At 41.0% G+C, this 122,992-nt stretch overlaps 8 protein-coding genes across 14 annotated transcripts; 3 read left to right on the top strand and 5 right to left on the bottom strand.

Annotated features, from left to right (window-relative positions):
* Positions 1-1,279: 1,279 nt before the first annotated feature.
* Positions 1,280-7,175, bottom strand: cpvl (carboxypeptidase vitellogenic like). The gene is made up of 13 exons (XM_006801411.3): positions 7,039-7,175; positions 6,698-6,876; positions 6,470-6,597; positions 5,346-5,460; positions 5,209-5,267; positions 4,994-5,073; positions 4,826-4,892; positions 4,490-4,612; positions 3,724-3,855; positions 3,514-3,612; positions 3,239-3,412; positions 2,289-2,471; positions 1,280-2,192 (listed from the first exon to the last, which is right to left on the bottom strand). The coding sequence occupies exons 1-13, from the start codon at positions 7,041-7,043 to the stop codon at positions 2,094-2,096; spliced, it is 1,443 nt and encodes a 480-aa protein (XP_006801474.1). The 5' UTR covers positions 7,044-7,175; the 3' UTR covers positions 1,280-2,093.
* A 3,036-nt stretch (positions 7,176-10,211) lies between these two features.
* On the top strand, positions 10,212-31,520 carry chn2 (chimerin 2). Its single transcript, XM_006801412.3, has 13 exons — positions 10,212-10,714; positions 17,527-17,565; positions 19,101-19,156; positions 20,790-20,821; positions 21,030-21,143; positions 21,295-21,565; positions 26,185-26,268; positions 27,403-27,487; positions 28,724-28,897; positions 29,088-29,165; positions 29,376-29,513; positions 29,608-29,713; positions 30,184-31,520. Exons 1-13 carry the CDS (start codon positions 10,666-10,668, stop codon positions 30,353-30,355), a joined length of 1,398 nt encoding a protein of 465 aa, XP_006801475.1. The 5' UTR covers positions 10,212-10,665; the 3' UTR covers positions 30,356-31,520.
* Positions 31,521-33,814: 2,294 nt separating this feature from the next.
* Positions 33,815-35,273, bottom strand: fkbp14 (FKBP prolyl isomerase 14). The gene is made up of 4 exons (XM_006801413.3): positions 34,943-35,273; positions 34,519-34,670; positions 34,304-34,431; positions 33,815-34,225 (listed from the first exon to the last, which is right to left on the bottom strand). Exons 1-4 carry the CDS (start codon positions 35,137-35,139, stop codon positions 34,067-34,069), a joined length of 636 nt encoding a protein of 211 aa, XP_006801476.1. The 5' UTR covers positions 35,140-35,273; the 3' UTR covers positions 33,815-34,066.
* Positions 35,274-35,410: 137 nt separating this feature from the next.
* plekha8 (pleckstrin homology domain containing A8) lies at positions 35,411-43,227 on the top strand. The gene is made up of 13 exons (XM_006801414.3): positions 35,411-35,679; positions 36,094-36,210; positions 36,319-36,474; positions 36,631-36,752; positions 36,961-37,119; positions 37,239-37,279; positions 37,493-37,611; positions 38,333-38,660; positions 39,451-39,536; positions 40,619-40,677; positions 40,987-41,188; positions 41,280-41,341; positions 41,441-43,227. Exons 1-13 carry the CDS (start codon positions 35,640-35,642, stop codon positions 41,636-41,638), a joined length of 1,689 nt encoding a protein of 562 aa, XP_006801477.1. The 5' UTR covers positions 35,411-35,639; the 3' UTR covers positions 41,639-43,227.
* A 2,316-nt stretch (positions 43,228-45,543) lies between these two features.
* colq (collagen-like tail subunit (single strand of homotrimer) of asymmetric acetylcholinesterase) lies at positions 45,544-54,185 on the bottom strand. The gene is made up of 17 exons (XM_006801415.3): positions 53,997-54,185; positions 53,365-53,474; positions 53,038-53,145; positions 52,188-52,232; positions 52,007-52,033; positions 51,084-51,155; positions 50,752-50,814; positions 50,638-50,664; positions 50,503-50,547; positions 50,385-50,420; positions 50,177-50,257; positions 49,968-50,064; positions 49,273-49,403; positions 48,020-48,139; positions 47,774-47,915; positions 47,563-47,665; positions 45,544-47,469 (listed from the first exon to the last, which is right to left on the bottom strand). The coding sequence occupies exons 1-17, from the start codon at positions 54,091-54,093 to the stop codon at positions 47,400-47,402; spliced, it is 1,374 nt and encodes a 457-aa protein (XP_006801478.1). The 5' UTR covers positions 54,094-54,185; the 3' UTR covers positions 45,544-47,399.
* Positions 54,186-55,392: 1,207 nt separating this feature from the next.
* Positions 55,393-61,926, bottom strand: hacl1 (2-hydroxyacyl-CoA lyase 1). The gene is made up of 17 exons (XM_006801417.3): positions 61,733-61,926; positions 61,410-61,514; positions 61,280-61,320; positions 61,107-61,187; positions 60,960-61,032; positions 60,808-60,885; positions 60,581-60,675; positions 60,356-60,468; positions 60,141-60,276; positions 59,142-59,247; positions 58,916-58,999; positions 57,821-57,922; positions 57,496-57,650; positions 57,209-57,367; positions 57,014-57,121; positions 56,717-56,903; positions 55,393-55,586 (listed from the first exon to the last, which is right to left on the bottom strand). Exons 1-17 carry the CDS (start codon positions 61,781-61,783, stop codon positions 55,554-55,556), a joined length of 1,707 nt encoding a protein of 568 aa, XP_006801480.2. The 5' UTR covers positions 61,784-61,926; the 3' UTR covers positions 55,393-55,553.
* An 836-nt stretch (positions 61,927-62,762) lies between these two features.
* Positions 62,763-81,405, bottom strand: ankrd28b (ankyrin repeat domain 28b). Its single transcript, XM_006801418.3, has 28 exons — positions 81,183-81,405; positions 76,971-77,054; positions 76,393-76,471; positions 75,826-75,896; positions 75,527-75,727; positions 74,073-74,160; positions 73,690-73,832; positions 73,286-73,498; positions 72,017-72,095; positions 71,804-71,918; positions 71,508-71,590; positions 71,307-71,370; positions 71,149-71,217; positions 70,932-71,072; positions 70,640-70,751; positions 70,475-70,501; positions 69,280-69,354; positions 68,982-69,183; positions 68,799-68,886; positions 68,599-68,716; positions 67,051-67,270; positions 65,717-65,804; positions 65,546-65,629; positions 65,259-65,404; positions 65,041-65,123; positions 64,838-64,920; positions 64,600-64,691; positions 62,763-64,438 (listed from the first exon to the last, which is right to left on the bottom strand). The coding sequence occupies exons 1-28, from the start codon at positions 81,207-81,209 to the stop codon at positions 64,155-64,157; spliced, it is 3,159 nt and encodes a 1,052-aa protein (XP_006801481.1). The 5' UTR covers positions 81,210-81,405; the 3' UTR covers positions 62,763-64,154.
* A 4,623-nt stretch (positions 81,406-86,028) lies between these two features.
* Positions 86,029-122,526, top strand: hdac9b (histone deacetylase 9b). Of its 7 annotated transcripts, XM_087848148.1 has the most exons (14): positions 86,029-86,261; positions 86,545-86,596; positions 88,195-88,366; positions 88,483-88,545; positions 108,872-109,113; positions 109,435-109,614; positions 110,545-110,675; positions 110,774-110,895; positions 115,145-115,276; positions 115,583-115,698; positions 117,150-117,272; positions 117,796-117,973; positions 118,086-118,300; positions 120,470-122,526. In XM_087848148.1, coding segments are annotated over exons 4-14 (1,770 nt in total). In that variant the 5' UTR covers positions 86,029-86,261; positions 86,545-86,596; positions 88,195-88,366; positions 88,483-88,544; the 3' UTR covers positions 120,800-122,526. The 7 variants fall into 7 exon arrangements, with proteins under 7 accessions (XP_087704274.1, XP_087704275.1, XP_087704273.1 ...); XM_087848149.1 differs by lacking the exon at positions 86,545-86,596; XM_087848147.1 differs by lacking the exon at positions 88,195-88,366.
* The last annotated feature ends 466 nt before the right edge of the window (positions 122,527-122,992 follow it).

Here is a 122,992-nt window from a genome sequence, read left to right as displayed (position 1 = left end):
AGGGAGAATAAACGTGTGGTACGTTTGTAAATAATGTTTGCACTTGTTGCCTTTTGCTGTACGTCGAGGCTCACCCCAGCGCTTAAGTACATTGTTGATATGTAACAAACGGATGGGATCCATTCCTGCCTGCATATCCTTGTACATTTTTTTTGTTTGTTTTTTTTGGTCCGTAATTACATTGTCTCCATTTTATTTTGCATTTGTACAGATGTTAAAGTATCACTGCAGTTACATTACGGTATGAAAATAAAGCACTTGTTCTGTAACATTCATTCGCTCGACATGATGTCATTGTTTCTGAAACCCAGGAAAGTAATATTTCAATCAAAGGATCAACGGCATTTGCTGATGCTTGTCCTTGAAAAATGACTGCTCATTAAATAGTAAGATGCTTTAAAGGTTTAGAATGCTCATTAATTATTGAACTGTCTAGACAGCTTGATAGATGCCCGATGAAATAACATGGCAGTTAACTTCAGTACACAAACATCTTTGTTGAATCCTGTCAAAATGCCAAATCACTGCCGATGCAGAGAGACAATTAAATCTTAGCCACAACAATGAAACAAATAAGCAATAAAAATAAACATTGTTGTGTAAGAAATTCATTTCCGGCTGCTACTGTGGACACATGCGGAGGGACCTCTTTAAGTAATGAAGAGGACTTTTTCAGGACCTTACTTCGGATGATCAAGAGCTCCAGTTATTTCATTTTCAAAGTGCATTTAATGACTGACAGCAGTTTGGGGAGGCAATGATTTATGCCAGTTAGCAGCCAAGCAGAGACTTGTCTTTGGAGTATCATGACCCCTGGTGTACAACTTATTCACTTTCCCAAACAATACTTTCACATCGAGCAATGTTTTCAAATCCCACCTCAATTGGTTTACTTCTCAGTTTCGTTTCAGACCCACGGGGTTTTGCTCGCTCATTTCATCTACTGAAGTTATATTTCTTTTCCATAGTTTCATTTTAGTTTTCAGGGACTGGAAGCTATCCCAGTGACCAGTCACACCTTGGACAAGTTTCCACTCTATCGCAGGGTCATCACGCAGAGTTGAGAGAGTTGAATCCAGGTCTTTCTTCCTGTGAGGTGACAGTACAAACCACTGTTCCACAAACAGCAACACTAACCAGATCTGACTCCACTTCCTCTCCAAGATAAAGTGTGCACCACCATCATTTTTGGCTTTTCCCAGTATCTCATGTACTGGGAGGTAGACCACAATATAACACATTGATAAAAACACTTAATGGCCTCAAGCAAAAGGTTGACTGGTTTAAAAAAGAAAAATCTTTATTTCAAGTAATTTCAACACTTAAGGCTTTACAGTCCCTTCTGACTGTGACAGACATTCAAACACAATCACAAACTTTAAAAAGAATTGGATATATTGAAGAAAAAGGTTCTTTAATACAGACCAAACTTGTGTTAGAAAAAAATAATTCCACCTTTAGTGAATGAAAACAAAGCATGCATTCATAACTGGTAGCAGTTGGACCAGAAACACCTCCAAGCTTTATTCAATCACTTTGCGTACACTAAGATAAAGGTTATAAATGCCACAGGAAGGTACAAAGAACTGCTTAAAACCTTTTGCTTCAATACATAAAATCATTTAAAACTTGTATGAACCGTTTTCTCAGGTTGCCTTTACAAAGATTTAACAGTTCAGTGTGAAATATGCACAAGTTTAAAAGAAATCTGGATGTGAGTGAAATGTGTTTTGGCTGCATTGAATTTTGTCTCCGAAGCGTGCACTGATTTCACACAACATACATTAACTCATACTGACCCGAGAAAAAACAAACATGAACCCCAAAAATTTAAGACGTTAACCTGATTTATCAGTTTTACCATCTCTGTTTGCAACAATCCAGATATCGCATCCAAGCTAAGAGTGTGCATCAGAGAGCACACGCTTAGAAGAAATGTATCCTCTGGTTTTTAAAAAGCTCTGCAAAAAATGTTGAAAACAAAAATCTGATTTAAGTTAGCTGTGACAATCAGTCTTAAATCAACGGTCTGTGCTCCATGTGCTCTCTAAAGTGAAGGTGCTTGAACAGTTGCACTTCTCCACCCGTGCTTTTCATTTCCAGCCCTGAGTTGACAAGAATCTGTCAATCATGTCAAAGGACCTCTGTGGTTGGTCGTAAGGCAGAATGTGCCCTCCTCCTCGTATGATGACCTGCATGAAGAAACCGACAGCGGATAACGGCAAACCTCAATAACGCCAAAAGATTTAAGATCATGCATTTGGCCTTTTATTTCACAATCCGCTCACCTGATAAAACTCTCCAACTTGCCGAACGTAACCCGCCACCTCCGTGTCAGTGGGCTGAACCTTCCAGTGGAAGCGAGGGGCTTTTTTGTACTCGGCAGCCCCGGTCCAGTTCACAGTGGGCAGGAACCTCTCAGTCAGTGGAGCAGCCACAATCACATCTAGCTGACCACTATACATCAAGACCTGGATAAATACATTCAACTTGTATCAGTTAACTGACTCCATAGATTCACACACATGCACACACACAGCAACTGTTGTTTTTGATATCAGACCAAATCCTCATCACCCCAAAAGGGCTGTCCGGCCACCTGGAAACACGCTCTGCTCTTCTTCAGAAACAACCTCTCAGCTGCTCTTTCCTGGAAGTGTTGCATTCCTCCACCTTTCTCTTTAAAATACCCCAGAGTTTTCACTTCTCTTTTCTCTCCCCCTCCCTTTCACTGCGCTTTGAATCTTCATCAAGCTTTCCTGACTCAGTTCTGGAGACTGCGAGTCATCTCGTCATCCAGTATTGTGCTCCATCAACAGTCACGCCTAGTGTCATCTGTAGAAGTCATCCCCCTAAGCACTTTTTGCACTCACGCAGCGCTGACACCTCTGTGCTTCACACCAACCAGGGGATGAACAAATTTATCCTGATCTCATTGACCAAAGAATGTGCTTCCAGTTTCCATCAGGCTTCTTTTTGTGTTCCTACAGTCTTCTGTAAGGTTTTCCTTTTGGACCCCATCCATAGAAGATGATGCAACGATTGTTTCCTGTTAATACTTGAGAACGATGCCCAGTTCACTTGTCAATAAATAAATAAAGCAAGTGATAAAAGTAAAACATTTGTCTCACACTCTAAATATAAAACATCATGAGCAAAATCCAGATTTTTTTTCTCCCCCTTCACATTTTCCTCTTGTGCATTTCAGATAAAAAATGGATGACCCTGCACTTTTTACCCTGTAGTTGTCCATCAGCACCCCCAGCCATGGTTTGATGGTCTTCATGACATCCTGCAGGAGGTGCTTCTCCACCTCAGAGCCATCGTGGAACGTCAGGTTGCCCACGTGGATGGCACGTCGCACTTCTGGCAGGGTCACAAACTGGGAGAAGTAGTCCTGATCCTTAGGCTCCTGAGGCACACAAAGGAAATTTGTGAGTTCTTTAAGCTGTTAAAAAGCAACAGTTTTAAAATAAAAAAAAAAAAAAAAGAACTTCAAGGAACTCCGAGTACCTGACATATCAAGTAGTTGAAGTAGTTGGTACAACCTGTTGCATTTTGGAAGAAGGAGGGATAAGGATCTACGTCGCCATTCAGCAAACGATCAAAGACCTGAAGTCAGGCGATTGAAATTGAAATGAAAAAAAGCATCCATGACCTGTGTGCCTTCAACAATTAGAAAAATACTGCAAATGTAGATGATGAACAACATCAACACATTACCTCAAAAGCCTCCACCCACTTCTCCTGCTGGATAAGCTTAACTCCAAGGTCTGTCTGCTGCTCGACGTACTGCTTTTGGAGTTCATCTATCATTCCCGTTTGGTACAGGAACTCACCGTAGCCACCCAGCATCTGATGTGGAAGAGCAGTAAAATGTCACTGTACTGTCACCTTTCTGCATCGGCATATAGGAGCAGACGGCATCAAACATGAGAGAAGTGGAGGACGAACGTACAGTGTGGACAATGAAAGCAAAAGACACAGCAGCCTGTGTTTCAATGAAGACACACATTTAGACCATATGAGGGGAAAAATGTGTAAGTCAATGAGTCTTGTTCATGAAACAGATGCTTTAATGCTTTATTAAACTCTTTCTAAGCCAACTCTGGACTTTATCCAGGAGATTTTCCTGCCGGTTACGTAGGGATATTGCAGTTTAGGTCACACATAAGTCCAAGCCTTTAGAAAACTCTTTTGTTCTGCCACACCTCGCTCACCGCAGCAGCACCAAGCCTTCTCTACCATCGTCACGATCAGGTCTTCTAAAGAGTTTGCTTTTCTGTAGGCTGTTTTCCGACTGCACCGTGAGTTGTGATGGCATTGGGCAACTACAAAATTGCAACACAGCTGCTTAAGTTCTAAATGTCATTCCTGCCTGAGCAAGTTTTATGATTAAGCATGTCTTATGAATCAAACATTAGCACTTTCAGGAACAATCTTAGGACAGAGTTTACATCTAAATAATAAAATTCTTCTACATACGCACCAGCTCTGGATCACAGAGTCCATCACCAATAGCCATCCCCTTGAAGTTGATTTTCACCTTGGCAGTAGGGTTGTTTTTATGAATGTAGTAAGAAACGGCAGGAACATACTTCCCTGCATATGACTGCAAAGAGAATGTATTGCATAGTGAGGAGGCCATCTTAACAAAATAAGACATTAAAATTTCATTATATTTTGCAAAAAGTATTAATTGGTTAGCATGGTAAGCTAGTCCTGTAATCATTTGCTCTGTTTAAATAGCTACTTGTCATGTCATACTGCTCTGTGAAGTGTGGAAAAATAATTTTCTGCGCAAAGTTTAAAAGTAAACGCTGACCTCTCCAGTTGCGTAGAACTCATTGGACTGATATTCAGGAAAGATCTGGAAGAACTGTGTCAAAGCACTTATAAAAGAAAAGAGGAGAATAAGAAAAAGAGTTAGTAATAATCATTACTGTGAAGATAAATGAAATGACTACATGCAAATTAGATGGTCATATTTTACCTGTACAAATCTCTGCCAACATCATCCTGGTCCTGAGCGAAACCTCTGTCATCTTCAGTGAAGCTGAAACCTGTTCCAACCTAGAGAGAGGGGAGGAAAAAGAAAACAAAAAAAAACCCAACACTTCCTCAATGTTTCAAAAGCACCAAGTGAAAATGACATTTTAAGTAATACTGCTTTTTTTTTTAATGTGATGATAAATCAGAAATACATACTGGATTATCAATGTACAAAACTGAATATCTGGCTGTCCAGGCATAATCCCTCGGACCGACTGCAAAGACAGAGGATATAAACTTTATGAGAAGGTTTAAACAACCTGGGAGTCTTGCTGCTGCAAATCAGCTCTTACCCGTCATGTTCTTGTACACCACATATGGCCCATGTTCCACAAAGAGACCGAACATGGATGTGCCACCAGGCCCACCTTGCAGCCAGAGCAGGACTGGAGCTTTCTCCTGGTTTGCCTATCAGTCACATCAGAGCAAGCACAAAGTTTAAGACCCTGGCGCCACCTAGTGGACTTTTACCGCCATACAGTTGTTTAAAATTATGATTTTGGAATCTGTAGTGTTTAGAAATGGCCCCAAGAGACCTTCCTAACTTGTGTAAATCTATAATTGTCCTTCCACCGAGTTGCTTGGACTTTCCCATTGTTCTGAGCATTGGTCTGATAGGTAGTGTCAAACTTTTTCCTATTTATGTTGAGACAGTGAACCTACCACTTGTCATCAATCAACCAGAAGTTAATAGGACTCGTCAAGTTAAAAGACATTGCAGAACCTTCAGCGCTATTTTTAAAAGATTTAAGTGAATGAATAGATTTGAACCTCTATGTATACTTTTGACCCAATTCCTGTTTTTTTACGTAATTAAAGATGTGTTGCACAATCATTCCACCCTAGAGAAAAAACAGTGCAAAGAAATCATGTTCATAGTGACCCTGACATTCATGCTCATTTTTAATTTGATTTAAACTCCTGATCACAGTTGTATATGTATTCTGGTCCAACAGGGGTAAAAGGAAGTTGTTTAGAACCTTTCCAGTTTCTTTTTTTCCTGGAGGTTTTTTAGTAAAAAGCATTCAGTAAGATTCAAACTTTACTTGCTGTCATTAAATGCGTCCATCTCCACTGCTCTGGAGCATTTTCATAAAAAAAAAACCCCCACTCAGTTAATGATTAAAAGACATAATAAAAAAGGCTCAAGTGTAAGTTAAAAAGTAATACAAGCTCTCTTCCTGTAAGGATTTTTGCTTTAAAAAAAATCAGCAAAAGAAAACCTAGGTATTCCTGGCTGCAGCTGACTAAATATCACAACTTCACGGAGGGACTAAAGATAAAGTTGACTTCTGAAAACCCCCACAAAGATTTGATCCTAAAACTTTTCCGTCCTCTCAGTGATTTCCTGTCACACTGCACAAATAAGAGTACTGTAAATTTGGGAAGCCCCTGTGGTAAAAGAAGTTAGGCCTACCATGGAAGCAGGGAAGAACCAAAAGAAGAGGTTGCTGTTGTATTTTTTGTTGACTGTGAGGTATCCAGCATAACTCTTGACTGACTTATTGCCTCCTGGCAGGTCTCCCACCAGACTCAGTTTCCTGGCTGGAAGAACGAGATATCGCCACATTGTGGATGTGCAACACAAAAAGCACGAAGCCAATCTATAGTACTTTACTTCATAGTAACACAAATACAAGTTTACCTTCATCTATAGCGCCCTTTTCCAGATAAGGAGTGAGAAAGAGAGGGGCACCGGGGTCGACTCCGTTCAGGCCGCTGACGCGGAGCGATTTTCGGCAGAAAAACGACGAGCAGCCCCCGGAGGCGGCGGAGTGCAGACAGGCCCACAGTAAGAGGACACCCAGAGTTTCTCTCAGCAGCCTGCCAATATATGTAACATAGATATCACAATGCGGGCCTGGCCAACGATGTGTGAACCTCAAGCACCCCCAAGACACTTAGATTTCAAAACAGTGCGATCACAGCGAGGCTGCACGCCCCTGACTGTGAGCATGAACTCATCGTCATTCTTTTAAAACTCACCTCATTGTCGCAAACACCGGCAACAGCACAGACTTCACCTTCTAGCACAGGCGAGGGCAGGTGGACTAACAAATCCGGTCTCGCTGTGATTTTAGTCACATGATCGACTCTGTGCCGGTCACATGAGATACTGGATCACGTGGTCGTTGTTGTTTAATCAGCCCTCAGTCGTGCCTAGCAGGAACCGCCATTGACTGTGGCTTTAATGGCCACATGTGTCATTACACCAACGTCAAATCGGGTATTTTTGAAAACGGAGTTTTTCCGTTTTCGTTTTAAAAAAAAATCCCGTCCACACCTAAAAGTCAAAAACGAAGTAAAACGCTGCTAGGAACATGCCAAAGCAGCAGGTGGCGCTATATTCCTATCCGTGTAGAAATCAGAAGTCTAGAAGCCTAGAAGGGAAATAGTAAACAAAGCTGGAAGCAGAACCGAGTGGTATGTGTGGAGGGACAGTAACTGTGTGTGTATATGTAAGCATGTAAACACTGCAGAGAGTACAATTAACAGTAACAGTATTGTAAAAAATTAATTTCACCCAAAAAATAACGTGGTGCACAGTGTGACATCAAAAAAGGCGCACACCTTTGACGCTGCGTTTTCTCCGTTTTTCTCGTCCACATGTAAATGCAAAAACGGAGTTTTCAAAAATATCCACCCTGGCAGGCGTTTTTAGAAATCTCCGTTTTCAGTGACCGAAAACGCCGTTTACGTGTGGAAGAAAGGTGCAAACGCATAGAAAAATCTGCGTTTTCAAAAATACCCGGGTACGTGTGGACGTAGCCATAATCACAGACCCTAGACAGACCTTAACAGTATAATACAAACTACACCATACAGCACCAACGCTGGCATATTTTCTGTTAGTCTCCTGGTTGTAAATTGCAGACAGCAGTTCCTAACTTTAAAAAAAAGCACTAACTGACACTTTAAACATACGGAAAATAATTTGTTCACAAAGTTTCAAAGTAAGACAGTTTTCAGTAGCTGTTTTGGTAATACTCTATCCACTGCTCAAAATAAAATGTAATTAGTTCTTTAAGTGACTACATGAGTGTCAGAGTAGATCCAATAACACAAAGTCAGTAAAACTTAAGGGATTTTACTCTGTCCAGTACACATAGCATAAACCACTGTGGTTAAGTGACAACAGGTGCACTGGAGAAGCAACAACTCCCAGAAAGGGAATGGTTTTGTAGGTAGTGTCCCAATCCCTCCTGATTTTTTTTCTTCTGTCAAGCTCTGGCAGATCTCCTCCTGGTCCTCCTCAAACAAAGGAGCAGTTAGCAGTCCTGCTGTTGAAGCTGATGGTTCTGTACAGCACTTGTGTAACAGCTCGTGTCCTGGTTTCTCCTCAGGACTGTCGAGACTGCTCTGAGAGACACAGCAAACCTTCTGGTGATGGCACATATGGATGTGTCATCCTGGAGGCGCTGGGCTACCTGTGCAACCTGAATGTGCTGCAGGCATTGTTTCATGCTGACAAGGACACTGACAAAAAGAAAAACCGGGCACTCTCCAGGATATCTGCTGTCACTTTTACTTGGATAAGAGCAGATGAAATATATTCACAATGGTTTATGTTTACCAAGTTAGTTGTATACCTAAAGTTTAAATACATTTATTTTATGCTGTGATACTACACTTAATTTTTTTAGCACTGTATATTTAGCCTTTGTCAAGGAGGTGTTTTAACCTTCACATAGAAAAATAGCAATGCACTGGCCAGCTGGAAAAAGGTGAAGTGGAAACTAATTATCTGGTGAACACAGATGCATGTAATAAATCTTTGAATGAGCCTAACAGTACTGCAGACTTGGGCAACATTTAAAACAGGAATAATAAGAACTCTGTTCTTCAGAACATTTTTAGTTTATCTGCTTTAAAGCATCAACAAATAGCTTGCACTCTATATTATTTGGTATCATGAAACAGGAATCCTTTGGGTGTGTTTCTCACTGACATCTGGAAAGTGCTTGGAGCTGATGTAAAGTGAAAGTGGCAGGCACCTGGGCTGATGTGATAGGTTGAGACAGCTGTCCATCAGATCTCAAACGGTTCTCACCTATTCCACAGCTGAGGGACTGAGCATTGTTTTAAATATAGTGATATTTTGCCTTTTGCTGAATTGAGACTCACTCACTTGGCGATCATTTCTGTGGAGGAGACCAAACCAGAGCTAAAAGATTTGAATATGGTGCTTAGACTCGTGTGAGCATCAGTCGGCTATTCTAGATGATACAATCAGTGTGTCAATAACCTGTAAACTAAAATCACTCAATCTTTAACACTGATTGATGGTTGTGTTATTATTGTCCTGTTTCCCACTATGAAGGGGAAAACTATTATTAATAAAATCAGTGATGGCTGGTCTCTGTTGTTCAAGCAATGGCACGTGACAGTGAGCCTGGCATGTATCGTGCCAAGGACAAGTATTCAAACACACAACTCTGAAATCTCTTTTGTGTGTGTGTGTCTGCGTGTGTGAATGACTGATCCTTCTGCCTCAGATGCAGTGAAAAAAAGAAGTAAAGAAGCAGCACAGTTGGGAAGAAAAATGTGAACACAGGTGAACAGGTACAAGGAGCTGCTTGCAAAAGTTTTTGGAAAGAGCTGATGGTGAGATTTTTTCTGAGGCAGTTGTAACGTCATTGACAATTTGCTTTTCTATCAATTTCCGGTGTATTTGTATTTACTGTTTTGCTTACAGTACATAATCCTGTCTGCAGGTGCAGCCACACTGCACACACCCAGCTGTTGGGCAGAGGTCAGGGTGAAGTCGTGAGCATGTCACTGGTGGATGTGCAGAAGCTGTCAAAATAATACAAAATGTAAGGCAGTTGATCGTTTTCTCCATTGCTCTTTTTTTAACTGATAAAAACGTTCATTTCTTCGAGCGATATATATTTTTGCACCACCAGATGGCGCACAGACACCGGGCTCGCCACAGCTGTTTCATCAAAAATGAAAATTAAGAACTGCCAGCTTTGGAATAATACAATTTGCCCATTTGTGCCTTTTCATAAATCAAACGAGTGTGGTTTGAGGAAGAAAGTTCCGTCTGTTTGGCATTCTGCAAGCGGAGCTGAGCTCTGCTGTTTTGGGCTTGTTTTTGCCTGTCAGGACTGCTTACATCTGGAAAACCCTGCTCCACAAAACTTTCACTTTAAGAAGGCGCGTCTAGGCTGCGGTGTGGTGTGTTTATTGCGATCCTTAAAGTGGCACATGGACGCCGTGGCTGGGCTCTGCATGGCACGACACTTTGTACCTACAGGTTCGGTCCACTGTGGAGAGGAAACGTTTTGACGAAACCGACCTACGGAGAACGTTCCTGTAGTCTTATTTTTTTCATTTATTTTTTAATCCACGGCACCCACGGTGTATGCGGCAGCGTGAACTCCTCGCCGAGGCGCGCAGCGAGGCGAAGGAAAGGATCAGCAGATTCAAACGGACGGACGGGGGTGGTGTTGGTGGGCTCGGGATCAAACAAGACATGAAATGATCACCAGTCAGGCGTCAAAGGTGAAGCACACTGGGGCGTGAGGGAAATGGAGGCACCGCCAGGGACGAGCTGCTGTGAGCCCACCTTGGCCAAACAGGACTAACCGAGTCGTGAAAGTGATTGGGATGGCAGCATCCAGCAACTCAAGCCTCTCAGGTTCATCTTTATCCTCTGGTAAGAGTTCAAATTCTCCCCCAAACGAACAGACACAGAAGCTTTGCACTAAATAATAGAAATAATAATAGGATGGCATTTCCTCTTGAGAAGTTTCTAATGCTTTCGTTTGGCTTGAATCAAACTTTTCTCTCCTGTTGGCTTGTATACAACCAACGTAGTAAACCCACGCATTATCTTCATCTCTATTAATTTGTCTCACAGATGCCTTTCATTAAACTATCTCGAGGTGGCAGCTGTGATAATATAGGGGGAAAAAACCTCTAAGTGGATGCAGCTGTGGAGGTACTGGGGTAAAAGGAAAGCCCTTCATGTGCACAAGGATTATAAGGTCGTGAGATGCAGTCAGTGTGACGCTTGGTTTTGGATGTTGTCCTTAACGTTGCCAATCATTTCCACAATTCCACTATTGACTTTCCACTTGGCTGTCTTCTGTGATTATCTTTGGCCTCCTTAGTCTACCATTTTCCAAAAATGCAACATCAACCAGGCTGAGGTGTTTTCTGATATTTTTTTTAATCTAATATGCCCCAGTTGAGTGATTATAATACAGCTCAGACTGCTTCAGTTTGCAGAAAACTCCAGCCAAATCCCCTTTGCATAAACAATGGTATAGCTCAGTGATTAGCGCATATTATTTGTGTGCTTTGCTTTTCACAGAAGGAAAAGCAGAATGTTTGTCAGCAGCTGTTCAAATAAACCCTGAAAATAATAGTGGGAGCAGCAGAATGCTTTCTCTGCGCATAGGCCGTTGTGTGTTGATAAGGAGTAGCTCGTATTTGCCAGAGTATAAAGTACAACCTCCACTATCGCAGCACTGCTTGATGTGGAAGCCCCACCAAACAATCAGGGACGAGTGTGTGTGACAGAGGGATGAGGCTGTTTGTACCACTGAGCCTCCGCACGCGTGGTTTATGTTTGTACTATAAAATCACATCAAGAAAATGTGCAAAAAAGAGGAAAAAGAAAAAGCTGCAGCAAAAAGTCAAATTCAGCATTGCTTTGGTGGATTTTCATTTAATTTATGGCAGGACGAGGACATTCCATAAAGTGTTTGTTTTACTTTCTCACTGTCTCTGCATCCTGACCACACAGCAGCGTCACATTTCCCAAGGTACTGCCCAGTGGGAGGGAGAGACAGTCAAGTTGATATAGCCCAGGGTGACCACAGGCTTCACAAAGCATTATCTCATGTGTGCGTTTCAGAAAGAAGTGGATTTACTGTTTGACCGCTGCTGCTTTAAGAGGAAAGTCTCTTCTTTCTGTGGCATTGGAGGGTTGTCATTATTGTTGGGCTCTCAATATAATTATCAGAGGTTACAAGCTGCACTGTTGCCAGGGATGGAGTGGTTGTCGCAAGGGTATTATTATTTTCGTGCAGAGCTCTTTGGCAGCCAGATGCAACATTTGAATAATCTTGTCTATGAGGCATATGACTGAAACATGAATCTCTGTGAAATTCCAGCTCCATATTAGGTCTTCTGTTCTTGCTGCAAACAAAGTGCTTTGGTATATTTGGCTAAATCCATCACATTTGTAAATCTGCACAATCGAATTGTAACTGATGGGAATTTTTTTTTATTTTTAAGTAACAAAAAGAGGTAACTGGGTTGATTTGTTTCTTTACTTTCTGCAAAATATCTACAAAACCCAATACAAAGGGTATTAGATTGTATGCAAATCACTTGCCATAATATCAGCCATTGCCATAAGATTGCAACATAAATGTTGCAATCTCATCCTTTTCCTGGAAACATCCTCTGGCTTTCTGTCTAAATCGGGGAGATTCCTACACATTCTTGGCGTGGTTAGGCATGGAAGCATGTAACTGTACCAGCAGCACACCATTGGGCAGACGGCTTCAGGAAATGAAGCTTTGAAAATGTTTTGTGAGGGCAACAGCATGAAAGTATGCCTTTAGATGCAGCCTTAAATGATAAAGTTGGTCAGGGAGGCAGACATGTCGCCATGCATTACAGACAGGCTGTCTGTTAAGTGCGATCCTACACATTTCTTACAACATATCTCAACATATTTCTGTTACTTCTTTATTTTTCCTCATTTTTATTTGTTAATCTTTCAGGACTAGATTTGTGTCATGTTTTACTTGCATGTTTGCATTCACATTCTCCACAGCAGACTCAAAGAAATGTCAAAATCAGGTTACCAAATGATATTTTTCCTTGTTTAAACTCGCCTACACTTCTTTTTAACAGCCAGCTTTCCCTAAGGGTGTCTATGCCAGCAGCACACAAACACACTCCACAGAGAGAGAGACACTCTCCTACCTGTCACATGTTATTTGGTCAGCTAAGACTGTGTTGAGATACTTGTTTTGGATCACTGTAACACACAGATGGTCTCCCTGCTGCAGCTCTGATGTATCCCACTGACATGCTTGTGTGTGCAAGTATTTTTGTGAGGTACGCACACTTGGAGATCTTCTCCAGAATGTGTCGTTTCTTAATCCTCCTTATGCGTGTGGATAAATCTCAAACCTGTAACTAAAACTTCAAAGTGTTTTTTTTTCCCCCCACAAGTGGTCAACAGTAAAATTATTTTTCACAGTCACCTTTTGTTATGTTTATGAAACGGCCTTTTCGGATCATACATAAGCATTTTTACAGTCTTCACAAAGAACAGAAATAAGAATTTCTGTTCTCTTCATCTTTAGATGGTTAAAATGAGGAAAAATCAAATGGTATTTGAAAATGTAGAAGATATTCAAAGGACTTGAAATTAAGGACTCCTCCTGCCAGAACAAGACCTTGAAAGGTTTAAAAAAATAAACTAAAAGCAGTCATGTACTGTTGGTCCATAATTTGCTTAAAAATCCCCACAATTTTTCTAGTCTGTACAATCAGCATGTGATTAAAGTGCGGTGAATAACTATTTTGGAATTACGGACGTTTTTATACGCAGTGCCCGATTTTCAGAGGCCAGAAAACAACAGAGCCCGAACAATACAAAAAAATCTTTAGATAAACAGAACAAAGCTGAATTTTTAGCATGATGGTAATAAAAAGATATGAAGGAAAGAAACGGCTCATGATCCAAACTATACCACATCATCTGTTAAACATGGCGAAGGGAGTGTTATGGTTATGGGCATGTATGGCTGCCAGTGGAAGTGGGTCACTAGTGTTTATTGATGATATGACTGCTAACAGAAGCAGCAGGATTAATTATGAAGCATACAGGGCTGTACTCTCTGCTCAGATTCAGACAAATGCTGCAAAACTGACGGATCTTCACAGTGCAAATGGATAATGACCCAAAGCATAGTGCAAAAGCAGTAGAGTTTCTTATGGTAGAGAAATGGGATATTCTTCAATGACCTAGTCGATCACCTGATCTCAACCCGATAGAGCATGCATTTCAATCGCTGAAGACAAATCTGAAAGTAGAAAGACCCACAAACAAGCAGCAACTGAAGATGATGCAGTAAAGGCCTGGTGGAGCATCTCAAGGGAGGAAAGATAGCATTTGGTGATGTCTATTGGTTCCAGACTTCAGGCAATCAATGACTGCAAAGGATTTTCATTCAAGTGATTAAAATAATCCTTATATTTAAAATTGTTTTAATTTGTCCAGTTTCAGTTCAGCCTCTGAAAAATGGGGGACTGTGAATAAAAAAAGATGACTGTAATTCTTAAACAGTTAATGAAGGAAAAGAAAAACCCTTGAATTAAAACTGAAAGTCTGCACTTCAGTCACATATCAATTGCTTGATTTAAAATCCACCGTAGTGGTGTCCCACAAATTTTGGGAGCTGACTAGAAGCTGTAAAAAGGACTGCACAAATCAGATTTAAAGACATCTGCACGCACGATACAGTGACAGTGGGTCCCAGTTTCCAGTGAAATTACTGGCTCCATATTACCTCTGCATATACGCCCCCAGATATGCAGCATTGCATTGCATGTTGGGAAACATCCCATCAGATGGTCAGGTATTGGTCTCATTTCTCCTTGTAATTGTTGTTTCTGTGTCACCTTCACTGTTGACAACAGCAGTGAGGATTCTGCACAGACATCCTGTCTTAAAATACTCCAAAGTTGCTGTTGTCAGCCATGCGTTCAGTGTACATCAACACAAGTCATTGTTTTAGGCGCTGAAGCGGAATATTTCTTTTGCATTTTGCACAGACAGTAGAGCGGATGGTATCTCGGGGGATAAAACTCTTAGCTTGATCTTTATTCATCGCAAATTCTCTTTGTCATCGAAGCAAACACCCGCTGGTAATTATTTTATTGAATGCTTCTGACTTGGTGAGTAATGGAGGGCAACGCAATTAATAGCTGTTTCTTCGGGGGGGAAGAGCCCTCTGGCTGCTTCAGAATTTTAAAATTCTCCCTGATCATCGTCAGAGAGACGCCACACAAACTCTGAGCCACTTGGAAATTCTTTTTGATGTTCCTTGGGTGTTTATGTGCATGTGCGAGCTTGCGTATACGTATACTTGTGTGTGTGAGTGTGTGTGGGTGGGTAGGTATTTACACATATGTGTATATTTGGGCAAGTGTCTGCCAGTGTTTGCATCTGAACCAGCACTTACGTGCTCCCTCTTTTGTAGCCAAAGCTGCTGCTCAATTCCAGGCCAAAATGCCATTCGTCATTATTAAGAATTAGATTGAAAAGAGAATATTTGGCAGCCCACCAGATGAAATCACATTCTTTAAATAAGCTGCAGTGGAATAAATCTTTCAGGCTGTTGCCAGTGCAGTACACAGTGACAAAGCGTCAGTGTTGAACAATACATTTTCCAAGGCAGCCGCGCATCGGCAAATGGAGCCCGAAGGTTATTTGGTAGTGTTGGAAGGCAGACACTCTGTGAAGGGCTTCAGCAACAAAATTTATCGGGGTCGGGTTTGTTTGCCTTTTCTTTTTGTCATTTACATATTTATTCAGCTGTTAATTGTGTGCACCTGTCTTGTTTGTGTCCTGTAATAAACAGAGCTCTTTGCACAGTGACTGTGCCGTAATGATGAGGTGCAATGATGAGATTTTTATTTTATTTGAAAATACTGCAACCAGCCTCCAGTCAAACTCATGCTGCCGCCGCTCGCAGACAAGCCAGCGGGAAGGAAGCGCCCTGACTGTCTGCTCTTCAAGTGCTGTCAGACACAAAAAAAAATCAAAGAGCAACATATATATGTATATATATGTTAGTGGAACAGTTTTAACACAGATGCACTTCATATGACTAATGATTTTCAGTTTAGCTGCCTGGACCTCGGTGCCCATATCCAGCAAGTGCTCACTGGTTTTCATTATCTGATTCCCATCCCCATATGAGGTGTGTTTTATTACTTTCCTTCCTCGCCAGAGGGGTGTGGTGCAGATTTGCTGATGAGTACAAAGGAATGCTTTACATGTATCATCTGGGCGCAGTTGGGTAAATCTCTCTCTCTCTCTCTGGCACTGGGAGTGACATTGCTGGCTATTTTCTGCATTTGGCATGAAGTCTAATCTGCCTATGTGATAGCTATAGGCCACCAGGATTGATATTGTATGACTGAGTCAGTGTCACAGTGTGCATACTGGCATGCTGAGCATACCAGGCATTCAGTAATTTTCAAACATGCAATTAATTGTTTCTTCTAAGGGAAGAAAATCTAATTCTTATGAGATTTTTTTGCTGTAACTTGTGTAGAATTAGCATGTTTTAACTGACTGCAATTTAATAGATCGTGAAAATCTTACAACGTAATTACATCTTAATCATAATTACAACCTTGTAACACGATTAAAAAACAAACAAACAAACGTTTGAGTTTGAAGGTTGAAGCTTGACACGACCTAAAAGTCCTCGCCACGAGGGCTGATTTGTTTGGGATCTTGCCAGACTGCTCTGCAAACACAGTCAAAAACAACAAAGGGATATTAATATTGACAAATCAGTTTCTACATCATGAAACTGATGTGTACAGTGACAAGTTGCTGTGCAAAAAACAAAACCAAACACTCCAAAAATGGATTTTGCACAAATGCATTGAGTTTTAATGTAACAAACTGTTTATGGAGACCATATCAGGAAAACTGAAAATATATACAGTACTATAATGTAACGCCTACAGTGCTGTAGTGTGATTTCCCTTTTTGCTGTACAGTAAAAGAAAACCTACCCGACAAAGTATATTAGCTATTCTTATGGTTACGGGTGTCAACGTGTTTTTTATGACTTACCTTTGGCCACATTTTAATTCATTCGGTGACGTTTTCAGAGTATTACAAGTCATTTCTTTTCTCAGTAGGAGTAAACTCTGACTTGCTGCAGAGAATTTACTCCACCTTCTCTGAAACGTTTCCTGAGCTAATATAACATCGTGCTCCATAATCACATAATCATATCTCAGCCACCACATTTCCCACGGGGATGTCTTGCTGTGTGTAGCAAGATTCAAATTGTATTTACTTCTGCTAATTTTGATTGGCGTGTTTGTAGTCTCACCGCAGGGCAGATGGGTGCTGTCGGGGACCTTGGTGGTTGTTAATATAGATCAGGTGCGTGCCGACACAATGTTTAGCAAGCGGACATCAGCGCGTACCGACTGTCCTTGAAGCGCAGGCGCTGATTAGAATTGTATTCACTGGTGCGTCTCAAGAGGCAGCTGCGCAGCATGAATCCATATGCATAATTATAGTGGAGAGATAAACAACAGTGACATAACAGTGGTAAAGGGCGCACACTCATCCCACTGGGAAAAAGCTAGACGTGGAGTTTTTGTAATGAGAGAAAACAGGAGAGTTTATTAACACAATCATGAGTTTGTGACAAAAGCCTGTTTTTGTATTTTTGTGTTTTGCAGACCCTGAGGATTATCAGCCACCCATATGGAAGTCTTATTGTGAGTAATTAATTCACTTTATACACTGATTAGCAGTGCCTTCACCTAACTTTGCCTTTGGTGTGCTTCACCTTTTTTTTTTTCCTGCTCCACATTTCACACAGAAATGTTTTCTGTCCTTTGAAGAATTAGGTTTGGTTTAGCATAACAAAATTAGATGCACTGCAGGTTCCAAAAGGCCACGCACACACGCTTTAAAGGCACACACCGTGAACACACTCGCCCACTGAATTCATTCACACAAGCGCAAATGCAAAGCAGCCAATTCCTGATCTCTGAGTAAAATAGGTTACCAGCAGCTAGGAAAATAGGATTTTCTACCTGCTAAAGAGCCTCATTTAAAACGGGGTCCTCAGAACGCCCACTTCATTATGCAGTGTTTTTACCATGTGGGAGGAAACGGCTTGGCTCGTCAGAATAGAGGTAAACGCACTGATTGAAGCTGAGCCGAAATCGTCTCTGCTGGGGAAAATGTCTGTCCTACATTTTGCTTAACTAATTACAATTTATAGCTTTTTAAAATAACTTCCCCTGTAATTAAATGTCTAGTCTGCGTAATTTTACATTAATGCTGCTCCCGTCTGACTCCCCTCGTCCTATGTTGAGGTATTTTTGGATTCCCTCTGTCTTGGGAATGGATGATGTCCAGATCTTGCTGGTTGGCTTAAGTCAGCCTGACAAAACATGAAATTTCACAGTCAGGAGATCCTTCCCCCTGCCTGGAGAATCTGCTGCGGTGAAGACTTAGCTCAGCCTCACGCAGCACTTTCTTTAGCACTGCTTGCCAGTAGTGAGGACACTGGAGTGGAGCCGTCATCCACACACAAGGCTGCCAAACGATGGGACTGAGAGCATTAAAACAGGAAACATTTTTGTTTGTTTCGTTTGTTTGTGAAGTTGGCTTTGGTAAAAGGGAAAGTGCACTTCTATACTCATAAAAAATCATGGTTAGCTACTGATTCTGATTCTCTGTTTTGGCTGCTCACCTTTTTTTTTCTTTTTCTTTTTTTAAACAGCTAATTGAACGTGCTATTTCTGGGAGGCGGCTGAGATGTTTGTGCTCATTAAATCCCCGCCATAAATCTCTCATTTCCATTTTTTCCCCCCTTTTTCCCCCCGTTTCACTACTAATGCTAATAATAGGCTTGCACTTGCACCACGTGTCTAAAAGTGTCTTTGTGTTTCAAAGTTGAAAGGAATCTATGGAGTTATAAGTGCACATTAGGTAAACAGGTCTTAATTCACGCAAATGGATTTCAGATATATGGCCCTGTAAAACACTCACTGCTAAGCACTGCACACAAAAGCTAATGGCTCCTTATGTACCTGTTACTTCTGCTCTCTGAGCAGCGCTTAGAAGCTTCTTCCACAGGCTGCAGCCTATTAAGTGGAAATATTGCTTTACTCATAGCTGTTGTCCTTTGTGTAAATGCTGCACAGCACACTTTATTTCCTTCCTCTTAACTGTGTATTAACCACGCTTCTATTTGGTGGAAAACATGGAGCCTTCATCAATATCCATGTTTCTCTAACAGTGTACCAGCTACAGCAGGAAGCCCCAAGACCAAAGAGGATCACATGTCCTCAGGAGGTATGTGCAGCTTTGTAAACAACTGCATAGATGCTGAAAGGATCATAATCACATTTTTGTCACTGTAAATGTGAAAAACAATTCTTACCTCAGTGATAAATGATAAACAAATTCAGTGCATTTAAATGAAGAAAAAGTCCAAATTTCTGAAACTGCTTGATTGCTCAGATAATTCACGTAGGCTTGCATTTGTATGGTTTAAAATTTCAAACGCACAGCAGCAGCAAAGCAACAATAAACGTTCTGATGCGAAACTAAGCCAGAATACAAGCAAAGCATGAATCCCATCTGTGATTGTGTTCATTGTTTGTTTATTGCTGCCAAATGTCCGATATAACAATCGACCATATGGTCAGGCGCTGGAGCTAACTGACACAGTTATCGACACCATCAAATTTGAATTTATTATTTCTGAGTGTCTTTCCCTTCATGAGTCAGTCTACCACGCTACATGTTCACCACTGCTCAGTTTTCACGCTCAGGTTTTTCCCGTGGAACACATTCGCTGGCAGCTGGGAGCCAGACCACTCAGTAACCTGTGGGGAGCTGCTTGTTGAACCTCCCGCACCCAAAGTGTAACCATTTAAACTCAGTGCAAAATAAAAATGAAATAAGTGACGCTCCTTTCCTTAAAGTTTGTTTAGGAGCATTTTTTCAAGGACTTTTTAAGGCGAAATTTAATGATATTTCCAAATCAATTACTATGTCGTCTTAGCTTGCACAGGGTTTGATTGTTCTCTCAATCCTGTGAATGAAAGGGCCGTCTGAAGTGCTGCCATCACCTATAGTGCAGCTACAATAGCACATTTTATCCTATAAGAAACATCAAGATGTGTTACAAGTGTAGAAGAGAAATTCAAGATCAGGGGCACTTTCGAAGGAGACTGCAGATTTGATCCCTTCAGTTATGTTAGGAAAGCTCATGGAGCAAGTTGCTCTACTTTTTACTTCCCTCGCAGAAAGATCTGTGAATTTTCTATTGTATAAGTGTCCAGAAATGATGCGTGTCTCATCCTATTTTGAGTCTTGCCACACTTTGATGAGCTAAGAGAAGCCTGTGGGCTGCTATTACTAGATAAGTAGTTGTCCATTAATTCGCCACAAAATGATGTTTGACATATTACCAAATCCAATATCGTCATAGCTATTATCTATAAAAGATTATAGAAAGAAGGCCAGGAAAGAGAAAGAAAAAAGAAGTCATGATTCACCCTGGCAGTGCTATAAAAGCTCAAATCTATGACATGAAAAAAAACCCTCTTGTTTTATTGCAGGCGATCACTATAGCGATATCTGTGGTTATATTTACATTCAAGATTAAAAATAGGTTTAGCCATATCTCTTGGGAGACTTGTAATACATAGACACTAACAGGCTCAATATAAATTTTTGCAGCTGGCCATCTATTACCAGCTGTTTTAGTGCTTTGCCTCCAATTCATCTCCACAGTGTGTGAGCTGAATTTGTGGCTTTGGTAGCTGTGAATAGACACGGGGGTACAGATGGAGATAATCTGTGCTGTGGTGTTGGGCCTTTTATCTTTCACACAGGCTGTAAGAACAATTTGCAAAGCTATTTGATTGAGCTTTCATGTTATATTGCTGCAGCCAATATTTCTTCTTCTGGTTTACAGATGGAGAGCAGACCCAAATACTATGGCAGAGAGTGAGTGTAACTAAATTTCTTTCATCATTCACTATGTTGTTTTTCCCCTGCGACGCACAGCGAATGGTTTTCAGTTGTAGATTATAAGTGGGTGTGGATATGTATCTTTTTGTTTGTCTTTTGATCAGCGTTCAATATGTAAAACTTCATGACTAAGGAGGAAATCACATTGGAGGACTTGTATACGTTTTTTTTTTTTTTTAAATAGATTTCATGGCGTGATCTCTCGAGATTATGCTGATGAGCTGCTGGTGGGAACAGAGGGTGCTTACCTCATCAGGGAGAGCCAAAGACAGCCAGGGACATGCACCTTGGCCTTAAGGTAACAAACCCATCAATATGCAGCACCGAATCCCTGAGAGGTCGGCTCTACCAGCATCCCAACACTCACCGAGTCTCCACTTTGATCGCTTTTACTCACCCGCTCAACCTCTAAAACGTATCTACCGACTACATCCTCATTCTCCATCCAGGTTTGGACACCAGACCCTCAACTACCGATTGTTTTACGATGGGAAGCACTTTGTCGGGGAGAAGCGGTTTGAGTCGGTCCACGACCTTGTGACGGACGCCCTCATCACTCTTTACATCGAGACCAAGGCAGCAGAGTACATTGCCAAAATGACCACTAACCCCATCTACGAGCATCTTGGTTACACGTCGCTGCTCAAGGACAAAATGGTGCACAGACTGAGCCGTGGACGCACAGAACCACGCAGGGTCACCTTCCAGAGAGATGAAAAGGTGGGTTTTATGACTGGATGTTGTACTGCGCTCTGTGGCCATCCAGTTTGTAACAAGTGTATACCATGTAGAGTAAATAGAAGTGTGTATGTGTGATTCTGATCCTAAAACACTATCAGGGTCTCTGAGTCATTCAGAAACTCTGGGCATTCAGACTCGGAAAGAATCTTAAGTGACAAGAAGAATAAGAAATCCTACAACAAACGGTGTAGCTCCGCATCCCTTAATCAAAACATCTGGAATTACACGAAGAGTCAGAAACTTCTTAGAAGTTCCCCAAAGCTGAACTGAGCTCTACAAAATACCTTCAAAAACAATGTTTAACTGGGGGAATTTGTGCTGAGGGTGGTCCTGCCAAATATTTCTTTGTTTTGTACTGCAGATTTTTGCATTTTGTGGATGTGGTACATGCGGTAACTGTAATTAGATTTTCTTTGAATTTTGCTTCTGTGGATTGACCTAAGCAAGCTAATTATTGACTCTTGGCTTGGGTAATATTCCAACAGGAAGGGAGCAGTGCAAAAGAAAACTTCTCCATTATATTGTTCACAATTCTGCATCCAATTGTGAACAATATACAAAATATACAAAATACTAAAGAAATATAGTATATAACAAACAGACTTGATCAGAAACTAGCTCTGTTTCCAAATTATTTGGCTGCCCATAATCTTTCGAAACATCCACAACAAGCCAGCATTATTGCAAAGATCTAGCGGGTTGCAGATTACAGTAGCTGGTATTTATCACCAGCGCTGTGTAAATACTGGAGTTTTGATCCAGTTCCATACTACTTAACATTTCCAGTACATTTGCTGTAGAACGAGAGCATTCCTGAGAGGACACTTTGTCCTGTGAGTGAGACGTACATTATCCTTGCTGCCTCTGGGTGTGTTCGCTGCTGCCATGCTTCATTGCCTTCACTGAAAGGTAATGATGACCAAGGGGACTGGGACTTTGCTCGGCCTGCCATCCATATCAGACACGTTGATCTTGGGTGAGACAGGTTTCACATTGTATTCGTTGGCACTCGCAAGCCGATGTCAGATTAAAGTCTGTAAATGATTTCTTAATCAGGATGAGGAATGTCTGCTTTCTTCATGTTTTTTTTTTAAGTGTCCTTCCACTAGGTGGCAATCTGAACTTAGTTCTTGTGCCTTTTTTAAGAGGTGATGGCAGTCAGAGTCACAGCCAAGCTTTAATTTTTACATTTATTTACTATTTGTATATTTCTTGGTGTTTTGCAGTGAGCGCGTGAGCTGTATCGTTAATGTGTCTCTCAGCTTTGATTTATTCTGGGATATTTTGTCTTCAAAATGTCAGCTTCTAGTTCATCACTCAGCAACAGGCAGATGGCAGCCTGTCAGGAGGACCATCATTGCTGTGTTAACATCATCAGTCTTGAGTTCGATTTCTGTAACACGAGAGCATTAATGCAAGCATTGGTTGCTGGTCAGCGAGTAGTCCATTGACTTATTGCTGTTTTAAATAAACTTTGACAGATACAGCTACACCGAGAACTCCTCTAAGAAGTGCAGACAAGCCTGCATTTGCATGAAAGGCAGCGCTTTATTGAAAAGTGTCCCTCGTGTGTTCGATCCGCAGCCTGATTTTTAGGTTTGAATGACTGTGGACTGCATTCTGTAATAAGCATCCCATTTGGCAAGTAAAACTGGAGCATGTCTCTAGCTAAATGTCAGATTTTCAGCTATCTGTGTGTCTTTGAAAAACTGACTATGCATTCCTCCTGCCAAGTATCTCAGCCGGTGACAGCTGTGATAATGGCAGACTTTGTCAGGCACCGTTTGAAAACCACCTGCCAGTCTCTTCTCACAGAGAGACTGTCTTCTGTCGGCTCAAATATTCCGCGTCTGAGAAGCAGAGACCTGACCCGATGGCTTGAATCTGTGGTCGCTTTTAAACTTTGTGTTTACCAATTACACAGCTCCACCCCGAGGCCTTTAACAGCCACAGAAGCTTCACTGTACACTCAAAATCCACGCGTGTTTACTCGGTGTCGAGTTGACACCTATGTAATACCATAACTGTGAATGCTTGTGTAATTAAAACCCTCTCACAAGGTGAAAGGGGGCACTTGAGTGAGCCATCACCCTCCTGAGTTTCTTTGCGTGTGCAGGAATTTACTCAGTGACTAAAGCCTCTCTAAAGCCACGTTGCTCCTGATGCTCACCACACTGGTTTAATCTCAGTGGCGCTCTCAACAAGCTGCCCTGCGTGCGTGCCCTAGAAAGATTTTCAAAGGTTTTGCCATGGTTTTTTTTGTTTATTTGTTTGTTTTTTAAGGATAATTACCTGTTTGCTCTGCTATAAAAAATGCAAAAACAACTATTTATGTCTCTTTAGTTGCAAAATGTCAAAACGCTACTTAAACAGTATTTCTATGTGGTACTTTTCCAGAGTGTGATAGATGCATGTTCGGTGGTCCTAGCCCAGACAAAAGTGACAGTTTCCTCCATTTTCAGTATCTTTCAATACTGTGTCCTTCACAGTATGCCTATTTTTCCATTTGTTAGAGCAGTTTTGTTTTAGTCCCCTTTGTCTCACTGTGCCAGTGTCCACTGTGCTGTTTTCCTACAACTCCAATCATAACTGAGTTCACTCAGCTGCATTCTCACAAAAGTCCTGAGGGGAATAAAAGAGCCAAACTGCTGAAAAGAAAGCAGAGCTTGTTGTGGGACCACCTTTTGTGTCCTTTCTTCCAAGCTCTTCTTTAAGAGACAAGAAGCCATCTGCCTGCAGACAAAGAGCACAACCCTTGTCTCCCCCTCCCTTCCCCTCCCTCTCCTCTCCTCCCCTGTGTGCGGCTAAAATATCACGGAGTGGTCTATTCCTCATCTGTCTCTACAGACTTAGCTGCAGAGTTAAATTGTACCGTATGGTATGCGTGGTTTGAAAGAATGCTTGTCACAGTGACAAATTTCTTCACCTGTCTTGTCCCTCTTACAGCTAAGGCCTAGTTTACCCAACAGATATCAGAGACATAAAGGAAAAAGCTGGTACACAACATGTCCACTGCATTCCCCCTCCCTTGTGCTTCTCTGTCTGTCAGCCTAGCTTCCTACCCCTTCATTTTATCTCAGTTTTGCAGTTACCCTTTGGGTCTTTTGCTCTCTGCCTCACCACTCCGCTTTTGCACCAGCTCTTTATCTCACAAATCCAGTGCTTACGGGCTTTCCGACCTTTGCAGTAGCTTAATAAATCACTTTTTTTTAATGATGTCATCCAATAGATGGACTGATCTGTTTTGTAACACGGAAGCTGCTGGACATGAAGTCTTGCTGATGTTTATTTGGAATGTCATGTGATGTGTCGTTTGTGTGCCATACCTCATTTTAGAAATTGTGACAATTGGAAGCAAGTCTCGTGATGCTGTTTACTGGCTAATAACGAGCACAGCTAATAGGGACAAATTCAGCATGAACATAGCAACAACCCCCCGCTGGCAAAAAAGACGCTGCTGCAGACCTGCAAATGAGCTTCCTATGGGATTTTGCTTGGATTTGGGCACTCCTGGATTATTCCCTGTGTAAGGATTATTACAGTAATCCCTGTGAATACCAGTTAATGGTCTAGCTCTGCTGGTCTTCTGACACAAGTGATTGTCACAGACTGGAGTAGTCAGAGCAGTGTAGTCAGGGCAGTGTAGTCAGGGCAGTGTAGTCAGGGCAGTGCAGTCAGGGCAGTGCAGTCAGGGTGTCTGGAAGATCTAGTTTGGATTGCCGTGTGGGGAATTCCACCAGCTGACAGACACAGCTAGAGGTCAAGATCTGTTTGAGTTATGACAACACAGCCTCAGCTCTGACAAGGCTGACAATCTTGGGTCTGTCTCTGAGCAGGCGAGTGACCTGTTTAAAGGATCCAGCGCTGAGTGAGAGCTGCTGGCAGTAAAGTATTATCTGCAGTTAAGTGAAGTGGAGTGTGTCCGGAAGGCACTGTGCTAATGGGAGTGTGCTCAGTGCTATAAAGAGGGCGTCTGCACTATTGATCCTGCTTTAGAGAGCTGTTGAGCTGTGTGAAGTGGTCCTGACAGCACCCGGCTGCCCTCACTCTCAACCTTCTAGCCCCTGCCCATCTAGGACCCTGCTCTCTCTCTCTCCCTTTTCCTCCCTCTCTCTTTCTCTCCCTCTTTCTGGGTGTGTGAAAGAGGACCATTGTGCGAGGCACACTCCTGCCCTCAGGCCGCCCACTACCAGTCCTCTTCCCACTGCTGCTCTTGCTTACTGCTGCCACTGGATTCAGATCAGATGCAGAGTCGAGGCTGCGCTGGCTGTCATCAGTCGCCCTCCTGGGTCACAGGAGAGTGGAGTGTAGCTGCTGCCTCTGCTTTGGACAGTTGCCGACAGCGTCTGCTGCACAGCACTCACGGATCCCCTTCACACCTTCCCCCAGAGGAATTGGAGAGTCTCTGGGAGCCCGATCAGTCAAGCATGGAAGCTGAAGAAAACATAGGAGGTTTAGCAGCCGAGCTGATTACCCACAAGGCTAAGAGACAGGAGAGGAAGCGCCAGGAGCTGCTGGCTTTGGCTCTGGGAGTCAAGCTGGGGAGCAAGGGGACTCTCCTGTGGAAGCCTATTAAACTGTTGGCCTCTTGTCCTCAGATCTCTTCTCCTCTGGTGCGACGGAGTGCCTTGAAAGATACGCCGGAGAAGCAGTGCTCCTATGAAAAGATCCACAACTTCAAGGTGAGCAATTTCTTCTTAGGCACAAGGAATGAAATGAGTCAAAGTGTCAGCTGCTGACAACATTGTTAACATTTCTCCTAAATGACTATTAATTTATTTTGTAGTAGCTCACTTTTGTTTTTTCTTTGGTTAAGCAACTCTTTAGCGAGATGCATCTCCAGATCCGCAGATGTGTTTGGATCACAGACCACAGTGTGTGTGTGTGTGTGTGTGTGTGTGTGTGCGTGTGTGTTGCTGTTTTGATGAGAACACATGCAGCTGACACCCATATGCATTGAGGGGAACTAATGGATACCACAACCCATTAACAACAGAACACATTGATTAGCATTGATTTAAAAGCTCTTAGATCTGTTTTTGTTTTAAGCTTCTGATTTTCTAAAAAAAAAAAAAAGTGTTAGAGAGTTGCGTGCAAGCGCAAGAGTTATGGCTCTCTTAATACACAAAGGAGAACTTGGACATACTTGCCTCTGGGCACCTTAAAGTTTTTGCAGTGGTGTCTTGGGTTTCAGTTAAGAGGTGAGCTACAGTGATCCCCAGCTTTTTGTTTGCTTTGTCTTTGAAAACCGAACAAAAACTATCCACTCACCACCTGCCATGTGCCCTCTGCACTCATTAATCCACTCCTACCTATTCAAAGTAACAATGAAGGTGTGTTCAAGTGCACATCAGTGTAACTCCATTTGCCACCTTATCCTTGTTCTTACCATAGGCGTACATCTGTTATTTTGACTTTCAGGCTTGCCTCTGTGCTTCCCCGCATGTATCCGATTGCTCAGGACAGATGCCAGACACGCTGTAGTAAATCCTTTAATCTGCCTCGTGTATACAAATGCGCTTATTTGGTGCAGGGTTCCATCCAGTATGGCTTGGCATCACAGTGTAATCACTATCCCGCGCATCAAAGGTGGAGGGGTCTCCTGTGTGAACTGGTCATTGACTTGCAGTTGACTGTGTGTGTGTGTGTGTGTGTGTGTGTGTGTGTGTGTGTGTGTGTGTGTGTGTGTGTGTGTGTGTGTGTGTGTGTGTGTGTGTGTGTGTGTGTGTGTGTGTGTGTGTGTGTGTGTGTGTGTGTGTGTGTGTGTGTGTGTGTGTGTGTGTGTGTGTGTGTAAACATGTGGTTTGTCTTCCCAGGTACATACCTTTCGAGGGCCGCACTGGTGCGAATACTGTGCTAACTTCATGTGGGGCCTCATTGCACAGGGAGTCCGCTGCTCAGGTACTCTACGCACTTCAACATAAAATGTTGCATGTGGTAGACTGTTTGAAAATATCCTGTCTTGTAAGTCAGATTATACGAGGGATTATAAGATCTGCGTCTTGTCACGGATGTTTCAGTTATTTAGCGTGGTGGTGGTGGTGTTATGCATTTTCCCTGTTACATCTGTGGCAAACAAGATGACATCGTCCTGTTGCTGACTCATCAAAAGACATTTAAACGCAGTGAGGAACAGACATCTTTATAGAATCACAGCTTTCACTGTTATCACTCCTTCTGAGCACTCCACTCACTAATATTTTGTACCACTCCCACCAAATAATTCTAATAAATGTTATTACACAGCACTCCATAGCTGCTTAATAACTGCCACTGTCCAAACTAATTCAGTGTGGTGCAGCATGCTGATAGAATTTATATCCAAATGTAGGTTATGTCAACAGTAAATGCTACAGATAACCTATGACATATAAAACTCGGGTCAAACACAGGCCAAACGCGGTGTCGCTGTTGTCCAAATATAGCAGCATAACTGCAGGTTTTCAGGGCCTCCACGGGGTTGTTTTCTTGCACAGACGCAATTGTGGGGCTGATGTGCGCTCTTGTGGACTCGGTTGCTCTCTCCCTAAACAGAGAGTTTGTTGTTTAGACATTTGCCATGCTGATAAGCCAGAGGCAAACGGCGGTATCATCAGACACCTCATGTGCTATGGGAAGCAGGAGAGACTTCTTTGTCTCTCTCTCTGTCCCTCAGTTCTCTGCTTATCTCCTCCAACACTGACTGAGAACGAGGACCCCGATCAGCAGACCGGCGTTAACGTTGCTCGGGCGGTTACAAACAAGTTTGTGATGAACGATTTCAGAGTAACATCAAACACCCTCCCCACACCCCCACGCCGCCTGGTCGACGAGTACCACTCCTTCAAAAACCTTTATTTCAAGCCGTGCTGCCACACAAGCAGGCATTACTTTTTACACATACTCTGCTTTTGCCAGCTGTCCAGCACAATCCACGTGACCGAAACTACAACAAGAGCCCCCCGCCAGTGCTGCCTTGTCCGCTGATATCTACCGTTGGCGCAGTACACCGAGACAGCTTAACAGCAGCTGCACTGTCTGACAGTGCAGTTTATCACTGACTCTGGGAAACCTTTTCAAACTGCTGTCTTAAGCCTGGGATGATGGTTGTGTTATCGTCTCTCTCTCTCTCTTTTTATCTCACTTTTGCTCTGCTAGACTGTGGGCTGAATGTACACAAACAGTGCTCCAAGCTTGTTCCCAGCGACTGCCAGCCGGACCTGCGCAGGATAAAGAAAGTGTTTAGCTGTGACCTCACGACACTTGTCAAAGCTCACAACACAACGCGGCCCATGGTGGTGGACATGTGTATTCGAGAAATAGAACTCAGAGGTAGATCCATCACTTATTACTGGTAAAGGAAAGTAGAATACGCAGTTATTTCTATTCCTTTACTCGTTTGTAATGTTTAGAAATGCCATTGATCCCTTTTTGTACAAAAGACGCCTGCATTTTCTTTGATTCATTTTTATGTTTTTGTGACAATGAAACAGACACAAACCTTCCAATTTTTCTCTTGCAGGTATGAAATCCGAAGGTCTCTACAGGGTGTCTGGCTTCTCCGAGCATATTGAGGACGTGAGGCTTGCTTTTGATCGAGGTTTGTTGACAGTGAATTCCTTTGCTCTAGGCTCTGGGTTTTAGTTCAGAGGTTCGAACCTTTGAATAAAGTGTTTCAGCTGCAGAGGAGCGTGACACAGTGCTGTATTTTATTTTGGAGATGACAAAGGAAACCTACAGCAATGATTTTGTATATTGAACAAATACAAAACAGCATCTTAGTCATATATTTTCTGTTTTGTGTCAACAGATGGCGAGAAGGCTGACATCAGTGCCAGTGCCTATGCAGACATTAACATAATTGCTGGTGCTTTGAAGCTTTACTTTAGAGACCTCCCCATTCCAGTCATTACATTTGACTTGTACTCCAAATTTATTCAAGCTGCAAGTATGAGTGCTTCGCTTTTGCTATTCCGCACCATTACTGTGTTAGTACTTCTCTGCAGGGCTCTGATACTAATCATTTTACTAATGTGATGCAGAACTTCCAAATGCTGAATCCCGACTGGAGGCCATTCACGAAGGTTTGCTGCAGCTCCCTCCGGCCCACTATGAGACCTTACGCTACCTGATGGCTCACCTCAAGAGGTAACTTCGCCCACTAATCAGTTATGCCGTTGCAAAACTGACAAAAAGACAAGCTGTGATTGGATGACACTGGGTTTCTTCGTAACCATGAATATGGGCACTGTAGGTTGTTTTGAGTCAATCCTACATATGCTGTAAAGATGCTCCACAGGACAAACTGTGTATTAACCTGCAACTGAAAATAGTCCCCAGTAAATGCACTATTTACATAAGTTTATAAAGATTTGTTGAAAACTACAGTTTTCAACAGATTCAGACTTTTTTTTTCCCTGTTTTTTCGTCAAGCTAATCTGTCCACTAGCTTCCTAGCTACTGCAGGAACCCCTCCTCCCACAAGGTTCATGCGCCCTGGCTGGAGACACTGAATGAACACACGGCTCAAAATAAAAACATGTCAAAACATCACTCGTCTGGATGCTTCCTAATTCTGTTCCCTGTGCAAACTTGATTTCTTTTTTCTTATTTTACAGGGTGACAATGTTTGAAAAGTACAACTTAATGAATGCTGAAAACCTGGGGATTGTCTTCGGTCCAACTCTTATGCAGCCGCCGGAGCAGAACGCCTTGACAACCCTGAATGACATGAGGCAGCAGAAGCTAGTGGTGCAGCTTATAATAGAGCATGAAGATGTATTATTCTAAGGAGCGAGGCGTCCGCCCATTACAAAAGAAGAGAAGGACAACTATTTATTCTATCAGAGGAAATTCAAGCCACCTTAATTCTAGTGAAGAGTCTGAATTCATTGTCGCATGACAGTTTCACTTTGTCGGTTTTAGTGTTGACATCGTCTTGTTACTGTAAGTTTCGGGTCTCCACGCTCAGCCAAGACCATCATTTAGATATTAGGAAAGGATCCAGTGTTTCTAACTACCTACAGTGCAGTTCCCTCCTCTGTTTAATTTGAAGACTGTCACTACCTGGTGTAGACTCAGTCATAATGACAGTGCTGTGTGAAATCTGCTCTGGGCACATTGTCAGTCGGTGAAGGCTTGGTCTTGTGTAAACTAAGCCTCACAGATCAGCCAAGTTAATGTTTCTAGCATGACGTGTGCATATGTTGTACTGTTTGCGAGAATGCTGGTTTAAAAATGGGATAAAACAATGCAGATCCTGTCATTGTACATAAAATCAGATCATCCAATGATCGATATTTTGACTCTGTGTACAAACAAAGAGAAATAATAAGAAATGAGACAATTGGGCGCTCATAAAGCACTTTTTTGCAACGTGTGTATAGATTTATTTTGTACAGATGTTTATTTTTGTGTTTCTGCATTGTTCTTTGTCACAAATAATATATTCTGTCGGGGCCGGTTGTTTGTGGACTTGTTTGTGTCGATGCAAAAACGGTCCTCGAAAGAAGAGTACTGTCAGAAGAAGCAAACGTGCGTGGGTGCACCATTTCAACTTTCAGTGTATTCAGTGTTATGTGAGGAATACACATGTGGATTAAACACTGGTCATTTATTCATGTCCTATTGAAGACTGCAACAGATGAGCAGAGCTCCTCTGTATACATGCCGGTTGCTCATGTTGCAGTGTTTCAGTATTTCATGCTGTAATTTGGAATATTTTCAATAATGATCTGGTTGTTTTTTTTTCTTCTTCTTCTTTTTTATTGCCAGTAACATTGCTCGGTGCAGCTTGAGTTGCAGTTTGCTTAACTGGCATACTAAAGCTGTACCGGGCGTGTTTCTTTCACACTTGGTTCGATTGAATCCTTTCTACAAATCCATTTTATCAAATTGTATTTTTGTGACAGTTGATAATGTAATTTATGAAATGATGATGATTTATTAAAGGTTTTAAAGCTTGAGTTTGAAATGGGGTGAGCTGCTGCAGTTTTGTGTGTTTTATAGGGATAGTCTGCACTTCAGTAAGTTGCAGTAGAAGTGGTTCGGGCAGAGTGAAGGCCCAGCCCTGTTGCTAGTGATGATTGCTTATATCCTGAAGCGCAGTGATTGGAAGAGCTTTTTTTTTTTTTTTTTTTTTAAATCTCGGTTAACCAGTAACGCTACAGTGTCTTAACATTTTACCTCATTCTTGCTACATAACCCTCCCACTGATCCACTTTTACCTGTAGGTGTGTTCAGCAGGGTGGAATTTTTCTGCAGTGAGCAGGGAAAAAACAGTCGTTCTCTTTGTGAGAAAGGACATAGTTGCACCACAGTGTTCACTTCCTGTTTGGTTGCTTAAATTCTCTCTCTGGCTTCAGAGCATATCACTGGTTCATGGCAGCATTTTGTTTAACTGGAACTACATTTTAGCAGGAAATGATTGCTATAAAAATATATCGTTAATCCATCACAGTCAGTTTATCTAGGTCGTTATTTGTAAGATTATTAAGCGATTAGTTATAAACATCTAAAAAATTGTGGCGTAAATTACTTGCGCTTTATTCATGCATCCTGGAAAGCTTTCTCCACAGTATCATCAGATAACGTCTGGAGCCGTTGAAGCTTAGATTTACTGACAAGATATATGCCGATTTGATCAGTGCTAAGCCAAAATGACAGCACTGACAATAATTAGTGACTTCTTTCATCTGTGAAGCATTGTTATCCTTGTGGCTGCTGCATAACAGATTGCAACTTAATATTACCAGCCTGCTAAATCATCCCTAAACTAAACTTCTGCTCAACATCCTGTATGGCTTAAATATCCTGCAAATGCCGTGTTCCATGCTGTGATACTCCATACCCACCATCATATCCAGGCCACACTGTCAAGTTAACTAGTTTAGTAACAGTGGCCACACTGCTTCTGCTTCTTAATGACAGCCGGATTTTGTGTATATATGATTAAATATACACTCATAAGTGCTGTTGTATACTTAGGATTGAAGAAACACTAAGACACATTTTAGGCCTCAGCGCTAAAAGAAAATCAGTACTGTGGATGAAACTAATATAACATGATAGTTATTGAAAGCTTAGTAAATATAAATGAACTGGAAAAATATGAAGAGATAAAACGATTTTAGCCTCACCACATGGAATATTTATATCCATCATTATAAGTGGCTCAAACTGCATTGCAACTGTCTGATGATTTTCTCTCGACAGTAAGCAGTGCTATATGGGACTGTACTGCTGCATTCTCATTTGGGTAATTGGGCAGCCAACGTAGAGACTCAGGGAGAACGCTGGCTTTGTTATTTGGAGAGATTAAAGAGTTGCAAGCATTCAAGAAAACAAAAGAAGGACAAGAGTGCCCTCTATTGACTGCTGAACAAACACACAGAAGAAAATACAGACATATACTCACGGGCCTCTACACCAGTTCACCTACTCATTAATACAAACATCTAATTGGCCAGTCACATGGTAGAATTTAAACATGTTCAACAGGACCTGCTGAAGTTCAAACTGAGCATCAGAAGGAGGAAGAAAAGTGATTTAAGTTACTTCTTACACAGTGTGGTTTGGCGCTAGATGGCCTGGCCTGAGTATTTCAGAAACTGCTGATTTACTGAGATTTCCCTGCACAGCCATCTCTAGGGTTCACAGAGGATTATTGAAAAAACAAACAAATAAATATATCCAGTGAGTGGCAGTTTCCTGGATGAAAATGTCTTGTTGATGACAGAAGTCAGAGTGAGAATGGACAGACTGCTTTGAGCTCATAGAAATCCCGAAACAATTCAAATAACCCCTTATTACAACCCAGGTATGTGCAAGATACAAAATGAATCCAATACTGAATACAAAACAAGTTGAACCTCATTGCAGATGGTCTACAGAAGCAGAAAAACGCACCAGGTGCCACTCCTGTTAGCTAAAAACGAGAAGTTGAGGCTATAATTTGCATAGGTTCACACAAATTGGACAATAGAAGATTAGAAAAACGTTGCCTGGTCTGATGAGTGTTGATTGTTTTGTTTTGTGGCATTCAGACATTATAGGCTACCTTGCATCAACAGATCAGGCTGTTTTCTTAATAATACAATAAAGCCTTGTTTAAACACCACAGCCTACTTGAATATTGTTACTGACCATTATCATGCTTTTATGACTAGAATGTGGCAGTCTCTTGATGGCTACTTCCAGCTATGTCACAATGTACTTTTTTGGGGCATTAATTTACAAACGTAGTAAAGATAAATTGACAAAGATTTTTTTTATTTCCAAAACAATAGTTTAATGAATCCAGAACAGTGACCTAAATGCATTTGTGGTGGCATTTTGAGTGTATGTACAATAGAAATATAAATTAAAAAGTCATTTTAATATAAAATAACACAACATCGAGCTGATATTTTCAAGTTCAGTCACAAAAATATGAGAGTGGAGTTCAAATAGTGTGAAAATATTATTTTAAAAAACTGATAAAAAAAAAAAAAAACCCGTATTTTACAGTTCATCGTGCTGGTAGGTGAACTCCCTGGCAGATATAAACCCATCTTTATCTTCATCCTCGTTTTTGAAGATGTCATCCACCATAACTTCATGATGTGTGTCGTTGGGTGAGTAGCCATGTTTCTCAAATTCCTTCTTCAAGTACTCTTTTACCTGAAAGGTGCGGAGAGAAAATAGTAATGACAAAATAGATAGCCAGACAGACAGATCGCAAGCTAGCTAGCCAGATACCTCCAGTCTGGAGAGCTTCCAGTCATCATTTAGATCCATATCCCGGAAAGAGTCGTGTGACCTGGGCCCATTTCGAATCTCCATGAGTTCAATGTCAAAAATGAGGGTGCTGCCTGGAGGAATTTTCCCTGTAAACCAATAAAAATGTCCAAGTGACAGAGATGTTACAGTGGAACGTTTTTTTTTCTGTATGTGTTGCACATAGTTTGTGTTACCTTTTCCTTCCTTGCCATATGCCAGCGATGGAGGTACAGTCAGCTTCCTGCGCTCCCCTGTGCACATGTTCTGCAGACCCTTATCCCAACCCTTGAGCACCTCTCGGATCCCCAGGGTAAGCCACACAGGGTTTTTATCCCCATGTTTGCGGCTATCAGGAGTCAAAAAGAGACATGCAGTCAATATCCGGATGCCATACAGAGGACTGATATGCCAAATGTAAGTGGAATGAGGGTTAAGTGAGTGCCAGCCAACTATGTGAGGATATAAGTGGCTAAGTGTTGAGTTTGACTGTACAGCTGCACAAACGCAGAAATATGAGCTGCATATGTTCAGCGGAGTACAGTTTTAATAAGCAGTGGGTACACTCAAGGATTGAGACTAAAGTATATGCAATACATGCATCACTGTTACATTTATTACCTGGAATGAAACATGGTGCCATTACTCTCCAGAAATCCCTCGTAATGAACAAGAAGCATGTCTCCGTTTTTTGACTTGCGCTGACACATGAAGGGTTTGTGTATCACCTCAATTTTCACTTCGGGCTCGGGCAGTTTTCCCCCAGTGACCAACACAAACAGTGATGCCAATAACGAGCAGAGAGAAAACAAGATCATACTTATAGATAACAGCACTTACTCATGAGAAGTGGATGAGATAACTTCAATTTCACTCTCTCTTTCTACAGAATTTAAAATAAAGACATGTAAAGAATGCCATACGTGGCACCCAACTTCTGCGACGAATGCATCCACTGTTGAGCTGTCTGCCCTCCTCCATCTGCAATTGGATAGCGTCATTCCTAAGCCCCGCCCTTTCTTTAGAATCTCTTCTTTCATTGATACTTCCATGTGCCAATCACTACAATCCACTACTTAAACACATATGACGAAGGGGAAGGGAGGTGGGTGAAGAAAGGCGATAGTAACGCTCAGGATCGGCTAGTGGCAGATTCACGAAAAAGTTTACGCACTTTTATCGACGTAGTTGAAATGCAAAACGGTGGACGTTACTCCGCAAATCACACTCGGGGCCCAATGGAGTCGCTACAGTCAGCTGGGCATCACGTCCTGTTGTGATAAACAAGTAATGAACGGGAAAAACACGCAATTAAATAATGGAAGGAATGCTGTATAAGTGGACCAATTACATAAGTGGTAGGTTAACACTAAAGTCTTTGTGTGCTTTCCGTTGTAGAGCTCGTTTTGAGGCTGCTAGCTAGCATGACAGCGAGTTTGTGACGTTAAAACGGACGAGCTACTGTTAGCTGCCCGCCAGCTTTGGTAGCGTATTGACCACTAGCATTCCTTTCTTTGATAAATTAGCTGTTCAGTGAATTAGAGGTGAGCCGTTACGTCAGTCTTAGCTAGCAGCGCTCGGTCCTGTCCACCACCTGTCGTTATAATCTGACTTCACAACCAAGTAGTTGTTGCTAACATAACTGAAGTCTTGTCAAGTTCACGAAGCTGGGTAACGCTGTATGTTGATGACTTTTCTAATGCTAAAAACTAAGTGCAGTTTACAGTAACGCCACAGCACTGATTCACTTATTTTTCCCATGCGGTTTATAGGTTGGCAGCCTCGCTGGTTTGTGCTTCATGGAGGAACTTTGTCCTACTATGACTCTCAAGAAGATGCCTGGAAAGGGTGCAAGGGCAGCATTAAAATTTCCGTTTGTGAAATCCAAGGTCGGTGTGCTCCACTTTACTCTGTGCACGGTTTAACCAGAGCAAGCATCCTTTGGGTGCAGTACTGACAGGCATGTTCCCTTGCTTGCTGCTGTTTTTTTTTTTTAGTTCATTCCTCCGACTCTACACGAGTTGACCTGACCATACCAGGAGAGCAGTACTTTTACCTCAGAGCCATCAATGCAGCAGAAAGGCAGAAATGGCTGGTGGCGCTGGGAACAGCCAAAGCTTGCCTTACAGACAACCGAACCAAGAGAGAAAAAGGTATTTGGATACTTTACAAGATACTGTTGCAAGTAAAAACAGGGTAAAAGCGTTTAGACCTGGAATAGTACAGATCATACTTACATACAAGTGTTGTAAGGCATTTGTACAACTTCTCAAACTCTGATCTGCTGTCTGTGTGCACAATGAATACAGAGCTTCAGGAGAATACAGAGGCGCTGAAAACTAAGATGTCAGAACTCAGATTGTACTGTGACCTTCTCCTCCAACAAGTAAACAAGATCAAGGAGAATGATGAGCTAGGAGACACGGCAGAGGTAAGGTTAAAGTTTGGATGAGCTGATGAAATGTGATATGCTGCTGTTAGTGTGAAACTGCAGTATAGAGTAGCTAGTTTGCAGTTGCTATGTACGTATTAATAGACAAGAAACAGTTGTCGTATACGTCTTGAATCTTTTGGCTTGGATTTTAGCAGATTTCGTTAGCAATCTACACCCAACATGTATGTTTATGTTTCCTTCTCAGATGGGTCTAGACACTGGGAATATGGTGAAGTCTACATGCACGACTTTCCTTAAGACTCTAGAGGAATGCATGCAGATAGCAAATCGTACTTTCACTACAGATTTGGCAACACAGAGTCCACCAGGAACTCCTCCAGTAGCACCCATCAAACCTCAGAAGGTATACTTCTCTCACCAGCTCTGTGTGGGCAAGCTAGTATAATTGCTCTGGGATTGTTTTCCAAAAATCTAAATATGTGTAGTCATCCAGTGTTTGTCTCTGTTGTGCTGTCTCCACAGATTAAACACAGCCATCATTTAAATCAGAACCTTGAAGAAAAGTAGGTGGCTTCTCTTACTATAATGAATGATTTTATCTCTCATGAAGTGCCACGTAGGTGCTAAATGTAGCACAGAGCAAAGAGATGCTCAAACAAAAATACAGTTTCAAAGGGTTTCTGTTGATATTCTGCCATTGTTGTTGCATTTTGTCAAGGGAATAATTTCTGTCCCAGCTTTTTAGAATTGACAAATTGTCCTGAAACATATTACAGGTGGAAAGATTTGTCCGAAACCTCAGGAGAAACAATTGCACATGACAGCCAGACCCCTGACTCTGGGGCAGAGGGACCAGATGAGCCAGGCAGACCAGAAAACCATTCTTCTCCATCAGGTAGGTCAGGTTGCCAGCCACTCGCTTTTCTTGCTGGGGAAGTTCCTGAACTAAAAACCATTACCGCATTCCACAAAGGAAAGACTACACAGCACTCAAGGGCCCTGGTTGTTGTTTGTGTATTCTATGAACTGAAGTGAATAGATTATTGCCTTTTAGTGAGTACAGTGATGGATGACTTGTTCCATTATTACATTTCCCTTAGCAGTGACAAAGCCTTTACACAAAGGGGCCATTGCTGAGAAATAAGACTAGTCTTTTCATACTTTATTACTTTGATTGGGATATATATAGTAAGTCAGTGTAGATGCAGAGGTTTTTAATGTTTATTTTCTTATATTGTATTTTAATGTAGCATAAAAAATAAATTAAAATATGCAATATAGGCATTTAAAAAGATAGCTGTCTCTTTGTGAGTGCTCGTATTTCTTCATATTGTCATCTCAGCTATACAGCTCTGGCTCTGGTTGCAGCCGCTTCCCCCACCTGCTATTCAAATATTCTGTTTGCAAGCAGCAGCCAATAAGAAGAAAGTTGTCTTACAGGGAGAGATGAGGAACCTAAAATGACTTGAGTTGCTGTACCAACTGTGAATTTGTGATGCTACTGGAGTAGCTTTCTCAGGGTCATAGGTCATGTTTAATAAAAAAATGTGTAGAATGTAGACTGATTTTTGACAGTCTAATTTGCAAAAAGACTCATGCATCGTTGTTTCATGCAGACACTGAAACAGCCAGCAGCTCAGAAGTCCACAAGGATCAAGTTAATCCTAGCTTACCTACTACCCAGACCACCCCTGAGATTGAACACTATGACCAGCCAGCAGAGGGGGATGACGAGAGTGAAGATGATGAACAAAAGCAGATAGGACAAGAGCAGATGGACAAAGTGGACCAAAGTCAGGCGCATGACAACAACAATGGGGACGTGAAGGATTTTCGACTTCAGCACCAAGAAGAGGGCGAAGAAGAAGGCGAGATTCCCAGAAAGTCAACTGAGTCAGAAGACACAGAGCAGGTGGAAACATTCTTCAGCACAATGAGTCACAGGTATGAAAATGCCACTCAGGAAGCTCACATCCCTTAGGACACTTTAGTTACTGTGGGAATTTAACTATACAATTGTCTGTGATATTTCACTGCTGCAGTATTAAACTCATTTAATTTATATGTGTAGTATATTTGTAACTAAGGCTCTGCGCTTGTGCTGTATCTTCTGACTAGAATGCACAGTGACTTAGTTTGTTAATAATAATAGTGCTGCAGTATTGCACAGAATAGTTTAATAACAAGTTTGAAAAAGTCAGTTTTTAAGATCTTACAGTCAAGTGTTTTATATCAGTGTGTTCTCTCTTGATCACATGACACAGAGAGGCCCTCGTCTGATATTTGGGTTTGTAAACCTGTTTTGTTAACTTTTCTTTCTTTTTCAAATACTTTTTTTTTTTTAAGATTCTGAGAGTGTAATCGAACATGTGGCTAGAGTGTGATTTACATCTGTACTGTTTGAGGTGAATGTTATTGTAATGCAGGAATCAAACAAAGGGAAAGATTAGTGAAAACCACAGCTCTGTTAAGTTTTAGATGAAGTAGTCTTGGGTCCTTTTGTCAGAGTTGCATGATGTTTTGTGTGACTTGTCTCTCTGGCTTGGTTTTGAAATGTATGCTCCTCTAATTAGTGTGGATGTTGATTAAGCATCCACAGTATTGTTCTTCTAATCTTTATTATCATGTTTTCTTTCTGTTTGCTTTTGGTCAAATAAAAACTGATATGGGATAGCTTCCCTCTAATATATTCTGCTGTTTGAATCTATTCTACTTCTTGTTTTTTGTTTTTTAGATTTAGTGATATAAGACTGGATGACGACAATGGTATCCCTACACAAGAGTTTTTGGACTCATGCTATGCAATAGTACCTGTATTAGGTAGGCTGGTTACTTTAAGCCTCTCTTCATCTTTATCTGACACCCTGTTCCTAATTCTCATGGTTTCCATTTGCATTTCTTGTAATTTCAGCATTTTTAACTCCGATAAAGAAAAAAAAAAAAACAATCACTTTCATTTGCTGTTTTTTTCCCCCTCTTTTATGTATATGTTCTGTCTTTCATAATCTTTGCAATTAATGAGGTGGCAGCTTTCTATCACAGGTTCTTCATCACACTTTTCCTTCATGCCTCTGTTACTTTCTTTCTGCACATGTATTATCTGTCTTTAGTTGTTCTTTGTAGCCCAAAATAATATCATATGACAAGGTTAATCATAAGAATTAGGTCATGCACATTTTTGTGCTGTGTGCATCCTTTGTTACTCACAGTGTATTACGTCATGATAAAAAGTCGCCATTCACAGAATTACAAAGTGAAGAAGTGCAAGACCTGAGTAACATGGAGCCAAAAACATTGTTTTTTTGTTTTCTTTTATAAAAAGGGTCTGCCTTGTTTGTCAGAGTTATCCCTGTGTTAACAAATACCAAGGCTGAAGTAGGATTATCAGGAATTATCTTTGAACAACAGTTTTCAATTAGCACAAATGTAAGAGGTCGAAGGGAATTTTAGTCTGTATTTCACATGAACTGACATCAGTAAAGTTTACTTACAGTGAGCTGTTTTCTAAAGTTAAAATTACTTATAAGAGAGACACTTGATGCATGTAATGGTTGTCTATAGATAAACACATAAAACATCTCAATAAGCTTAAATTTGTATCTGAACTAACGTGACCTCTTAGCTAAAGCTTATTCCCAGCTTTGTTTGAAAGTTTACAGCCCACAGTGATGGTAACCTATTTTTGTCTGTGTGTATCCTATACTTAATACAGTCCAGTAGGTCTTAGAGTGCACCGTAATAGCTCATTTCAGTGTTATATTTAGTTTAAATCTGAAGGACATCTAAGCAGCCTGTTATTACTTAAAAACATCAAAACATTGTGCACTCAAAATAGGACACAAGTTGAGAATCTGTGCTTCAGAACCAGCAAAAAAAAGTTATCATAGATTCTCTCTTCTCAGACAAACTGGGATCCACAGTGTTTGCACCAGTTAAAATGGATTTTGTTGGAAACATCAAGGTAAGAGCACATGGTTTTAGTTAATCGAAGGAATAACAGTGAAGTTTTCAAAACTGCATTAAAGAGTAAAGTCCAATCAGTCATACAGTTTGTCAATAAAGAGGCATTTATTTCATTCCCCTTTTTTTGTTTAGCTTTAGTGTTCTGTCCATTTCTTGTTAATATTTTTTGTCAACAAGCATATATAACTATATACTGTGTATTAAATATTCATTAATTGCAGTTAGTCGTTGAAAGTCAGAACAAGAATAATGCTTAGTCTACCAGAGTAGAGAGTACTGTGTCACAGTGTCTCGTGTTCTGTTGTAGAAAATTCACCAGAAGCTGAGGTCAGACCCTGAGAGCTTTTCTACACTACAGTCTATTGTGCTGCATGAAGTAGAGACAGATGTTGCCCAGGTGCGCAATTCTGCAACCGAGGCTCTGCTGTGGCTCAGACGAGGGCTGAAGTTCCTCAAGGAGTTTCTGTCAGAAGTCAACGCTGGAGAGCAAGACATCCAGGGAGCACTAAGTAATGCATTTCTGTTTTACAATGCACAGCTTAACATAAGTTCAAACATGTAAAAGTTGAATTGTCATGTTCCTTCTTTTCTTTCACCCAGACAACGCTTATGGGAAGACTCTTCGGCAGTACCACGGATGGGTTGTCCGTGGTGTATTTGCTGTAGGTTTTTTTTTTTTTTTTTACCCAGTCCAGTATTAATACCTTCTGAGGATATTTATTCTTTGTGTGACAAGTACTTGACTTTTTTTCCCCCCACAGTTGGCGCTCAGAGCTTCCCCGTCTTATCAAAGTTTCACAGCTGCTTTAGTGTCAAGAGAAGGTGACGAGCTGAAGAGCGATTTTATCAACGGCATGCACAGGGATCTGGGAGTGTATCTGCCTGCCATGGAGAAGCAGCTGGCCATTCTTGATGCATTATATGAAGAATACAACCTTGAGTCTGATGAGGTGGTGTGAAATAAGAACAAGAGATGCTCACGGTTCAGAGAAGAACAGAGCCCCTCTGAATGGACAGAGTAGTGGCTAACTGCTGGAAGAAAGGTGTACAAAGTAGTGTGAGACTGTCTCGTGTCATTTTGAGACGTTTCAGTAGTTTTTAAACTCTACAGCAGGAGAGGTTTTGCTATGAAGACGGTGTTCATGTGTGTACTTACGACCCGAGAAGGGTTTAACTGAGCAGTACAATTAATTAAGGTTGGTTTGAGGAGATTTAAATTCCAGGTCTTGTTCCAGAGACCGGTGACAGCGAAGGTGTTTCTAATCTTATTATGCAGACTCCAACCGTAATTATTCATGGTGACATTTGTTTCTGGTTGTTGCTGTATTGTGGCTTAAGGCGTACTCTACATGCTTTAAGGTATTTAAGCACAGGGTATTTGGTTCTGGTCAGTTCCTTGTAAAATTGTTTGATTCCCTTTGAATTGATCAGTATGGTCAGTATGAAACTTATCAATGTTGTTTTTTTTCTCCTTGGCTTCAGTGAGATACGATGATGCTTCCAACTAGCACAAAGCACTATTTTTTTTTTTAGCAAAAACTATTCCCAAAATGTGTCTTAAGTATGTGATTGAATTACGTACTAAGCTAACTTTTAGTCAGTTATGTAAATATTTTCCTGTACTTATTATAAAAGCTTAGTAAACATTACTATGTGTATATATTTTTCCCTGGAAATGAATTCAGATTGTGCAGTTTGACAATGGATTTGTTGTGTTTTACATAATGTCATTGTGAGCTGTTGCTCAAAGTTTCCAAGTGGACCAAAAAGGAACTGTCATGTGAATGGCTTTAGCCTCTGCTGCCTACAGTAACTGAAAACAAGAAAGGAAACCGCATAGCTGTTAAAAATATTGACAACTGCTGTTCATGTGGACATCTGCACAAACCTATGCATTTTTACAATGTCTATTTATTATACCATAAGTTATAAAGTTCACATTAATGACATGGATCGTTCTGTCCGACTTTTGTGTGAATGTATGGACATTTGTATTCATAAGGCATGCTTTTTACTGCATGTTTGGTGTATTTAGCAACAGGTGCAAGGCCAAGGGCTTGAAGTGAGTAAATGAGTAATCCTAAAAGTGGTAGTTACAGAACAGTAACCATTTTCAGCTTATCGTCCATGCTATTGTACATACCATTGTTAAGTGTTGTTACCAGATGTACTTAATATTTTATTGATGTCGAATTAGTGGAAATGATCGGTAAGACAGCTCTTCCAGGCTGGGTTAACATTTGACTGCAAATTCACTGAGCCATTTGAAAAAAACAAAACAAAAAAAGCAGGAAAATTATCTTAGGGTTTTAAAAAGAAACTTACCGGATAGTATTTTCAACTTTATTATTGTTATTTTTATTTTAAGAATGCAAACACTAAAAACCCCTGTACAGTAAATAAGTCATTTGCAGTAGGTTTACATCACAGGTGTGCAATAGGCTGATTTCTGATGAGTTTTAATATTAATCCTTAAGATATTCTGTTGTAATATCACAACAAATAATTGTTTTTTCTATGGATGTAAATAAGATGCTATTTGATTTTTTTGCAAAATAAACATAATTAAGTTGCAGTTTGTCTTCTGTTATGCTGAAGTTAAATATGCTACCATATGGTTTACGTACCTAGAGGTAAAGGCTCTTTACTTACTGTGCCAACTATACACTCACTGTCTGCTTTATTAGGTGCACCTGTTAGTGCAGATGACCTGCTGAAGTGACTTGATTTAAGTGACTTTGAGCGTGGCATGGCTGTTTGTACCAGATCAGAAACTGCTGAACTACTATGACTTCCAATGAATTTCCTATTTTGCATGACCATTTCTGAGGTTTACAGGGAATGATCTGAAAAAGGCAAAGACGATAGAAGATTGGAAAAATGTTGCTTGGTCTGATGAGTGCCACTTCTTTTGTGAAATTCACATGGTAGAGTACCTTGAATGTTTATTTTGCATGAAAGCATGCATCTATTCTCCCTTCCAATGGTCATGGCAGGTGGTGGTGTAATGATGTTGGTACACTTTGGGCATGTTAGCACCAACTGAGCGTTGTTTAAACCCCACAGCCTACCTCAGTATTGTTTCTGACCATGTCCATCCCTTTATAACCACAGTGTACCTAACATCTGATGGCTACTTCCAGCAGAATAATGTCCCATGCTACAAAGCTTAAATGAACTCAAACTGGTTTCTTGAACATAACAGTGAGTACACTGTACTCAAACGGCCTTCACAGTCACCAAATCTCAACGCAGTAGAGCATCTTCAGCAACATCAGTTCGTACAGAGCTTGGGAAGAAGGCATTGTCCTTTTCTGTCCTGTCTTCATGCAGTACATTGCAGAAGCTCTCTCAATTGATTTCACTTGCAGACTTTAAAAGACATACAAATGTTTTTATGAAATCATCTCTGGGAACTTGTTCATGTTTTAATATGACTGTGTACGTTATACATATTTAGCTATTTTTTATTGTTGTAATTTTAATATGTTTGTCTGGAGCAGGTCTCTCGGAAGTGAGACACTTGGTCTCAAAGGCTAAATTAAAAAAAATCTTTTGAGGTGTTTGGCATAAAAGGAGATTCTCATCACTGATGTACAGCTTGTAAATCTGCAGCAACTCAGTGATGCTATTATCAATTTTGACCAAAATCTTTTGGTCAAAATTTTGAAGGCAAAATAAATTCCAACCCAGTGTTTTCAATATGTACCTAACACAGTGACTGTTGAGTAAGAAATAGATAGTAAATAGTTTGTCTTAACAACTGTGGTACCAATCTTAAATAATACTTGTGTATATCATTTTCTGTTTCAAATGATCATTTTGCATGTGCATTAATTAGCACCACTCCACCCAGGATACCAGCAGTTCTTGTCTATAGGTCAGGGATTTTCACTTGGCTTAGGTGAAGCAGTTGGGTCTCTGCCAGCTTCCTGTCCTGTGGTTTCCTTTGCATCGCCCCATGTACCACAGCTGTAATGCTACACCAGTCAATATACACTAAAATAACCTTTTAGTGGAAAAAGAGTGTCATTTTTCCATAGGTATCATTTTAATACCTATGTGAGCTGAACATAGACCAAGCTTGCTATAAGTTACACTACATAAATAAGTTAATAAAATGCACGGGATACAGCTCATAAGTTAATTTGACCTTACTTCACAAATGGTAAACTTCACTTGAGGGATTCTTCTGTGACCACAGCTCATCTTTTCATTACAGAGCCAGTAAAATCAGGTCAGCCCTTGAATTTCAGTGACATTTAGTGCCACACTGGGACATTTGTTTGACAAATGTGATTGCCCCGGTCAGGGCACTGCACATGATGGCATAAATACACCAAGGTAAGGTTTTACTCTGGCATCTCGGTAGACAAATTGCCCTGATGTGATTTAGAAGAGGAATACAGCATGCTAATACAGTTATATGGTTTCATCCTGCTTCAAACATCTTGGTTGCAACAGTGGCCGGCTGGTCTGTCCCCAACCTGTATCACTGTGCCTCATCTCCAGGCACAGATTCAGCTCTGAAAGGCTTCATTAAGATGGAATAAAAAGCCGAAAAACCCATTGCCACGTCTGAGAAACAGCAAGAGTTCACTGTGTGGTCTGCTTTGCATTTAGACTAACGCAGCACTCAGCAAACGGCTGACTGCTGCGATACTTTTTTTCCCCCTCTAATCCCCTGATAGATGTCCCCCTTACTTTTTTGTCTGAGTGTTGTATCCTAAGAAAACATCAATAGCCTCTCCATTAATGCCAGTTAGGTTTGGGTTTTTTTGTGTGTGTGCTTTTTCCAATAACAGCAGACATGACAAACCGCTAACCAAGGTTTAAGTTTAAATAAAGAGAGTGACTTAAATATCACTTTTATTTGATCATTTTTTTTAAAATAGTTCACAACTACTGTAAAAATCATATCAGAGTATTAAAACAAAATGAACTACCCCAGTCACAATGCTTGCTACGCTTCATAAAGCCTTACAGCACGTCACCACATGCACGTTTCAGCATTGCTGTACATAGGCAGTCTAAGATAGAACACAGCAGCACAGGCCACAGACACGACACTCAACATAGTTTCCAGAACGGTACTCGAGCTTTGTGCATGGCACAGTTCATAGCTTTAAGGTTTGTCATTCATACAGTGCTTTGCTTCTCTCTGAACAGAGCAAGACTGACAGTTCTTAAGACACCTGCTATGCTGATGAATGCAATGATGATTTACAAAACGGTATTTGACAAAGGTGAAGCATTAGCAGAGTTTCACAAGCATGCGGACACAATATATTAACAGTCTTCATCTTTTGATTGCTTTTGTAGGCTTTATAGACCTGACTACATCTAGGTATGTCTGAGAAAAGGTCTCCCTTGGCACCGCGACTCAAAGAGTAGCTTATGGAAAATGTCAACTTATATCAGCACAGTCATTTTCAGCATTTGTGCCCAACACACAGCAGACTACACCTACACTGTTAAGTTTACTGTTGCTGTATATACTGTAAGACAGAAAGACTGGATAAAGAGGTATCAGAGTATGTACAGTAATGATCAGAAAACAGACTGCGATGTGAGTTCCTCTCCCTCCCCCCTTTAGCAGCTACAGACTAGTCCAGCCCTTCCCGTGTACCGAGAAAATTAAGGACATAACAGTTTCAAGCCTTCGTGTACAGTATATTTAATTTCTCACTGCAGCACAGGAGGGGAAACTGAATCCTGCAGTACTGCGCATTGTTGATGTGTTAAAGCTTTTGCTTGAGTTGCCTCAGTGTACAGTCACTGCCATGTAATTTATAAAGAGCAGTAGAGGATACCTGTAAAAGGTGCTTTGTTTGTTGAGCTACATTACCTGTTAGCTAGTTCCTGAGAAGATTTGGGGATTTATTGAAACCTTGTCCAGACTAAATGTCCCTGTCAGTACAGTACCACCACAAGCTAACAAAGCTGGGTCAACTTCTAGGCTTCTGGAGTAACAGTCTCACTCAAAGATTACAAGTGCATAACTCGCTATATATACAGTATGTAGTGCACTATAACCACCTCTATCTCCATCCCTACCTTTGTATCTCGACGTGGTAGTGAGAGGACACAGTACGAAAGTTGTTTTGACAGTAATAAGTAAACTGATAGGTTACATGCTTTGATAGTGACAGCTGCTGTCGTGGTTTTAGTAATCCCAGATACATGCAAATGGTGTGCACTGTCATTCACACTGCAGTAGAATACCTCGGGCCATCGCTCTGGATGTCCTACTGCTTGTTATTCTCAACAGTAACTGGGTCAAGATTAATATGCCTCTGTTCCAGCTACTGCTTCTCTGCAACATCGTCCACTGGTACGCGATTGAGGCTCTCAACTGTTGCGTTGAAAGGCTGGTTCGGGTCCAGTCGGGCATGTTGAGGAAGCCAGTCCAAATCCTTCTCGTTAAGACAGCGTGCAGTCTTCCTTTGCATTTCCAGTGTGCGGATTTTCACCTTCAAAGACTCAAGCTATAACCTCCGGGGAGATATGTGGCATCTCAGCAGCAATACAGATGAGTTTTATGTATGTTTGTATATTTCTAGGTTTTGTTCTTTCTTTCATAACAGAATCACCGGCAGCCTCCGTGTTTTTGCTTGGAGCATTGTTGTCTTTTCTTTTTTCTTTTCTTTTTTTTTTTTTACATGTTAAGTCCCAAGCAAATAACACACAGAGGAGCCACAGCACTGTCCAGACAACTCCTCAAGTAAAGTACTTGCAGTTTGTTGAGTCAATAGTACAGTATCTTGTGCACTTGAGGTGACCATATGACCTACAAATCATAAGAAAAACGTTTTCAGGTCAAGTTCACACCTACATCTTTTCACACAGTACAAGGTTGTGTACCCAAATGCTGTATGCTTACCCTGGAAGATATGAATTACATGTCTGGTATCCAAAGTCTTTTCCATCACACTCCTCAGCCCCTTCATAGCGGTATCCGTCTCCACAGTAGGCATGTTTACACTCTATGGTAACATGAGACAGCAGGGGCACAGGGGGGTCATGTTATATGTGCACAGCAAAGTACAGCTAATGAACTATAAAAGGACCGGTAACATAGATGCATGACTTACTGACGCAGCCATCGGTGACAACTCTGTTTTTGTCATCACACTCTTCCCCGGTGGAGATATGCACTATGCCGTCCCCACAGTAACCTTCATCATCGGGGGCATTTTCCATGGACTGGTAGGGCGTGATCTGGAATGGAAAGGTCTTTTGCAGAATTTAAAAAATGTGAACATAAAAGGAAAAGGCTGTTTGAAAGTCAATATCTATTTTTTAAGGACACATTGCATTGTTGCTACATGCATTTATACCTGGATTGGCAGCCAGCCATCAATGTCTTTGAAATAGAGAGATCTCTGGTCTTTACGGAATGCAAGAGCGTTATCTGTGCGGAGGCGCTCCAGTTCCTCCTCATTGCTCACCACAAATATCTAAATAAAAGGCAAAATAATAGGGTTCAGTGCATTTTAGCACTTTATGAAATAACATTGAAGTGAATTCCAGCTGGTAACATTTGTCTGCAAGCATTATCTATCTCTCCTGTAAGTGTACTTTAACCTTACTTTTATCTTTCAAGCTTATTTATTTCCAGTTGTGGTCTAAAGTTTAATAGATTTATCACAGGCATGATGTTTTTAATGATATCTTTGAAGTGTTCTTTTTCCGGATTGGAATGATTGTACAAAATATTTTTTAAATTTTTTTGTATTTTGTATTTTCTCTAATCCACTCACAGCCAAAAGTATAAATAAAGGTCAAATATATACTTCTAACTTGATCCCTAACTTCTCGTTAGTTATCATGATTGACCTCAAAAAGGAGTTTCTCTTCGCTGTCTTTGTTTTATAGCAATCATTGGATTGACCAATACTTGGAACAATAGGAGAATCCAAGGAATTCTGTGAAGGTCTTAGAAGGAGACTTTTAGATTTATACAAGTTAGGAAGGTCTCTTTAAGCCATTTTTAAACCACTGCAGATTTTAAGATTATCAGTTCAAATAATTTATTTGGATGTGTCACTGCTTTGTCCAAGAAAGAAACCAAATGTCATCTGCAAAAAAGTTTTATGGTCAGATCAGATAAAGATTGAGCTATTTGGCAAGAATACCAAGACATATGTTTGGAGGAGTAAAGGTGAGGCTTTCAAAACTAAAAATACTGTACAGGCTGTCAAGCATGGTGGTGGTAGCATCATTCTGCAGGGCTGTTTTACTGCCAGTACCGGTAAATTGCACAAAGTGGATGAATTTTTTTTTAGCTCAAATCAAGAGCTGAAACAGCCTTCCTAAAGCCATTAAAGGTCTATGTTGTACAATCACTCCACCCTGGAAAAAGAGGACGGCACTGCCGTCATTTAATGCACTTCCAGAAAGCATTCGTTTGCAAAAGGTCAGTTATTAAAAAGCTACAATTACCATGGCATCGATGCCTATGATGAGCTGATGTAAACTTTTGACCACAACTGTATTTACCCTTTGAAGCTCTTAAGATTTTTAATTTGGTGGATTTTTCAGTGATTTCACAGATGATTCTATATTTGACTGCAAACCCTTCATCTCTCACCGCTGGCACTTTGAGATAATTTCCTGTAGAGGCATAATTTTCAAATGGAGGACTACTCAAAGAGCTGCAGCTACACTTTCCAGGAGGCCCTGGTGGACCGCGCGCACCCTTTGCTCCAACCATGTAGACTCCTGCATATACAGGAAGAGGGGGAGAAAAAAAAAGGAAGGATAAACAAACAGTGGGTCTATATTTAGTCCAAAGTGACAGAATATAGCAGCATTAATGAGTTGTGTACAGCCTACACAAGCTGATATAAATACCACATGTCAGTCTAGCGTCTTTGATTTATCAATCAAGAAGCAAACACAATCAGGATAATTCATACAGGAACTTGATCAAGATAACAAATGTCATCTTGATGATGTGCTGACATAATATTTGTAAAACTGTAGGCTTGCCATCTGTCAATCCATTTTAGCCACATGATGTCATGCTGAGAGAATCCTGTTTCAGCTCGGGGGGATTTGATTTCTCCGGTGCTAAATAAGACTACTGGTGTTACCTCGTACAGAGTTTTAAAGTGGGCTTCCTTTATTCACCGGGCTGTGAGCTTTCCCTTCTCACTTTCAGCACAAGTTTTCACGCGCTCACAACGGAAAAAACACATGACCATCCACAAACTAAATCTCTCCAGCAAACACTTAATTATAACCACAGTTTTCAAGAGTTTTAAATCTACTTTGGGATTTCACCTGTTGCAGGTGGACCAGGAGGGCCGGGGTGGCCTGGAGGTCCCTGTGGGCCCGCTGGTCCTATAGGACCAACGCTTCCTGTGTCTCCTTTCAGTCCCTTAAATTTAAAACAGTGCAGGGTCATTTCCTTACACCACATGTCAAAAAGTACAACTGTCTTGCTATCACTACTGTAAAACAGTGCAACCACATGCCCACAAACTCCTCACCTGCTTGCCTCTCTTCCCCGGTCGGCCAGTGGGTCCTCTGTTTCCTGAGGTTCCAGGTTCTCCTTTTGGACCCATTTCACCCTCAATAACAGAAAATATATATATATCTATATCAGAAAAATTCTGAATTCAAATACATGAATTTAATTGGTTAGCTGGTTAACATTCTAAGGCAGAACCCTTACTGGCTTGAATGAGGATTACTCACTTTTTGTCCAAGCATTCCTGGGAAACCCATTGCACCCTGCGAGTGAGGAAGAGTACGTAACATGAATTCAGAATTCTTACAAAGTGTATGTACAATTTTCCTGATACACTCTCCCCACCTTGTCTCCTTTCATCCCATTCTCGCCACGGTCACCTCGGGAACCCTGACAGAGCAGATTACATTCATTTAGTTTACTGTCAAAGTAGTTAATCAATAAATCCTACGGTATTTACAGCTGAATGGTGCCACTTACCTTTTCCCCTTTATACCCAGGTAAGCCCTAGGATTAAAGATTTAAAACAAGCATGAAACACGATGAAACAAAACTCACTAAAGATCACTAAAGAGCATATATGTAAAAGTTTACCCTCGGCCCAATTGGTCCTCTGGATCCAGGCAAACCCATCAGCCCCGGGTCACCTTTCTCCCCCTGACACAAAGGTAAACATGAATGACCTGGATGAGCTTTTGTCTTTAAGATAAGAAATGTCATATGCGGACATTGAACGTTAAAGATTCTTTTATTACGTTTACAGTAAAGCGTTCACCAAAGGAAAGGCTGTTTGCATGTTACATAACTGGTAATCCAGGGTTTTATTTTATTTGACTGCAAATCAGACTTGTGTAATAAACCATTCTGGTTCTTATTGGTCTCATATATTGACATATTTTATAGGATCTACATTATGACTTACTCACTTTGGCCCCACTTGGTCCTGACCACCCTGTTGGTCCTCTTTTCCCAGGAAGTCCAGGAGGGCCTGTCCGACCCTGACAGGAGACATAACTGTTTCTTAAGTTAATGAAATCAGAGCCTTTTATGCCTGTTTGAACATATATATATATATATATATATATATATATATATATATATAGATATATATAGATATATAGATATATAGATATATAGATATATATAGATATATATATATATCTGAATGAATTATTTGCTGCATTAGCTGACGGCCAGCTAACTACAGCATTTTTCAGACGCTGCTGCACATGTAGGGGGAGAATGGCTTTAACGAGCCTTGTCACTTTGCTCTCTTTAATTAAATGATGGGCTGTATATAGAACAGGAGTCTGTGCTTGTGGGAAATAAAATGATTAATAACCTGGCTGAAACACTAAGCTAAATTGCTCTGCGGTGCTGCAAAGCTGCTCAGTCAGGCCGCTTGCAAAGTGAAGCTCCCCCATTGGACAGCTTTGATTCATTTAGGAGGACGCTACTCTTCTACCTGTGCTCATCACATAGTGTGTCCTGAGCTTTCAATAAAGCTTTACGTTAGGAGAAGGAGGACCGTCTGACAGGCTAGCCTGATGCGGAATGTTGATAGGGAAGCAATATGCTCCGCTTCGGTGAGAGAAACAGACTGAGAGCATGTAAAGTCCCTCAGCCACAAAAACAGCCTGTCTCAGCAGCCCTGCACCCATTTGCCTCCTGTCAGTGTGTCTGTTCTGCCTCCTGTCAAGGTTGTATATCCTCACAATTTCGGGATGTACACAAGCAGGCACTGGCAGCACTGTGACTTACAGCGAGCGAGCAGGCGGAGGCATTGTATCTCATTTTTTGAGTAAATCCACTTAGCAAAGAACATGGAGTGATTAATGGAGACTCTCACCTTTTGACCAGGTCTTCCTATTTCTCCCTGACAACAGGATGTGGAGGAGGGGACAAGGACGGCAGTCATTTAATGCACTTCCAGAAAGCATTTGTGTGCAAAAGGTCAGTTGCACTTTAGCTTATTAGAATAATAAGCAGATAGTCTAGTTTTATCTAATTTCAATAAGTACACTCCTTACCTTTTCTCCTTTAGGCCCTGCTATCCCAGGTAATCCAGGGGGACCCTAATGAACATAAAAAGAAAACATTAGATTTGTGCTATACGCTCCTAAATCACAGAGATATCCATCTAAATTCATTTTATTGTCCACAGCATCCCACTACAGAGCTGTTCTGTTTCTGGAAGCCGCAGTTTCAATTAGCTAAAGGCTGAGTGGCCACTATTGATTTAAAAGCTGCCTTGTGGGCCTCCTTTGATAAAGAGAAATGCTGCTGCGGTTCGGCCTCTGATGAGCAACCGCAGCAAAAGCTTTAACAATCATTTGGTAAATCTGCTTTCACTTATGAAATGCTGGAACACAGTGGAGAACAGTGGAGCAGGTTGGGTTATGAGGACCTTTTGAACCAAAAGGTCTTTGTATCTTTCAATCACTAGAGAACACAAACACCTGGACACAAGCATGTTTTGGTGAGCCCTGGAATTTACGCGACCCAGTACTCGTTTCCAAGCAGACAGCTCTTCAGATAGTTTCTGAGAATGATGTGTGGGACACTGGCAGCCGGTGGAAAAAGGCTATTTGTGTCTCAGCTAAAAGTGGAGCGTTAATGGGTTGCTGTGTTGCATGGGCCAGAGAAATCCCCATCTCCTGCTATACAGGAACTATCAAGTTGGAGAAGACATGCGGTTAATATGTAGTTGGGGTACTAATTTTTAACACCTTAAAACTACGTAGACTCCAACATGAAACAGAGACTGGTGATGAATCCTGTTACATTATGAGAGATTTATTGGAAGAGTCCAATAACAGTGGCACGGTTCCAGATACAAAAGGATAGCCATGATGTTTTAGGAATAGCCTGGTTTCCCACCTGAGGTCCTGGGGGGCCAGGAGGCCCCGGAGGGCCTGCTGGGCAAGAAGAAACTTTATTGTTATTGTCCACATCAGACTCGTGACCACCACGGGAATTTTCATCACTCTGTAAAATATAAATAAAGATGCAATTCTATGACTTCTTCGGTCTTGACAACATTTGCAACAGCAGGTTTGATGATATTCATTCAGTTGTTGACATAAATTCGAGGGACTCTTGACCAGGGGTCAAAAGGCTCTAAGAAATGTGGTGTTTTTGGATATAAATCAAGGACATGTCAACAGTTAGAGATTCACTATAGAAAGTCACATGACTTTGACTCACATGAGGGTAGAGGCGCCAAAGTGAAGGGGGTGGAGGAAACAGCGGTGGTGGAGGCGGACTCACTAAACAGCATGGGTTGAACCTCTTCTGCTGATCCGGGGATCTGAGAGCTGCGCAAGGTGGGCATGCAGTACCACAAATTAAACAGGGTATCAAAGGTATATGAAGCCAGGAAGTTTTTTTTGTGTGTTGTTTTAACTTCTGCACCCGCGCTAATGAATGTGAGATGAGAAAAACTTCATTTACGACAAATTAAGGTGGGACTGATTAAAAATTAGACAAACTGAAGCAATTACAGCATGCTGGAGCAGCACAAGCAACAGAGAAACAGGTGCAAACTATCAAATCATGACACCCATCCAGCAGAATTCCTAGCACTGGACGGACATGAAGCCCATGTGCCTCTCACTGAAGAGCCGGAGCTGTTCTTGCTATTTATAGAGGCCTTTCCAACCTACCTCATGGACAACAAGAAAATAAAAACAACGGTATTATCATGAGTGCCACGTGAATCTCAAATTGAGACTTTCAGAATCCATGCTTTTGCAGCTCAAATCCACCAGCTCCTGTGCATGCACAGTACTGTACAGTACAGTATACAGTATTCAAGCTCAGGATTAAAACGCTCTTACCTGCTGGGAATGAATCAAAGTTGTCCAGAAAAGAAGGCTGAGCCAGGCCATAACAAAACCACAATGGCAGATACAGTCCAAGTGTTAGAAGAGTCATGCTGCTCCGGATAGTTGCCTGACTTTATTTCTGATCCACAGCAGCTCTCACGCTGTCTTTTTCCACTCCCTCTCTTCTCACTGTCCTCTCTCTCTGCCCCCCTCCCTCTGCGTTCACTCTGCTGTGTCTCCTTTACGCCCTCAGAAGAGGGTACGCTGACCAATACCCATTAAATCTTTCCTCTGCATCAGTGTGCACTAAAATTACAGGAGACAGCCTGCCAGCTGCTCCTGGTGCCAATATTAGATCTCTACTACTGCAGTGGGGGGGCTTTTGTTATTGTCTCTCTTCAGGGAAAGTTGTGAGACTCCCTGTGTGCTTTTCTGCAAGACATGCTGAGAGCATTCTGAATGAAGATGTCAATATGTTACAACTTTCTTAGATGTATCAGTCTACAGTCTAATTATGTTTAGATTAATGTGTTTTTTTGTGATGAAGTACACTGTGCATCGAGTTATTTAGTACGCACTATACTGCTGTGGCAAGTCTTTTACACAATGTCAAGTGTCTGCATTTCCAAAGGACATAGAAAAACAGACTCCATTACTTCTCAGCAGCACTTTAACCTCCACATATGTGGACATCACATTTTGGGTTATTTAGACTAAAATACTCAATTTTGCTCTACATGGGCCTGATATCCACTTACAAGGACATTATACTGCTACTGCTCTATCAAAATTTTAAATGAATATCCTCATATGTGGCTCTTATTTTTCTTAAAAACAAAAATAAGGTAAAAAAAAAAAATCTGGTAATTCTTTGTTTTTACATTCATCGGGCCCCAATGTGACCAAATATCAAAGAGAAATTAAAAATGCATGCTGGGGAAGAGTTCAGGTCCTAGGAGGTTAAGATAAATTATGCTTTTTTCTTTATATAAATTACAAAAGCAATCATGTCAAGCTTGCAACTTAACAGATACAAAACCAATGCAATTTTCTACCAAGTTATTTTAGCTTGCATTGCTTTTTTGTTGCGCATTTTTCAGACAAGTTGTGGAAAAGGATACAAAACCTATGGAAATTAGAAAAATCCTGTTGATTTCATCTAAAGTTTCCCCATTATTGACAAATCTCTACATTCAACAGTAAACATTAGCTGGTTCATTTGCAAAAAGAAAGAAAAGTTTGTCAAATGCATTTATTTTTCTCCTTTTCTCCAGATTTTGGTCTTTTCAGACACTTTTCTTCCCTTTACATTTAATTGTATTACATTTCATTAATGTAGGCAACAGGGCAACTCACAGTTGCAGTCCAGATTAAGAGAGGGAAAAATGACTTAAAGAAACAGCATGCACTCTGTGTGAAATGTTTTATTGTAGTCATATTTTTCATATTATTCACAGTATAGTAATAGCAAAATATTAGATGAATTAATGGAAACAACCAGAAAAACAAAAGCAGTTTGATATTTTCCAGGAGAAAACCGTCACTGCTGTTCTGAAACGCTCTGGAAATCTACAGGTTGGAACGTGTGAGCCAAGGAAACTCCTGCAAACAGACAACACAGTGTTTATATTAGTCTTTAAATGAAAGAGCTATACGGTGTAGTAAGATCTAGATGAATATCGTACTGTAATGGAGATCTAAGCAGTAAAACAGAGGTTTTTCCAGGTAATAAAAATGAACTAAAAGTTTTCTTCAAATTTTCAAAACTAAATCTTGTCAGCTTCAAGTCTGACAGGAATGAATTAAAGTTGGGTGTCGAAAGGTAAAGGCGCGACACTAAAAGTCAGGGACAAGTCTTTCTGCTGGCACAGCCGTGGAGCTTAGCGCTGTGGATACATTACTCAATACAACCTTCAACTGTGTCTGCAAAAGGTTGCGTGGATACGTTCAACATAAACACGGAGGGCCATGCTTTCTAATTATGGGAGCCCTGAAATAGAAAGGTCAGGTTGGTGTTAGGTGGAGGGATTGTGAGTGGAATACAACAGTTCTGGTGCACCTGGAGCAGGAGGATTACGGCTAAGCGAGGCATGTCGGTAACATAGCCCTCAAAGGATGAGGAAGAGTCAAGTAAACATGAAGCTGTTTATTGTATGCAAAGCAGAAACCAAAGAAACACTGGATTAAATCAGGCTTGGCTTTACTGCTGTGTCTGCCGGTGTCACTCAGTCTCTTTATGCCTTCTGTGGTGCACCAGGATCAAATACCAAAAACATTCTGTGATCTGATTTGCGGCCTTTTGTCATATAGTACCGTTTATAGTCTGCAAGGACACAGGGCTGCAAGGGTGTAAAACATGCTATGAGATGAGATTTCTGATATGAGTGATAGATGTCAAGTCTTTATTCCAGACTGTGTTAACATGTTCGGACCGCCTTAGACCCTCCATGTTTCTCCAGTGTACGGCAAATGCTCCACAGTGCAGAAGTCCAGATATTTGATAGAGCCACAGAGATGCTCTGACTATGGTAGGAGTTGTTATTACAACCGTGACCACAAGGTGGAGCATTATTTTTCTAGAGTTGCCTGTGCATGTAGAGAATTTTACTCCAGGTGCACCTGGGAGACGCTCACCCTCAAGTCTGTCTGGCAGGCAAGACGTGGTTAATGTTGTTGCATACTTTATAAACATGCAGACTCTATAAACATGTGTTCCTAACAGTTGTAGTTACCTGCTGCTTCCTGTCTGAGGAAGGGTCAATGAGCACATTGATAAGACTTGGTCTCTCCCAGTCACTCAGGCTAAGCTGTAAGGCACTGCGCAGCTCCTCCACCGTCCTCACCAGCAACCCTCGACCTCCGAACGCCTTCATCACCTCATCATAGCAAGCGTCAGGTAGAAGGGACACGGGAGGGGCCCTACAGTGTGACGATGTAAGACAACTTTTGCTATGTCATAGCATAAGACATCAATAAAAACTATCAGTGAATTCACTTTATGATAATTTTCTCAAAAGTATCTCACTCACACAGAGGTCAGCTCTCCCATTTGTTTCATTGCTTTCCATGTTTCAGAATCTACTCCGCTGTAAATGCCGTTATTATTGACCACAATAACAACCACGGGTAGGCTATACCTGATTTACAAAACACAAAGAGAAGAATGTGAAGTCAATAGACGGTTAAACTGCAAATACTGAATAGAAACACTGGAATCAATTCACCTGCACATGGTCTCAACCTCCATACCAGAAAACCCAAAGGCACTGTCTCCCTCCACACAGACGACCCTTCGGCCGGTGTTCTGACTCGCCTCCACAGCAGCTGCTGCGATAGCAAACCCGAGGCCAACTCCCATTGTTCCAAAGGTGCCTGCATCCAGTCTGAACATCATCAAGATTAGTTTACAGCAATCTAATAGATATACATGAACTCACAGTTTAGTCTAAATGGATTTGTTAGCATAAAAAAAACACAACAACAAAAAAGTCAGTGCGATTGACTGGCTTACCTGTGTCGAGGTAGGTAGTTATTTAACATGGTGCGTCCGATGTCCATTGTGTTTGCACCCTCGCTGACAATGATGCAGTCATGTGGCAGCAGCTGGGAGATGTGATGAAACACTGTGTAGTAGTTCAAGGGCACTGTAGACTGTAGAGCAAGTGCCTATTGGCAAGAAACACAAAAAACAGAGACAACATCTAAATGGATTAAATATATAATTTAATGTCATCGGCAGGCTGATGCAGTGTAACCATGCACAGAACAACAATGTAAGCTTTCCATTGGTGGTCCAAATTCTAAGGAAGGATTAGAAGAACTTTGGTGAAACCCACCTTTGATATTTTTGCATTAGCAGCAATCTTGCTCTTTAACGTGCTCCACCACTCAGCGTTAGAGGGGTATTTCCAACCATCTCTACGGACACACATTAGCAGCTGAAGAAAAAAACAAAACACTGCTATTACAGTTGAATGTTACTGTACTCGTGTCACTGATATAGAGAATATAGTCAAGCTAAAAATACAGCACAAGACGTTTCAAAGAAATCATCTGGCCCTTACCTGGTCTTAAAATTTGGTAGATGCAACCTCAGAGGAAGAACAACCCCATGACATTTAACACAATGTAATCGTAATGAAATGCAAAAGCAGTCTTGTGAATGTCCTCACTGTTTCCATAGGAACTGAGAGAGAACGTAGAAGCCAGGTGCTGCTAATCAAATGCATTTGATTAACTGATCATCAGCAAGTGGTCGTGTGTGAACACAATGCCGAGGAGGAAAGACAACAACACCAATCTTAGCAAATGTTGCTGTCCATTAATCTGGGAATGATTATAAGGCCATTTGCAAACAATTTCAAGTCCATCATCGTACTGTGAGGAAAATTATTCACAAGTGGAAATCTTATTAACAAATTCACCCGAAGGTCAGACCATGCAGCGCTCACAGAAACTGCAAAAAACCCAAGAAGTACATCTCAGGCCTCAATTAACATATATTAACAATTCAAACTCCTCTGTATATGAAATATGCTTTGTTTTTGCCATGACTGTATATTTGTGAAAGGGATCCATTTTGCTTTTTACAGACATATTTTTGTCGCATATTTCAGTCTGAAAATTCAGTGAGAGGAGCAAAGAAAATATAAAAACAAACAAAAAACTCTGAACAAAAGTGTTCAGACCTCAGTGTCGTGCATGTCAGGCTTAAAAACCAATGATTATAGAAGCCATTAAGAGCTGCACAAGTACAACCAGATCTTATGCTATAGTGAATTATCTATGAGAGAAAAACATAGTTCTACACAGGTTCTTACCATTAGCGCAAATGTTGATGAAACAGGTTTGCTTTTGATTCCTAAATTAACGTTATGAGAAAGACATCAAAGAGAAAGATGAGCCAATGGGCTGAGTTGCTGAAAATGTACCTGAGTGGCAACAGCACTGATATCTCCAAGGAGAGCAACAGCTGGCCTCACATTATTGCCCATCTCCTCAGCACAAAGTTCAACCTGCAAACAGATCACAGTGGGGTTATATCATTACAGCTTTTGCAGCACCAGATTTGGCAAAACTAACTCTCTCATGACAAGGCAAAAGATTAATCTTTTAATGCTGATTTTTCTCAAACCATAAACTCGGTCATTTACATACCTGAATGATCTTAACATTAGGGTTAAATCTAGGCGGAAGACCAAAATGGAGCATCCAATTTAGCCTGGCTCCAAACAGAAGTATGACATCAGCCTGGAGAAGAGCTCTGGGTAACAAGGGAAAAAAATACATAGAAAAAACAAACAGCGGAAGAGGTCAAACCATGGATTCTCATTAAACAAGACTAAAAATTTTCGATCCTGACTAGTTAGAAGATGCAGAATTTAGGAGCCAGATAGATAACCATGACACAAATGTTTGTTTGCCATCTAAACATGTACTGTCAACTATTCTTGGCCTGGTGGTCCAATCAGCTGAATAAATGAGGTAGAAGCATTGAGATGTCAGACAGAAGGGGTCAAAACTTCATGCCACTTCTCCCTTAGGCAGAAAGTTTTTCGATCCTGTAATGCATATAGAAGGTGAATTTTGTCTTCTAGCTAAAAACACATTCAAAACAGGAGCACATCCGTCTGTCTGGATGTTAGACTGTTTTCTTTTTTGAAAAATCTGACCATCGCTTTTAAAAAATAAGTACTTTTATAAGTGTATTATTATACACTTACCTAACACTTCATTAGGTACACCAGTTCAACTGCACATTAATATCTAACCAGCCAATCAGTTGGCAGCAGCTCAATACATCAATACAATCACCAAAATTGTAAAAATGTTGCCCGGTCTGATGAGTCTGGATTTCTGCTGCAACATTCAGATGGCAGGGTCAGATTTTGGCACACACAGCACAAAGGCATCGATCCATCCGGCCTTGTTTCAACTGTTAATATCAACTGAGCTAATATATAATAACTAATATCAATTGATTAAACCCCAAAGCCTGCATGGGTATTGCTGAGCATGTCTATGCCTTCTACTTCAGGAAGATTAAAACACACCAAAGTTACAGTTCTGCTAGACTACTCTATTAAAGAGAGCTCTACAGATTGTTACAACTTTGTCTGGTTACTACCAGGTGTGATTGTGCAGTGTGAGGCATACCTTGAGCGTGCAGCAGCTACACAGTTGGCATGGTCATCAGGAAGAACCCCTTTTCCCATCGGGGTGGGCAGGAAGGGAAGGCCACTCATTTCAATAAACTCCCTCAGCACAGTCTCTGCTCTGCCGTAGGCTGCTCCTATTGGGGGAAAAACACAGGTTGGTTAGGCTTAGTTAATTTGAAAAGAGGTGGCAATTGCTTCTTTTGTTTCAGTTACCTTTGCCGATGATGACCAAGGGTGTCTTGGCTGCTTTTAAGACAGATATGGCTTCTGTGACTGAACCCTGGTCAGCCAAACTCACTGGTGGAGGCGGACAGCAGGACACCTCTCTGAGCGAGAGACACACTTCTCTGAGAGTCTGTACACCTGATGTTTAAGAAGTGACACTGTGCATAAAAATGTTTTTTTTTTTTTTTTTTAAATCCAAGAATGACAACAAACCTAACTTTGCTCCTCTCCACTTTAGCATTAACCATGTCGCCTGCAATATCCACATAACAAGCACCTGGACGCCCATAGATGCTTGTGCGGACTGCCTGTGACCAACCAAATACCAGAAAACTTTACACAGACGTGATAAAAATAATCATCATCATCGTCCAGATCTGTTTGATACATTAAAAGAACAAAAGAACAAAACAGACAGTGTGAGAGCATTGTTATACAACCTTCTCTATCACTGAGGGGATGGCTTCTAGACTGCTGGGTCTCGCTGAAAACTTGCTGTACAGGCGGCATGCTTCCACCTGGCAACATGGAGAAACAGAATCAGCATAGAGAAGCGGTGTCAGGCAGAAATCCACATCGAGACACGTGTTACCTGAGGAAACTCCTGAAAGGCTCCTGCAGTTTCCTGATTTCGATCCGAAGACCCTCCGATAACAACCACCGGCCTGTGCAAAGCCAGCATCACTTCATAAACACCTTGTAAGTTGTACAGTACACAGCAGTGGTTATGGAGTCATACCAGCAGTTCATGTTGGCATTGGCCATTCCACCCAGGGCATGGATGAGCCCAGGTCCAGAAACCACAAGACAGGCCCCTGGTCTGGATTCAGATAACCACAGGAAACAGCAACATGTGAATAACAGTGCTGGGCACCAGCTGTTCACCTTATTCGGTACAGAATTAGATTTTACCTCCCAGTAATGTATCCGACGGCAGACGCTGCATAGCACGCCTGTTATGCGACAGAAATTATTTGATGTCAGCATGGCAGTGCAATGCTTTTGTTAGGGATTACAAAGGTTGTACAAAACAGCGAGTTACCGCTTGCTCGTTGCGCATTCCTACGTATCTGATTCCTGCAGCCTGAGCAGCCATGGCCACTTCGATTATCGGAACTCCAACTATCCCAAACATGTAGTCCACTTTCTGCAGGGAGATTGGTTGAACGTTGGATCGAACAAGTTTTGTAAAAAAGTAGCATTATTAATAAGAGTGGGAAATGCACTTATGAAAAGTTTAGTGATCCTGACCGCACCGCACTTGGACTTTGACACATTGCTCAACAGTTACATCTGAGCAAAGACACAAACAGGGAGAATATTTCTGTTGGAGTGCTACATGTTTGCAGACGACGTCATTCCTACCTGAGCCTTTAGAGACTCAGCGATGAGCTGAGCTCCTGTCACTTCGTCCATGACCGTGAGGAGACAGCAGGCAGCGCAATGTCAAACCGCACTGTCACAAACCATAAGGTGAGGCTGGACTGCAACTTGAGCAAGTTTGCATCAGAGCCCTTGAGCAAAGGTCTCTGCTTGGTTTGTTTTTGGACCTGCATCCGCCCCCTTACTTCCACTTCCGAGTTACGAGCCAATCACGGGAGCCAATGCGTGTGACCTCACGTCCTACCGAGAAGTGCAAAAAGAAATTCAGATGTGTAGACTAGATACTATCTTTTATTTAGTTATTTCTAATAAATATTAGAATCTAGAGTTTAAGCATAGACCTTGTAGTCGGTCTTTGGTTTAATGCATCATTTTAAATAAATTAATAAATATGGATGGAACAGATCATGCAGCTCTTTTCATTGGCTGCCAGTAACATTTCTAGACTATAAAAACAGCAGTTGTATGATTTCTATATTTGTATGACAGAATAAAAAACAAAAGTATAACTAATAATAATTGAATGATGGTACACCAACAGGCCCCTGAACTGCTCACTGCCTCATCAGAAATAGTCTCAGTGGAAAGGTGGCTGTCAAAAAGTCATTCTTAAAAGTCAGAAACAGTAAGAATAGGCTGCGGTATGCCAAATTACACAAGAACTGGACTGTAAATCAGTAGCAAAAGTCTTATAGAGTGATGAATCGCCATCTGCATTTACAGATGTCATGAGAAAGGTACAACAGTGTCTACAGCCACCTGTAAAAGAGTGTCTCTGTCATGGTTTGGTCCTGCATTTCTGACAGCGGTGTTTGGGATCTTGTCAAAACCGATGACATTATGAACACAGAAAAGTGACTTTCAAGCTCATTAGAATTATGCAAACTGTTTTTACCTTATATACTGTATTTCCATGTTTTTGTACACTTGCACCCATTTCCCCAGCAAAACAAAGAAATGACGAGTTGCAATTAGAAATAAATACAGCATTTAACAAAAAAAATAAATCAAGTTCATCATTAAATAACTCATTTCTTTATTACTCATAAAATATACAGCAATCTCAGTACTGAAAGAATTCATTGGAACTTGAATTCACAGTCATTTTCCCTATATACATGCTAGTTTCATTCCTCTTCAAGAAAAAAAAGCAAGGAAAAGAAAAAAACACTTTTCCATACTAATGAAGCTAGCGAATGTATTTTACATAATTCCAGTTAAAAGCATTTGTCAACAAACAAAACTGTGAATTCTTAAATCAGGGTACAATCGAGTGGTTTCTCTCTCTTTTTTTGAAGTTAAAGCAAGCAAAAGTCAATACTTTGACTAAGATAACAGCAAAAATATCATTCAGACAGAAGAAAAATCAAATGCCGTCCTATCATTGGTTTACAGTGTTTCTCCTCGCAAAGCTCAGCCTAAATACCTCAGTAAGGGATCAGTGCTTCTCACAAATGTTTAAATACTTACCTAGTGTGCACCACTGTACTTTCACAGCTGCCTCTACAAACCCATCCTTTCTCAGTAACTAATGAAGGCACAAAATGAACACATAAAAAGGGACCAGAAGTACACAAATAATTTATTCTTCAAAGACTAAACCGCAATGGACAAGTCAATGTACAAAATTAAGGTTGCTCGACCTAATAATTAACCGGTGCACATATCAAATTTTTTGAAATTACTCAGATCATTAAAACCTGACTTTTTTTTTGTTTTCCTCTAGAGGATAAGGAATTTAAGACATGAAAAATGGGTTTAATAAAAATTTGATCTCAAAAAATAAATGATCTTTTCCCCCAGTATGACTTTTACAGACTTGAAGGACAAGTGCATTCTGAAGGGTGTAGTGTGCGGATATAAACCCATGAACCCCCCCACCCCTCCAAACACACACACACGCACACGCACACACACACACACACACACTAACAGAAACAGTGAACCACCGATGAACCCAAGCCTTCTCAGTCTCATTTGCACAGTTAAAACTGGGTTAAAATGTATCCATGTCTCTTGGTCCCTGTTGGTTTAGCTCTCTGTGATGTGCAACCACCAGTCTACAGCATGTTATTGCCTTAGAAAGGTTGCCGTCTACCAAACGAGTCCAGGTTTTAGCACTCAAGAAGTCCGTGTTGGTAAAGCAGTGGTCACTGAGGTCCAGTATTAGTTGAAAGGACACCTAGTGCTGGATGAGGTGGTGATGAGCGTTGGCCAGCCTGCTGCACCTCCTCCCTCACTTGCTCGCTCTCTGGTGGTGGTGGTGATGAAGGGGTGGGGTGGGGGTGGGGGGACTCTTAAGGCTCCTGTGGGGGCTTGTGTCTCATTCTGCCCTCCCAAACTCATGGTGGGTGATTTTTAAGACACAGCGTGTGTTTATGCATTTATCACTTTCTCCCTTCCTTCAGTACGTCTCTGAATCAGAATCGTTGAGCTCCTCGTCTTTGTAGAAGCCGTCGTGGTGGCTGATGTTGTTGAAGCTGCAGTATGAGCTGTGCTCGCCACGCAGCACGGGCAGGCTGTCGAAGGTGACGCTCTTAGAGGGGCTGGTAGTGTAATGGTTAATGGCACTGAATGGGAGGGTTGGTGCCGGGGTGCAGGGAGACACAGGCATCATGGTGGCCAGGATGAGGGCTAGGCAGTCTGCCACATCTTTGTTGGGGGCACAAGCCAAGGCGGGCGTGTAACCTGAGGAAATAACAACACAACAATATTTTATGCTCCATAAAATTAATGCAAAGAAAACATTTGCAGTCAGCTTCTAATCCTGCTGTGCCCGTGGATGCACACCAAATCCCATAAGTAAGACAAAAATAATAATAATAAAAAAAAAACTACAGTGAATTTACCATTTTCATCAACTGCAAGGACACTGGCTCCCTTTGCAAGCAGCTCTTGCACTACCACAGTCAGGCCATTTCTTGCAGCCACATGTAGAGGCCTTAAAAGACAAGATACATCTTTAAAATCTGTGACAAGCTAGTCAATACTTACTAATTTGTTTTGTACATTTTGACATTAAGAATTCAGTTATTAACAATAATTCACTAACAAGCGAGGTACTAATATGATATAAGTGATACGTACGTCTGTAAGGCGGCATTAGTAGCATTTATGAGGTTTCTGTCTGTAATCTTCTCCAATATCAACAAGGCACTGGTTTCATGTCCCTATGGATGGGTATAAAGAGCCACACAGAGTGGTAAATGCTCATCCTTTCTCATATTTAAAAACTTCGGCAAGACACTGTGCAGACTAAGAGCACAGTGCCACCATATGGTAGTACACACCTTACTGCAGGCCAGGTGTAGTGCAGTGTTCTTTGCAGCATCTTGTAGAGTGAGATCTGCTTTTGCACTGCTCACCAGCACCTCTAATGGTGACATGATCAAACACAGGAAAAACAAAATGAAGTTAATTCAATAAAGCAGTTTATTAATTCAGTCCTCCACTTGATTATTATGTCCCGTTGTGATATTTGCCAGGCTAATAGTTAAAGCCTTCGTACCGACAGCGTTGGTCTGGCCGTTCTCAGCAGCCATCATGAGCGGTGTCTTCCCCACGGCGTCGACACCGTTGACCTGAGCGTTGTGGCTCAGCAGCAGCTGGAGACACTCCACGTGGTCAGTGAAGGCTGCTGCGTGGAGCGGGGTCCTGCACGTGCAACATCAAAGCAAGGCTCAGTATTTATTCAGTGATATGAACCTTCACTTCCTTACGCTCGTTCCCAGAATCAGGTGCTTTACAATTCTATTCAGGCTTGAATTAATATTTATCTTGTAACATCATACATGCCTGTTTTTACTGTCTTTGGAATTGACAATTGCAGGGCCCAGTGTGTCTATCAGCATCTCAGCAGCACCTTCGTTGTCATGGATCCTAAGGAATAAAAAACAGCACTATTTAATCTGGTAGATGCTCCGTCCTTACACAAATTGATCAAGAGAAAACAGCTCTAGGTCTTACACAGCGCAGTGGAGGGGGCTGAAAGAATTGCCATCAGCCTTGTGGAAAACCTCTTGCTCTAGCAAAACCTCCACACACGTATCGTGACCTGCAAGAATGAAAACATTAGCTAGTTACAGCATTAACATAGCAATAATTACCAGGATGTGTCAAAACTAGCCTAAGGGTGTGCATAAGAGAACTGTGCCAATGAGGAAGACTGTATTAGTCCCCCTATGAAATGCAAAGTTTGGGTCAAAAGCTTCCCAAGTGCCATTTTTAACAGAAAAACAGAAATTTCAACATAACATTTCTTAACATACTAGTTTTCTTTAGAAAGCATAAATTATTTCTATTTGTGCTGCATAATTATTTCACAATGTTTTTTAACTGAGCCATAGCACGAATCACTGCCGTGGAATGATGTCCTTTAATTTACAAGCTTTGAGCAGCTTTGAGCACAGTACAAAAAAAACTTCAGCAAGAGTTTGAGTTTGAGAAAGCATAATACCAAAAACAAAACAAATCAGTTAAGACTTGAGGAAAAGAATTGTTGATGCTCACAAAGCAGAGGAAGGATATACAAAGTTATCACAGCATTTCCAAGTACTGAGAACTGGAGTGAGAAGCATCAATAAGAAATTCAAAGAGAGCCACACAGGACAGAAAAAGTCTGGCAGAGGTAGGAAGCAAAAGATTTCAAAATCTCTGGAAAGGAAACTAGTGAGAGATGTGTCTAAAGACCCCTTAGCAACTGCCAAAACATGAGTGAATGTTTTAGCTAAGTTGGGAATTATACGCTCAGAAGAGAATCACTAGAACCATGCAAAGGAATGGACTGTGAGATTGCACACCAAGAAAAGCCAGACTGAAGTATGCTAAGGACAACTTGGAGAAAGTGTATGCATACTGGAAGTGTGTCCTTTAGTCAGATGAGACTAAACCAGAGCTCTCGGTCCACAGAGACACTGTTTATGTTTGGGGAAAGGAGCACCATGGAGGCTAATAATTTTAACCGCCTTAGTTTTTGTGAAATCATTTTATCTCTGTAATAATGTAGGCATCCAAAAAACAACTTGGATGCTTGAAAAAACTATAAAAGAAAAAATCCTTTCTTTGTTTAACAGCACTTGGGAAACAAATTTTTTTTAAGACAGGACTAATAACTCTGTCGCCATCTGTATGATGAACAACAATAAACATGGAAAAGATGTGCTTGGCTATATTCCAACTACATTTACTTGAGTGCTTCATTATACTAATCTACTGCACTTAGTGGCAGGCTTGCATGTTCTAACCATCACATGTAAATGTCTTTCTCTACACAGAATGTCATAAAGCCCTCTTCTCTGTACCATTGTAGCAGGCCCAGTGCAGTGGGGTGTAGCCTTGGTTGTCTGTTAAGACAGGGAGTGTTTCCACTGATTGGGCAGCATGCAGAAGGCCTCCCAGTACCCCTATGTGTCCACACGCCGCTGCCAGGTGGATCGGTGTGCGCCCTTTACAGTCTCGCACCAGGAAGCTGGCGCTGTGCTGAAGCAAAGCTTCCACACATTCCTCATGGCCAGTCACCGCCTGAGAACAGAAAACAGGTTTTACCAATGACTGGCTTACATCAGAATGACAACATACAATATGAGAAAAAAAACATGAAGGTTTCAGAGAAACCTCTCAGATACTCGCAGTACTACCCAGTTTTCACAATATTTCCTCCATGAGTGTTGCTTCTTTTTCTTTAAGTTGTTTATTGTACATTTTGAGGGTCTACGTTGGGTCACTACACTATAGTAGAAGTCAGCCTCTTTTTACTTTCAGTATCTTGACTGCCTTTTGGGCATCCCAAAGCAGAATATTTCCACATCGATTCCTAACATGATGCCTACGTTGCCTTGATGGCAAGGTTTTCTTTTCAATATATGCTGGCATGTCTGTTGTCCAAATAGAGCATATTTGTGTAGAAAGCTGGCACAGTAGGAGTGTTGTAAAGTCATACTGGGTAGAGAGTTTTGCGTCTCAGACTGGAATTCAACTATCGACCTTTCGCTTGCCAACTAAATGTGTAAACCCATACATTACGGAAAATCACACAAGGTCCTTTATATAACTTACAAAAAATATTAGTACTAAAAACATTCCAAAAAGCATAACATTAATGAATAAAGAAGATAGACAAAGAAAGCAAAAGTAAAAAAAAGAAAACAATATGTAAAAGCCAGTCCATACTTTCCTGAAGTTCGTTTATTTATTTCTAAATGGGGAAATGATTGTGCTGATAGAATTGCGAGAGGAAGTTTGTTCCACAGAACTGGGCTAAAACAGTTTGCCATTTGTTTTAAACCTGAACCGTAAAATATGTAACAGCAACAGATTCTGAAGGGTCTAGGGGTTTTATGAGGTATTAGGAGTTCTAACGTATCAAGTAGAGCCATGCCATGTAGTGATTTAAAAGCAAAATCTGAAGCAAATGGGAAGTTACTGTCATTCTGTGAGTGATGTGTTCCCTGTGATTAGTGTGAATATACTTGCTGCTGTTTTGTACCAACTGTAGATACTACATTTAGGCATGTACACAATGACTTGCAACTATCTAATCAGGAGAAAATGAGGATGTTGACCACCAATATTTCGAAAAGCGAGACTGGACTACATGTCTGACATGCTGGTTGGTTGGCAATAAGTTAAATGTGCCTTGCAACACAGTAAAAAACAAAACCGAAAAAAAAAACAAAAAACTGTTGTGATTATTGTGTTGTTGTGATATTTGAAAGACACACTCATTCCACAAAGGCCAAGAAATAAACATGTAAATTCTGATAGTGGTAGCAAGATTTAGGTATCCATACTGAAAACTGTGAATAAAGTTATGCACAGAAATATGAGTAAAAATAATGACATTTACTTACCCCTCTGTGCAGGGCTGTCCTGCCCCATTTGTCTTTGGCTTCTACATTGGCTCCTTTATTTAGCAGAGAATACACACAATCTGTGTGTCCACTCAGGACTGCAAGCATGAGAGGGGTTCTAGGAGATATGAGGCAATAATGTTAGCAATGACTTTAGAATAAGAATGGAAATAAAATAAAAAGATTTTCATTGAACTTACTGTCCATTCCCATCTTGAATGTCTACTGCACTTTGAAGATCAGCATTTCCAATGAGCAAACGTAAACACTCTGAGTGACCATTGGTAGCTGCGGGAAAGATTAACTTATTACTTATCATGTTGTATTTGGGTCTGAATTTTCAGGTTCAGGAAATTTTATTTGTAACTCCACGTCTAACATACCTGCAGCATGTATAGGGGTTCGCTTCAAGGTGTAATCTTTCACCAAGATGGAGGCTCCCTGGTTGATTAGGACATCCACACACTCCACATGCCCTTTGAAGGCAGCCAGGTCCAGGGGTGTGCGCCCTTGGCTGTTTCTCACATCCAGATCCAGCAGAGACTGCACCAGAACCTCCATAGCTTGATGGTGACCATGGTATGCCTGAAAGGTGGATTCCCCCATTATAAAGTTACTGCTGACGCTGGTGACATGTACTGCTCACCAGAAGGATAAAACCAAGTGTTTCAAATTACTCACAGCAAGATGCAGGGGGCTGACAGGGGCTCTGACATCCGCGTCGTTCAGGATGTCTGTCCCTGAGGTTTCCATTAGCTGAATAAGCCAAGACACACATGAGAACCTGATTCAGATATTGTTTCCTTTCCTACTGCATGACTCTGTGTCCTATTTTATATACATAAAAACTGCAACAAAAAAAAAATAATGTTGGTGTAGTTTCTCAAGCCTTGATTATACTCTGTTGTAGACAGAGTTACAGACAGCTGGAGACATCACAGCAGAAAAGTCCTTCCTGTTATACGTCTTTGAAGTTAGGCTGAAATCTGTTGCTTGGGGCTTTTGTATTGTAATAAAAATGTTTCTGCAGATGAGTTTGGGCGATCGATCACAAACGAACATCTGTAGGGACCCTTGTGCTCACTGACTAATGAAAAAAATTCCATCACTTGGACTCAACCAGACCCACAGGTCCAGAAAATAAGGCCTCAGTCATAGAGTTTTGTGGTACTTCTTGCTAGGTTTATGAAGAGACTCCTCATTTGAGAGGCTTTTTCTCTTCTACAAACTCAAGAAATGAAATTAAAAAAAAAACATCAAGGACACCAAGAAAAACAGGTTACTATTCAACCGAGGGAGATAGTAGCCTGAACACTGAAATTTACCAGAAACCCACCATAAACTCTGAGTCCCACCACCCAGTGGAACACAAACTTAGGGTTATCAGAAGCTTACACAACTATACAGAAAACGTTCCCTCCAAGGCAAAAGAAAAAGGAACGCACACATTAACAGAGTACTTTTAGTTATCAGCAAAGATGCATGAGGCAAAATGTCAGACATTCACCAGGGGAGAACCAAGATGTCATCCAGAGAACACAGACGATTCAAGGAGGAGTAAAATAAGTCATCTATGCCCAAACAGAACAACCATTTCAGAACAGGTGGTGGCCTAAAACACCAACTATAACACAGTTTTGAGATCCCCTCCCAGGTGATTCACTCACATCTTGAAATGTGCAACCCCAATAACGTAATAATGATGACAACAACTCTCCGGACTAAGTCCAAGGTGAAAGCACCACTAGGGGCTGAATAGCTTATAATCCCCATGATAGGATTCTTCACTTTTATAACTGAAGAATCCTCTTGGACAAGAGGTGAAATGTCTTCAAGAGCCTAAAAAGAAGAACTAAAGAACTAAAAATCAACTTACCACATCTAGGGGTGTTTCACTTGCAATCTGTTAAAGAACAGGAAAAAAAACACAAAAAAACAAAAAAAACAGGCAATTCTTTAAGCAGAATTCCACAAAACACAAATATGAAAACAGGGACATGGTGGCTGTTAAGTGTCATGTACTCTGGATTGAAGTTCTTACCAGCTCCAGACAAAGGCGATGTCCATACGCTGAGGCGTAGTGCACAGCATTGTAGCCCTGATTGTCCCGGATCCCCGGATTTGCATCATTTCTCAGTAAATATTCCAGGCACCTGCAGACACAACAAAAGCGCTGTAGTCAAGGAAACAACATGTTGGCTTCTAGTCCTAAACCACTACTCAGCATAATGGATAATGCAGGTGGTTATTTTTACTTTTATCTGTTAAAACCTACAAGCATGAACCACCTCCCACACAACATCCACCATTTTTAATAGAGAGAATTTACTGACTTTCCATCTGTGTCAGACGCAGCGGCGTAGTGGAGAGGAGTGCAGCCCCGCTCGTCTAGGTCATTGACGCTGGCCCCAGACCCCACCAGAGCAAACAGGCACTGGTAGTTACAATTGGCAGCAGCGTAGTGCAGAGGGGTCCTGGAAAAGCAAACACAGCTCAGTTCCCTGTTCAAATTTGACTCTTGATCCAAATCCACCAATAAATACTACAAACCTGCCAAAGCTGTCCTTTCTGTTGAAGTCGGCCCCAGTGTTGAGGAGAAGATTTAGACATTCCAGGTTTCTGAGGGGTCAGACAGACAGATAGTCACTTGATTAAAAATTACACAATACTTTAATACTAAAGGCAATATTCAGCCATCCTGTACTGACCCTCCAGCAGCTGCAGCATGTAAACAGGTCCTCCCAAAGTCATCAGGAGTATCAATATCAAAGCCTGCACAGGGTAAAAGGGATTATGAAGGAGACACATTCAGGATATATTATAAAATGTTTTACATTGCAGATGATATATTTTTGTACTTTTTTCCTGTCAGGAATTTCTAAACTACTTAAACGTGAGCTTTGTGTCACCTGAAGACAGGAGCTTTCTGCAGCAGTCAGAGAAGCCACTGAGAGCAGCTAAATGCAGTGGGAACATGCCATGGATTCCTCGTCTGAATGAAAAAACAAAACAAAACAAAAAACTTTGTATCATACAAACAGTACACAACAATGTTGCTAATGTGGGAATAAAAAAATGACTATTACTAGCACATTACCATTTATATGAGTTAGACAACAGATACTACATGTGTGCTTTCAGAAGGAAGGCTCTTCAATATATGTTCTAAGACTTGACTGAAAAATCAGCAGAAAGGCTCACGTACTTAGCTGTGTCAGCTCTGTTGGAGATGAGAGTGTTAATGAGGAGTTCGTGGCCGTATCGAGCTGCAATGTGTAGTGGTGTATTTCCGTTCTTGTCTTCACAGTCAATCTCCGCACCTTTAGGAGGAAAAAATCAAAAATCAAAGCAAGCATTTAGCCTCTGTTACACTAAAAAGCAGTTTTTGCTTCTGGGTCCAGCATGAGAAACAGCTCACCTTTCTCAATGATTGCTTGAGACCTCGAGAACCTCCCATGGATCGCTGTCATGTGGAGTGGAGTCTTCCCATCTTTACTCTGAATTGAAACAAAAACTTATTATCTGACAAGTTATGTCTTTTTACAGTAAAGTTTAATCCCCAAGTCAATCAGCTTCCCTCAAACAATGAGAAGACCTATCACATGTAGGAAGAAGGCACAATAATACACTTTTACACACAAGGAAGCAAGAGGTTAGGGCTGTGCGATTTTATACGCTATCGTTTAATTTGTGGTGTCGCATTTTTTCATCATTTGGATGGCCACCATGTGAATGCAGGCACAGAAAATACCAGCATGGCCAGCGAAGATGAGGTAGCTCCAAACAGAAATACTAAACTAGGGGCTACCTCTGTAGCATGGAAATGGTTTGGTTATGAAAAGTCTGACACAGACCAGAAAACTGTACTATGCAAATTATGCCGCAAACCGGTCCCCAGCACAAACTCACACACGACAAACCTCTTCTACCACCTACGCAAGAATCATGTGAAAGAGTATGGAGAGAGTTTACGGATGGGAGGCCAAAAGGAGCCGTCAGGTGCTCAAAATAAACCTTCAAATGGCCTGTATTTGTATAGCGCTTTACTAGTCCCTAAGGACCCCAAAGTGCTTTACACGTCCAGTCATCCACCCATTCACACACTGGTAATGGCGAGCTACATTGTAGCCACAGCCACCATGGGGCGCACTGACAGAGGCGAGGCTGCCGGACACTGGCGCCACCGGGCACTCTGACCACCACCAGTAGGCAACGGGTGAAGTGTCTCGCCCAAGGACACAACGACCAGGACTGTCCAAGCTGGGGCTCGAACCGGCAACCTTCCGATTACAAGGTGAACGCCCAACTCTTGAGCCACGATCTAAGCCACAACCTTAGACAGACAAGGTTACAACAGGCTTTCCCCCGCAGCATGCCATGTAATAAATACTCACAAAGAAAATGGTGGTCGTTACAACTTATATCTAAAAATATATAGTTTCATGAATCGGTCAAAACACTCAACTCCAGGTACACGACACCCAGCTGAAAAAACTTCTAACAAGTCAAGTTGCCCGAGATTGACATAATTTACAGAAAATGCACTACTTTGTGTTATATATCGTTATTAGGATGAGAAATGTCTTAAAATTAATCTCAGCATATGAGATTTTGGTCATATTGCACAGCCCTACAATAGGTAAATACTTAGTTGTTTAATAACAAGCTTTGCCTGGTTTTCACTCACTTTAATGTTGACATCTGCCCCATTGCAAACCAGAAGCTCCAGGCAGAGTGCTCCGTGACGCGAGGCGGCAGTGAAATGCAGAGGGGCAAAGCCCTTCTCGTTCACCTGGTTGACGTTGGCTCCACAGTCTATGAGCTCGTTCACAACCACATCTTGCCCGTTGTAGCAGGCCACGTGGAGGGGTGTGTTGCCATATGCATTGGGCTCATTGATCTAGAAAGTCATGAAAACAGCAGGCAATTAAAACAATGAGAATAAAGTGCTACAAATAAAAGAACAGTTACAGTTAGAACAGTTGTAACACACAATTTAGAGACACCACTGAAAAATATCTCTCCTGTTGAGCTCATACAGTATAGCAGTGCCTACAGTGCGATGGCAAAAAGCTTGTGGGTGGAACCTACATCCACCCCCAAGTCCAGGAGGTATTTGACAACGCTGATCATTCCACTAGAGGCTGCCGCATGTAGGGGGGTGTAAGATTTCTTATCTTTGCAGGCCACCTCAGCTCCATGTGATGCCAGCAGCTTCACCACTTCTATGTGTCCTGAAGAAAAAAGAGATTTAATTACATAATGCTTACACAAAGATATTAGACATGTTTTTTGTTCATATGGCATCTGCTCTAATGTAAACATTTAAAAACATCTTAACAGATGATTTTTATTCAAATAAAGTTCTGCCATTTAAGTTTATATTGAGCACAAGAAGAAAGGAATGTCTAAAGTTGCATAAAAATGAACAAATACGAAAATGTAAAAATCTCTATGGCTGCATTATTTTTTACCCATGTAGGCGGCCCAGTGTATCGCACGGCGGTCCTTCTTGTCAAAAGCATTGATGTTGGCCCCTCTGGAGAGCAAGAGTCTCACCATCTAAAAGTAGCAAAAAAAACAAAAACAAAAAAACCAAACAGGGGATGAGAAAAAACATCAGGGGACGCTGCAACATCAACCTACCCATCTACCATTTGCAATAAATGTAGCAACTTATATAAACTGCATGCAGTGTGTACATATTAGATATACGAGTTCAGTGACTTTATCTTAGCGCTCTTGGATGAATTGTCTTGTCAATGTATGCGTATCTTCAATTTAATATAATAGAAATTAGGTGAACCTGCAGGGGTTTCTAAAGTTATTTTTTAACTTGCTGAGCAAACATGAGTGGTGAAACCTTGTCACCCTTTTGCACAGATTCTGTGCAGGTATGCCAATCGAACAATTATAATTAATATTAAACAAGAAAACATGCATTTCCAAATATCCTGTCTTGTACAGCCAGTATTGTGGCATTCTTCTCTTGGAGCAGACCTCCATAGACTCACCTTTTTCATATTTATATGCTTAACTTGAATCCACTGTATACCTAAAAGATGCTCTAAATAGCTTGTATGCACTTGCATTCATTTGCATGAATTTTTGATAATTCACTTTTAAGATAACTAATTTGCATGCAAGTACAAGATTACAATGGGTAATTTGCATCCAGACACATGATTGGTCAAGCACTATCTGTGCATCCAGCACCCTTAAGTATGCGACCACAATTTATGACTGCATGCAGAGAGCCCACTCAGTCTTAAGCCATGTCTGGAAATGTAGTTTGTGCTCTTTAATTCAATGTAGCTGGCTCATTAAACATTGAAAAGCTGCCCTCTTTAACTTAAGAGGGTGCCCTGATGTCAGGAAGCATTTGGATGACTGGACCAGATTTTGCGCAACTGAATCCGGGATCAAACGGTCGGTTAGTCATGCGCTACTAAAATTCAGCAGACATATATGTGGATGTTGCTTGTCTCAACTAACACTTGTTAAATTGGCAAATAATGTGACCATTATTCTGCACTGCATGGCAGAGTGCCCACCAGTGTTTAATCATTCTTGAGGCAAGCAAAAACAGAAAGAGATCGGGAACTTCTAATAACAGCCAGGTAAACACACCCAGTAATGCTAGCATACTCTGACAGTTTGCCAGCAAAAACGATCTATGTAGCACACAGCAATTTAAATCAATCAATATGGGGATTACTGAAGAGGTTATACTCAAAGACATTGCACACTTTACAACCACAAAACCTCACCAACCCTCTACATTAACACTCTGCTCCTTAAGAAAGCTGATACCAAACATTTAGCTGCTATATCAATTCATTAACGCGCAACCACATCGATTCCAAAGATGTTAAAGTGCCTCCTTAAGCACAGCTTAATCTAACAATGCCTTAGGGTTTAAATTTACCTCCAGATGACCGCTGAAGGCTGCATGGTGCAACGCGGTGCGGCCTGCTCTGTCTGACACATTCACATTGCTGAGTAGTGGCACGAGGGCTTCGGCGCAGCGGACCGCCTTATTGGCGGCGGCGATGTGAAGTGGCGTCTGCCAGTTTTTGTCTCGGGCATTTACATCAGCCGAGTGTTTCAGCAACACCTGGACAGCATCCTGTGAAGAAAAAACAACAAGTAGGTTTACATTGTTTGGATATGCAAACCTGTGTCTTGTAGTGTGTATGACAGAGAACAAGGGGAAAATTCACATACCTCACTGCAGGAGGCCACAGCTCGGTGCAGGGGAGTGAGCCACTTGTTATCTTTGGCATTTACTCTTGCACCTAGAAGTGAAGAAGCAAAGGCTATTTAAATTCGTATGGTTTTGCTGCATATGGTGCAACGTTTTGACAAGAAGGTATTCAACAGTTTTTGAAGAGACTAAATTAGAAAAGTTCAGAAAAGGCTGAAAGAGGTGTAGAGACATTTCAAATATCTCATCATACTGTATGCAGAGGAATGATTGCTTGTTTGCTATTAAACAACACTTTGCTATTAAAAGTGCCATTATGTACACACACACACAGACTCACACACACCTTGAGTTTAGAAAAGAGAAGAAAGAAAAATGCCATGTGCTCCCAGCATTAGGAAGATAATTATAGGCACATCTATAATATTTTTAACATTTCATGACTTATTTTCTCTGATAGAAAACTGTTAGATAAACTCTCCAGACACCTGTGAAACACTCATTTCTACAATCCAAAATTCACCCAGTATTTGTGGCTTCAAGCACTTTCTTGTGATCATTGCATTAATACTAAGAAGAAAACATACCAGATAGAATCAACAGCTCTATAATTTCTGCATCTCCAAGATAGGCGGCAGCATGCAATGGAGTTCGCTTCTCATTGTCCTGTATTAAGTGAACAGGAAGACACTGCTGAGATTACAGAGAAACAAAACAACTTGCAGTAAACACTGCAATCTGTCTCTTCATTACATGTGCAGTGGTCTGGTGTAGCAATACAAAAAACACATTTACCTTAACATTTGCAACACTGTAGCATTAACAGGAACAAATATTTACACAAACACCACATTGTGGTTTTAACAAATTAATAAAAATAAAGAAAAGCCTTGCAGTGAAGCACGAGCGAGTACAAAACAGCCTTATTTTGAAACAAACACCACTTGAATATGTAATATTGACGAGGAATGCAGTAAAGAAGAAAAAAAAAGAGCCAGGTCATGCAGTTCTGTTCTGTATGCTACAATATCTGTAAGAAAGAGCTGCATGAGGCCTTTCAAGGACAACTGCACATTAGGCATTTGCCCCCCCCCCCCCCAAAAAAAACCCCAAAAAACAATAATATGAGGAAACAGATGCAGATATTTGTAAATGTTGGGCTTACCTGTGCATTCACATCTTCTTTTTTGAATATAAGCGAACGTACTTCATCAGGATCTACATTGAAAATAGCTTTCAGCAAAGGAGGCTGTAAAAGAAAGAAAAAAAGCACACAATAAATAAAAAGGACAAAATGATCATGATTTTGATACTTTTCTTTGTGGACATGTAACACCATCTGAGCTTCCATCACTACAATTTGCATACAGAGCAAACCCAATGAACTGCGAGTAACAATCTTGTCTGTCTGACAGGTATTGTTGAAATCTGAGAAAACCAATAATCCGTCAAACTTAAACTTAAGGACTTCAGCATGCTTGCAACACAGGACATACACAACACTCATCTGAAGATCAAATATTGGCATTCAATAAAGCACAAATGAAAGCAATGTAAAAGAGCATTATTCTTTGGGAGAAAGAGAACAAACAATGAAATGATGACTCCGCATTTCACAGACTGTCAAGGACACTTTTTAAACACCGTTCTGCACTTTCTGTCTGTTGATAAGTAAACATGCCATGTTAGCAGAGATAAACATCGCAGTTTTTGAATGAAGACATTAAAAAAGACAGACCCAAACCTTGTACTCAAAATGAGAACTGTGCTGCTTACTTTCACACTGCCAGGAATCAAAAACAGGAAAAAAAAAATAAAAGTACACAGCTGCTCTCATTCACCACATCCAACATGATCACAAGCAAAGTTCTTTGAGAAATCTCTCTTGTTGATCATCGTGTAGACAGAGTGCTAGCAGTGTGTTTTTCAACATGAGTGTTCAATGGAACTTTTCACTGACTCCATCATAACACTTGCAATGTTTCTAAAAAGTGACAAAACGTGAACACAATAAATTTATGCTATGCTCATTTTCTCAGTTTCATACTGATGACTCCTCACTTGTCCAGTTATGTATAAACACTTGCTATGTGTACATAGGCTTTAAAAAACATTTTTGCTTATGCTTAAAAAACTGCTCACATTTTATACATATTAATAAATGCTTTCTACATAATAAAGTTATGAATAATAAAGTTGACTTTGACTTGAAGAACTGGCTTCAGTGCAAGCCATTTGTTGGTCAGCATTTAGAGTTTGCCACACCATAAATGACAGAACTGAGTCTTGAATGCAGCGTTACAATATTCCCTTCATGTTGGATAACACTTTCTGATGCTAGCTTCAGTCTTTATGTTTTTTGAAAGAGTCAGCCACTCCTATAATTTTAGACAGACAAAATGCTTGCAATGCTCAAATGAAATCATTGAAAAAACAAAACAAAAGAACAACCCAAAAAACAAAAACAAATCCTAGGTAAGTAATATGACTAAAATATATTATTTATATTTAGCAACACTGGATCGCTTTAAAACCAGAGCAAAGATTTGGGAAACACTGGAGTCTTTGATTAGGATGTTTTCATCTGCATGCCCTGTAGCAAGAGGCTGGGTTGGACAGGGACAACAGTGGAGAGGAGGAGATCCCTTCCAGGTAGAGCATTCCTGACATTTTAAAGTGTTACAGCTGAACCCCCAATTAAAAACTATATTCCTAAGAAATACACTATAAGTGAGAAATCTTAACCTGAAGGAATAAGACAGTATATATGCAAAACAAAATGCATGAACGAAAAGTGGCCGAGAGAAAGAAACTGCTTTTAAAATAATCTGCTGCCTGCATCATGAAACATTGCGTTATCTACTAATGACGTGCGATGCCTTTCTGATTAGCTACCAAGTAAAATTCAGACTGGTATCGGTGATTGTGATCCAATACAGACACTTTGTACAAAAACTTAATGTGTTTAGAAAATCCAAAGTATTGTCTTTCAAAATATACCTTCATAATGGATACATGACATCAGACTTCTTATTCTTATCATAAATAATAAATATTATAAATTGTAAATTATTGTATTATAAATATTAATAAAATATTGATATTTTAATATGAGCATCAATTCTAGAACATAAATATCTGGTATTGACACGATCAATACTTTAGTATCGATCCTCACACCACTATTATGTACTCATAACCTTTACATGCCTGAAATAGATTTTGGCTTAAAATAACTCAAAACATACTAAATAAGTCTACTAGCTGAGAGAAAACAAAAACACTGAACTTAATGACTCCTCTCTTTGCTTTCCATTGTACAGGTAAAATGATGCAATATGCAGGGTACATGCATTCATTAGTATTCAATCATTCAATTTAGCAAGCTGCCCAGCTAGTCAATTAGGTTAATGTGCATGCATGCAGTTTGTATGTGCAAAAGACATTTGGTTTATGAAAGTGCATCTTCAGCAACCCGCTTTAAAACATTATTCAAGCACAACTACATATACTTGCAATCATCTGGTTTTGCAGTACTACTTCCTGATGCCTTTTAGTGACTCATGCTTCATGAAGTTAAATACAGAACCAAGAATTTATACCTTTACCTGACAGAAAGGATATGCAATAAGTAAGGGAAAATGCTGAGTTTACTTCATATAAGCCAAATGTCAAACATTGTAAGGGTCATTGTTGTTATTTATTTATTTTTTTAAATCTATCAAGGTCACCCTGCTATGGATAAGCCCTCAACAGCTATTCAAGACATATGCGGTGCCATGGGTGGATTATTCCCAGCGACATATATTGAAGCCATCACGACATTACAAACTTGTACAACCACGACTGCCATCTCAAAAGCGAGCGAGCAAGCAAGCAGCATACAGTGGCTTTTTCTTCTTCTTCTTCTTTTTTAAAAAAAAACAACACAAGGACAATGAACTCGTTTAGTTATTATAATGCCCATGAATGTCTGCAGGGCACAAAGCAGGTTAGAGTTACTGGGGACAAATTCAGCCAACAAGCAGACTCTTGTGGTTCGAACACTATTTGCGCCATGTTAAAAACAAAAAGGAAGGACAGATCTGCATTTTGTTGTTTTCAGTTCTCCGTGTCCTGCATGAGTGGTGGTGGTGTAGGAGATTTTCTATGCTCTTCTCTCACTGCTGGACTGTGTGCCTCCTCTCCTCATACAAGCCAAGCTAGTTAATACCATCACCATGGAGACAGCTCTTTGGCAACTTCCACCGGCTCACAGGAGCCCAGATCATTCAAGCACACACAGACCATAAAAGACACATGCGCGTACATATGTGACAGAATAGCAGGCATGTGCAAAACAAAGCCCTTAAAATGATAACACTGAGCTATTCTGGTTTTCACGAAGTAGGTGTCAAGTGTTTTTTTTTTTTTTTGCAGAGTTTAAAATGACACGTCTAATATTGTCACACTGCCATTGCCCTCATATATTAAAGCATTACACAGCAGTTTACCTGCATTTTTCCCAGTAACGCGGTACACATGGGTATAGAGTAAGCGAATACTAGCTAATAGAAACTGTCTTGTTTTATATTTTTTGAGTTTTTCTATAAGGGCACACACTAAAGAGGTCTGATTACAGGCATAGCTTAACTGTAACAGTGTTATAAATCCTCTTAAAAACAATAAAGTCACCAAACTAGCACGAAGCTCCGCTCGGATCCAATCACTCCATTATCCTGCCCCACTGTGACACCAAATAACATAGTTTGGTGAATCAGTGAACAAAAACTATATCGTTATTTAAGGGTTTTCAAAACCTACAGCTGCCACAAACATCACTAGTTGGTTTTGCTAACATAAATATAACCACAAACGTTTAGCTGTCACAGTAATGTCACAATCAACAGATCGCTTTGGCTGTCATGACAATAATCTCACTGTAACAGCAACAGAGAGGAAATTATTGTTTATCAATAACGCTAGAATTGCTCGTAAGCGACTGCACAAACACAATTTAGCATTGTTGTCTCACAATATGCTAACTAGTCACTTCACAAGTGAGTCGCTGGATGCGTTTCACGCAGGCTCGGGCTAATTGCTGGAAATAAACACAACATCATTAGCTGCTTTTTAACTCAACAGCCATTTAAGTACGTGTCGGAGTGCAAACGTGATAGGAACATCAACGGGGCTTCGAATGTTACACGCAGTACTTCAGCCAGCTTTCACCTCATCGAGGACAATTCAAATTCTAGATTAAGGAAATGCTTCCGTTTCAGAGTCAGTCTCGAAAGACTCGAATTACATTGCGCTGGCGAGCGCTGAAATCGAGGCTAACATTAGCCGGCCACTTGCTCAAACTTACGGTAGACCTCTAACACCAGCCATTACTTACCTGGTCTCGAATTTTGAGAACCACCATATTTGTGGTATTTTAACAGCTCTCATGCAGGTTCATAAAGGAATACTTGTCTCCTTCCGAACAGCAGCGTGTGATCTCGGTTGCTTCTGCCGCTGGTTTTGCTGGAGGCCTAGCGTGACTCTAGCTTAGCTCGCTCGCTAGCTAGCTTCCTAACCTGATGGCATGAAAGCGAGAGGAGTAGCGGAAACTCCATAACATTGCCGCCACCATATTTCACCTCGCCGAAAAGACGCAATCCGATAGGCTAAGAGCGCTCTAGATGTCAGTAAGGGAATCGCTGATTGGTTGTTGCCAGCTGCATTCTGTAACAGCACAGACGCACTTTGTTGAATATTGCACTGCCCTCAGCGCTTATAAGTGTAGATATTTTTCTATAAGGAGCAATTTTAAACTCTGTATTCCACGTGACATTTATTAACATTGTAATTTACCCATGGTGCACTGCTCTGAATAACGTGGTTTTGAGAACATCTGCATGTTTTTGTATTTACTAACTGTGACTCATCCTGAAGTTGCACAAGTGCGACAACCATGCAACCGCTGCAGCAACTCCATGGATGGCACTGGGAGTCAAGTGTTGACAGCAGTAATATGAGTTCTCCGGGCTGACGGGTGTCTCCTGGAAACTTTTTTTTAAAAAGGTAAGCAAACACACAAAACAAACACAAAACAGTACTATCTGTTTATTTTACGCCGACAACAGTAAATTAGATCTGAAATGCGGACTTATTAAAACTGTGAATTACTGGCGGTCCTAAAATGCGAAATGGGTTTAAGGTCTACTGATCCAACACCGAAATTTGATGAAATACGGCCACCTAGTGACTTCCCTTTTAACTACAAGCAGTGGAACGCTTATGGCAATCAATTTAAAACAATATTTTATTTTATGTATGTGTTTTGGTGGTGGGGAGTGATTTGTGATTTAAATATTTTTTGTCGGCTGCCCTTCTTTTGCATTAGTTAAAACTATTCAGAGCACCCGTATTCATGTACAAGTGTTACTGATCCTAGAGCTTTAACAGGATTAGAAAACAAAATCCTTTTACACAAAACAAGTCTCTGCATCATTAATCCTGTAGACAAGGCTGTCTTTTTTGTTTTGTTTTGTTTTTTACATTTGAATCATTTGTGGAATGCAACATTTACATCATTTCCTCTTTTCCGGTAGGACACTACAGACAGGACTAACAGGAATGACAGGAAGCACAAAACAAAAGGGCAGGGATGCAAAAGTTGTCTCTTTATGGTGTCCTTACTGACTCTGTGGTTCTGTCATAGAGGCGAGGATAGCTCTAGGCATTTCTGGTAGAGTCAATAGTTCACAGAGTACATAGCATTTCAAGAATAGCAGCATGAAGAGGAGTTTCTATCTGCTAGCAAGCAGGGCATCAAACGCCCTGATGGCACCATATGTAATAGTCATTATGATGTGCATTAATGCAACACGTGTGGTGGTGTTCTAATACAATAGTGTTATGTGTTACATGCAATGTTGTATTGTGTAAATGACTGTCACTGCAAGTAAGGCACCTAATCTAATTATATTTCATGTATTACTAATAACAATAAATACTAATTCTTATTCATAGTATTCTACAACAGTAAAAGATTAATAACGCTTGTACTGATTATAAAGCGCAATTGTTCTTCATGAGAAAATCGTGTCATTAATATGCTTTTAGTGCAACTCTTTCACTATTCAGGCATTTTCCTAGAGGTGTAAGAGCTCATAGTGTTTACTATCCAAACAATCCATTAGGACTTCAAAAAAAAAAAAAAAAGCGGCATGGCACAGCCAGTTAGTGATGAAGGTAGCAGGGCTTTGGTGAAAGAATGGGGGCTATGTTCACTGACTTTTGGGGGTAGTTTCACATTTCAGTGCAGTGGATTTACAGGTTGGGGGAGATGGAAAAAACACCGTTGCAGCTATGTGGATGATTTTGGATATAGACTGGTCACCTTTGCTGGGGGTAATCCTCCTGGATCTGTCTCTAAGCCCTCCCAAAGGCCAAAGTAACCCCAGTGGGGGTACTTTCTCACTGCCAGGGCTGTGACGGAGGGGAGGTTCCCACCAATTCAATTAGGAGGAGAAGAAACACAGTAAAAGCATAAATGAAGAAAACAGATGCTTACACACATACCTCCCCAATTTCCAGCATGCTTTAAAAACTGCCCCCTGATCTTGTATTTACATTCTTCTTGTTTACAGGACCCCTTGTGGGGCGTGTTTGTAAAAGAGACGACCAGAGAACGAAGAATATATACTACAAAAAATATAAAATAACCTAATAACCTTAAGCTTTTGATATGGAATAAAAAAACGTAACTATGTTCTTATATTAAAGTAGATGCACAACATAAACAGTAGAAACATTTATTGAGGGTTTGAAGGAATATTTTAAACCATAGCTTGAGACAATATGTATAATGTAATTTTTTCAAGGTTCAATTAAGATTTTTCTGCTTCTGAGCTAGATTTCCAGTTTTACAAGATGACTCTATTCACTAAAACCCACCGAACGTATATCATCATATACCTTTTTGTCATAAATATGAGAGAACCAGTAGAATAAGTCCTCTCAGTACTTATGTCAGATGGGACTGTTATAAAAAATCTTTTTAAGTATACATATCTCTCTTGGTTTTTCCAGACTGGTAGATATCAGTATCTTTGTTTCTTATTTGTTCTTGAGTTTCTTTAGATTGTGGCATGATGTGTTGCACTTTAAGATCTTTTTGATCTCTACTTTGTCAGACAGGTCCTATTTAAGAGTTTTCTTGATGCAATATGTCTGGCAGTAATTGGGCTTGTGTAATTGAACTTGGGTTTGCAAAAAATCTGGTAAATCACAGCTAATTTCTGATTTAACAAGTGTGGGCAATTCCCTTTTCACACAGGGCCAGGTAGGTTTGCATAGCTTCTTTCCCTCAATAATTGAAAGCATCATTTTAAAAAGGCATTTTCTCACGATATCAGAAACATGTACATGTTCATATTGTGTACATATATGTACTGTTGGGAATAAATAGTTTTTCAGTGCTATGCATTTTTATTAATAAGTGTTATAAAGTTATATAGTGTAGTATTAAGTGGACACAGCCCTGAAAATAAAGGTATGAGGCCATGTGTCCTTGGGGAGTAGAAAGCTGCAGACTCTCGCTAACGCTTGCCTGGGAAAATGTAGATAAGAGGGGACCATCTCTAGTGGAAAGTTACTGAGACACTGTTGTTTAGACTAAAATGAGAGAGCTTCTGTAATAAAACTGTTAGGGGCACACCACCATTTTGAGATCCGCGGCAGTGTGTCATGCAGGACGCATCTCCCTTCTAGAAGAAATAAAGTGTTAAATGGTCTACTGAGCAGTGTTTTGTCTTCCATCGGAGGCCTCTGAGGAATCAAAAGAACTCGGTGAAGTGTTGATATTAACGGTGCAAATACTTTTTCACAGCACTGCATTTTTCCCCAAGCAGTTCAAATGCAGAAATTCTGATTGGTTGTATATATACATACCTCTGAAGACAAAGCTCACATAATATTGCTGACAAATGACACGGTCTTTAGAGGCCAGATGCGAGCTCTGGGGTCCCGTGCAGAGACACAGGCAAGCTGCAGGAACATGCCTCAGATGCACTGATATTTGGCTGTGCCCCTGCCTCGCCAGATGTCAGGATGAGAGATAGCACACAGCTGGACAGTAGGGATTCTGGGATGAAAGTGGTGTCACCCACTGGGCCAGTCCCAGCTGCTGGAGGAAAGTGACAAAATCGGAAGAGATTTCATCTCCCTGTTTCCCACCACTGTTCTTGGAGTGCTGATATAGACCCAAAGATTAGATTTTCAACAAGTTATACACCGTCTTCTTAATGTTTGTAAAGAAGAGAGCTCAGCAAGACCTCAAATGAATTAAAGTAGTGTTGATTTCATGAACAAGATCAAACTGGAGACATATAAACATCTGAGCAGTGATGTGGGAAAAAAAAAAAGTGAAAACAGATGATCTGGGGTTTGTTCTTCTCTTAAAAGGAGGACATTTATCCATGGGTCTGAACAGTAAAATAAGGCGAGCTACTGAAGAATGCTTTGAAGTGACAAATAAAAATGTGAGTCCACGGACAGCTGCAGATTTATGACGGTGACAAATCTGCATATAATTTCTGCTAATCACATAATCAGTGAGGCATTGTTCCTGCCTGAGATAAAAGCATCTCCTTTTTACCAAATCAGAAGGGGGGGGGGGAATGCAAAGCTTCATTGTTCTTTCATGTGGCAGTGACAGTGACTGAGAGCATGCTTTTTAAAAATAATAATAAAAAAAATAAAATGACAATGCAAACTTGTCTGACAACCGGGCATCTCAACATTTGTTAATATGTTCTTAATTTATAGCTGAATGCATTCCTATCAGAGTTATTAGGGGATTAGACCAATGTAATTACCAGTAGATGGCGCTGTTTCCATTTTAATGATCTTGTTATTAGACGCTGTATGTGCTATTTTTAGATGGTGCATCACTGCAAAGTGTATGCAGCTGTCAAAACACTCACTTTGGAATTTTATGTTATGCAATAACAAAAAAATAATAGCCCCTTAACAACAGGCACTAGTGTCCCAAAGCCCTATTATCATTACTAGTGCTCTGATTTCTAATTAGAGTGACTGATAATAATAATAATAATAGTAATAATAATAATAATAATAAAAGAGTAAAAGTTACACAGATTATTTGCACACTAGCTGTAAAGCTCAAATTATAACACCAGTTAAAATATCTTTTTTCCACAAAGGAAGTTGATTTATGAAGTTAGCGGTGCACCTGCTGAGGACACTCAGCGACCGGAGCTACCCTCGCTTCTCCGTCAACTGCGATTATCAGAGGACAGCGGAGCAGACAGACTGCTCAGTCTGCCACTACCCTGGCTGGGATTTTTATGCCCTGTTTCGACGAAGTAGCTAAGGCTATTTATAGCTTCATCCCGTTGCATCCTCATCCCCCTACAGACAGCTATCTTCACATCCTGCACATCAAACCCTCAACCGTGCGCCCGAGGTAGTGAAAGAATTCATTTCAGCCTTTTTAAGTGACAAAAATACACGTATAAAACTAGTGTGTTTCATACAAGTGTTGCTGTGAAATATTTAAGAGTATGTGAGAGCTTTCATAAGATAGCTTAGAGGGTACAAACAAAGTATTAACTAATATATAGGTTTTAGCAGCCAGCTGTGTAAGGACAATACGCTGTATGTTAACGGCACGTTAGCTGTACAGTATGCTAGACAGCGAGTTCAGCGCATTAATATTTGAACGGTTAACCGTTGTTCTGCTGTCACAGGTGGTCGTCCTCTAATCGATTGTGAGTCCGCCAGTAAAAGTGGACCGGAACTGTGAGTGTTAGAGCAATTCGTGACATTCTTCACACAACCACAATACTGGAAATGTTTTTTTTCCTGAATTACTAAGTGACCTCATCATTGCTGGTTTCGCAGACTGTTATTAGTTCCAAGATGTGGGGTATTGTAGTGCAGGCTGGCACCTATAAATAGACTCGCTTGCGAATGTATGATCTCATCGAAGTCGGTTGAAGCGTTAAAGTCATTATTAAAGAACTCGTCAGCCAACCAGATTGCATCACTCCTTGTCACAAAGTAGACTACTCATTACTTAGACGGGCTAATATATGTATAGCTTTTAAATAAGGAGCGGAATGACACACTCACAGGGTTAAGAGCAGAAACTAGGAGTGTAATTAGAACTTTAAGTAGTCTGTTTGTGAAAAGAAAAATCTCAACACAGAACTCCGGTTAATTAATTCTCAGAGCTGCTTTACATTAGAGGTGAAAGAGGCATTCAGAGCAGGGAGCAAGCAAACGACACTAATAAATACTCCACTGCAAGTGAAAGACGTAAAAAAAAGTACACAGGCCTACCCAGAATATGCTCACAAGGCAGAATGATTCATTACACTGTTATAATATTATCAGACCAGTATTATTGGTTCTTCAACATGTGAACAGTGTTTTAATAATATAATTGGTAAGATAGATTCATAGGTAGAAATCAGATAGCCAAGTAAAGTATCTTATGGTGTATCTGAGCACTTCAATTTTTGTGTTTTACATATGAAAATCTTGTGTGTTCTCAGTTTTAGCATACACTAAAACCGGGTGTAGACTCGCTGTCCATTTAATTAGTTATACTGGTTCAGTTGCTCATTAATGTGAAAATCTAATCAGCCAATCACATGGCAGCATCTCATTCCATTTAGGCATGTAGACATGGTCAAGCTGACCTACTGAAGTTTGAGCCGATCATCAGAATGGTGGCTTAAGTGTCTTTTAAGTACCAAGTTTGTTGGTGCCAGACAGGCTGGTCTGAGTATCTCAGAAATTCCTGACCTACTGAAATTTTCCTACATAACAACCTCTACAGGGAATGTCTGAAAAAGAGAAATTATCCGGTGAGCAGCAGTTCCCTAAGTGACAAGTCTGGCCAGACCGCTCAACCGTAACCCAAATAACCACTCGTTACAAAGTGTGGAGAAAAGCATCTCTGGATACACACATTGAATCTCAAAACACAACAACAGAAAATTGGAAGAAAAAAGTTGCCTGGTCTGAGTCTTGATTTCTGCTGGATGGTACGATTAGAATTTGGGGTAAACAACATAAAAGCATGGATCCATCTTGATTTAAATCAACAGTTCAGACTGTTGTTGTTGGTGTAATGGTGTGGGGAGTATTTTGTCGGCACCTTGTGAACCTCTTAGGATGACCTGAATATAGTTTAAACACCACAGCGGACCTCAGTGTTGTTGCTGACCATGTTAATCCCTTTATTAACCACAGTGTATCCATCTTCTGATGGCTCCTTACAGGAGGTTAATGTATCGTGTCCAAAATTTCAGATCATCCCATATTTGAACATAACAAAGAATTCACTGTAGTCAAATAGTCTCCACAGTCACCAGATCTCAATCCAACAGAGCACCTTTGGGATGTGGTTGAAAGTGAGAGTCACATCATTGGATGTGCAGCTGATAAATCTGCAGCAACCGTGTTATGCAGTCATGTGGACCAAAATTGCATCTTGTTGAATCTATGCGACGCAGAATTAAGGCAGTTCAGAAGGCATAAAGGGAATCTAACCTGGAACTAGTAAGTGTGTAGTGGTGAAAGATTGCAGAGATAAACATTTCTCAGCTTGCTGCACTTCATATGTGATAAATGCAGATATGAATCTCCAGCTTATTTTTTGCATATTGTCTTTACAGATAATGAAGAACCAAAACCGCAAGACAGGCAGATAACATGGCAACATCCATGATTGCTCAAAAGTAAGATGCTTATTTTTTTTTAATAGCTGCCAGTAACTAAATGAAAGTTAACTGATAGTGCTGTGTATGAAGTTTGTTTGGTTCTCAGTTGTTTTGCTGGACACCCTGTCACTCCAACAAAAACTTTGAGCAGATGGCTTTGGTAAGCAGTGCTCTTTCCCCAGGTGTCATGTGTTGACAGCAGCGTTTCAGTCTTCTCAGAGCGAGGTAAAAGGGAAAACACAAGAAGCACAGAGCCTCCAGTGTACACATGACATTTTCACTTAGACAAGAAAAACTTGGCTCAAAGTTGACATAAAAGCCTTTCACAGCCAGTCAAAATGACCCTTCAGCTGTCTTTCCATCTCAGAATATTTATGATATTTTTACATTAGACTTGTTCTTGGCAGGTTAATGCTCACAGATGTCTACACTGCTCAGATGGCTTGAGGGGGCAGGTACCATCTGAGCTGTGTCAGGGAGAGAAAGTCATTTTAACAGCACCTTACACTTAGCCTAACACATAATTTCATAGTACCAGTGAATGTGTTAATGAGACAAAATGTTTTTGATAGAACACATTTTGGCAGGCATCTGTGAATTATTCACTGGACTTGATAAGTTACCATGTTCAGCTATTCTCTTGGCAAGAACTATTCACAGAAGCAGCGTGTTGCACGAGTTCCCCGCTGTGCGATGCATGTTAACTATAGCAGAATATTATCATTGTCCTATAGCTGACGTCTGCCAGATTTGTATCAGTAAAAATATTCTGTTGATGCCGCAGAGTAATCTGTCAGCTGCTACCAGTGATGACATAAGAAGTGGGAGTGAGCTTGTCAAAGTGGAGCGAATACAATGCCTTTTCCTTTTTTTTCTCCTGTTTTTTTTTTCCCCACAACTGAAGTGATGAAAGTGATGAATTACGCTTTGTCACTGTGGATTTATTTCCTGTGTTTGTGTGCCATCCTCGACTGACCGTGACAGCGTGAAGGCAGCCTTCATGTCACGCAGCATAAATTGCAGTTCTAATAGAGAAAAAGAATGCGGTGGTGTTTTGTGCTGGATGACATGACAGAATGATAGAGCTAATCTTCTGCCTCAATTGGGCACAAAGACATTGAAGGAAAAACACAATTGGGCACCTTTGTGCATGTGCTGTCGTGCCAGTCTAGCAATACATTAAAATATCTAGAGCATAGCAACAGTTGGAAGAAATTCATTAGCCATTTGGTTTGTGAAACAGCTATTTATTTATGACGTATACGCTGGAGGCACCTGATTATCTCACCAGCAAAACTCAGGTCAAAGTTTTTGAGTTTTGTTTCTCATTTACATTCACTCATTTAAATGAATTTCAGGTGTAAGTTTTTTGTACCCCTGTCAATGAAATGATTTCCTCCAAAACAAACGTTCTTGTCCACATATGTCAGAATACATTAATGGCCCACAATGGCCTCCAAATGAGGTGCTGCCAATTTAATATTAAAGTGGGAGCATTTTGTGTTGATTTGTTTAGTACACATTAAAAGCCCTTAACACCTTCATTATATTAGCATTGCAGTCATTGTTATCATCCTTCATATTCTGTGACCAGATTATGGTCATTACAGGTTTGTTTGTTTAATCAGGATCCCCATTAGCATCAGCGTCGGCCTAGGCTATTCTTCCCAGGGTCCTTAGGCACTTAATCCAACATCCACAACACATAAACATAAAACAAGGAGGGTCTTCCTGTACAGATAGCATCGAGTTTCATAGAGCAAGAAATGACTACCTCAGAAGTAGGATGTGTATGCTGCACCAATGTGTCCTCTTTAGCTCTACAGCATATGGATGTTAATCAGTGCCAGGATCTTTTGTTTCATGAGTATGTAACAGTATGTTGACATATTTGTGTAACCTAAGCACTGTTAAATATTTAATTCCTAAGCCAAGTTAAAGAAAAAATGGCAAGTACCAAGTTGGACCTCTTTTTGCCTTTTGAACTACCTCAGTTCTTTGTGTCATAGATTCCTCGTGGTGCTGGAAACATTCCTCTGCGATTTTGGTCCATGTTGACATAATAGCATCAGACAGCTTCTGCATATTTGTCAGCTGCACATACATGATGCATATCTTCTGTTCCAGTAACATCCCAATGGTGCTTTGTTGGTTTGAGCTCTGGCGACTGTGGAGGCCAGTACAGCAAACGCATTGTCATGTTCAGGAAACCAGTTTGAGATGATTTGAGCTTTGTGATATGGTGCATTATCCTGCTGTAAGCAGCTGTCAGAAGATGAGCACACTGTGGTCATAAAGGGATGGACACGGTCAGCAACAGCACTCAGTTAAGATGTCATGTTTAAACAATGCTACAGCAATGTGTTGTGCATTCAGAGATGCTTTTCTGCATACCTTTGGTTGTAACGGGTGGTTATTTGAGTTACTGTTCACGTCCTGTTCTGTCCATTCTCTTCTGACGTTTGGCATCAACAAGCCATTTTTTGAAATACTCATCTTCCCTTAAATCACATATCTGAATGGCTAAATGCACGTGACAGGCTGATTAGAGGTTTGCATTCATGAGCATTAGAATAGGCATACCTAATAAAGTGTCCAGTAAGTTTAGTGATATATATATATATATATATATATATATATATATATATATATATATGTGTTTTTCTTTTATGATAGGCAGGATCTGTAGTCTAATTGTCTTGAGCTAATGTTGAATGTATAAAAGCTAGATCAAAAACAGGCACTGTTGTAGGTCTGTGTGAGGCTGTCACGTGTAGAAAATCTGTAAATCATGCCTCACAAGTTTGTCATGATTTACATATTTCAGAAGTCAGGGGACATTTATGTAATTCTGCTGGATCCAAAAAGCCTTAAAAACAGCATTAGTAATTTTTACCCAGCCGCCAGTGGCAGTCAGCATAATGTCTTCTTTAGCAGCATTTCACACTTGGAAATAAGCTCTCATTTCATCCATCATTCCACTCATAATGACAGATGAACCACAATTATGTAATTTCACCATGACTGCAGTTACAGAAACACTTAAGCAATTCCTAAAAACACACACCAAGTGACATGTGTTTCTTAACCATACACCTCTCATGATATGTTTCTCAGCTTCATGATGGCCATGCCTGTTGACACCCTTAAACTATTTTTGTGTGGTCCAGGATCTATTATTGGCTTTGGCTGTAAGTGCTTTCTGTTCCATAACAAGATGAATCCCCAACATGGCATTAGGTTACCAGGCAACAGTGTACACTCGACTGCTCGCTTATAATTTTCTTTGTATAGTTAGGATGTTTAATAGTAAGTGACTACATGACAGTGTGCCAAATTTAACCACTGGTAGCAGAACCCGTAGAGCCTGATGTATGTCAGGAGGCATAGAGGCGAGCGGGCTATATTTGGCTGCTATGTTCCCTTCAAAGAGACGAGTTCTAGGCCTGGATTTGACATTTCTCTTAGACTGGAAAAAATGGGTTTGGGTCAGTGAGTTTTCGTGGGAGGAGGGGTGTTGTTGATGCCCAGAGGAAGGTGCCGCTCTCTGTTCTGCAGCAGCTCATTGTTAAAATCTCTTTAATAAACAAAAGGTTGTGAGGGCTTGCCAGAGGATTCATATTACTTGAATGTACATAAGCTACATATAAGAACAAGAGCATTAAGGTCAATAGCTTATTAACTTCTTTTTTACATTTTCACTTGAAACAGGACTATTTGTCTTGGTTATTGAAAAGAGTAGGACAAATTGTATCATGAATGGAAGGTGTCAGTGTACAAGGCATATCCTCCAGCTGCTCAGGAGTTGTGAGCCTCATTATATTAGGAACAATGCTCGCAATGTTAGAAGACAGTCAGAAAAGATCTGCCAAGGAATCACAATGAGCAGCTGTGGCCGCACCTTATGAGATTGTTTTCATAGCCTACTTGAAACCTGTAAAGAGTCTCATCATCTGAATATTGAACAAACCTAACAGACCCCCCCCCCCACAACCTAAGTGATGTGACATTATAGTTTTTATTGTCCGAAAGTTCTGTTTTTCATTAGCCTCTTCTCTTTGTGCCGTATGTGTTTTGAGGTTAAACAGAATAATGTGGAGGACGGTCCTGGGCTTTATCTTAGTGTGCTGTCATGAAAATGAAATGGAGAGTCTTGTTCACACCTTTATCTATTTCGCTGCTTTTGGCTGCTGTTCCAGTGTGTGCCTGAGAAGACCGGCACACACAGACAAACTGAACGTAGCCTACAAAATCCATTTCATCTCCAAAGTGCGTTTTTCCTCACTTGCACTCTTAGGGTCTTGTTTCTATTATTTATTTATTTTGCTGTTTCAAGTCATTAACAACAACTCCGGTCAATGCATGACATTCTCAGGAAACATTTAATTCACTTTCAAGTAAAAGCTTAATCTGCATACACTGAATTATAAATATAACTCTTGTTCAGTCAAAAAAAAACCCATACAGATTCTCTTATACGTGTGGAAATGTGCCGATCTAGGGCCAGGACTGAATAAGGAGTGAAGTATGTGTGAGGAATATTTTTCTCTCTTTATAGTAAGAGAGCTCTAACCCAGAGGGAGAGTACAGCTCCTGTTGTAGCAGAGATACAGAGCTTTGGTGGGTTTAGCCTGCTGTTCTCAGTGTTGTTCATCCAGCCCCACTGTAGACCCCTAGGCTCTCTGGGGGATCCTACTTCCATTTATTTTCACTTCTTGTCTAAAAGGAGTTGGAGAGATGAATCATTCATGTCTCTGAGAGGCCTCTTGTGTGGATGAAAAATTGGGAAATTTAAGGCTCCTGCCTCGAGTATTTAAGATAGATTAATATGCAGCGCTTTCTCTCAGTGTCCTGCTTTTTTCTCCTTACAGATATTTTAATTCTTTGGTTGAAGTCCGTTAAGTAGGACTTTTGCCGGAGTGGTCTGGTTTTGTTGCTCTTCACTTGTCTGCGTCTCAGTACAGCCAATGACAGGTGCTATAGACAGTGTCCCTGCCCTAACACGATACAGGACTTTGAGAGCTTTGAGGTTAAATCAGTAAATGTGATGAATGAGATGTGTGCTCGGCCTCACGGACAGATTGTCACTAATCTGTCACAGGGGTGAGGATGTTTACCTTGATGGCAAAACCAAGAGTTCACAAGCCTTGTAGTTGTCAATCCTTGCCATCCCATCAACTTATGCAGGCGAAAATGGCCTACCATAACTTATATTTAAACATCTCTTTGTTGTTGCCTTTCATTCGCGGGTACCCATCCTGCTAGTGACAGGTCTACAAGAACAACTCCCTCCCCACTTGCCATGAAATGTGCTGAACAAATGGAGCCAGGAATTACACAGAGATTGGACACACTGGCTGCATATCTAAGTAGAGCCTGCATAAAGGTCTTGGTAGTCAGATAGGTGTGAAAGGGTTAAGAGCCCATCTGTTTCCAAAACAGAAAATTTTTACCCCCTTTGAGTTGACAACCTTAGAGCATACTCTAAATGATCCCGTAGTATTATCTCAGAAGACTTGCACTAAATAGGGAGGCTTAAAGGCAACAGAAAAAGGGAGTTTTATTCACACCCTTTAGATGCATTTAAAAGGACAGAAAAACATCAATGAATAGACTGCACTAAGCGGAGCAGAAAAAAGAAAAATGCTGCTATGAATGCTTGGAGTGTTTTTTCTTTCTACCGGGTCTGTTTTGTTCTTTTGATAGTAGGAATCTCAACACTTTGTAGTTCAGAAGAAAACATCAATGTTCACTTCATTATATCTTTTATTTTTATTTTTTATTTTTTTACACACACAGCTTCAAAGAGGTCGCATAGCTGTAACAGCTTTTGTTTTGTGCTGGGATTTTTTAAATTTATTTATTTTTTTACATATTTTATGAAAGAGGCAGCCAAAACTTGTTAGGCTCTGTGTTATTGAAGCGGCTGGGTTGAAAAGTCATTTTGGTCATTGGATCTAGGATGAAAGGAAAAGGTCGGGAGTGATGTGGTCACTCCCAGCAGGATGGCAACACTATGGAGAAGTGTGGATGAGTGTATGGAGGTATGCAGGGCTGTCTGTTTGTCTGCAGATGAGTGTTTGCTTGCACTGGATCTTGACTTGTATATATGTAGAGGACCTCTGTGGTGACTCTGCCTGTTTTCTCGGTTGTGTGTCGGCGTATTTGTCTTTGTCGTCCTTGAAAATTGTTTTGGGAAGTTCACAGCTATATACCTGGCATCTCTCACTGTTCTTGGTTTCTAGATTTCTTGTCTCTGTTCTCAATCAACCTGCAGGGTGCACTGTTGCTGAAGGATCCATCAGGAGGTTTTTACCCCACTTGGACAATGTCCCACAATTACAAGCCTTAGTTACGGCTTGATTTTCCAGTCAGAACCAAGCTGATGAGCCCGAAAGAACAATGAAATATGAAGAACTGATTTAGAGAGAAAAGAATAAGAAATTTGTAATATCATCTTTATTACAAACCATGTAATTACACAGACTACAACACGTGTGCTACATGAAGATTAAAAAAATGTAAAAAGTAGAGAGAGGTGATTTAAAACAGAATGAGAGTAAATGCTCATATTACACAACACACACAGGCACATGCACACCAATGTAGCACAAACAAGTGAGATGACCCCTGAACTATTTCTTTGCCTCCCAGGGGAGAGAGGAAATAGAAACCCGCGTGACTCGTTTGGACATTCTCATAGGAAGCGCAAGGTAGAATACTGTTCTTACAGTGTACTTATGAACATAAGTCTTTATCTTTAGCTGCATGAAATGAGCGAATACATAAATACATGGATGCAAATATAGCACTTTGCCATGGTGAAATAAATGTATATGAATATGATGTTGTAATAGAGGAAGAAGCTACTTTTGGCTGCGCCCTTATTCACAAGGGGTCGCCACAGCGGGTAGCTCCGCATGTTTGATTTAGCACAGAGCTTTCAAATGCCGGACGCCCTTCCTGGAGCAACCCCAAAGGGATTTGTGTCTTCCCCTGGGATCGAACAAGAGATCTTTGGCTTGTTATGCAAATGTGTAAACCGCTATGATATGATGTACAACACGATGTGTTACACACAAACACAGAAATGCAGGGTCACCTGAGCAAAAGCATTTAAAAATACATGCGGAGCCCCTCTAGCTTTATGCATATAAAGCAGCCCGGACATTAACATTGCAACAGAGGTGGTTTATGCACCGTGGGGCATTTCCTGGTATGCAGAGCTCTACCTTTATAATCAGAGGAAGAGCTATTTTTCAGAGGTATTGTTGTGTCTGAGACCTTTGAGACACCACAGGAGGAGAGCACTGGAGCTGTTCTGCGGTCAAGTAAAGAAGTGATGGCGTAGGTGGAAGTGGCTTGGACAATAAGCGTCAGCCCTCCCTTCCCCATAGTAAAGTGGATTTCCTGTTGCACTTTTTTCAGGTGGACCTTTTAAAATGCATGAATGAAGTTTAGTTGGATTCTTTTAAATGTCATCGACAAATCCAGTCACGCAGAACGCTTTATTTAACAACGTCCATATTACTGTGTTGTCAGGATATTCCTCGATGAGCATGTGTTTATAATGCTCGTGTCTCAGAAGTGAGATTTGTCCCTTAAAAATAAAATAGTGAGTGAAAACTGTCTGTACTTTTTCTGTGACTGAAATAACTCGGCTGATAATTTGCCAAAGGACAAACAGGCTCGATAAAATGTGTTTTCTCAAAAGCAGTGGCGATAGCAAAAAAAAATATATTATGTTATCATATTAAGAATAATAGCTCCAAGGCAACTTGGGGGATGATGCTATGATTATCCACTCATAAATGGGCTTGACTAGCAGGATGTGGATTAGAAGGATGCCTCTGAACAGACAACCTTTGTTTTTATTAATCCCTGAGGGATTTTCTAAGGTCAGCTAAGCTTGGCTGTATTCCATCAGAGTCACATGTGTGCACTTGGGCCTTGTGTTTGTGTGATACAGATGCCACATTTGACTTCTGCAGGCTTTTCAGTGATGTAGGTCTGAAAGCCTCTGATGCGATGATTCTACCCAGTATGGTTCCAGGCAAAAAAGTGCCCTTTTCTATTTATTAGTTCACGGTGCACTAAAATGCCAGCTGACATTAAGAGTTGTCTTTCAGAAGGTCTAATCAATGCTAAGCCTGTTGATGTAACAATATTCTTAAAGGATCAATGGTTTGTGTTAATATGAGGGATGGTGCTTGGCAAAAGAAACAAAGGAGAACATAAAGCGGGCTTGTCATGAGTACATGTAGGATGGAAGCTGTACAACAACAACATAGTCAATTTGATACAAACAGTGGATCAATGGTTTCCAGCAGAGATGAGCACATTGATCAGTAAAAGTACTGAGAGCAGTCCTCTTTTTCCAGTGTGCCTTTGTGGTACATGTCTATTTTTAGAAAGCCTATGGCAGCAGATGAAGGCATGGCATCAAGGACCTATTCAAAGTTTGAAAGTAAACTGACCTCAATGTCAGCTCACAATAAACGGATGCTTTGAAATTGTGTTTTTGCCTTTTATCGTTCAGTCTGCTCTTACATCTCAGATAGAGGGTTCGCATTTCTCAGACTTTCTTCTTCTCTCTCTCTTTTTTTTTTTTACTTCTCTCTGTTTTCTTACCCTTTCATTACATTTCCATCACAGAAGTACCTTCCAATATATCTAAACTGTGTTCTCATCAAAAAAATGTCCTTATGTCCACATAAGGAGGTAGATGAAGTGGTGGAGGTATACCCTGCAGGATTTTTTGACACTATATAAATATATATATTTTGCACATACTTTTATATTATTTATATTATATTTGAGTTAAGAGTTTTGCTTTAGCTTTGTGTTTGGTTAGGTCAAGAAAATAGTTGTGTGGTGATGGATTCCACCCTGTCTAATATATGATTGAGTCAATAAACATAAATGTGTTTTTCACAAACACAATGCAGAAGAAGACACGCTTACTTCAAAATCTAGTTGAAAATGCAGTTTAGTTGTCTGGATCGTACAGAGCCTTCACATGAAATGCAAAAACTGCATGTCTGTTTTTGTGTTTGGAGCAGCACTGCCAAACTTTGTCGGCAGTGTTTCAACATTAACTGCCAAACATAACTGCCTTTCAATGCTTTTCATGTTATTCGATCCAACCTGTTAAGTACAACCTATATCACCCTGAAAAGTCCAACAGGAAATTCCACAGGAAGCCAGACAAAATAACCCAATAAAAGCAAGAGCACCCAGAATCATTAGTGGGGAAACATGCTGCATAACTCACCCAGATGTACAGGCTAATTGGATTTTACCTTCAAATCAGCAGTTGTAGGGCCTTTGTGCTTTTACGAGACTGGCTACAGGGTAAAGGGAAAATGGGCTGTTTTGAAGTGACAAAACTTCAACCCTGGCTTTCAGCTGGGACACTTTCTGAGGTCTGAGTATGCTGCGCTGCTCATGTAGAGACTGGTATGAGTCTATAAATTGATCTAGGATTTCTTCCACAGTTAGCATTGGTGACTCATAAGGGGCTGACGTATGGAGGGTGGTGAAGTAATTGGTGTGGAGAGGTAATTTCCCTCATGTACCAGGGGTGCCCTTGGAGCTGCGTGGTGGCCACTACAGAGAGACGAAGCTCAGGGGAGAGGGTGGTGCCATTTAGGTGCATGGTAACTTATGAGAAGTTGCTGTTATTATGCAACTCCTCTCTGGGGAGGAGCATCCCCCTCTGAATGGAGAAATAAGTACTCGACAATGATAACATCCGCCACAGTCCTCCCAAGGTGACATGATGAAATCTGAACCATTGCAGGCAGAAAGCCAGGGAAATGAATTTTATAGTTTATCGATTAAGATCATGGAAGAGTGCTTGGATATCCACTGTGTAATCAGATTATTTAACAGTAGATGACCCCCGCCACCGCCCCCACTGAGCTGCGTGGTTGCCTTTGAAGTTCAAATAACAGAGAACAACAAAGCAGACCTGACTCATTCCTTCCCACACGCAGGTCATCCTCTGTTAAGGAGAATAAGACATTTCCTAGCCAGATCAAATTAGAACGAGTGAGCTTCGTCCACCTCCCATGTCTGTTGCAACACTTTACTTCTGCTCCCTTCTTTCTTCACTCTGCCTCCCTGCTGGGTTTCATCATGCACAGTGTGTCACAAGGCATCAGTGCTATAGTGATTATGCCAGAGAACTTCAAGAGGTGATTTGAAGCTGCTACAGTGATTGTAGTAATGTGAGTAGACTCATTTGAAATAAACAAATCACTGGGTTAAGAGCATGTTATTTCAATTTTTTTCACATAGCATGAAAGCTGCACTTTAATTGACAAAGTTAGAGTCAATCTAAAAACGGCAACAGCATAATGGTAATGTGCATATGGGTGCTATATGTTTGTATAGGGTGTTCTTTAAAACAGCTTATAATGGCCGTTCATTTAATTTTGGAAAGCGCTATGAGCCCTTCACTGATCTAGCCCACTTGTTCCCTCATCACTAATAATTCCCCACTCCACATTAGTGCTCTGGTGACAAAACATGCACACACACACACATACACAGAGAGAGACACATAGTTTGTGTTTGATGTGAGGGAGGTGACAGACAGTCGAGCCCAGGCACCCGAGAGCAGAGTAGAGTGGCTCTCCAGCAGGGACGCTGACGTTCACACTTAAATGCTTTAATAGGACTAAAGTAGACAAAGGCCGCCAGTGACGCAGTAGGAGCTATAATGGGCTTGCCACATTGCAGGTTTACTGGACCCTGCCTATTGGACAGCTATTTCCAATCCCACAATCCCTCATCAGCCTCAGGAAGCTAGTTATAAATAAAAAGTGTAGGTTAATCTCCGCTAACATGTCCCAGTGAAACGTTTCTGTTTTGTTTTTCTGACATGCACCAGGGCAGGTTGACCTGAACTTTTTTCAAAAAGATACTGGGAATTAATCACGTATGTCTGCTCCCTGTAATAGAGCAGAGAAATGTGCTTGTATTTTCTACATTTGTAGGACAACTGAAGCATAAATCTGTGTGTACTTTTTGTTCTTTTATAAAAAAAATGAAGTAAATCAAAAAATAATACTAATCCAGACATGATCTTTAGTCATCCCAATGGCAAAAATATTAAATATAGTATTTTGTTGTGTAATAGTGGAAAACACGCACGAACGTTGCAAAATGCACAGAGGCCTTATAATTTTAGGATTTGATGAAGAAATAGAATATAATAAAATAGGACTTTAAAATAGAAATCCCTTTGTCATAATAATTGTCATTCACGTGACAGCTTTACTTCCTCTCTTGATTAATTATGCTTTAGCCTATGACTAAGGCCAGCCTACGGGGTCAGAGCTTGCCCGGTGTGACGGATACTGTGACAGATGGAGCTCTGGGTCTTTAGCCATCCTTACCTTGAACTTGAAGGCTTGTTATCGCTCACATATCCGCCATAAATTCCACCATAGTCTGGAGTTTAATTAATCTGTAAGGTATCACTCGCGTTATAAACATTCACTCAATCATTCATTGATTGTTTTGTGCTGTTGGTATTTCTTTTGTAGAAGCAATTTTCCTTACTATTGTACAGATTATATGAAGATATGTTTTTCTTTGAATCTGAGTTCCATTATATGTTTTCTATAAAAAATAACCTCCCCAAAAACTGTAAACACTGTTGCTGATGGCTCTGTGTATAAATAATCAAATCAGCCAACATGCCCAAACATTAGCCCCAGAGTTGTGTTTTGTGTCTGGGCTGAGCCTGCAAGCTGTGCATTTCCTTCTTGGCTTCTTGGTTTGTGCTTTGATAAAAAGGATTGAGGGGTTAAATGTTTGTCCAGCTGAAACAACACAGTAAAACTCCTTCTCTGTGTCTCTGTAGCCCAGTCGTCAGAGCTCGGGACCTAAAAATAGCCATGCTGGCTCCACGCCCCTGGCTGGGGGACAGGTCAAATTATGAAGGAAGATGAAAAATTTAAAGGCACAGGCTGCTTGGCCACAAACCCAGCCCTGCATCAGTGGTCAGCTAAAACATGTGACTTGGGCTACAGCGGGAATATATAGATCTTTGTCTTGTAATATTAATGAAAAACATCTAAGTATATACAGCAGCTTAGTGCTTGAATTTAGAATTTAGGTTCTGTTGATTGTAAATGGGGAGTGTAGTGTTTTGTTTGTTCTTAAATCCACCATTAAACAGTATCAAGAGTGTTTCAAGGGAATGGGATTTGCAATCCTGGAAAAGTGCTCTTGACACAGTTTGAGAGGTTTATGTAATTACGATCATGCTGTTATGGCATCTTACAGTTGGCTTCCTTGGTTAGCTGAAAGCATGCTTCCTGAGTAGCATCACTGCCCTGAATACACACTGAACCCCACACATATACCGAGCTAATGCAGTGAGGTAACACTCCACATGTTAAATCATCTTAAATGAACACTCTTCCGTTCGTTTAAGGTGTCTCGCTTGTCTTAACACGTCCTGTTGCGTTTTTGTCACACATGCAGATTACGCCTGAGAGCACCAGTGTTTGGTTGCATTTGTCGAAATACCCCATCGCAAAAAATTGTTAATACGCCATTTCACTGGTTTTGTGATTCATAATAACAGGCAATCAGTTGCTTTGCAAAACGCCTGCTATCAAGTGCACATGTAAAGTTTCTTTCCCTCTTGCTGGTACATCAGAACAAAAATGCATCATTCCATCCATATACCTGAGAGGACAAAATGAAGACATAAATAGAGTGAGTGTGTGAGAGAGAGAGACAGGTTCAACAAATCAGAAAAGAGAGAATAGAGGATTCAAGCCTCCATCTGCAGAGAGGGAGTCAGGAGACATGCCTTCTGGCAGGAGCTGAAGAAGACAGCTGTGTTTGGTGTGGTATTTTTAAACGCATCAATGCTGCTCCAATCCCTGCGCCTCGCCTGACCTATTTTTAGCCAGGGCTGGCCATTGTTCTATTTCTGTCACCTGTGGGCCACGCAGTTGTTGATTCACATGCAAATGAAGCTTGCTCCCTCCCCGGCTTGCATTACTGCCTCTGCGCGGTGCTCAGTACACACTACACGGCTTTCCTAGCAACTCAGCTTTACATTTTTTCTCAGTCTCTGATCAGACACTTTGCTGAAGAGAGAGGAAGAAAAAAAATCACAGAGAGAGAGAGCGAGAGAGAGAGAGAGAGAGAGGCAAATAGGAAAAGAAGCTGGATTCTTCTCCAAACACTGTGTTAGTGTTTGGAACAGACTAAAGCAGGGCACCCGGGAGAGTACCAGCCCTGCAGAGAGAGTGTATGCTGCTTGTGTTATTGCGCTTCAGTGAGAGTAGTTTCTCAGAGGAGGAGACAGAGGAAGGGAGAGAGTTGCCTGTTGTCGTGGTCTCTCCCCTGGAGTGGCTGAGGGTTGGCTCTTGGTGTCAGGAAACACAAGGCTTGCAATGAGACTTGAGTGCTGAGTGGAGTATGCTGCAGACGATTTACGAGGGCGAGTCAAGTTTCTCCACAACAGAAGGGCGCGTTGGACACCAGCAGTTCCCCAACCCGAGCAAGATGCACAACGTGAACAACTCAGGTGATCACACAGCCTGGCGTTTCCACTCCCCTTGAGGAATGCCTTATCCTTCTTTTTCCACCTTCTTTGCATCCCAATCTCTGTCTCCCCTCTGTCTTTAAATCTCTTCCTACTTCCCTGCTGTCTTACATCCACTGTGCCTCTCGTGCACACATTCGCTCTGTCCTCCTCTCTCACTCTCCCGTACTCTCAACTCTTTGCGCTCCCCCGATCTCTCTCTTTCTGTGCGAAAAGAGAACTCAAAGCTTCTCAGCACCGCAGCGTGGTACGACCAGGCACTTCTTCCTGAATCGAGGTATTTAAGCTTGTGATAACATGCGCCGCTTTAAATATTGTGCTTCTCTATTTAGACGCAGAGGACGCTTTGAGTTAAAAAGTGCTCTGCTAAAATGAGAGAATGTGTTAACGCTGTTCCCATGCTCTGCTTGTCTGAAACGAGTCAGTGTGAACATGACAGGGATGCTGTGTTTTTCAAGCTTCCATGTCAGCATGCACTTTTCAGGGAACAGGAAGAACTGTGATAGAAATACTGAGGGGACATGTGAAAGGTTTCTCTCTCGACTGTTTCTATTTCTGACCTGAGAATTGAATTGAGTACATGACATCAGTATGAGTAAGCTCTATTCTCTGTATTGTCGAAAGATGAGTCACACCTTATTTGCATTGGGTTTTTGTTTTTTTTTCCTCAAAGCGGCTATTGATAAAATTCAAAACATGTTTGGAGAAATTCGTTTAGAGTTAAAAAAAAAACTCCATTCTTGTTTGGATCGCTGGGAAGCATGAGTAATGGCAAAGTCATACCATTGCTTAATTTAATGTGCTATAACCACTGAGTTGTTACTACTTCTGAAATAAGCCCACAATGTGAGGAACAGGATGTTGAATAATTTTAGTTTCATGTACAGTAAGATTTTTTTTTAAGCATATCCAACCAAAATAAAAAAACACCACCAAAAACCCAGAGTGAAATGTACATTTTAAAAATACCAAAAAGATTCAGGCAAGCAAACTGAAAACACGAAGAGGCAGTGGGGTAAACGTGAAAAGATTTAAAAATAAGTCCCGGGGATGACACAGAGATGACACATTCCACGTCTGTCAATAGAGCAGGTTATTTGACTATCAGGCTACAGGAGCTGAGCTTTCTTCCTTTGACTTTAGCGGCTTACAAGCCAAACAACAGCTATACAGAGCGCCTGAAATCGGGCTCCTTGCTTATTCTGTGGGTCAGCTATTCTTAGGTGAGTTATTTTCAGCTTATGGCATTAGCCTGCTAAGATTAGGCGTCTGTGCGTTATCATTCCATCTCAGCAAGGTCCTGATATAACTATGGTTTGGAACAGATATTTATAGAGAATTCTGTCATTTGTCTGTTTAATTTGTTCTTTCCACTTTACAGCAAATCAGTCCACAGTGAGTAACATTATTTGTCTAAGGAAGCTGCTCAGAGGTGTCTTTCCGTGAGTTTACAGCGTGTTGTGAAAGAGTTGTAGACATAGCAGGTACAGTGCCTTTAGACACGGGGAGAGCTCAATCATTGGCTGTTTAATTTTCATGACACTCTATCTGTGCGGATTATTGTTGATGACGCGATCCTTGCACTGACTGAATAGGTTTGTTGTGAACTGTTTTCTAAAGAAAACTGCTTGACCTTTTATATGACAATGTACTTGTCTGCCGTTTCAAGCGGATCGGCAAAGAAAGAGGGCTCCGTTGCATTTTTGTTTTGCTCAGTGACAGCACCATCAAAGTTGTGATTAAAACAGTCTTCAGATGGGCTCTTGACAAACAGGGAAAAAAAGTAATTAGTATTCCCTGCATGTAAAATATTAATGGGGACCTTTCAGACAATAACAGTGGCCTACATTTCAAGTCCCCTTGTCCATATCCTTGATCTATTCATCTGTGTTTGAAGTGCTAACTGTAAAAGAGATGGTTCAAAATAATACAAAGAATTTTATTTTGTTTCACTGCATGAAAATGACTCATTATGGGAATGAACTGATTCTGCTTCTGAAATGTTGTAGAAGTGTTATAACAGTTTGATCATCAAAAATTAGAAATACATTGGACAAGATGCATATTTCTCACTGTTTATCTCGATATTCATGTTGTTTATGCTAATGGATGGTTTAGAGGGTTTGCGGTTGTGCAGCGAGCTAAGGTAATTGACTCTTGCTGATTGATTTATTTGGAATTTAAGTGACTCTAGGATCAGCTGGCCGTGTTACAGAAGGACTTCCCAGTTGTTACTTGTCCTTTGCTGGGCTTTCTACATTGTGCCTGGATAACAGTTTCATATATATGTTGTTTTATAAGACGGGAGACAACTGGACTCCTGGCTCCTCTCAGTGAGAGGCCTGTGGTGGCTCAGCTCAGTTCTCTTTGTTAGTAGATAGCCTGCAGACCGCAGCTCTGGCTCAGCTGCAAGGACGAGCCTGAGTCTTAAAAATAAAGACCTGTTTCCTGGTTTAGACATGCCAGCTGCTCAAAATAACAAGGCACTTAATGAGAGATCCAGCACCACATTGCAGTCCCAAGCATCAGCTTATTTTTGCCCTCAAACATCTTCTGTATCTGGTTCTATTTATACTGTCAGACAGGGAATTTAGATCAGCAACCCTCTCTGTTTCACACGAAACGTTCACAACATGCGCGGTTAAAGTGCAGTTCATAGTGTTTCATTATTTTGATGCTCAAATGGGCAAATAACTAATAAAATGCAAATTATACATAACGGTCTAGGAGCAGTATCAGCAAAGTGAAGATGGTATCCTTCCTGTTGTGCACACTCCTGTGGTTCAGTGGAAAAACACAACTATAGCTGCACTTGTAGTAATGTTTCTGGCCTTGTACGGGTTTTAATTTCCATCCATCCATCCATTCGCTTCCGCTTATCCTTTTCAGGGTCGCGGGGGTTTTAATTTCATCAAGCAAAAAAAGCAGTTATTGGGAAAACTGGTGGAAGTCGAGTTACATAACAGCAACAACCTCTAATGCTGCATTTATATGAATTTCATACTTTTTATTTGCTGAATTTTTTTTTACGCTAATTTATTGATCTTAACTTTTAGAATCCAAGTGCTAATATTTACAGATATTGTGTACTGTAATGAAATAACTGAATGTGTTCTGAATAGACTCCATAGTACATGTTGCACGAGTCCTATTGTTATTTAAACACATCTCTGAAACTAGACTAAGCCCCAGATAAGCCCTAAATAAGCGTTTATGTTAACTGGTTTACCAACAGACATTTTTCAACACTGAACAGAGTGAACAGAAGCTTTATGTGCCTTTTTTCTTCAGTCTCACACAGTGGCACCAGAATATACCCCCAGGTGCAAACAGCTGGTTAAGAATACCTGCAGTATTTATAGTCAGAAGACACCGTTTACCATATTAATAACTCCATCCTCATTTTAATAGTTAGTGTAGAAGCTCTCAAAAAATGCTAAAGCATTCTTTTAGCCTGGAAGTCAAACAAAGCCTGCGTTATTGATTTATTGTGTTAATATTTTGCAGTGTGCATCTTCATATGTCTTTTGGTATCCTCAAGTGTAAAAGTAGTGTCACTGGTGATGTGTCTCTCTACGATGGGAAGCCTGCTAATGTGGCCTGAGGCAAAAAAAGATAGCCATCCAACATCTCAAATTAAGGCCGTGATTGTCACCCTAACCGCCACCAAGGCTAATGAGAGGCAGATCGGTTATAGAAATAAACACTTTGGGGACACTGGCGGTGCGACGCTGCACTGGGAGTGTGGTCACAGGCCATGAGTCACCCAATCCCCCCTTGGCAGGCCCTCCACAGGGAGGAATTTGGGCACGGGGCAGGGTGCTTGTTGCTCCCTTGTGCTAAAAACAAATTTGGGACCTGTCATTCATAAATCTCATGTTTACCACTGCCTAGAGACACTTCTGTGCGCTTTGTACCAATCAAGACTCATCAAAATTATCCATGATCTCCAGTCAGACCACTGAACCAGAAGTGGAAGGCTCTTCCTTGTGAGTGACCATTTAGAAAAAGGACCTGAAAGTTACATAAATGTGACACTGCTCTTTTATTTTTGCCCATGTTAAATTGAGCAGGCAGCCTCACAACTGTGACAGCCTCTCGCACATTGTCTATATTAAGACCCTGCTCAGAAAAGCACTTATATTTAGACCTAGTTACTGGTGGTTCCGTATTTTTTTGATACAGAAACAGCACATTTCGGTTTGGGTAGTTTCAAGGTGTATTTTATTTAAATGCATCTATATAACTGTAAATTTACAGTAGCGGAGACGATATCCAGGGCTCTTCACGGACGATAATATTGATGATGAGAATTGTTAGTTGCAAATTGTACTTTAAAAAGGTAGATGCTTCAGTGTGGTTGGAACAGTGCCACCCTTGCTTTAGGGCTTTACTTTTTTCCTTTAACATTGTCTTTCCATTCAGCTTTATTCTTGCCAACAGAAACCAGACAAGAATAGAACAGGCACATGAGGCTGTTAAGGTTTCCTCAAGGGCCATCGTATACAGTCCTGGTTATCAAAGGTGCCTTAAGCTTTCATGGTCCTCCTCCTCTCTCCTTCCTCCCTCCCTCCCTCCCTCCCCCTTCCCATCATGTTAAACCACTGTCTGAGATTTTGTGATGGAGGCTCAGCTTGATGTGCAGATCAAAGTGGAGATCCTTAATGCCAGTCGCAGTAAGGGTACGGAATGAAATATGAGATTAATTAGGTATCACAGTGGTGAATTCTCTCAGGCAGCAGGTGTTTTTTGTTGCTATATTTAGGTCCATTATGAAAAAGTAGCACTAATGTTGTCTGATTCTCCGAGCCCTTCGACGGTTCACAGGGTCACGGCTGCTCCTGGAACAGCGTCCGCTACAAAAGAGTCCTTTGTAAAGTGCTTACAAGCCAAGATTAATATTCCCTGTCAGACGGGAAGGGTTTGTTCTACAGGTGCCTGTTCTCCGCGCCTGCCGAGCTGTTGCCCTCTTCTGTCTTTTGATTGGAGCTGTTTTTAGAACACAGAGAGGAAATATACAGCACGGGAGTCCCCTCTAGCTGCCTTCACTTTTTTGAAAATGTTTTAAGACAACTTATCACCTAACCAACGATTCTCTCCCAAATATGCGTGTGTGTATTTGTGTGTGTGAGAGTGTTTGTGTTGGTGGGTTTTGTAATGCTTTCTCTCTGTCTCTCGCTCTCTCTCTCTCTAGTGGGGACTCCTTTCTTATATAAGAGGCAAAAAGCTGATATAATAGTCAACATGTCACATTGCCAATGTAGGCAGAAGATGACATGCAGTGAGACTCGATCACTGCAGAATGGGGAGACATAATTACGTCGCCAGCGTTGCCATGGCAGCGGCAAGTTACGGTGGTGGATACTAGGGTGTGGGGTTTGTCACAGACCAGGATTGCGCCACTTGCTTTTATGTTTCTATTTATAATCATCACCGCCGCATACACATGGAATGGTGGCAATGAAAAACAGGCTACACGGCAAAACAAATGGACGCCAGTGAGCTTCACAGCATCAGTGAACGGGGTGGGGGTGGAGGGTGGGGGTTTCTGCTTCCTAACTGTTGGCTACTGGCTCTTTTTTTGGCAGGTTTAAACCTTTTTTTTGTGGCATTTTAGTGTAAAAAGTCTTATTGCGTAACAGAAACCAACAATAGATTATTATTATATGAAGTGTCAGTTTTCTCTCAGGTTTCAAAGAACAGGTGGTGTGGTATTTGTTCTCTCAGATGTGACCCTCGAGAAGATTAAGGCAATGAATGCACTCAATAACTCTCCCAGCTCCACTGGAATTTTAAGTAGCTTTGAATATTTCTCTGGTTTAAAAATGGCAGCGGCATTATACAGTCTGGACAATGCGTATCTTCCCTTGAATGTCACACCATGATCAGCATGACTAACATGTCTACTTTTCTAGCGATTGGACATTTTTATTTTATTCACTGGCCAAATGTACACACGAATACCTTTTATAATATCTAAAGCTGGTTCAGAGATGTGATTCTTCAGAAAAAAAATGTTACTTAAACTGGATAGAGTAGTGTGGATTAAAGCAAAGGCAAAGCAATAAGGAAAATATTGTACAATCACTAAACATCCTCTATGGAGAAGAGAGATGAAGTAGCCCTGTCTCCTATGTTCTTAACCAGCAATCGATTTTCTCTGTGGAACAGGCTATATATAGAGCTTGGAGACCAAAGGGATGCCCTCTCACTTTGTATCTGGCAATTACTTATAATAGAGGCAGCTCTTACCAATGCGCACATTGCAGCATCTGCACTCGAGAACAGAAAAAGAGAGATCACAGAAGCATGGATCTGAAAACTTACAGATTCCCAATCTACTTCACCTTAAATTATTTATGTTAAAAAGGGATATCTGCCTGACAGAATCCCTTTATTTATTTATTAACTGGGAAGACAGGGCTTATATAAATACTCTACATAACTACTTAAATATTTTGTGCCAAATGTCCATATGCAGCTACTCCCAGTAGACTCTGCGCTGACGGATGTGATCCCGTGTTTGTTTATAGAAACTATTATAATTGCAGGTTTCTGAGGATCATGGGATAGAACGATTTGCTTTTCCTTTCCGAACCTTGTCTTTCTCTCCTCTTTAGTCTTCACTTTGATCTGCTTCTGTCATCTGTAACTTTTAAGATTCCTTATAGATTGCACAAAGCCTCCTCTGATTCCGACTTGAGTTGTTGAGAGTACAATTAGGACTGACAAATCTCTTTTTGCTCTGCCGTTTCTGTGCCACAGTGGATATTAAACCAGACGTGCCATTGGCTGTGGAGCCCTTGTCTCCTTTGGACCTCCGCACAGATCTGAGGATGCTGGGGCCAGGCTCGGACCCAGGACTGTGGGAGAGGCAGCTGCAGCAGGAGCTGCTCCTCATTCAGAAACAGCAGCAAATCCAGAAGCAGCTGCTAATCAGCGAGTTCCAGAAGCAGCATGAAAAGTTGACCCGTCAGCACCAGGCTCAGCTCCAGGAGCACCTCAAGGTTAGAACAGTTGTACGGAGACACAGCACAGCACAACACAACACAAAACAACACAAAACAGCATGACATATAGCAGATCACTAGAAAACTGTATAACTAAGGAAAACATCAAAAAAGTGCAGAAAAGGGGAAACAACTCAGCGCAGCAGGGCAAAGTGTTGAGCAATACATTAGCTCAGCATGACTTTTGTTTTTTACCGTCAAACACAAAGTTAGCCATCACTGCAAAATAGAAAGTGCAAAATTTAGCCAAAGCCACTGTGATTTATTTTAAAAAAAAGTGCTGTGTTCATGCTGATGTGATGCCTACATGCTTCCCAGCTTCAGCAGGAGCTCCAGGCCATGAAACAACAGCAGGAACTTGCAGAGAAGGAGCGCCGTTTGGAGCAGCAGCAGCAGCAGCAGCAGCAGAGCCAGCAGGAGAAGGAGCAGGAGAAGCATCGACGAGAACACCACATTTCCAGCCTGAGCCTCAGGGGCAAGGAACGCTCCAGAGAGAGTAAGAGCTCGACACCGTCACCGTTACCAATAGTTTTTTAATATATTTTTTAAAGGACACAGATGAAAGCAAGCATGGGGCCTCACGTTTTAACCCATCAATCCTTTTTTTAACACATCACATTAGCTGAACGGCTGAAGCACAATATGCATACAACAGCTCACCACTATTATAAAACTTTTATAAATGTGGAATGCATCGCCTTTGTTGGCATCATGAACCTAAATATTTATTGTAATAAACACTTTCACAAAATCTTTTCCAATATCTGCTGTTATAACTAATAGATGTACTATACAAAACAATAAAGATAAGTTAATATAAACACATCTGGCTATTGCTTTTCTCAGTATTTGCTCAAACTGTTGGATGACGCCTGGCAACAAGGTAAACCACGCAGCTCAAATGTGCTTTAAACATCAGATAAAATGAAACAATAAAACAATAAAGCAATGATGGCAGCGATACTTAACCAGTGAATGACATAAAGTTGGCAGGTGACATTTAAGCTTAGTGTTTAGGGGAAAATGTCTTTGAACAGCACAATGAAAATAGAGCCGGATATAGTATTTCATTTCTGTTTTTACCTTATAGCTAATAATAGATGAGATTTATGACTTTGTCAGGGCAAAGTTGAAACTGTACCCTGCAACTGTAACCACCTGATTTGAAAGAACATCTCTGTGCAGGATCACTCTAGCAGGACTAATATAGTGTTCTTAGACCACTAGGGGGAGATCTTCCTACATAATTTTGTTGGAGAGTCTAGTAAATATATTCAAAAAGGATTATAGAGAAGAGGGCAGATCTGAATCTCAGTTTTATGGTGAATGTGATATAGAAACAGATATCTGAAAGCAACAAGTATGGAATTATATGTTGTTAATCATAGCCCTAGGTTAACCCCAATCCCCTCCGTTCTGTGTGTTGGTCTCACAGGTGCAGTGGCTAGTACGGAAGTGAAGCAGAAACTCCAAGAGTTTCTGTTGAGCAAATCAGCTAAAGACTCTGCTAGCAATGGAGCTAATCATTCTTTCATTCAGCACCCAAAACTCTGGTATACGTAAGTGCTTTCCATTGATTTAGAGCCCGATAAAATGCCATGTTTGGGTCACACAGAAACATATATTACAGCTATTTGATTTATTCTTGTATTAACAGGTCCTCTCACCACACATCACTGGACCAAAGCTCTCCACCTCTGGGCGGCACATCGCCCACTTGCCAGTATACTCTGCCATCGCCCGTAGAGAGCAAGGACGACTTCCCCTTGAGGAAGACAGGTTTGCTAATTTGCAAATGCAAACACCACTGAAATAGAAATGCAAATACATATGAAAACTGTACATACATAAATATACAGCCATCTAATTTAACTATTTCAGTGTGCTTTCTTCTGCTAGTCATTTTATTACTTTCTAAAGATTAGGCTCATTGCGCCCACCCCCGTGTTTCCTCCAGGGCTCAACACAAAACATGCGAAAGTTAACTTGTTTTTTTTTTTTCTTTTTTTGTCTTCTTGATTCTTTTTTGGATCATTTTAAAACATGATAGACAGACACGGGCACTGCAATTTTCACATGTTTTTCTTTCACAAGCATAGATCTGCTGTTTTTTGTACTAATATTAGCTTGCCAATATTAGCTTAACAAGGCCCACATTTATCCCTATGTTATAATAATAAACCCAGTTCAAAGGCCTCTCTGAAGCTGATTAGCGGTAAATGAAAGAATTATGGCAGATTAATTTCTCCTGACTTACGGGCTTTAAAAACTATTTTAAAAAAACACAGGTTGTCACTAAAAAGCAGCTCAGGTTTGTTGGTTTAAAATTTGAGGAGTTCCTGCTGCTCTCGCTTTGCAAAAGCATAAAAGCTTGCCAAGTTAAAAGCTTCATAATTTGGCAATGAGGTCATCAAATTATATTGTCTTCTTTTCCCTTCTGTGTCTCTTTTAATTACACTGGAAAACAGTTCTACTTGTTGAGTTATTTAACTACAGGCCTGTCGTCTTGTGCGTGTACACAATTTGGAGATCAGGAAGAAGAATTATACCTTATAAAATAAAGCCAGTTCATGTCGAGAGCAAATATTAGAAAGGTAAATGAAAGCTGTGAGAAATTTTATTTATATTGCATCTTGATCTCTGTGTGCGTTACCGTTTTGTGAAGAGGAGAAGGAATATCTCCTCTAAATATCTATTTACACTTTTGAGACGTACCTTTAGACAAAGACACAATGTAAGGGGTGCAACAAGTGGAAAATCATTTATCTAACACAACAGAGAGACTGTTTATAGCATTGTTTGCATTTCAGTGCGAGTACAGAAAGGCCCATTTAAATAAATAAAAGGGGGAAGGATAACAGTTCGTTCTCCCCGCTTCTCAGACACATTCGTGCATCCATTTATGGCTCAGTCGCTTGCACTGATAAATCTACTTCTAACCCTCTAACCCTTTGGATTCCTGGATCTATATGTGGTCATTTCCTGCTTAGGCCTTCCTCCCCCACTTCCTGCCTGTCTTCATTAAAGCCCTCAGAGAGCTTGGCACGCGAGGGGGATGCACAAAGGTAGTGTTGTTCCCCGAACCACCGGCTGTCACTGATAGCTGATTGGCAGGTGTTGCCGTCTTAGAACTGGCACTGGCAGGATGAACCTCGACAGGACTGTTTGTTTAAGCAAAGATAGCTCTCTCAAAACAAAGTGGAGAAGACTCGAGTGCGCCGCGTTAGACTCCCCGCTGCTTCAGTCGGCCAGGCGGCTCAGCATCCTCTTTTACTCTTTGACTCTGAGGTTAACGATGAGGTTTGCGATGCACATGCAGCGTTTATTTCACAAGCTCATAACTTGGTGATCAGTAGCTGTCTTTTCTCATATTCAAGTAAGCTTTTTGCATTTAATTCCTCACCCTTAAAAAAGGGAACCAAGTGCTTACCCTAATCAAATGTTGTGTTTTTTAGGAAAACCTTGAAACCAACTAAAATTTAGTAATTTTTTAGTAAGTATTAGTCTCTAATTATGACTTCTGCTATTAGGTGCCCTGATAATAATTGGTAAATCTTCCCTAAAAGTAAACAATAGTGTTAGTGTCATTGTCGCTATTTTACTTACTCAAGTAGTTTAAAGAATTTTACATGATTAACTTGTTTACTCGGTATATATCCTCTTTGTTTCAATTCCTGGTACTGCAACAGGCCGAGGGCACGCGATAGTCTGTGGCAAGAATAGTTGCAGCTTAGCAGTAAGAAGTGCAACACCCTCCCTAGTCTTGACCCAGTTACTAAATGTGTGCATTCAGCAGGTGCAGGAAAGATTTTCAAAAATAATCCTGCAAAGGTAAAACTGTAAAAAGCCCAAAGTAAAACAAAGTGAGGTTTGTGTGGAGCCTCTCTGTGCTAAGAATATAATCGGATTTTTGTATCTGAAAGATTTATTAAAAGAAATTAAGGTGCTGATCCTAAAAGATTGAATGTCTAAGGTGAAAAGGAATGCACCTTTGGCTAAAAAAATGTTTCTGAAATAATGAGCACTCTTATTTTTTTTCTGTTCAGCATTAATTAAAACAAGGATGCCCAAAACAATGCAAAGCTGGCCTCCTTTTGTAGAGAACACACACCTTAGCTTTCCACTCAGCCATCTGTCCAGGTCCAATCTCTAATGGGTACAAGTGCTCACAGTGACAGCAGAGCTAAAGTTCTGATTAAGTGGTGATAACGTAAGGAGATTGATTTACGACCGCACAGTAATGTTGTCATTAAGTGAGACGTCGGAACAGAAGTGACCCAGGTGCTCAGAGTTTATGCTTTCCGCTGCCATCATTACCTCCTGTTGCACTGCGTATCGGGGCTTTTTTTTCCATAGAGACCAGTGAGAAAGTGTTTGTTCACAAGCTGCTGTCTGGCGTTCCCGTGGCGACCAATTGGGATGCGTAGCTTGGTGGCAGCAGCGTGTAAAAATAGAAAGCAATCAAGGCAGCAGGGCGTGAAGCAAATTCATAAGACTCCCAACAGCGTTTTCTCTCCATTTATCTCTCCTGCCTCCTTTCTTCCTCCCTCGCTCTCTTTCATTCTACCTCACACCCACAGGATTAGAGGTCTGTGCCACGTATTAGGGAAGAGGGTTTTGCTGCTTTTGACAAAAGCCAGAAATAGCAGCATTTGGCCCACTCTCCTAGCTTTGCCCCCATCACTTCTCCCTCTCCTCCTCCCCGCAGTGTTCCCTATGTAAAGTATAGCTGTATATTGTACATGGCGGAAGGCCTGTTTAATTATTGATCAGCTAAATAATTGAAACAGGTTGGCTATTGTGTAACAGAGGGTTTACATAACTTTAGCACAGCTTTGTGCTCTGGCTTTCAGTCAAAAAATCAGCTTATCCATTCTGCTTATTTATTTACGTGTGAAGGTAGCTGCGGTTTTTCATTCCTAAAAGGTTGACGGGAAGTCTTTGCAAGACATAACTAACAGAGTCACGGTTCAGTGGTCGTAAAAGTGTTGCATCCATATAAGTGATGGTTACATGATTCAAAATGAATTCCTTTCTATGATTCATCCTCTGGTCCTTGTTTATCTCTTTTTTCGTCAAATGCGTCAAAGATATAGTTCTTCCAACAACCTTAATGATCATGTCATCAGTACTTATTTAAAGGGTCTATTTGTTTTTTGCTTCCTATTCTTAACATTTACCTCCAATCTGTTTATCTATAGGCATTGATTTGCATGGCAAAAATTTATTCACAGTTGCCAATTTTTGTCAAAAAATTTGTAGAAAAAGTCAAAAGTTTGGTGCTTATATTGAAGCATTATTAGAATAGAAGTCTTGGACCAGACCATTTCTGCTGGGTAAATTTGACCCACTTAAAAAGTGTTCAAATAAAATAAAATGAGCCAAAACTTCAACATTTGATCAACATATTTAATCCATAATAAAGAAAAATGGGAAAGTCTGAAAGCATTGTCTGTCATAAAGGATACTGGTGGTCAGCGCCGAGGGTGAAGTGCATTAATAATAAGTCTGGATCACTTGAGGCCAGGCTGTGTGTGAGTGAGGCTTTTTGGTAATGTGCTCTGATTGTGTATTTTGGTATCTCTGGTTCGCATTAGGAAGAGGAGAGTGTGGGGAGAGCCTCAAACATCTGCCATGTTTTTGTGTTAGTTTAACTGTTGCTACTGTATCAGACTGTGGTCACCAGGGCGGCAGGTAGCGGACTATTTCACTTAGAGCCTGTGTGTTGCTCAACCTAATTTAGTCCAGATGAGGTGGAAATGGGCCCAATCCTGACTCATTTAATTTATCTGAAACCTGCTTGGAAATTCTACGAAACTGAAGTTGTAACATGTCAGGGCATGACAACAATGCTTTTTTTTTTGGACATATTTATATTTTGTTTTATGTTAGTCTTGTTATTTATTCTTTCATTGATACATTCCATTACTGAGGCTGTATAAACACATCCTGTTTGAATACACTCACATGATAGCATAACTTATCTCCATACGATCCAGACTTACTGAAAAATGTCTTTTATTTTTAGCCTCCGAGCCCAACCTAAAGGTACGATCCAGACTGAAGCAGAAGGTGGCAGAGAGGAGAAGCAGCCCCATGCTAAAGAGGAGAGATGGAAACATCATGACTCCTTACAAAAAGAGGGCTTTGGAGCTAATGGGTGTGTAACATAACCGACTACGTGTTGAATTCCTTTTGTTCTGTTACGTGTGCAGACAATCTTCAATAGCTTATTATCAGTTCTTAAAATATTATCTAAAAGCAACACAAGCATATGTTGTAGTATTATAATTACATGATGGCTATTGCACTTTGATGTAAAAAAATACCATTGTAATCAGGCAGCTGTGACCATACGCATTAAGCTGTCGTGAGGCTTACAGCTGTTTTGCTAAGCCTCAGTGCATGTGTGTTGTGTGCAGAGTGTGAGCACGCATACTGCCTCTAACTCCTTGATGTTTTGTAGATTCTACGCCCACTAACAGTGCCCCTGGCTCTGGCCCCAGCTCTCCCATAGGGGCTTCAAGTGCCTTGGGGGCTGAAAATGGACCCTCCTCTCTGCCTACTACCACAAAAACGGAGGTATGTTTATAAATCATACGCACTGCAACTGTTGTGCCAAAAAAATAAAGCAGCAGGGTCTAAATTCTTAAGCTTTTCTGCAGGCTTATCATTTGAATAGCAAAAAATAATCATTTAAAGTCAGGGCACTAAACGGCTCTCTGCCCTTCTGCTTGCAGCTATAAAAACAGCCAGTTGTCCCTCCGTCTGTTACACTTCAGTGAAAATGGCTCCCTACACTGACATTACATGGGCACAGCTCGACCCACATGCTGATTGCCCATGTTTTCTTTTATAAAGATGGCACTATGTAGGAAAATAAATTTAGCCCGTCTTAAAATGCTAAGTGTAAAAGCAGAAATTTACATCTTTTTTCTATCAAACATTTTTTTTTGTTTCCAGATGTACTTTAGAATTCGTTTTATGCTTTGCAAAGTAAGAAAATCTGTAGTTTGACTGCAAGGCTGCTGTTGGCTTGTCGTTGTGTTCCTGTCACCGGCCTGGCTGCATTCCTATACTGACTTGTTCTGAGGCGTTTCCCAATAGATTCATGGCTGCGTTACTGACCGGAGCTCCCCTCAGATTGAGTTCACAAAGCAGGCCATTATAAAGTGTGGCAGATATGACACATCTCTGAACAATCTTAACAGAGCAGCTGTGTTTTGCTTAACCATCACTGTTTACTCTCCCTGGGACCTCCAGTGACACAGAGAAGGGAGAGACGCCCTGACATCGGGCTGAAGGTTGGGGCTTAGGGAGACAGTCAAACTGTGGATTTTAATTGATATCCCAGGCACTGGTAGCCAAAGACACCCAGATGCTAACAACATAAACACACAGGACTGCTATTGTATTGGCCCTAGCCGGGGCTCTCATGCGAGACACCGGTGGACTGCGGGGCTGCTCGTGGACCTCATGCCTGTTGCAAAAGCAAGGCGTGTTTGTGCACCGTTACATTAGGTATCCTTTTTCAGAGGGAACAGGTCCCTCGGGTCAAATACGGGCCGGATATCCACATACAGGTCACTGAGTACTGGTAGGGGTTGGAAGGATAAACATGGCTGTTCCAAAACCACATGCTGGTCCACTGCTCAGCTGGGTACAGGAAGTATGCCCCATTGCTGATGTTCTCGGAGAGAGTAGCTTGAGGGTGGGGACTGGGGAGTAGGAACAGGCAGAGGGCTGGCTAGGGACTGAGGAGCTGAGGATAAAACGGTAGATTTAGAGGTTTGCATTGCTTTATAATAGCATACCATCCTCAATGGTGCCATTATTTTCCTAAACGCCAAACATTAAAACTCATACCTCTTTGTTTGCGGTGAGGAGGGCTGTTATTTATCATAGGTCATTATGGTCATGGCTGTGCTCATGTTGGCTTGTGAAACTGTGCTCAGCTGGATTCCTAAATCTGCAACCTCCTGTTAAATTTTGTCTCTTTCTCTCTCTTGCTTTATTCCACATGTTTGATGTAGAGATGGCCTTCCCAGCCAAGACTGTTCCGACCAGAGGGCTCTGTCCCCATGCTGAGCTTATACACATCTCCCTCTTTACCCAACATCTCCTTGGGGCTTTCTACTGCATCCTCGCCAATTAGTGTGAGTACCACTTTTGCACACTTACTCGTACAAGAAATCTTTCTGCATGCACCAGTGTAGCCATTTAGTCAGCGTCAGCGTTTCAACTCGCTCTGTAGGTTGTAAAACCTGCCATCAGTGACTGTCTGGGTGCACAGGTCACTGACCTGCTGCCCCAAATGATTTTATCGACCTTAGATAAATATTGTTCTGGGTCAGGCGTGCTCTTATCCTCCCCTGTTACCTCATTTATCACAGCTTTTAAAAAAGTCCAAGTCCACTCAAGTGCAGCTCCTGATAGCACAACACGTTATATATCATCTTTTAGTTCTCTGGCACATTCCACAGCGGTCTGTGCATCAGCTTCTTCTAACCATCAATGGTCCGATTTCACCCTTAGCTTTACTCATATATGCAACAAGAGCAATTTTCATTCATAAAAAAAAGCTATTATTGAAGTAGACGTGTTAAAGCCTCCCAATTTTAGAGATTCACTTCCGTTTTCCCTAAGATTTACAACTTTTTATCTTTACTCTTCTATCAGGCTGCTATGGGGTTGAAAGACAGATCAACAGAAATCAAGCACGGGCTGCCCGGGCACCTGCTGGGCCCTGTGCCCCTTCAGACAGGCCTGGAGTCTAAGGTGAGCCCCAGCCACCAGGCTCTCCTCCAACACCTCCTCCAGAAGGAGCAAATGAGGCAGCAGAAGATACTCTCCTCTGGTAAGATTGTGCCAAGTATATTATTTTACACATTGTACAACTTTATTACGTCATTTATATTTCATGAATTTGCGAGAAACTTAATAAGAGATTTTGTTTTTCTTTTGACAAGGCCAAGGCTCCATGTCATCACACTCTCAGTCCCCCCTGGCCATGAAGGATCGTCCCTCCAGCACTCGGCCAAAACTACCAAAACACCGGCCCTTGAACAGAACCCAGTCAGCACCGCTGCCTCAGAACACACTGGCTCAACTTGTCATCCAGCAGCAACACCAGCACTTCCTGGAGAAACAGAAACAATACCAGCAGCAGGTCCATATAAATAAGGTACAGTGCTAGTCATCAATATTAATCCGCACGGGAGGATTTTGACTTTCAAATATCTTTTCACAGCATTTTGTATTCCTGTTTGGGCCTCACAGGGTCTTGTTTTACTGCAGGGAGTCTGATTTAATCATTTTGAGCACACAAATGCTCCTCTATTTTTAGCCTTTTGTAAAACCATCCGTGGCCGCTCAAGTTTACTGACCTGGGCCGTTGCCTGTTCTTCCCTGAAGTCCTTGTGTTATTTCTGCAAGGCCAGGACCTTTTGCCTGACTTCAAATGGGGGAGAAATCCTTCCCCTGCACTAATTTTGTTATCATAACTTAAGGCATCAGTGCTGTTCACATGCTAACTCTGTGAAATTCAATTCATCTTAGATCAAATGAAGAAAAAAAAGTGCCCAGAATGCATTTTGTTCCTCTGTGGCAATATTTGTGTTTCTGCGAGCTGGCCGAGGCGACCTCCCAATACACTGAGTCTAATTATGCTGCTGAGGGACGTGTGCGAGGTGGCAGACACTGTGAAAGGCTGCATTGTGTGAGCTCTCATACTGATGTGTCCCAACACTCAGCCCTGCTAGAGCCATGGGAACCATAGAACAGCTTAAACCTTGAAATAATAAAAAGCACAAAGCTCCACAAGCTGGATTTTGGTGGTGCAGTACAGACGCACAACTTTAACAGTTTTTGTAACAAAACACGTGCCTGAAAGCCAAAAATTTGTTTTAAAATCATATTATCATCTTATTAAGTATTCTGTGAATCTGATTCTATTGGGAGCTTTGGAAGAAAAAGGGACATATTGTGTAGAAACACGTGAACAGGTTTGGCTCTGATCACTCAGGCCAATGAGATCGCAAATAAAGCCTCTTTAAGTGGAGGTTATAAATGGCCTCTAATCAGGGATGAGCCCTCAGTGTTTATTGAGAGGGATCTCTGAAACATTGTCCTAATTAATTTCCTAGCAGAGGCTTGTCTACAGCTGCTTTGAAACATCCTTTAGTGCCAGCAACAGTAGGGGGCACTAATGGAAATTTAGAAGCGCTTAGGGATCTTAGGAAGGGGCATGAACTCTGATTACTAGTGCCAAGCTAAGGAGGCTAATTCCTGTAGCTGAAAGGGTATTTATATACGGATTCTGTAGGCTGTAATGTTATTTGTTACCAGCAATTTAGAGGGAAACACTTTCCTGTCTGTTTCTGGAGCCCCCCTGTGGTCAAATAATCATATTATGGCACTGTTAGCTGCCATTGAGCAAAGCCCCAAGACACAAGTATGGAGAATTGTAGCTGTGATTGGTGAAAGAACATTTGTAATAGTGCAATGCTAAATAAATAATCCAGGTTGAGAGTGTAATATGATGTGCTCAAGGATGCCAGTAGAGAGGATGCTGCAGGGAGAATGTTATCTTATGTTTTCTCTTCTCCCTGCAGCAGAACTGTGCAGAATATAAACTATATATTTTAAAGAATAAAACATGATTTGCAGTTGGCAAGACCTTTTTACGTGTTAGTCTTTATTTTATAATGCAACTAAGTGACACTAATCCACTTTAATGGTCCAGTCACTGCTACAGAATATTTATTTATGCACATAAAGGCAGGAATAATGACTAATCTACCCGCAACCCTCCTGAATGCACCAGTCAGAAACATTTCATTCATAGGTGGCCTTACCTTAAACAGATATTGGTGTTTTATTGCGCTTGTCAAAAGAAATACAGAATTTAGTTTTCTATTATCCCAAATAATGTACATGTCAGGGTCCTTTCCAGCTCTAAAGTGTTTCTTTTTTGATCCAGTGTAAGAAAAACACATTTTTGTTGCAATACATGATGTAGAACCATGAAATACTTGAAAGACACTGTGTGTTTTATTTTAGTTTTTGTAGTTTTTAAATTGGGAATGACGTAGTTACAGGGACTGTGAAGAGTTTGCTTTATTTGATTACCAAATAATGACTGAGTTTGGGTTTTTTTTGCATGTCTTATTATTATTATGACTATAAATAGACTTATGAGGACAATACCTTTGTTTTAAAAGCTGCAATTCTGGTTATAAAGCCAGAAACCTCAAGTTTGACTTATTTTTGCTTTTCTCTCATTGAAGATTGATTTTTGGCGACTGTTGACTGTGGGATAGCACCGTTAATATTAAGGCAATATGTTTTGCAGCTGTTGTCCAAGTCCATTGAGCAGTTGCGTCAGCCCAGCGCACACCTGCAGGAATCGGAGGAAGAGCAGGAGGAGCAGCACAGAGAGGAAGTAGAGGGCATGCAGGAGGACAGGCTGCCCCCTGGAGGTGTTATCCGGAAGCACACGCTCAGCAGTAGCAGCAGTGGCTCGAGCAGCGAGCTCCCAGACACTCACTACGGGGTCATCAAGGTCAAAGAGGAGCCAGCTGATAGTGAGGATGAGGCTCTGACCAATCAGAGCTTAGAGTCAGAGCAGAGCACCTATCTCCACCAGGTCAAAGGGAGACTGGTGATAAGAGCCATGATCTGAGAGGGGAAGAGGATGAGATCACACACTTGCAACATTCGCAAATAAAGAAGTCTTTAAAAAGATGCACATCTGCAGACAACACATGCACACATACATACGCACACACACGCACGTGCACACAGCAGCTATTGCACAGTAGGCCAGCTCTCCCTGTCATGACATATGACCCCTTTTCACTCAGCTGCAGCCTCACTCGTCCTACACTCTTAAAACTCTCCATTTGTGATTTTTTTGTGCAGTGATCTCTGTAAAATATGTACGTTTCACTTGTGTAAATATGAAAAGAAAAAAAAATTAGACCGTTGTTTTTAAGAGCTGCTTTGGTCTTTTCGAGTCTGCTCAGCCGGCAAAATGTTGTGTGTACATATCCTGTGGATTCGGCATCAAAAATGATTTCTAGAGGGAAGTTTGAGCAGGTGTACAGCTTTAAAGAGCCACCTTTTGTTCCCATTGTGTATTTTTTTGTTCTTTTTTTTGTTTTGTTTTTTGGATAAAATATTTGAATTCTCTGCTATCCACTCCATCATCGTGTAAGTCAGTAAGTCCTCACAGTACATACCGCATTGTTCTCGAAAATCTGTGATGATGTTCCATGTTAAATGGTCTCAGACCTGAAATAATAAACATCTGTCTTAGAAAGAATGTACACTTAAATCCTAAGGAGGACGCTCCCTTGGGTTGGCTTTTGTGCTGGGAGTGATATTGCCACTGCTCACATTGCAATTTGAAGGATAAAGCACTGTAGCCCTTATTGGGTGTGCAGACACATCCCGAGTCTCCATGTCTCTTACTCTCTTAGCAGTCCCAGAGCCGGGGTTCTGTGTTAAGCTGAGCTCTCGTCCCTCCGTCTCTCCTCTGGGTCCAAATCAAAGCTCGGCCCAGTTCCTGCCCAGCTTTCAGCAGAGGAGTCAGACAGAGAGAACGAGAGAGAGAGAGAGAAAGGGCCGGGCAGGAAATGCCTTCTAGAAGCCAGGAGTTGGAGTGATTCATGTGTGCAGGAATGTTGAGAGAGGAGGACCTAGGGTTGGAGGAGTCCAAGGGGCCAGGCTTAAGAATTGATTTACTGTCAAAGCGAATTACAAAGTGAGTGGGGATATGGTTAAGGGAGTCCTTTTTAAAGGGAATCGCTTCCTCTGTATTCCCCTGTGGCATGCTTACCTCAACATGCAGGTTTGATGTTACTTCAATAAAAAAAAAAATCTAATTAAAAAAAAAACAAAACAAAAAAACTGGACGGGACCTCGCTTCTCCGTTATTTTTTGTGAACCCGTTTCCCCCGAAGTGCCCATTGCGACATGTATAGTCTGTCTTAAGGTGATCAATCAGTTGTATTGCATAGCTGTGAACCTTCCTGTTTCATTTATACTGTCGGCTAAATGTTAAAAAAAACAAACAAAAAAAAAACATGAATAAAAACTAAAAGAGGTAGTGTAAGGTTCTGTGTTTGGATTCATGTGAAATCAAAACTGTCTGTCTTATACTGTACATTCAGATTGTCCAGTTTTAATGTTTTTAGTGTAAGTAAACACAATCAGAACAATGTGAGTCTTGTTCTCTTGCTCCTTTGATTTGGTTGTAATGAGAACTCCTTTGCTGCCAGTGAGTGTGGAGGTGGGGAGGTGCGGGGGTCCTGTGGTCTGTTCATAGCAGTTTGCATTTCTTCTCTTTGTTGCCTTGCGTGATAAACCTTTCTTTTTTTTAAAAAAATAAAGTTAATTTACCTCTGACGTTTTTGTATTTTTTCTGATCATGAAGTGAAAGTAGAACACATCATAAAAAAAGCCCCGAAAGCATATCCACAAACACTTAAGGTTTTTAATCATTTTGAAATTAACATCACAAACAGGTTTCCTAAATCATTAGCCAAGCTTGCTTTTCCCACACTACGGCCGTATTGCCCAGCCTTATATTGCAAGGAGATCTACTTTTTAAAGGGAGCTTAAGGGACTTTCAAAACATTTCTTTGATGTGAGCAAGCGAGGCTTCTTGTTGCGGTATTAGAACAGTCAAGATAAGGTGAGCTCAGAGCAGGTGATATATGACTTGCGTGAATACTTTTCAAACCAAGCTTAAGCAATTTCACAGCAGGCTTAGTTCATGGGCCTGACCTGATATGCTATACACGCAATGATGAGACCAGAAAACTTCAGTCACAGTCTAATGGTGCTCTCTGCAAAAATGCTACTCTGGGAA

The sequence above is a fragment of the Neolamprologus brichardi genome, chromosome 11, assembly GCF_056152115.1.
Source record: "Neolamprologus brichardi isolate AB-2024 chromosome 11, ASM5615211v1, whole genome shotgun sequence".
In the NCBI taxonomy this organism is placed as follows: Eukaryota; Metazoa; Chordata; class Actinopteri; order Cichliformes; family Cichlidae; genus Neolamprologus; species Neolamprologus brichardi.
This window is presented reverse-complemented; position numbering and strand designations above follow the sequence as displayed.

Coding starts and splice junctions, on each gene's coding strand:
- cpvl (XM_006801411.3), bottom strand. Junction 5,461..6,469: donor GGTTCTTCCCTGCTTCCATG/GTAGGCCTAACT, acceptor TGTGACTGATAG/GCAAACCAGGAGAAAGCTCC. Junction 4,893..4,993: donor GTTGGCAGAGATTTGTACAG/GTAAAATATGAC, acceptor TTCTTTTATAAG/TGCTTTGACACAGTTCTTCC.
- chn2 (XM_006801412.3), top strand. CDS start 10,666: ATGGCAGCATCCAGCAACTCAAGCCTCTCAGGTTCATCTTTATCCTCT. Junction 20,822..21,029: donor CCCAAATACTATGGCAGAGA/GTGAGTGTAACT, acceptor TTTTTTAAATAG/ATTTCATGGCGTGATCTCTC. Junction 29,166..29,375: donor GAGGCTTGCTTTTGATCGAG/GTTTGTTGACAG, acceptor TTGTGTCAACAG/ATGGCGAGAAGGCTGACATC.
- fkbp14 (XM_006801413.3), bottom strand. CDS start 35,139: ATGATCTTGTTTTCTCTCTGCTCGTTATTGGCATCACTGTTTGTGTTG. Junction 34,671..34,942: donor GGCACCATGTTTCATTCCAG/GTAATAAATGTA, acceptor GACTCCTGATAG/CCGCAAACATGGGGATAAAA. Junction 34,432..34,518: donor ATATGGCAAGGAAGGAAAAG/GTAACACAAACT, acceptor ATTGGTTTACAG/GGAAAATTCCTCCAGGCAGC.
- plekha8 (XM_006801414.3), top strand. CDS start 35,640: ATGGAAGGAATGCTGTATAAGTGGACCAATTACATAAGTG. Junction 37,120..37,238: donor CACCCATCAAACCTCAGAAG/GTATACTTCTCT, acceptor CTGTCTCCACAG/ATTAAACACAGCCATCATTT. Junction 39,537..40,618: donor TGCAATAGTACCTGTATTAG/GTAGGCTGGTTA, acceptor CTCTCTTCTCAG/ACAAACTGGGATCCACAGTG.
- colq (XM_006801415.3), bottom strand. CDS start 54,093: ATGACTCTTCTAACACTTGGACTGTATCTGCCATTGTGGTTTTGTTAT. Junction 50,815..51,083: donor CAGGACCAAGTGGGGCCAAA/GTGAGTAAGTCA, acceptor CCTTTGTGTCAG/GGGGAGAAAGGTGACCCGGG. Junction 47,666..47,773: donor TGTCACCGATGGCTGCGTCA/GTAAGTCATGCA, acceptor ATGTTACCATAG/AGTGTAAACATGCCTACTGT.
- hacl1 (XM_006801417.3), bottom strand. CDS start 61,783: ATGGACGAAGTGACAGGAGCTCAGCTCATCGCTGAGTCTCTAAAGGCT. Junction 60,277..60,355: donor CTTGGTCATCATCGGCAAAG/GTAACTGAAACA, acceptor TTCCCCCAATAG/GAGCAGCCTACGGCAGAGCA. Junction 57,122..57,208: donor GAGGTTGAGACCATGTGCAG/GTGAATTGATTC, acceptor TTTGTAAATCAG/GTATAGCCTACCCGTGGTTG.
- ankrd28b (XM_006801418.3), bottom strand. CDS start 81,209: ATGGTGGTTCTCAAAATTCGAGACCAG. Junction 76,472..76,970: donor AAGAAGATGTGAATGCACAG/GTAAGCCCAACA, acceptor CACTTAATACAG/GACAATGAGAAGCGAACTCC. Junction 71,919..72,016: donor TCAAGCAATCATTGAGAAAG/GTGAGCTGTTTC, acceptor TTCCTCCTAAAG/GTGCGGAGATTGACTGTGAA.
- hdac9b (XM_087848145.1), top strand. CDS start 101,980: ATGCTGCAGACGATTTACGAGGGCGAGTCAAGTTTCTCCACAACAGAA. Junction 110,676..110,773: donor CACCCAAAACTCTGGTATAC/GTAAGTGCTTTC, acceptor TTGTATTAACAG/GTCCTCTCACCACACATCAC. Junction 117,273..117,795: donor CTGCATCCTCGCCAATTAGT/GTGAGTACCACT, acceptor CTCTTCTATCAG/GCTGCTATGGGGTTGAAAGA.